The following is a 101,418-nucleotide window of genomic DNA, read 5'->3' as shown; positions in this document are numbered from 1 at the left end:
GCACCTCAGTTGAGAATTCAACCGTACACCCAACACTTGAGAAGATAAAAAGACGTATTGCCCATGGTTTAATGGTTGGATTCTCAAGTGTGGTGGACTGGGCAGTACATTGTACTTGAGACGAAAAAAATCTGGGATAATAAGAACTTTGATTTATATTCCTACAATTAAGGTTCATTTTCATCAGATTTCATGGTTTTTAAAACATTTAAATGAGGTTGGGGCAATTTTGAAAGTTTACTTTTATTTTATTCTTGCGTGACATGAGTATTAACCAACTTTGGGAATTAATTAAATCTTTTAAAATAGAAAATAGTGGATCTAAAAAATTCTCTTTTTTAAATCCTTTTTTTACCCTTTGTCTTATTTAAGTTAAGATAAATGAGGGTTTTAAAAAATTAAAATAACTTGAAAGTGACTTATCATTATGTCATCATAAAAAATGAAATTTTTAGCATACATGTGTAAAATAACAGTATTTACCTTTAATGACAAAAAACATGCTAAATTAAAATGACAAAAAATTAAAATTACAAATTATTTGACACAATTTCAACAAAGAAAACGGCTTTAGAAATATATCATTTGTATTTAGATAATTTAAAATTGGATAAGGATTTCATAGGGGTGAATGGGAGGTTTGGGATTATCAATAATACGATAGAGGGGTTTATGGAGGAGAGAAAAAGTATAAAGGATATCGGATCAGGTATCAATCACTTGATATTCAGCCGGACCCCTTTTCAAAATCCACTTGCTAAAACCGGAAAGTCGGCAGTAGTTGATGAAATATAATAAAGAAACTTAAATTAAAGTGTCCTTTAACACAATTTGGATCTTCTGCTGTCGAGCTGTCCGGTAGGACCATGTTGCCTAGACATGATGCTGCGCGTAGTGTCCATCTTGCCTCTGTCCAAACGTCTTGCTCGAGTGGGGGTAAGACAATCTTTGTGCACAGCATCGTGTCTGGACGGTACGGTCCTACCGGGCAGCTCGGCAGTAGAAGATCTTAGAATTTGGTTTCTAAATTCTATCAAAAAAACAGAATTTGGTTTCTAAAGAATACAAACACTAGCTCAAAATTTTGACTTTTGTGAGAATAATGAATGTTTTATATTATATTCTTTTCAAGGGAATCTAATCATTCTTCTAGGAGAGAAGTAATAAAGAGTAACCACCTAGATTAGGGTCTAGGATCTGGAGATAAAACATGATTTAATATGTGACTCCAATATTGGAGGCATGGTTAAACCAAGAAAATGGATTCAAATCAGGTTTTTAGACCACCTACTTAAACTAGTTTTTCTATTTACTTTAATCTAAAAGGTTTTAAACATGATTATCCACAAATTTCAGTCTCATCTAACATTTCCACATGATAAAAAGTAAGTATCCGTCCATAAAACCATATGCATAAGGTCATCCAGAAATGGGGAAGGGTTTACCGCGTTACTGTCATGAGTAAAATCTCCTACGCCACTCCAATGGCAGCACACCAAATCTCGTTTTTAAATCAATACAAAATCACAATGGTCATAGAGAAAAGAGAAAATAAATAAAAAGAAAATCTGTATGAGACGGCATACACAAAGCGGCCAGGCACATGAATCCTTATGAAATCTCTAGGTGATTTTGTAAGCAACATACTTTTCAATCACAAAATTAGAAGAACACTACATAAGACTTGTTTTTCAGAAGTTTCCCATTGCTTGGTATATAAGTAATCGTAATTGGAGGAATGAATTGCCCAATTCGAATTAGAATCAGCTGAGCTTGATCTCGATTCCAATTGATTTTGACAACAATTTTTTGAATCACTAGTTATTTATGTTTGATTTTCATTCTTTTAATTTTTGCCATTTTTTCTTTTTTCAATCACAAAAATAATAGAAAATCATTGAGAATTTATTCCTACAAAAAAATAAAATGAGAAAGAACAATGAAGAATGCAAGGACAAGCTCCACAACAAAACAACAGATTAACATATAGCCTAATCAAACTAAAGAAAAACCACGCAAAGAGGAACAAAGGACATAAGCCTGATTTCAGTCCAGAAAGTGCAGTTGGGATCTTCAGAGGGTCTTTTCGGCCTCAAAACGACCTCGGATGGCCTAAAAAGGACGTACATCACTGCCAAAGGCGATGTGTTGTGTTGGGCTCGTCGAGACCTTCGAATCGATATGTTTTGCGACACATGTTATGTTTTGGTCCAATCCCGTCCAGTTTGACAATTTTTGGGTCTAGGGGTATTTCTGTACTTTCTCAAGTTAGGGCTTCTCTATATTATGTTCTTATCTCTGGGAGAGCTGTAAGAGAGGTTTTGTAATATTTCCAAAAGATAGTAAAATCTGTTTTATTATTTGACCGTGGACGTAGCTTCTCATCTTGGGGGTGAACCACATGAATCTCTGGTGTTGTATGTTGTGTGTCTTCTCTGTTTTTCGTTTTTCTTCTGCAAATCACCATTCTGAACGTTATTTTTTGAACATCATGTAGGAATGATCGAATCTAATTCCAATTTTTATGTCCTCCATGAAAAGATGAAGGTTTGGACAGAGATTGAGTTATTTAGATGGCAGGGGATTATATTGCGATTAGATGATTGGGATGCAATTAATGGGAGTGCCTTGTTGTCCAACAAAATCCCTGTAATCCCTTTGATAGAAGTTTGAGAAATACATGAGTGGGAAGTTGCAACTTTCCCAGCCCCCATCCTCTTCAAAACCCAAGCAAACTATGCGAATTGAAGAAACGGGAAAATATAACTTTTCTTCATTTAGTTATTCTCGCCTCTTAATTCCACAACATTTGAGATTAAGAATCTAATCTCCCTAACTTTCTTATCCCAACCGGGAGCAAATTAGGCTTTGAGGTTAACATTTTCGTTTTCTCCCCACTTTTTAGAGTAAAATAGGTACCTTCAAGCCTAACAAAAATATGGCGCAGAGGAGTTTCAATTTTTGCTCCTTCGATTTTGTTTATGAACAAAATAATAAATTTAATCTTTTCTTGTTTCTCAACATTTGTGTTCAAGTTACTATTACAAAGTAACAAAAAATGAACGGGCTTTCTTAAACATGTTCCTGTTATTTTATTATTTGAGAAGAATAAAATAACAAGAAAAATACTTCGAAAGAATGTTACTAAAACAAACCGTAATGTGCTATGTAGGGCTGCAATAGTGTTGGGTTGGGCCGGGTTTTTTAAAATTTCAGCCCAACCTTGAGTCCCCTTAGTTTGGCCTTGCGACAAGGTCGGACCTGAAAAGTCCAACCCTGACCTGCCCCCAAGATAGAACTGGACTGACCCTAATTGGCCTTGACCATGAAGAGGAAGAAGAAGAAGAAAAAGATAGAACAGAGGGTGGAAGAAGAAGAAGAAGAAGAAGAAAGAGCATGGGGAGAAGATAGGACCGGGTTGGGCCTGGCTGGGTTAAATCCGGCCCTATTTCAGGGCCAAAAATTTATAGCTTTGATCCATCCTCAGGGTTAGGGTATTTCAACCCAGACCATGTTCGGGTTCAAGACGAACTCAGGCTGACAGGGTTTTTTTTTTGAACCAATTATTGAGGATAATAATCAAGTATATGCTCATGCGTGAGGGATAACGCGAAGGAGGAGCCACACTTTAGACTTTAGACAGCAAAGTCCATTGGTGGGATATATTTTCCTAGTGCTAACCTTAGAGTTGGAGTGGATTTTTTTTTAAGGACATCAAGACAAATCATTGGTTGGCAACTATAACCTCTTAACGACAGCCATGTAGTGATGAGCATAGTTGAAAATTTAGGTTTTCTGACTGGATTTTTCTTTTTAAAAAATCTGGTAACTCAGCCCGATCAAACTTGGTCAAAATGAGTCACGTTTTTTCTTATTTATTAAATATAATAATCTATATACAGTTGCAAAAGAAAATATAGGGAAAAGAACACATTGAAGTAGTAGATTATGGTTTTAGTATGTTCTTGGTCTTTACTTTTTCAATTTTTTTTTTTCATTCAATATATAGTTTTGTTCATTTCAGTCCAGCATCGTGATTTAAATTTCTTTCTAGTTTTCCTTCTTTTTAATATCTTTGTGGCTTATCTTAGATGTTTTATAGATCTTTTATGTTCACCATGGTTTGATTCCATTTGATGTCGTATAGTTATATGGGTATTCTAATTTTGCTTCCATTTATAATTTACATATGATTTTTTTTAATGATTTTCCTTTCGTGTTTCTTGTTTTTCTAGTGCATTTAGATCTATATATAATTTATTCTAATTTTTTGAGTTTTTTTGGCATTTATTTGTACTTAAAAAAATAACTTAGTATTAGGATTAATATTATTATTTTTAGCATAATAATTACTTATGAATTCCACGCATGTTTAATTTTCTGGTGGTTTTGATGCCAGTAAGTATTGTTTATGTGTTTAAAAATTTATTTTAATTTCCATCATTTTAGAATATTATTTAGGCACATTTAGGCTTCCAATTTTTTTTTTTTTTGTGTTATCTTCATGATTTATCACTTCTCAATTTAAATGTTTTTAGTACTCATAATTAGTGTTTTTTTGCATGTTTGATGCTTAGATGATGTTTCTGTAAATACCATTTATGCTTATTGTTTAAATTAAGAGTTCTTAATATTTTTTTTGTATAGATGTTATTTTATATATACTAATGTTATTTTTTAGCACATGTAAAAATTCTGTGTGTATTTTTATCCTATTCTAATGGGGAAAAGAATGGTACTAGGCTGCGTAGTGTTTGTTAGCGCTTCGTGTGTCTATCTCTCTCTTCCCTCCTATGAAATGACATATCTTCTCATATTGTGAGGGGAAAGAGATAGACACAGGGAGAGGCTAACGTACGCTATGCAACCAGACAAGAAACTCAATCTATAGTTTTAAATATGTTTTGTATGTGGATTATGATGTCGATATGTTTTGTTTAGAATATTTATTATGGTGGGTTGGGGGATTGCTGCTAGCTCATGTGGTCCTTGCGCCCAGACATAGGGAGGGTGAAATGATCAACCCGTCCCCATGAGCCCACCCTTGTTGAATGCCCGTGCATGCATTCCCATTAGCCCCTGCATTGGTGTCAGGGCCATGCGACTTGAGAGCTTTCTTTTTCACACTTATTATTAAAAGGGCAAGAGATAGCAACCTGGTTGTCTAGCCTTCACCAGCACGGGGGCCAATGAGAGTGCATGAAAAGATATCAACATGCATGGGATTTTTTGGGGATTTTTTTCATGTACCCCTTGAGGTTTGATGTAATTATGAAAATATCCCTCAGTTTTGAAAAGTTTTGCGTGCCCCCTTAAGGTTCTTAATCATTAACAGATACCCCCATTCTGTTACTCTAGGTCTAACAGTGTTAAAATCAAGGGGTGAATTAACAAAAAATACCCTTACAAAAATAATGAAAAGTAGACGATGAATGGTAGGTTAAATAGATTAGAAGGTTACAAGGTGTAAAGGAAGGGCAATCTGAGTATATAAAAATATGAGCGTTGAAGGAGATGTAAAAGTTTTAAAGCAGGGTAGTATCAAAAAAGAAGTTTAAGGTGGGATAATTTTATTAAATATAGGCTAAGTGTGGGGTAGCGATGGTAATTGCCCCTTTTTGATATCTTCAAAGGTTAAATTTCTAACATGGCGGGAGATCGAGCCTACTTTTTCTTTCAAAAGCCAAAGATGCATAGATAAGAGGAAAAACCTGCCAACCATTATTTGCAACATACTTTTAAATATATCCACCAAAGGGCACAAACGAATGAAGAGAGAGCCTGCTGTTTTTTCTGGGGTTGAGTTTTGAGAGTAAGATACACACGTCGAAGAAATCCGCTGTCTAGTGAGAAAGGAGTGATATCACATAGTTTTCTATTTTGAAATTTATATAGTAAGTTAGATATTTCTAGATTTTCAAATCAAATAAATAAAAATGTCTTTCTCATTTGCTGCCACTCAAAACAGATGATTTCAACTCTGTGAGATAAACCCAAAATCATACCAACCAATCAGAGGTTGTCACGTGTCCCGGCTCAGGTAGAAAGACCATCCCAAAACTGGTCACCTTACATTTCACTCGATTGGTCCGTACGGACTACTACCAACAAGGAAGTCCAGGTACTACGGGCTACTACCGCCAACAACAAAATATACACCATCTCATGGGTACGCGGCGACCACCACCATCAACAAGACATGTCCCATCACAGAGGACTCTAGGCCACCGCCTACCAGTCACGTAGTCTGGATGGACTCATACACAGGGAACCTCATCTACCATGTAGATAGGTCTATCCATTAAGGATACCAAGTTTATCATGACATCATGTCTCACAGGAAGACAACTACCAAGTCTATCATGACACTACGTCTCCTGGGAAGACAACTACCAAGTCTATCATGACACCACGTCTCACGAGAAGACAATCAATCAAGGATGAACCTTGCTACTCAGGGACTCTATCGACTACGAAGGTCACTCTACATCAACTGGGACTCTCCACACCGTCACACTCCACTATAAAAAGGAAGGTACTCTACCCCCATCAACCCATCTTGAATACTATTATTCGTCTGTTTGCTCAGGAGATCTAACTTTGACATCGGAGAGTCCTAGGCCGGAACCACACCAATTCTCTTTTTTGTCATCCCCTGATCCTTTTGCAAGTTACAGCACCCGAAGGATCGCCAGACGATTTCTTGACGCAACACTGTGCATTCGTTGCAATTCTATCTTTCTTTCAACTAAAGATTGTTATTATTTGGTATGAGAGCCCAGATTGTGTAGATATGGTTGCTTGATTGCTGCATTAACGCCTATTATTGACACACTTACAATTGAGCCCATTATTTCAATCCAATAAAAAAGATTGACTTTTGGTTTAATCCAAAACCGATTCAGCCTGATCAAAATTGAACCGAACGGACTAATTGACACACTTACAATTGAGAATCCAAACCAGTGGATGGGAAGACGACCATTGATCTTGATTTCTCGTCATGGTCAATGAAATTTGAACCCCATGGCCACATCTAACCATTGGTCAGGAAAAAAAAATGTATATATATAGTAAGTGAAGGAATTTGACACCCATGGCCACACGTAACCTACCATGCAATAGGGCGTTTGTACTTTGTAGTACAGCAGTGGGTTTATTGCAAAAAGTGCAGAAATCCTTTTCCACATGTGTGTAAAGAAAGCTGAAGAAAATACGACAGTACGTGAATAGTATCACATGAATAGTGACCACGTGTGGGATCCACGTTAACACAAAATGAGAGCGTATAAAAATGATAAAAATAAACAAACTCACAGACACAAGTGTTTACGTGGTTCGACAATGATTACATCTGCGGGCGTAATTGAGACTTTTTCACTATAAGAGAACTTGAGAAACAATAGTACAAGTCACTTGGATTTAAACCAAACCCAATCCTGTAACCAAAGCCGGATACCCCTTGTACACTATCTCTCTACTCACACTCTCAAACCCCTGAAGAGATATTAAACCCAATAACTCCAAAACACTCTCGGCTCACTTGTTATGTGCTTCCTGCACTTCCTCCTCTTGAGCCTCTCTCCCTCATCTCTATTTATAAGCAAATAGGGGAGAGGAGAATTCAAACTTTGCATTAAATGAGGTAGATAGGAGGTGGATAGCCTCCACGTTTTTCTTCTTTCTGTTTTCTTTCTTCCAAAATGGCCGAAGTCCATTTTGACATTTTATTCATTACTTTCCATTTCTCTCTTTCTTTTTCTTCTTTCTCATTTATTTTTTCTTGACTTCTTTACACAACACACCACCATCCAATCCATTTGTCAAGGGTGGTGGCTGACCCTCATAAATGAGGAAGACCCAATAAGACTGCCATCAACTGGGTATGATGTAAGTCTATGGAAGGTCGAGTGATCGACTCTTACCTCACGACTTTCTATTCTCCATACCTCCCCATCTTCCCGGGGCCCATTGGGTAAGGTGTTAAATGGTCCGGTATTGGTTAAACCGTTTAATAAAATGGTCTCAAGTTTGAAACCATAACTGAACCATTCATTAAACGATTTCATGGTTCAGAATGGTATCATAATCGGATACTGTTTTATTTTTACACCCTTACCACTAGGTGCCCTATCCCTCTCTGGGCCACCACAATGGCAGGGCCAACTAATGTTATATTTTAGCACATGTGTAAAGATTTCTTGTGTACTTTTTCGTTTTTTGTATTAAGACAGAAATTTATTGAAACTTTAACATGGAGTACACATGGAAGGACTAGGACACATGTTCATTATCCATCGATTAGAATTTGATCAAATTGTCGTACATGTTACAGACAGGTGACAATGCCCTCCTTCTCAGGGAGTCAGCAAAACTATTTTGCTCCCTTGGAATGTAAAAAATTGACAAGTAGACTTTATCATCCAAAATAGGCTTCTGAAACATAGGCGAACGACTACATACCTGCTGAAGATATGTCACAATCTCTTTTTGACCGATTTCAACCAATAGACGATCAAATCCTTCTGAAATACCTTCCAATAGAGCAGCTCTAATGGTCAAAGCCTCACCCACTGAAACAGGTTGGAAAAACTCAGGTTTGGAAATAGCATGCAGACATCGGCAAAAAACCATCCCTAGTCCTCCTTGAGATGCAGATGAAATGAAACTTGCATCACAGTTAGCCTTCACCGTTCCAATTGGTGGTGGTTTCCATGAGACTGACGATTTGGAAGGTCAGTTCTCAAGCAAACATCACCCATGTTGTTGGATTAGATAAACTAGAATAGAATTCCTCAAATGCTGCAGCCGAACTACGATTTTGTGTAGATTTATTATTCGAGGGGGGTGAATGTTTTTTTTTTTTTTTGTTTTTTGGAGACAGGAGGGGTATCCGACTTTAGGCCGACTAAATCCCCCCAAGGCTTGTACATGACCCCCGCGCCATGCACAAACCGGGAGCTTCTGGGCCCTAGTGAGCCTCGGGCAGGTGGCCCCAAGAAATTATGCAGCGGTGAAGGTTTGATCACGAGACCTCGCTTCCTGAGGCGGAGTCTCATGTCCCCTCCAAGCCAGCTGCGCTAAACCCATGGGATTGAGGGGGGTGAATGTTCACATACATAAGCGTACATGAATGACTCACAGTCGTTCAGATTAAACAATCTTACAAATGAATTCCATCTGAGCGATTGTGAATCGTTCACGTCCGTGAATATTCCCTGCTCACTTATCATTCCTACTATATTAACAGACATTTGACGTCGATGTTCATGCTTCAGACATCGATAGGACCTTTACCTAAAAATACCAATAGATTGGTCGTATGAAAATCAAATTACCCGTGTACGGCCTAGATGCAATTCTAAGGGTCCTAGGAATGATTTAATGTTGAAAAATCATGAGATATCACATATTAAACTATTTTTTTAATGGATTGAACATGCCCAATTTTGAATCTTGATGAGAAAAAACTCTCTATCTCATTTCAATTCCAATAGATTTATTTACCAAAAAAAAAAATTCTAGTGGGTTTCGATGTTCTTACTAGGTTGTGTAGCATGCAGCAGCGCTCCATGTGTCTATCTCTTGCCTCCCTCTTACAAAATGACATATCTATCCGTATTGTTGGGGGTAAAGAGAGAGACACAAGGAGGGGCTAGCGTATACTGTGAAGTTGGACAAGGAACTCAATCTGTAGTTTTATATATGTTTTGTATGTGGATTATGATGTGTATATGTTTTGTTAGGAATATTTATTATGGGTGGGGGATCGCTACTAAATCACGTGGCCCCTCTGCCGAGATATAGGGAGGGTGAAATGATCACCGCATCCCCGTGAGCTCACTCCTGTTGGATGCTTGTGCGGATGCATATGCTCCCATTGGCTCCCACACTAGTGTCAGGGCCACGCGACTTGGAAGCCTTCTTTTTCTCACTTATTATTATTATTAAAAGGGTAAGAGATCGCTACCTGGTTGTTTAGCCTTGCACTAGCATGAGGCCAATGAGAGTGCATGCAAGGGCATCAACATGCATGAGATATTTTATCTTACAAAAATGGGATGATAATTCATGCACTCCTATGTTTGATCGTAGGTTCCACGGTGTCAGGCAACATTCTTTTACTCTTAATAAAATTACCAGATATATAGAAAGATCGGTTTAACTAGGTAAATCTAACTAACAGCTTCCCTAATCTGCAACTTAACTCTGAACCAAATGTTAAGAAAACAACACCCAAGAGTGGCGATTTGCAGAAGAAAACGAAAATGAGAAATCACACAACGCACAACACAAAGGGATTTACGTGGTTCACCCCCAAAATGGAAGCTACATCCACGGTCGAGCAACAGAACGGATTTCACTATCTTTGAATGTTACAAAACCTCTCATATAGCCCTCCCAAAGATAAGAACATTATATAGAGAAACCCATACCTGAGAAAGTACAGAAATGCCCCTAGACCCAAAAAAGTCAAACCGGATAGGATCTAACCAAAACATAACATATGTCTCAAAACATATCGATTCGAAGGTCTCGACAGCTCAACACAACTTACCGCTTTTGGTTGTAATGTATCCACATTTTAGGTCATCCAAGCTTGTTTCGAGGCTGAAACGGTCCTCCGTAGGTTTCAACTGTACTTTCTGGACCGAAATCAGGCTTCACCAATGACACCAAATTTCATGGTTAGATCAAATCAAATAGAATGCGAGCGCTACACTAAATCTATGTGATGAATACCTATTCATTCTCTTTCAAAATAAGGATGTTTTAGCAGGAGACCATTTTCACATAGAGGAATAGAAATGAAGGGGCTCATCTTGGTCACCACATTTCCTTTGGTTCATGGTTTAGGTGTCAATTACATGATCAAGATCAATTCTCACCTCCCAAAATTTTGTAGGAATTTTTTTTCTTCATTTTATAATGAAAATTGCAAAATTTAACCCGTTGGCAATTGGCAATTTCATTGGATTACAACTGTTACCCGTTAAGGCAGAGGATTGACATGGGTTGGGCACTAAAAATATCTATTGGTTTTTCGGGTATAAGTGTGTACTAAGAACAATATAGGCAGAGATATCTCATCTGATGGACAATAAAGATAAGAATAAAATAAAAAGAAGGAAAAAAGTAGAATTTGGAAACATATAAGAAATAGGCTGATTTAATGGTAAAATAGCTCAGATCAATTAATTAAGGAAATTAATTACAAGTTTATTTGGTTTCAAATTTGTTTTACATGCATAAGTTTTAAATTTGAAAAGATTTACTTAATCCCCCAAAATTAATTATTGTTTATGAGTTTTAAGAAAAAATAAAACTGATCTTCCAAAAATACCCCCAACATTAATTCTTCCAAGTCTCAAGTTGTTCCATTATTTAAAAGCTAAAAAAAGGATAAAAACAAAAAAATGGGAAAGTGGGAAGAAAGTTAAGGGCGTATAACACTCTCTTGAATTAGTCACCATAGCACAACCTTCTCCTAAAATAAAAGAGTTTCTTAAGATTTTATCTCACGTCTGTTTCTATTGATTTTTAGGCCCGTTCCATTATGAAAGGGTGGAAAAAAAAAAAAACAAATGTATTTGTCTCCATAGAACAATTTTCTCCTAAAATAAAGGAGTTTCTTAGGATTTTATTTCACCTTTTATTTCTATTTTTTTAATGTCCGATTCATTAAGGAAAAATAAAATTATCTCATATTTGACTGTTGGACTAAGTGCAAAGAAATGGGAAAGTGGGAAGAATGCTTAGGCACATACGGTAATCCAGTGTGGCCTGGTTCGGTTTCGAAGTCACAAACCTCCAAACCGAAACATTATTCGATATGCTCATATCGGTTTCGATTGGTTCGGTTCAGTTTAGTTGATCTAGATGCGAATACCTCTAAATGGATCGAATACGAATCGGATGTGATCGGATCTAGATAATCCTTGTCTAGATACTAGTACCTCTAAATCGATACGGATGCAAATTGGATGTGATAGGATCCGGATAATCCCTGTCCGGATATCTAATTGCATCGAATAGATTTTATTTTTTTTTTGAAAAAATAATGGTGATACATTGTGAACAATGTAAATAACTAAAAGATGAACCAAATCCTCCATTGTGTGGGGGTGTTCATTGTAAATAGAGAACTCAACTAAAAGTTATGACCCTAATCTCCATTAAGTGGGTTACAAAATCCTTGTTTCAGATTTTTTTTTTCTCCTATTGGAGGGGTGGGAGGAGTGTTTTCTTCAAGTCCCTATTTTAAGTCACAAACATATCACAAAACGAAAGAAGATAGTATAAATCAATTTCTGTTCATAAATGTCCTTTATTTTAGGAGAGTGTTGTGCGCCCTTCTTTTTTTTTTTTCTTTTCTTCTTCTTCTTCTTTTCTTTTCTTTCTTTCTTCTTCTTTCTTTTCTTTTTTTTTCTTTTTTTACTTTTTTTATTTTTTTTTCTTTTTTCTTTTTTTTTTCGTTTACATAATGGAAGGGTTGGGACTTGGGACTTGGGAGATTTGATGTTGGGATATTTTTGAAAGATCAGTTTTATTTTTTATTGGGACTCATAAGTAATAACTATTTTTGAGGGATTAAGTAAATCTTTTCAATTTGGGACCACTAACTACATAATTCTATGGTTAGTACACGCACAAGAGAAACCTTCCCAATCTCGGTCAGAGAATCGGTGCAGACGATGGTCGTGCAACCTACGGCGCACTCTGCTTTGAAACTTATAAATATAAAACAAATTTTAAATCAACTAAACTTTTAATTAATTTCTTTAACTAGTAGATCTGACCAATTTCCCTTTTTTTTTTCAATAATAATATACAAAGCTAGTATTCTTATGGTCCTCCACGTATGAGGCTGGAAATTAGACAGTGACCTCCGCAAATAACTAGAAACAGTTAAAAAGATAAGAGGTTACTAATGAATACGAAAAGGATATATATATATCATTTGAATATAAAAGTGTATTAGGGGATGGAATAATGGCTGGAAACTTATCCCCAAGATGGGACCCACGTGTCAAGTTCCTGAATCTTTGGAATCACACTACTCCTCAGTCTTCCAAAGTCAGTGTAAGAATTTTAGATTTTCCCCTTTTATTGGGTAATGGTCCGTAAAACATGGAAATAGAGATAAAACAATTCGGATCTCCTCTACTGCCGAGCTGCGCGATAGGATCGTGCTGCACAGACACGGTGCTGCATGCAATGTTCGTCTTATCTCTGCCTAAATACTTTGTTCGAGTGGAGGTAAGGCGGTCTTTGCACGCAGCGTCGTGTCTGGACAGCACGATCCTGCCGGGCAGCTTGGCAGTAGAGGAAACAGTTCTATCACTTAATAATTTTGTTATCCTAAATCCTAAATCCTAATACGCTAATAAATGGAGGCGGGAGGTCTACTAGGATTCCAATTCCTAGTTGGTGTCTATCCCTTATTTTATCTACTTACTTCTGTTTCATCTCAAGCCTGGATACCACGTACTTTCTTCCTTCGTCGACGAGCCTTGTCCTCCCTTATATAACATTTTAGGGTACACTCACCTCAGTCACTCACTCTCCCGCTACTGCATTGCAATCTGCTTGGCTCCTTTCCTTGCTTTCCATAATTTCCATCGAGACAATGGAAGTAGTAAGACAACGCCGGAATCACAATCTCCGCCTCTTCTTGCCCGACTCCTCCACCCAATGCCGCCCTCATTTCCCACTACCATTTCCCCCAACTTCCTCCTTCTCCGCCACCACCATATCCCAGCAAGAAGTCGATTGTCTCTCCGACCTGGAGAAACTCAAAGTGCTGGGCCATGGCAATGGCGGCACTGTCTACCAAGTCCGCCACAACCACACCTCCAACATCTACGCTCTCAAAGTCATTCGTGGAAACTCCGACACCACCGTCCATCAGCAGATCTTAAATGAGATGGAGATCCTACGCCATACAGACTCTCCCTTCATCGTCCGATGCAACGGTATTTTCCATGATCCCTCAGGCGACACCTCGATCCTCATGGAGTACATGGACGGTGGCACACTCGATTCTCTCCTCAAATCCCATGGAACCCTATCGGAGCTCTCACTGTCCTCCATCGCTCGCCAAGTCCTCAACGGTCTCGAATACCTTCACTCCCAAAAGATCGTCCACAGGGACATTAAGCCTTCGAATCTTCTTGTGAATCAGAAGATGGAAGTCAAGATTGCAGACTTCGGTTTGAGCAAGATGATGTCCCATAATAATACGCTTCAACGCTGCGATTCCTTTGTGGGTACATGTGCGTACATGAGCCCTGAGAGACTGGATCAATGCACCTACGACGGTTACGCTGCTGATATATGGAGTTTCGGACTTACCCTAATGGAGCTCTACGTGGGTCATTTCCCCTTGCTCTCTATTGACCAGAGATCCGACATGTTCACGCTTATGTACGCCGTTTGTTTTGAAGAACCACCGAGCCTGCCGGAAAGTGCTTCCGAGGAGTTTCAGAGCTTCATCAACTGTTGTTTGCAGAAGGATTCCAGTAAGAGATGGACAGTTTCACAGCTCTTGTCACATCCTTTTATAGCCAGTAAGGATTCCAGTAATGTTCGTAGGTAGAACATCAAGTTTTTTGTTCGACTCGTCCAGGAATGCTTGAACCTGAATCTTGTAAATAATTTTACTTTAATATGATTCCTTAGTTTACCTGCTTTAACATATTTTTTTTTATCGCTAACGATGGGGGATCTGAAAATTGATCATGGAAAATCCTCATTAGAGTTAACAAGGCTCGAAGAAGGAAGTAACCTGGTACGTGGGGATCAAAATATATTATCAACATGAAACATCTATTGATATCTACCATGAAATCATCATGAAAAGTGAAGAAAAGCATGACATCACCATGAAGGAAACCTTAATTAGCCATGCAAAACCTATACTGGAGATGCAGGAGAAAACAAACTAATAGAACAGTGAGAGGGGAATCTTCACGTACGTGAGCGTAGTATGTGATCGATTCACAGCCGTTCAGATGGAATTTAATCTGTGAAAATATTCCATCTAAACGACTGTGAGTTGTTCACATACGTACGTGAAGATTCACCGGACTCAATAGAACATGGCATTCATGATTTGAGTAATACACTAAAATCGATTTATACATGGGTATATGACTACCTAAAAAGATAGGGTCACACACCCCCCTTTGGGTATGCAAAACAAGCAAAAAAGAACTCGACAAACCAATATGTAAACCTCCAAAGACAAGGTTGAAACCTTACCTTATTGAAAAACTAGGAAAATAATGTTTGGAGGCCACTCTTGACTCAGTAGATAAGCATCAACTCGGATTCCGACTATCCACCACTTATGGTAATTAACACGTACACTTACTTTATTCAACTGACTCTAGTCGAGGAAAAACTCGATATACTAAGAGATTTTTTTAAAAGAATCCCCCTCAACATAAGAGGACTTGCATTTATATATTCCATGAAGTCTACCACTCTCTTAATTAACATGTTTTAGAGTTCCATAACCCATCCTAAACCATCCATATGAGTTGGTTGCTCATCTATGGTGTCAATGAATGTCATCACTCATAACCATTGTGATTTGAGCGCGCATACAACCATGCTTATCGTGTCCTAGAGTCATCTTAGGAGCCAAGGAATGAACCTAGATGGGTTCATCATGGCCTCCAAGAACGGTTAGGACTCGCATTGACAACGAGCTTCATAAGCGTCTATGTCGATTTCAGTCCTATATTGGTTGAACAAAATCTTCATTTTGTCGATGGACCTTCTTGACAAACAAACCTCCAAGAACTGTTAGCACTCACATCGACATCGAGCTTCACAAGTGCCAGTGTTGATTTCAGCCCTATATTGGTCGAACAAAATCTTCATTTTATCGATGGACCTTCTTGATATACCGACATATTCAAAGAATTGTTCGACACTCATCGTGAAGCCATTCAACAGATTAATCTGTCGACCAACATCATATAGATATTGAATCCCGGAGTTTTTTTATCGATTCTTCTCAATATGCCACTAGTGTCGCTTTGACTGGTTCAACTTTTGTATAGGGCCAGTTCCAACTGCGATTGAGCTAGGCAAGGCCTATGCAGTATATATCTAGGACCTTGGATTTTGATTCTAGTTTTTGTTGTTTATATGGTTTTTCTAAGTTTTTTTTTTCTGTTGTAGATCGTTGCTTTTATGATGAGGTTGTCTTTTATTCCTTTTCAACCCATGTTTAGCCTTAGGTTTTGTTTTGTTTTGTTGTTATCTGCTCTACAAAGTGGGTAAGTTTGTAAGTTTGTTGTTCATGTCATGTTGCATTCTATAAGTAGGTTTCGTGCATTGTAGTTAGTGTTTGGATATTGTTTAGGGCTAGTATGTGTTCTCTTTTGGTTTTTTTTTCATAGGTATGTTTTTGTGTCGTTTAATATCTACCATGATTTTTTTAACGGTCATGCATATAGTTTTAGGGTTAGTGCACATGCATCATGATATGGATCTTTATCTCCTTCAGTTTCTTGCTCGGCCAGTTCCTTAGCTCATCTAACAAGGGGAATTGAAATGACCATCCTATCCCTATCCAAACACTCTACCCTGAGGGGATTTTACTCCTATCCATTTCCAGAGCCATTATTTCTTATTATTTCCTCCTCTAGAATGTGACACGTGACTATCTTAAATCTAACGATCCTAAATCATTCTCTTACTTGTAAGTAGTTAACTAACTATGGTTACCCCAACTCCAACCCCAACCCTATCTCATCGCCTCTCCGATGATGGACACGTGGATTATATTCATCCAACGGCTCATTTTGAAAGAGCAATTGCACTTCCAAAAAACTCTGCATTAATTCTCTCTCCTCTCTCCTCTCCTTCCCGCTCTCGTCTCTCTCCTCTCTTCACTTTTTCCTGAAATCGAAGAAACCTCCGGCAAGCGAAGGCCGATCTGTTGCAGTCAGGTTTGGTCTGCAACCTCCGGCGAAGGCGGCGAAGGCTAGTCACCTTGGGATTCAACCTCCGGTCCCCACTTTTTCCCGCTATTCTCTCTCCTCTCTACCTCTGCAACCTCAGGCGAAGGCGCTCTCTCGGTGAAACCCTTACCCTAACTCCTCTCGGATTGCGGGAAAAAGTGCCGGAGCAACCTCGTTGTGCCGCTACCACTCCTCCCAGTCTCAGACGCGAAGGCGAAGGTGGTCAATTCACTCAGGTTCGAGCCACTCTCTCACTCCTCTTTCTCTCTCTGTGTTTTGGTTTCTTTGATGTTTGTTTAAAGAAGAAAATCAATCGGAAAAGCATTAGTTCATCCAAGCCAAGAACATCTGCGGATCCAAGCTAGGACTGTATTTGTGTATTCAAAATCGAGCTTGCTGGCTGTTAACAATGGTGCTTTCACCCTTTCATCCACAGTTATGTTTCATATTTTCTCTATATAGAATGCTTCATCTGTTGTAATCAATGATGGCACCAGATCTGCAAAAATGCAGGATGTGGGTGTGAAGCTGCAAATTGTGAGGTTTGTGTTTTTTTTTCTCCGTAAAATTCTGCAATAATAAAAAATGGTGAAATTTAATTTGTTTTTAGTGCATGTCTGATTTTGTTAGGTTTATGATTTTTTGTTTTTTTTGTTTATCTTTCATTACATTTAATTTCTTCGGAGGTGGCTCTTTACCCTACGGTTTGGAGGTTTCCTGATCATGATCGATCAGTGATCATCCTAGATTCTGCAGGACGAAGAGAGGGTGGTCATTCTGATCATGAGATTCTTGTTAAAATTATTTTTTTTTTAATCAAAATTAAAGGCAAAACAGGCTGATTTCTTTGAAGCTTGAGAACCCCTTACCTTGGAGTCTTGGAGATATCCCATACCCTTCTGAGTTCTGAATTCTGAAGCTTAAGAACCCCTTACCCTGATCCTTAGCTCCAAGGCTTGCCTACCCCAGAGACCCACCCACATTTTGTGTCCTTGGGTTTTCAGTTTTATCATCAATAAGATCTACTGGGTGTAACCCCAGTTGTTCTTCCATTTTGAGCCAAGGGAAATTTAAAGCTGACCAACCAAAGATTAATGGAGAGAGCCACTATTTTATTTGACAGCCTCACCAAGAGAAATATTGGCATAAGTCTATTTTTCTAGATTTTATAGTTTGACATTAGATTTTTTTGGATTGATTGCTCCTTAACTAACATGGATTATGCAAATATATGAGTCTTTAGCTCAAAAGGAAGAGCACCTGGGATTGTTCCCAGGAGATGATGGCCCGAGTCCATCAAGACTCTCATGTATGATTCAGTAGGTTCTTTATTTACTGCTATTGGATTTCTCTTTAAATCTGAGTTCTTGATGATGGTGGTGAGACTATTTACATGTACTCCTAGTTTAGCCTCTTTTAGTGTGTTACTCAAGAATTCACTCAGCTTTGGGGTCGGTGATCCTATAAATCATCTATTCACTGTTTCAGGTATTATGAGTGCACTAGGTTTTGGGTTTCTTTTATAGATTTTTCTTTGTACTATTGGAATAAGTTTCTGTCATTCCTTTTGGTTTTCTTGGTGAATAAGATCTCTCAAAATGAAACTAGCTTGATCAGGTGTCTTAAGCTAATGCGAACCATTTTCGGGTCTTTGATGGCACTTGTAGGAGGATTAATGAGCTCAAGGGGAAGAAGATGAGCAGCCTTGTGCTGGTCAATAGCTTCAATCTTTGAAAATAATCAACACCAACAACAAAAAGAATTTAAAAAAAAATAATAATAAAGACAAGGACATTTCAACATTGCATGCTAGATAGCCATAGCTGGTAATATCATATCTATTTAGCAGTATGAGTCCTGATGGATTTGAACCATCATACCCTGGAATTCCCAGGTGCTCTACCATTTTGAGCTAAGGACTCACCATCCAATCATTAATTGATTGTGATCAAATGTGAGGGAAACTAAGTATCAACCAAATGATAATGACATGCATGATGGATTTTTAGAAACAAAATGAACTAAACTGGTTCAGTTATCCATTGAAGATTACAAATTCTGAGATCAGATGGGCATATTTTAATTCAGTTATCCATTACATTCTTCAATTCCACTGTTGCTTAAACTCTTGATAAAACGAAGCAGTCCATGAGAGAGTTGTAATGGTGAATGCCATTGGGAGACCATAAATCACATGTCTCCTGCATCATAGTATCCCCCAACCAGGCCCACCTGAATTGAAACAACTCAAGGAAGCCTAGATTTTTGGGAGAGAGAGTTAATCACATTAGCTTTATTGCCATCTTCAAGGCCAGAGTCTCCTATCCAAGGAAGCCTAGGTTTTTTAGGGAGCTTCCCTGACCTCTGTGCCTCCAAGAATATAATTGATTTAGTGAGTGCCTCCTTGTAGTTGAAATCACCATTGACAACACTACAAACAATAACCCATTGAACAGAGTCAACCAGGTCACAATAATGGTAGTTGATGCTCTTAGAATAAGCATGCTCCTACTAATTATGCTGTGTTCTGCTTCAATCTTTCTTTCTGCTGTACTAATATGGCAGACATTACAAGGTCATATAGACCTCACATTCCCAATGATGTGGCTGAATTGCTCTGGTTTTGGTAGGTTGGGCAATTTGGAGACTCATAATTTCTTCTCTAATTTCTAATGTGCTACTGCTGTGTCATGGCCCCCCCCTCAACCTGTGACTGCCCACACAAAAGCTTTCCTCAACTCAACTTTGAAAGATACTCACTTGGGAATGCTGGTCTCTCTCTCTCCCTCCTGCACAATGGTTTTCAAGTTCATTCAAGTATCATTTCCTCACAATTTGCAGCTTCACACCCGCATCCTCCATTTTTGCAGATCTGGTGCCATCATTGATTACAACAGATGAAGCATTCGATATAGAGAATATATGAAACATAACTGTGAATGAAAGGGTGAAAGCACCATTGTTAACAGCCAGCAAGCTCGCCGAAACCACCAGAAATTAAGACCCATTAAGTATTTAAAGGAATAAAATATCCAAGACAAAAAAAATTATAGTTTGATCAACTGGGTTTCTTTCCATTACCCTCTGCAACTGAAGATATCAAAACTACAAACTATACCAGTGAGAAAAATAATTACCAATTTCAACCACCTAAACCTGTGTGTTCTGTAGCAAGTAAATTACAATATTTTAAATCAATAACACTAATTTGCTTACTTACATGACAGGGCTTTCATGTTCTTATGAGTCACTGTTTTCACCATTCAACAATATAACCGATGAGCATGCATCAAATTAATCAATGTCGGCCAAAATACAATTAGATTATATATATTTTATATTTCTCTGATGATAAATTCAATAAGCTGTACATTCAACGATTAGCCAATATAGTTCACAGAATGCAACAAGGTGTGGAGTAGCTAATTTTTTAAGATCGATTTTGAATACACAAATACATTCCTAGCTTGGATCCGCATATGTTCCTGGCTTGGATGAACTAATGCTCTTCCGATTGATTTTCTTCTTTAAACAAACATCAAAGAAACCAAAACAGAGAGAGAGAAAGAGTGAGAGAGTGGCTCGAACTTGAGTGAACCGACCACCTTCGCCTTCGCGTCTGAGACTGGGAGGAGTGGTAGCGGCACAACGAGGTTGCTCCGGCACTTTTTCCAGCAATCCGAGAAGAGTTAGGGTAAGGGTTTCGCCGAGAGAGCCCCTTCGCCTGAGGTTGCAGAGGTAAAGAGGAGAGAGAATAGCGGGAAAACGTGCAGACCGGAGGTTGAATCCCAAGGTGACTAGCCTTCGCCGCCTTCGTCGGAGGTTGCAGACCAAACCTGACTGCAACAGATCTGCCTTCGCTCGCCGGAGGTTTCTTCGATTTCGGGAAAAAGTGAAGAGAGGAGAGAGACGAGCGGGACGGAGAGGAGAGAGAGAGGCGATGAAATTAGGATTGGGCTTTCGGTTTGAGTTAACCATAGGTTTAATGTTGATTTGATTAAACTTGACCCGAATTAAATTCTAGGTTGGGATAACATAGGTAATTCATTATTTAAAAATAAAAGAATGATTTAGGACCGTTAGATTTAAGATCGTCATGTATCACATTTTGAAGAAAAAAATAATAAAAAATAATGAAGAAGAGTAAAATCCGCCAAGGAGTCCACCACCTCCCCGAAAGGTGGATCTGAGAAGCTTGACTTTTAAGTCGGCCTACCAACTTCCTTTGACTGTATCCTGACCTATACCCATTTTATGTTTTGACCAATCCTCGATGGAGTCATCATGATGGGGTCCTAGATTCTAATCTAGGTGGAGACTCGATACCCCCTTCTTGCCCATCCTTAACTTCAATGCCCTAACAAATATAATGGATCGATTGGGCTAGAATCGGACAATTCATGTCAATTCCCATTGATTCAGATCAGAACTGGATCAGAAACGTTATATTATTCTGTTTTCAATAACTCTATGACTCGAGGCTTGAAAATTTCAAACCAAACATAGGCATAGGGCGGGGCTGGGCCAGCTCAGCCCAAGGCCTTAACCCTAGCCCAGTTTGACCCTGACCCTAGGCCTGAAATTTTGAATCCTAATCTGCCCTCAGGCTTAAAAAATCCAGCCTAAGTCCTATTCAAACTCATGGCAAGCTCGGGCCGACAGGGCCAAATTTACACCCCTACTAAAGCATACCAATGGCTATTGTTCAAAATTACTACTATTAAATAGTCATCATCAACTAATTCTTATCAATCTATCCCCCATGCACTGTGGAAGTGTGTTTGGTCTTGTCTTACCATCCCAAAAATTCGCTGGAGAGGAGTTGAATTTAAGGGTGTCAATTTAGAATTGAAATCGTATATCGAAACTGAAACCGCTCGTGCAAAGCTATATCGTTACAAAAACGGAACAATACGGTATTGTATGGTCAAACGGTATTGATCACAGTATAGTACGATATCGATATTGGGTACAATACCATCGGTATGTACCAAAACTGTACCGTTATACCAAAATGGTCCAAAACCAAACCGTTTTGGAGGGTATAATTGTAAAATTAAAAAAATATATATCTAAAGTCTAAATGGCTAAGACGTTACCTAAAAGGCTAAAACCTAAAAACCCTAATTCCTTTCGGCCCTTTCCCCTTCGCACTTCCCTTTCTCCTTCACGCTTCCTGGTTTGCTCGCGGCGCCCAGAGCGGTACTCCAGCAAAGCCTCTCGACTGAGCAGTGACTCATCATTGTTCTCCGGTCATTTTCTCTCGTTTTTTTTCTGTTTTCTTCTCCAAATTTCTCGTTCTTTGTGGAGAGGGTTTTGGGATGTTATAAGTTTTTATCAGATCTGGTTTTGTTGTTTTCCCATTGCGCTTGGGAATCTTTTGAAGGTTGTTTTGGAATCAGATTTACTGTGGTTGCTGTAATAGTTGAAATCGAACAGGGAAAAGAGATTCATCCAACATAAGTAGAATAATCGGGTAATAGAGCTTCGTAACTCCGGATCTTCAACCACAGAACGAACTAACGAAGGAGAAAGAGAGAGGGTGAGACTGGGAAGGGGTGTGGTTTTGTTCTTTCTAGAAGGTTTGCAGTGGATTAATTACGAGAAGGAAAACGGGTAAAAGGATTACCCCACCACAGCACCAGACAAGGAGAGAGATAAAAAGAACGAGAAGCTCCTCTTCCCTCCTCTTCTCGCAATGTCTTTCTTTCCATCATCGTGATTGCAGCTCGATTTCAACAAGAATCAACTTGTGAGAAGCTGCAGCAATCACTGCCCTTCATTATTGATTTCAGATGGCTAAGATATCGAATTCTACATGGAGAATTTGGGTTTAATGTTATCTCTGCAACAGTAGCCTGGACTGGTTCTTATATGGTAATTTCCATTGATAGTTAATTACTTTTGAATACAAATTAGCTCTATGAAACAATCTTTTTAATGATTGAAGACGAAAATCCAGCAGTCCATACGGTTAGTTTATCGTCATTGGTGGGTCTTCTTCCATTAATCTCCTTTCTTTCATTTTTGTCTTTTTGTACAATGGCATACCGTTTTCCATACTCTTTTTATATCGTACCAAAACCGTATTGAAACAGTACGGTATCGGTATTGAAAATGGTATTTTTAAATGATACGGTATAGTATCAGTATTGGATATCTATTTTTTATATCGTATCAAAACTGTATCGTATTACCAAAACCGTATTGGTCGACAAGTCTAGCTGAATTCCTCAGCATTGGCAAGGTCAATCCCATAGTGCTGTTTTTTTGGATAATTGAGAATGTATTGAATCAAGAAGGGGCCAAATCCAAGGAATCTAGCCAGCCAAGAAGGAGAAGCAAAACCAACATTTAGCAGCTATACTGGAAAGACCAAACTTAGTTGTTGTGTTGGCAGTTAGGTTCGCTGAAACATCAACATGAGAGAAATAGACGGAAGAAAATGAGTTACAAAGGTTAAAAATATCAAAAAGAAAGGAGTGAGCTTTGTGGTGATCAAATGAGAAAGAGACTTCGGGCAGGGGCAAGGTAGTACTTTTTGCACACCTTATATGTGGGGCAATGTTGGGCGCACGACAGTACATGCCACCTTGGAAGTAGAGGAGTCGGATCCGATCAAATGAATCCTACATTATTGTCAAGGGTTAACAACTTTAGTCTTACACCGTGAAAAAAAAAAAAAAAAAAGATAGCTTTGAGAGGACAGTTTGAACGTCGGATCAGAATCACTAGAGTTTGATACCAATGTGATGCTTAATAAAATGGAAATAAAAAAGGGCAATTACTATCACTACCCTACTCTTAACCTATATTTACTAAAAGTACCCTACCTTAAACTTCTTTTATGAAACTACCTTGCTTTTAAACTTTTACATCTCCTTCTACCCGCATATTTTTAAATATCCAGATTGCCCTTCCTTTTCACCTAGTAACCTGTTAATCTATTTAACCTACCATTCATCTTCTATTTTTTACTATTTTTGTCATTAAAATAGTAAAAAATGAAAGCACCCACCCGCTTCTTCTCTCTCCCGTTTTTTACTTTATTCGTTTTTTTTTTTTGTTTTTTCTTCAAATTTTCTATTTAATTAATTTTTTATTCAACATTTCATCACATCGTTCTTCTTTGAATAGATCATGGTTCTAAGTATTGGTATCGTATCGCCCGATACGGGCAATACGTCCTAGTTTTGCTAGTCACCGTTACCATGTCGATACGATATCGATAGCACAGTACTCAAAAGGGGTAAAATTATAAATAAAAAAAATAAAAAAACTCATTTTAAAGGAAATTCAGGGGTAATTTTGCTTGTTACAACTGATTCAGGCCGATACCGTATCAATTTTGCAGGTTACAGATACCCGTTCCAATACCGTGCACTAAAACCATGGAACAGATGGACTCTCTTCAAACGCCCCACTTCTTCTCTCTCTTCCTCTTTTTATTCAATTTACTTTTTACTATTTTTGAGGAGAGTCGATCTGTTCCATGGTTTTAGTGCACGGCATCGGAACGGGTATCGATAATCTACAAAACTGATATGGTATCGGCCTGGATCGGCTGTATCGGGCAAAATTACCGCTGAATTTCCTTTAAAAAGGAGTTCTCTAACCAGTTTACCCCTTGTCAGTACGGTGCTATCGATATGGTATCACCATGGTATCGGTATCGATGACTAACAAAACCGGTACATCGCCTGATATGGGCAACACGATACCGATACTTAGAACCATGATCTGTTTGAAGAACGATGAGAATGAAATGTTGAATAAAAAATTAATTAAATAGAAGAATTGAAGGAACAAAAAAACAAAAAAAAATTGAATGGAGTAAAAAATAGGAGAAATTCATTTTTTACTTTTTTAAGGATAAAAATAATAAAAAGTAGAAGATGAACGATAGGTTAAATAGATTAGTAGGTTACTAGGTGAAAAGGAAGGGTAATTTGGGTATTTAAAAACATGAGGGTAGAAGGAAATGTAAAAGTTTACAAACAGGGTAGTTTCAGAAAAGAAGTTTAAGGTATGGTAGTTTTAATAAATATAGGTTAAGTGTAGGGTAGTGAAAGTAATTGCCCCAAACAAAAATGAACAAAAATGAATAAGAGAATAAGTTGGAAATTCTTTAATTTTCCCCTAAAATCTCTTTTCAAGCAGTTTTACTGTGAAAAGGACTAAAAATATACAGTGCAAAATAATTTTCACGAAAATGATCCCACGTAATATGTACAGATTCCGGCACCGGAGATTCCAAAAACCGGCGACTCTCATGAGAATTTTCAATGTTCCATTTTCAGATCCCATCAGATCCTTGCCGACAAAAGGGGTGTGATAAGAGCTGCGAAACACTCCATCTCTTACTGGAATCCTTCTGCAAACAACAATTGATGAAGCTCTGAAACTCCTCCGAAGCACAGTCGGGCAAGCTCGGAGGTTCTCCGAAACATATGGCGCACATTAGTGTGGCCCAATCGGGTCTCTGGTCTGGAGATAGCAAGGGGAAATGACCCACGTAGAGCTCCAATAGCGTAAGCCCCAAACTCCAGATATCCGCAGAGTAGCCGTTGTAGTTGGAACCGTAGGTGTCTGGATCGAACCTCTCAGGGCTCATGTATGCACAGGTACCCACATAAGAGTCGCATGGTTCGAGCATACGGCACATGATCTTGCTGACCCCGAAGTCTGCAATCTTGACCTCCATTTTCTGATTCACCAGCAGATTCGCAGGCTTGATGTCTCTGTGGACAATCTTCTGGGAGTGAAGGTAGTTGAGACCGTTAAGGACTTGGCGAGCGATGGAAGAGAGTGAGAGCTCCGATAAGGTTCCACTGGATTTGAGGAGAGAATCGAGTGTGCCGCCGTCCATGTACTCCATGAGAATCGCTGTGTCACCGGAGGGTTTCTCAAAAATCCCGTGGCACCGGACGATGAAAGGAGAGTCGGTACGGCGGAGGATCTCCATCTCGCGTAAGATCTGGCGGCGGACGGTGGTGTCACAGTCTCCATGGACGACTTTGAGGGCGTAGATGGCGGAGGTTCGCTTGTGGCGGACTTGGTAGACAGTTCCTCCATTACCGTGGCCGAGAACTTTGAGTTTCTCGAGGTCAGAGAGGCGGTCGACTTCCTGGGATATGGTGGTGGGTGCGGCGGCGCCACCGCTAGTAGTGGCGGAGGAGAGCGATGTTGGGGGGTGTGGAAGAGGGAAGCGATGGCGGCAGTCAGCAGAGTCCGGCAAAGGGAGGCGGAGATTGAGATTCCGGCGTTGTCTAACTAGTGCCATTTTGGATGGGATGGGGGGAGGGGTTGAGGCGGTTGAGCTTTGAAGGAGTGAAGGAGACAGGAGGGGGAGTGACTTTTATAGCCGACGGAAAAGGAAGAAACGTGGGGCAGTAAGTGATTGGGGATGATGAATCCATCAGGATAACGAAAGACAGCAAGTGGGAGTTTATCCAAAAAAAAAAAAGGACAGCAAGTGGGATGAGAAAGTGGGGCCTGCCGCCTGCCGCCTGTGGAAATTATTATTATTTGGACATTTTCCCCATGTGATAGAATTGTGACGTCTCTCTATTTCTATATTATCTTATGGTCCAATGGATCCTAAAATCCAAAATTCTAAACATGGTTAGGAAGCATATTGAGTTTGGAAACTTAAAAAAAAAGACATGGGTACGTATGAATGTGGATCAGCTATCCACATGGGGACGGGTGGGGACAGAACTGACCACTCCATGGGTAGTGGGTCCCGCACCCTAGAGGTGGATCCCCCACCCCCATGGAGGGTTTAGATCTGTTACCACCCTTCTCCATGTGGGTAGCAAATCCAAACTCGGGTAAGTATGGATATGTATGGCAATTAAATGGATTAGATGGTCCAATATCAAAAAAAATATATATATATATTTATATATACCACCCTTGAGGTTTAACGAAAGTATCATAAGGTTTATAAACGTTAACAAATACATCGATTCCATCAGTTCATGGCTAACTATATTAAAATCAAGGGATAAAATTATAAAAATACTCCTTCAAGAAAAAAAAAAAAAAACTTGCAACTCTTCTTCCCCAAATCGATTGAGGAAGATGAGTTGCAGGTATTCTTGAGTCTTGGATGTGCTAGTGGAACTTTGAAAATATATATACAAAATATAGTTAGTATCATAAAGAAGAAAAAATATTAGTTATTTATCAACTTTGCACTTACTTGAGTTTAAGGAATCTCTTAATAAAATAGACCATAGACACAATTCATGGAGTTGAGTACAATTTTAAATTTCTCCACAAATCGGTAATAAGAAAAGGACTACAGAACCCATCTCAAAAGATTGCGAGCGCATGGAATTTTGCCCGAGAGTAAGAGGCTTGTCCAAGGAACTAGACCAAGATTAGAAGAAATACCACACTTTTATGCGAACACGTATAAAAGTAGAGATTAATCAACTTAGTATTCCAGCCCTGATGGCCATTTGATTAGGATTTTGTTCACTTAATTAAGCTTAAAAGCTGGGTGCTTAGGAGAGAAGCACTTCTTACGGATACCGGTTGAAGTGAAATTACCAAAAACACCTAATTGCAACAGACTGTATATTCTCCTTGTCAATTGAGATAAAGGGTATTTGGGACATTAATTTGAAGTAGATGCATAATCAAAATTAATGAACTAGTCGAGTCCTTTGAGTCAAAAAAACAAAAAAAAAAAACCTAATCGAATCATTATACATTGACCCACGTGCGCAATGCCAAGTACTTGCAATTTCCATGAAGTAAGCTTAGTGGAAAGCCGCCTTTGTCTAATACTGACATACTGTATCTTTTGCTCGTCCGTTTGGCCGCCACTGTTTTAGGACTGGAAAGTTATAGGAAGATGCGAAAGATTCCTAAACTAGTGTATTTATTCGCTAGTATCATAGCCCTAGATTTTATAAGATGAGAGAGGGCTACGAGAAGATTCCTAAATTAGGTAATCTTCTTCGGCTTATTTGCTAGGCAGTTGGCAACCTGGTCCCTACTTCTTATAGGATGGAAGGTTGTAAGAAGATTCCTAAACAAGTTATATTCATTGCTAAGTTTTTATTTACCATTTTAACTAACAGTCCAGTTGGATCTAGATCTTCTATGGCGCGCTGCCCGTAGCTGTCTGAGCGACATAGATTGAGTTGTGTGTGTAAAGACTGTCTTACCCCTACCCAAACGCCTTGTTCCAGTGGGGGTAAGGCGGTCATTGGGCACTCAGCCCAGTCTGTGCCACATAGGCCGCTACAGGCAGTTGCGCCGTAGACGATCTGAATTGCAGTCTATAAGGAAGTCAAGTTCAATTCAAAGTTATCTCACTAGGGCATCGACCAGTTGGTTCGGCTGATCTGTAATCGATTTTTGCTAATCAGTTCGTTAAGTCATTTTAATGTATATATTATTCCCAATTGGTTAATCAATCGGTTAATCAATCGTATTTCAGGTGGTTCAATTAATCCGTCCTAATTTATCAATCTATTCGGTTGGATCGAAACAGGTCACTTAATCTAAAAATTATATTTTATATAACTAAAATTGAACTATTTATTAAGAAAAAGAGTTTCCTATCAAGGAGCATGGACCTGCTAGCATGGAGACCAATGGAAGTATGTGTGGAAGTATCAATAAGGGTGGAATTTTCAACTTTCATGGGAAGGGGGTAAGGCGGTCATTTTGTCCCATCCTGGGTTTGGGGGAGGAGTCATTCTCCCTGGCAAAGTCATTTTTCCCATTAAAAACAACTTAGCTTCTTTGTGTTTTTTTTTTTTTTTTTTGGTTTTGGTTTTGGTTGAGAGGACAGCTACCGACACAACTGGCTTGAGGCTAGTGCAGTAGAGCCTAAGTCCTTAGAAGTTTATTTGAATTGAAATCAATTGTGACCGACCTCGATACAATCGATTCACACCCAAAAACCCTAAAAATTTTCTGTTTTTGAATTTGAAAACCGGTTCTAAGATTCTTGGAGACCGATTCCAACATATTCTAATCCAATCTTGATTCGAATCGGCACTAACTGATCGATTCCGCATTTTAAAATCCTGTCAAGGATCCCCACCAAAAAGGAAGAAGAAAAAAATTTATCCGGTTTTTTTAAAACCATGGTTAAATCAGACTCTTAGTGGAACTCATACAGTGGGGTCGTTTCCAACTTATCTCAATTACAATAATCAAGTGGATTACCTTGAAAGAAACTTGGTGGTGGAAAGATGAATCGGGAATGGGGACACAAAGGGAGGCAATACATCCACATCTTAACCATAGAAAAGATGCATGAACTTGAGACAAGTTGCTCTTCACAAGATGGTGATGTCTGAGATGAGCCTGTGAGTTAATTGAGTCGTGGGGCTTAAAACTTTTATATTGTAATCTTTTTTTGATGGACCATAGCTTTTAACTTATTGATTAGCTAGACCCCACATATGGTTATGGGGTCTTGATCTCTTGCTCTTGTTACCAAACATGGAAAGTTGCAATGGTCAATGAACTCTATTATTGAATTCATGAAAAGACAATTTTGGGAACATCACAAGTTGCTCTTCATTTATTTTTAATGTTTGTTGATGCATCATAGCTTTAATCTTAGTGATTAGAGTACTCCACCTATATGGTTATGAGGTCTTGATCCATTGTCCTTGTTACCAAACATGGAAGGATCGATGCAATGGCTAATAAACTTTGTTTTTGAATTCATGAAACAACAAATTTGGGAAGATTAATATTAAGTTTTAGAATTTCATTATGAGAGTTTTTATGTTAAGCAAACATTTTTAATGTTCCATGATCTTCTCCTAGCAAAACCTGCTCATCTTGGATGCAATTAGTGAGTTTTGTTGTTTAAAAAAAATACAATATGGGAGAAAGAAAGCTAAATGCTGGTCGTGCAACCCAGCATGTACCTACGTCCAAACACAACCGCGTGAAATAATTAGCACACTCTTGGTGCTTTCCACCTTCCCACAGGGGTGCGCAGGTCATTTCGCAAGCGACTGTGTCTAGGTGCAGGTACACGCCACACTTCTTTAACCCTAACAATATTGAGCTTCATTTCTTTGTTGGCTAAGTACACAAGGTCATTTTAAGTATTTTCTTACCAAAATTTCAATAAATAAATTACAAAGAAATATAGTTGAGTCAAATGGTCGGTTCGATTTTTTCGATTTCGGTATTGTAATCATAAAACTCCTCCATGAACTCATGATGCAAGTAAAACCCAAGAAAGGGAGAGGGACAGACACACTGCTTGTGTGTGGTAAACTTGCAAATAGCACCAATGGGGACATGGGACGGAGTATCATATAGGAGGGGCATGGGTAATTTCAAAAGAAGAAGAGAGATCAATATAAAAGGTGCTAGCTTATGATACATTGACGGTGTGCCCAGCCTTCCCCCACCCCACCCCCCCCCCCCCCCAAAAAAAAATTTATAGTGGTAAGGTTTCTACTTTTAGCTCTATATTGCATGTATCCATATGTCATGCACCCTAGGTTTTAATAGACCGCACATATTAATAACCTCTTGAAACTTACAGCAAAAATTAGAGATGAGTGGATAAAAAACCAGCCAGTAGTGGCATTTATCCCCTCTTCTAGATAATGGTGTTGCATAGTTTCTCTCCACTCATGGTGGGAAGAGAATCTTTTCATTAAACTGATTTGACCCTCAGATAAAATTTGGAAAAGGGTATTTCCAAACATGAACAATATGGATGAAAAAGCTAATGATAAATCGAGATAATCTAATTAATCATGAATCACTATAACCATTGATGAAGTATCTTCACCCTTGGGTGAAAGAAAATTTCTTTCCAAAATTATCATTTTCATCAATGTAATTACATAAGAAGTCCGTCGGCAATTGGCATAGCCCAGGGGTGTCAAAATCTTCACTGAACCGACCAACCCGATCCGGCCCCAACTTCTAAGGCCCAAATTGAACCGAGCCGAGCCCTTGTAGGGCAGGATTCAGATTCGGATTCAGCATTTTAAAACCTCTTGGTTTAGGCGAGGTTACGGTTACACCAAAAGTCCCCGATAAGCCCGAACTGAAAGGCCTGAACCGAAACTAAGCTGCCCCAGAACCGAAATCCGACCCTGTACAAACCGATAGAAACGTCACCCTCCCATGCCATTCACTCTTTCAAACTTGTTTGGATTAAAAATGGAGCCCAGCCTATTTGGTACAGTCCATTTGTTTGGATTATAAAATGGTTCCCAGCCTATTTGAAAAGTTAAAACCTTAAAAATAGAGCCCAGCCCATTTGATAAGGCCCATAAGGCAAACAGTTTCGGTCGAAAACCAGGCTCGAAACAGTTTGATATAACCCGATAGTCCAAAGTATCACTTACATTATAATCTGATTCGATTATGTAATGTATTGTTATCGGCCTTGATTTCATCTCAAACAAATGCATAAAATATACGTTTTTGACAAAAGCAAAAAAGGGTAAAAGTATTACCAACCAATGTAACTATAAAGAAAAAAGATATTGAAGAAGTATAAAATTAATAAATTCAAATAATATTTATGTCGTGTTAATTTCATTATTGGCAAACCAGGTTTTTTCACTAGATTCGGTTTTCAAAAAACCTAATGACTCGACCCACTCAAATGTGAATCACGTTTTCTTATTTTTAAATATAATAAATATGTATAAATTAGTAAAAATATGAAAACATCAGAAAAAAAAAAAAATCAATTAATTTGTTGTTGTTAATTATAAGTTTGGTAAAAATGATGCAATCCCAAGCCTGTTATATGTTACGAACTCAGGGTTCATCAAGTGTTTTCTTGTTTATAAGTGTATAGTGGTTTATCAACGGAAAACAGAAATGGAATCCTCTCTCTCTCCCTCATCCTCACCCCCAAAAAAGGGTAGGGTTCATTCATGAGAACCAATGTGATTGATTATATATATATATATTTATATCATTTTTAGGAAATCAAATGCTAAATCAGTTCCCGAATGCTAAAAGAATTTTGGAAGTAAAGAATCATATTAAAGTAATAGTATTTGCAGGATTAACGTCCGTACATACATACATTCATTCATTCATTGACAAGACCAACAAGAATAATAAAAAATGGGGGTTCCACTAGTTGACTTAGGGCGATCTACTTTGTCGTCATTGCCATCAGCAGAAAACTCTAGATCGACAAAACATTACTGCTGCATGGAATCCTTGGCGATAAAAGGGTGTGATTAGAGCTGTGAAACTGTCCATCTCTTGCTGGAATCCTTGTGCAAACAACAGTTGATGAAGCTCTGAAACTCCTTGGAAGCACCTTCAGGCAAGCTGGGTGGTTCTCCGAAACATATGGCGCGCGTACATAAGCGTGACCCAGTCGGGTCTCTGGTCAGGAGAGAGCAAGGGGAAGTGACCCACGTAGAGCTCCATTAGGGTAAGTCCGAAGCTCCATATATCAGGAGCGTAACCGTCGTAGGTGGAACCGTAGGTGCATTGATTCAGTCTCTCAGGGCTCATGTATGCACATGTGTACCCACAAATGAATCGCAGCGTTGAAGCGTATTATGAGACATGATGATCTTGCTGCTGACTCCGAAGTCTGCAATCTTGATCTCCATCTTTTGATTCACAAGTACGTAGATTCGCAGGCTTGATGTGTCTGTGTGGACGATCTTCTGAGAGTGAAGGTATTTGAGACCGTTTAGGAGATGGCGAGCGATGGTGGAGAGTGAAAGCTCTGAGAAGCTTCCTTGGGATTTGAGGAGAGTATCGAGTGTGCGGGCGTCCATGTATTCCATGAGGATCGAGGTGTCGCCTGAAGGATCATGGAAAATACCGTTGCATCGGACAATGAAGGGAGAGTCTGTACGGCGTAGGATCTCCATCTCATTTAAGATCTGGTGATGGACGGTGGTGTCGCAGTCTCCACGGATGACTTTAAGAGCGTAGATGTTGGAGGTGCGGTTGTGGCGGAGTTGGTAGACTGTGCCACCATTGCCATGGCCAAGCACATTGAGTTTCTCCAGGTCGGAGAGACAATCCACTTCTTGCTGGGATCGATATGGTGGTGATGGCAGAGGCGGAGAAGGATGAAGTTGGGGGAATTGTGAGTACTGAGAAATGAGGGCGACATTGGGTGGAGGAGTCAGGCAAGAGGAGGCGGAGATTGTGGTTCCGGCGTTGTCTCACTACTTCCATTTTCTCGATGGGAATTGTGGGAAGCAAGGAAAGGAGCCAAGGTTGCAATGCAGTAGCGAGGCAGGCAGTGATCGAGGTGAGTGTTATATATATATATATATATATATATATATATGGGGAGGACACGTGGTAGCCAGGGTGGGAATGAAACAGAGGTAAGTAGATAAAATAAGAGACCAACTAGGAATCGGAACCCTAGTAGAAGAGCTCCCTCCTCCATCCATTTATTAGCGTATTAGGATTTAGGATTTAGGATTTAGGACAACAAAATTGGATTAAGTGATAGTTATCTCTATTTCCATGTTTTACGGATCATTACCCAAAAAAACCGCAAAAAATCTAAAATTCTTACACCACTTGGAGAATCCACCAAACTCCACACGGTCCGTCACAATGCATGCTCACAAATCCATTTGAATCAATCCCAAAGTTCCCAATAAGTAGAACAATCTTCTCCTTCGATCAATTCATATCTGGAATGAATTTTTTAGTCTACTTTAGCCAACACAGCAGTTCCACAATATTCTTCTTGTTTTTCTTAGAAAACTGCAATTTGAAAGTACTCAATTGCGAGTTAAAAATGACCAAGTTATGGTCTCTCATTGTTTTAGGGGGGCAATTTTGTCCATTCAGGGCATTTTCATGACATTTTAGAACCCTCACGGACGAGTGGCTGGAATATCAGCCGTTAGATTGAACCTTCACAATACGTGTGTGATTATAGCACTTGGATCGATCTCTTGAACTGCATGTGGTGCAACGGATTTTTATCGTCTCAATTACATCTTCGTCAATTACATTTCAAGTGCACACCTAAGATGAGGACACGTGGCTTAATAGAATCTCACGGTCGAAATTGAATTGAACGATTTCACTTTCATTTCACACATTGCTATTTTTCCCTCCATTCTCTCTCTCTCTCTCTTTCCCACCTCTCCTCTCTCACGACGACCTGACCAGACGACGGTGGAGGTGGTTTCCGTCACCGTAATCTGCATCCTCACGCCGGCACGGCAACCTCACGTCGACGGAGCACCCTCACAAACCTCTTTCTTTTTAAATCCCTAACTCCCTCTCTGCCATAGCTCCAGATTCGAATCGTTCTTCTTCTTCCTCTCACAAACGAAGCTATTGCCCCCTGCAACTTCAGGTATGGGACTATTTCAGTCAAAGAATCATGGTTTTCCCTATACCAAACCCAGCTTTGTTCTGATTTTGCGTTTATTTTGCAGACCAAACCCTATCTCCTCTCCTCCAAGGCAGCGGCGGCGACGACTACGGTGACTCCTCTTCACACTCCAGGTATCCCCATGACTCCTTTCCTTCGATCTCTGTTACCTTTACATTGCCTCTTTGTTTGTGTTTTTTTTTTTTTTTTTTGTTTGTTGTCATTTTGTCGATTTGGAACCAAATCAATCAGTGATTATTTAGTGGATTCTGAGTGGTACTTCTGTGGATTCAGAAGTGAAGACCTGGTGGATTCCTGTTCTGTTTTGTTTTTTTTTTGTGTTCTTTCTTTTTTATGTATCCCTTTCTATCATTCAAGCAAGGTTCAGGTTAGATTTGTTAGTTTCTAAACCCGATGGCTATAGTGTTTTACCTGAAATTACAGTTTCAGATTTGCTTCCATCCTTGATTCTAGCTTCTGATTTGGTTATTGATTGTTTCTTGCCATACCTGAATGCAGTTTATCTCTTTCTCTGTTTTCAGTCTCTTTTCGATTTAAAACTTTCCATCAATTTCTGGTTTTTCCTGGTTCATGTCAAATTTTTGTGTCGATTTGGTAGAAGATAGGACGTAAACTTGATAGAAATGTTAAACCTTTAAGACAAAGTTCAACTTTTGTCAAGTTAAGAAGGAAAATTGATTTAAAGTGGGACAGCAATTCTCTAGTTTGGAGGTCTTAATGTCTTGTGAAAAAGCACATAATAGATTTGGAAACCTGTGTATTTTGGCATCATCATCAGTAGCAGTTTCAGTTTGACTTGCTATTGCTAATCTGCTTCCATGTCCATGCATTTTGAAACTTCCTTAGAAAATGCCGATTCACGAGGTGTACAAGAAAAAGAAAAGGGACTGGATGCTTTAGGCAAGTTACTTATATGGACTGCCTTATCTTTCTTTCTTTATGATTTATCAGTTCTGAATCATTTTCAATACCTAACATTATAGTAATTGAAGATGATGGATCAAATTCTCAAGAACTATAAACACAGACCTGAACCCGGCTATCTCTGCTCAGTGCTTACAAACTACACTTCCTCACTGTTTCCTCATGATGGTGCTTCCTTGTTAGAATTTTAGCAATGTACAGGGGAGGATCAATATGAGCTGAACCCAATGCAATAATATTCATGAAGATATCTCTTTAACAACTTGAGTTTTATTTTGGGTTCTGAACACCATTTCTCATTCCATTTGATTGGGATCCATAAGAGCTAGGACCAGTCCAAGTTCCCTGCATTAAACCCACCTTTGCCCTCTCTCTCTCTCTCTCTCTCTCTCTCCATATAACCCCCATCTAACCCCAAAAAAAAAAAAAAATGTACACTGATAGACACCTCATATAAAAACTAGACATGGTAATAAAGTGTCTATTAAATGTGGAGTCTTGGAGAATTTGTTCTTATCATATTAACTGTGGTTTTATTTTGTTTGTTTGCAGGGATTGCTCTGTGAAACTGTTGAGGAATTCCCTGAAAGTCTTGCGAACCCATACTCAAAGAGGTTCTTATGGGCAAAGAGCACTCCAAGAGGGCCACTTGGTCTTATATGGATGACATAGTTCTTAGGGAGAATTATTACAAACGTCCTATGAAGAAGAGTACTCCAAGGGGCTTGAAGCTTATTTTCGGGTTTCATAATTCTTAATATGGGCAGACCAATTCAGTCAATTGATGAACTATTATATGTACTTCATCTTGTAAAAACTTTTATAAATGGTTGATATGTGAGGATTGAGTTCCTTTTTTGTCTAGTTTGCGTGACTAGGAAATTCAAGTGATCACATATATATCCTTGCTATACTAGTAGGGGAAAGTAGTGGGGCTTATGGAACGAGAGACCCCTCATTGAGAATCATCCGTTTTGGGTAGCTAGAAAAATTCCAATTTCTGGTATGATGACAAAAGACTGTTTCACCCACTCATGTTAGTGGTGGAAAGATGATCCCTTCTAAAAAGAATACCACCTTAAAAAACAAGAAATTAGATATAGATGATCATTATTACTCCACACTAAATGAGCTTTAAAATCAAGAACCTCATATCTGTCTAAACTCATGTCATCAACTAAGCACATCTAAGTGACAGACTTGCTGTAGTAATTGACTGATTCATGACTCACTCGATCCATACTCCAAGAGTTGATACACTGCTATTACCAAGTTGGGAACATGACCATACATGAAATTTCTAATATGCACTTAATAAATTTGTTAGCTGTGCTTGCAAACTTTCATTCAAAGAGAAGACATTCAAAAAACCTTGTGCTTACAAGGGGTCAATCCCTACATGTATGCTAAGGGATCAGCCTTGGCTTCAATTACAAGCAATAAATTTTCTAAAATCTAAAAAAAAAAAAAAAAAAAAAAAAAAAAAAAACTTGCTATAACTAGTCCAAATAAACAAAATAGAAACTCAAAAGGAGGCTGGTAGCTGCAATTGAGGCTAATAACCCATGGCTCAGGCTAAAGCCTTCCTCCCCTTTTTCTTAGAGGCTGCAGCATCACTTTCTTTTTTCTTTCATTATCTACAACACCACCCAGTTATTGGAGTCTGAGCGTGTGACTTGAAGCATCGAAACCTACAGTATAAAATCAAGGTGAATAAAAGTCAATTTTTAAGAGCATGAATGTAGGAAAAGCTAGAAGTAAAGTCAAGTTTTAAGAGCATGGATGTAGGGAAAGCTAGAAGTCAAGTCAATTTTTAAGAGCATGGATGTAGGGCAGCAATAGCATGTATTTTTTAGGATGCAGATACTCTTCAAATCAAGCTAGAGTTAAGGTAATTTATTGGACACAAACAGCTACAATCAATATCAAAAGCAATATGGCAAAGCATATTGAATGGAGGGTTTTATTTTAAACCCCAAAAAATGTAAGAGTTCTAGTCACTGAAAAATGAGGTCCATGATCTATCAGAAGGAGGGTTTTATTTTAAACCTGAAAATGTAAGAGTACCATAGTGTAAACTCACAACATAGTTGTTAGTATTTTAGGGGCATTTATACCCAAACTCATGTCATCAACTAAGCACATCTAAGTGACTGACTTACCATGCAAAACAGAACCAATAACAGGTCCAGAAATTGATTAATTGTCAAGTTTACATTCTATCTTCTACCAAATCGACACAAAAATTTGACATGAACCAGGAAAAACCAGAAATTGATGGAAAGTTTTAAATCGAAAAGAGACTGAAAACAGAGAAAGAGATAAACTGCATTCAGGTATGGCAAGAAACAATCAATAACCAAATCAGAAGCTAGAATCAAGGATGGAAGCAAATCTGAAACTGTAATTTCAGGTAAAACACTATAGCCATCGGGTTTAGAAACTAACAAATCTAATCTGAACCTTGCTTGAATGATAGAAAGGGATACATAAAAAAAAAAGAACAAAAAAAAAAAAAACAGAACAGGAATCCACCAGGGCTTCACTTCTGAATCCACAGAAGTACCACTCAGAATCTACTAAATAATCACTGATTGATTTGGTTCCAAATCGACACAATGACAACCAAAAAAAACAAAAAAAACACAAACAAAGAGGCAATGTAAAGGTAACAGAGATCAAAGGAAAGGAGTCATGGGGATACCTGGAGTGTGAAGAGGAGTCGCCGTAGTCGTCGACGCCGCTGCCTTGGAGGAGAGGAGATAGGGTTTGGTCTGCAAAATAAACACAAAATCAGAACAAAGCTGGGTTTGGTATAGGGAAAACCATGATTCTTTGACTGAAATAGTCCCATACCTGAAGTTGCAGGGGGCAATAGCTTCGTTTGTGCGAGGAAGAAGAAGAACGATTCGAATCTGGACCTATGGCAGAGAGGGAGTTAGGGATTTAAAAAGAAAGAGGTTTGGGAGGGTGCTCCATCGACGTGAGGTTGCCGCGCCGGAGTGAGGATGCAGATTACGGTGACGGAAACCACCTCCACTGTCTTCTGGTCAGGTCGTCATGAGAGAGGAGAGGTGGGAAAGAGAGAGAGAGAGACAATGGAGGGAAAAATAGCAATGTGTGAAATGAAAGTGAAATCGTTCAATTCAATTTCGACCGTGAGATTCTATTAAGCCATGTGTCCTCATCTTAGATGTGCACTTGAAATGTAATTGACGAAGATGTAATTGAGACGATAAAAATCCGTGGTGCAACTGCATGCACCGTATGCCACTAATACATACAATATAAGGACTATGGAGTGTCTAAAGTGGAGCATGAGCTATGGCCACATGATCGGAATCACAATATAAGGACTATAGAGGGTCTAAAGCGGAGCATGAGCTATGGCCACATGATGATTAGAATAGGTGATTCCAAAGAGAGGAATAAGCTAGAAACGGTGGGGGCGCTGTTTGGGTCAATTAGAAAATGGAGAGGACCAAAACAGTTGTGCTTTTTCTTAGGTTTTATCAATAAAGAAAGGTATTCTCAATATAAGAGTGTAAGGTATTCAAGTCATTTCGATAAATCTTAGACCACCCAAATCGATCTGAACGGTGTAGAATATCTGAAGGTCGCCTACAGTGCGATCCAGCTGGTGGGGATCCACCAGCTGCCTTCATGGTAGTATAATTGAGAGAGAGAGAGAGAGAGAGAGAGAGAGCTTTGTTGCAATTGGAAACCAGAGCCAACAGCAAATTAAGCCAATTAAACAAGAGTAGTAGCTACTGCACCTTGAGTCCTTTGACTGAGAGAAAGAAGAGAGAGAGAGAGAGAGAGAGAGAGAATTGTGTCTGAGTCTGAGGAGTAGTGTGATTCCAAATATTTAGGAACATGAGCACGTAGGTCCCATCCGTTCCCTTTTCTTGTTTTTCCATATCAGATGAGATATCCGTGCCTACATTGCCGAAAACCCAATAGATGTTTTTAGGAATTTTTAGTGCCCAACAAATGTCAATCCTCTACCTTATAAACGGGTAACAGTTGTAATCCAATGAAATGCCAGTTGCCAATTGGTTCAATTTTACAAATTTCATTAAAAGAATAAAAAAATTCCTAATAAATTATGAGAGGTGAAGGTTGATCTTGATCATTTAACTCACAATTTGGATACTCTACTGTCAAACTGCCCGGTAGGACCGTGCTTCCCAGACATGGTGAGGTGTGCAATCACTGTTTTACCTTTACTTGAACGCCTTATTCAAGTAGGGTTACTTGGATAAGGCGGTCATTACGCACACTCACCATGTCTGGGAAGCACGGTCCTACCGGGCAGCTCTGGCAGTAGATGATCTGAATCCTTTAATTCATACCTAAAGCATGAACCCAATGGAAATGGAATCGTTAATTATCGTCTACGGTTCCCTAACCGGTGCGGTTTCCTAGTGCCTCTCACAAGAGGGGGGTGGGATCCACCCGGGGCACCTGACCAAACACTCTACCCAGGTGGGGTCCACCCTCCTCTTGTGAGAGGCACTAGGGAACCACACCGTTCAGGGAAACATAGACTAAAAAAATTGATGGAAATGTGGTCAGTAAGATGAGCCCTTTGCAAACACCTAAACTAGGATTCCAATTCCTCTATGTGAAATGAGAATGATTCACCATGTAGATTAGGTGTAGGACCCACATTCTATTAAGAGTAAAACAATGTTGCTTGGTCTCGTGCAACCTATGATCAAACAAGGAAGCACACGAAATTACCATCCCATCTCTCTGAAATAAAAATAAAAAATTCCATGCATGTTGATACCTTTACATGTACTCTCATTGGCCTCCATGCCGGTGAAGGCTAAACAACTAGGTAGTTATCTCTTGCCCTTTTAATGATAATAAGTGTGAAAAAGAAAGCTCTCAAGTCGCAAAGCCCCAACACTAGTGCGGGGGCTAATGGGAATACATGCACGGTAGGGGTGTAATCGGATCGGATGTGATCGGAGCCGGATATTCCTTGGCCGAATACGGATACCTCTAAACTGATTTGGATGCGGATTGGATTCGAATTTTTGACCATCCATTTACATCTCTACCTTGTGTAATCCGGACCTATCTCCCCCTAGCGGATACAACTCATTCTCAATCCATATCTCTTAGATCATGATTCTCTTTTCATCATATTCTAGAACCTATTGAATCTTCAAAAATCCTCAAAATCATTATTTACTTAATTTTTTATTATTAAGTATTCAGATTTTTTTTTCGGATGGATTTTAATCGAAGTATTCGGATTATTTTTCGGATATCTCTAAACAAATATGGATGTCCCTAAACGGATACAAATGTGGATTCGGATTCGGATTTCGGTTATCCATTTACATCCCTAATGCACGGGCATTCAACAAGGGTGGGCTCGTGGGGACGGGCTGATTATTTCATCCTCCCTATGTCTGGGCGCAAGGACCACATGAGCTAGTAGCAATCCCCGACCCACCATAATAAATATTTTAAACAAAACATATCGACATCATAATCAACATACAAAACATATTTAAAACTACAGATTGAGTTTCTTGTTTGGCTGCATAGCGTACGTTAGTCTATCTCTTTCCCCTCACAATATGAGAAGATATGTCATTTCATCGGAGGGAGGAGAGAGATAGACACACGAAACGCTAGCGTACACTACACATCCTAGTAGCATTCTTTTTCCCATTAGAATAGAATAAAAATACACGAATAATCTTTACATATGCTAAAAAATAACATTAGTATATTATAAAATAACATCTATACAAAAAAAAATTAAGTACTCTTAAAATTTAAACAAAAAGCATAAATGGTATTTACAGAAACATCATCTCGCATCAAACATGCAAAAAACACTAATTATGAATACTAAAAACATAATTAGTACCCTAAAAAGAATTAAAATATTAAATAATGCGCATCCAGGGAATCGAACCCTGGTCAGTACCGTGGGAGGGTACTATGATACCACTACACCAGATGCGCTTGCATGTATTACTTGAAATTGTCTATTTATATAATAAGATCACTACTAGGCTGCGTCACCACTGCACTAACATTTTGGTCAATGAGATCAGGCAAGGGCATCCAATACGGGTAGAATTTTTCATTTCATGAGGGGCGAAACAGTTATTTTGTCATTCCTATGTTGAATATAGATGTCACACAGCCTGGCAGCCTTCTTTTTCCTTTGCATAAAATAATCAAATAGATTTGGACTCTGCTGATTATGATAAATTAAAAAGGCATGTTCAAGCATTTAGCCACCTCCTATTTTTTCAAGGACTGTGTTTTCCTTCACCATGAAGAATGGTAACGTTAGATGGCCAAAGGGAAAGATAATTTTAATTTGGTCATACGGGATTTTTTATACATACTAATATAAATTTTTTAGGTATCTCATCAATGTATTGAAACTGATAGATTCCAGTGATTTGATATATCTCTCTCTCTCTATATATCTATATATATATATAGAGAGAGAGAGATAGGGTTTTTATAGGGGGAAAATGGCAATGGCTTCTGTCTAGGAGTGTAGCTCCTCACCCAGACAAAGGATGGGACACTATGACCAGCCCATCCCCATGAAAGCCAGAAATTCCGTCCAAGTTAATGCTGATTAGGCTCTTCTCCAGCGGACACCCCCCCCCAGTTGGGATCATCTAGTGCGGTAGTAGTGACACGTGGATTTAGGTATAATTAAATGGCACCCTCGAGCTGTGAAATCATTTTCTCCATTGCATGTGCACTAGGCTCAGATGTGCTTCATCCATCCACGCCGTTCAAACGGCACCTTGGCCATGTGTCAACATTTGTTGTCATGGTGAAAGATGTCCAGCTCAGAGGTGCACTGGAGAAGAGCCACCTCACCACCTCAGTTAGAACTTAGAACCACAAAACCTAGGAAGAACTGCACTCTCTCTCTCTAGGATCCAGATCCTGTATGGCGCAGGCTGCCCCAACGGCCATGCTGTGCAACCACATGTGGTGTGCAATGACCACCTTACCCTTACCTGAGCGCTTTCCCGGATGGGGGTAAGGCGATCATTGTGCACCGCCTTGTGTCTACACAGCACTGTCGTTGGGGCAGCCCACACCGTAGAAGATTTGGATTGCTCTTTTTAATGGTACCCATCGATCGGTTCCCAAACTGTCAATAATAATAAAATGCTTTGGCTTTACTATTAACTTGCAACATCTAAAATTGCAATAGATTTAATCAAACTCACGAACCCATGAAACTGTGTAAAAAGTAAGGTATGTTGCAGAGTACGGAAGTAAAAAAAGAAAATAGTAGAGAATTCCAGAGGGTGAGAAGTCGTTGGACGTATGTATACAGGAATAAGAATAGTTATTGTGTTTTGTTGTTTTAATAAAACGATAAATTTATATTACTAAAAAGATGGCAAAGAGGTACATTGTCCTTACAACATTACAAGGAAGAGATTGTGTAGCAGCTATTTTGGCCTTATAATTTAGCTAGGTTAGAATTCTATCATTACTTATGTTTATGTTTAGGTAAGAGATATCCTTGGACAATTCCAAGGCTTGCAAAAAATAAGTTAGTAGCTCGTAGGCCAAGGAGATTGGGATGGAGTAGAAGAAGTTCAGGCAATGATTTGTCAGAACACGAAACTTCTTTCAGCTTCACATTTGTTTTGTTAGCAAAATTTAACTCAGTCATTACCCCAACCAGCTTTGGTTCCATATCATGACATTTCTTAATAAAACCTGTACTGACCAAAATGAGTTTACCATCTAACAAAATACCAAATGCCCATCCAAAAGAGATTAGGTCTCTGGAGTCACCTCTCTTGTTGTTGTTGTTGTTGTTGTTGTTGTTGTTGAGTTAGACCCATCATTGTTTTTTCTTGTAACTTCTTAGTGATTCCTATCCAACGTTTGTCAGCTCCTCACCATCATCGGTGGAGCAAGCTAGAGAGAGAGAACCAGACAATCCAAAAATCCCTTAAAACACTGAACCGCTCATTCTGATTCACAAGAATCGCAACTGGCTGGTAGTGGGTGTCCATTTTTTTATTTTGGTAACTGGTAGTGGGTGGTGTCTGGAACTCTGAAGTCGTAAGTTGTAATACCCCTGAAGTTTGTTTTTAATTTTCAGAATCGAAGAAGTTGCATTATCTCCTCAGATAAGGTTAAATTAAGAGCAGAGATTTAAAAAATGATAAAAAGGTGGGAAAGTGACCGAACTACTTCATGGATGATATTAATGAAAAAAAAAGGGTTTGCTAGCTTGTCTTCGTGTTCTTTCTTGTTCTTGTCGTCTCTGCCGTTATTTATGTAAAGCTGGAATAGAAATCAACAAAGATGATGAGAAAGAGAACGGACCAACACATTTGATATTTGCATAACATAGATTCAGATTGGCAAGTTGCAAATATTAAATAAAGGATAGCCCACGAAATACCACTTGAAATCTAACCTATTTAGGTGGAGATGGTTAAAGGTATATAAAGACACATCCAAGGTCCTAGCTAAGCTAATCGATGTGAGGCTATAACTTTATTACTCTCAACATCTTAATACTCTTCTTCATATGTAATTTTAGCCTACCCAAAAGATGAGCCACCATCTCCTACAGTCATTAATGTTTGATCCCCCCTATAGGACGAAATCGATAATGTCCCCCACCCCTTGCACAAGACACTCTCAACACCATTCGCTCCCACCCTTGACCGTTGATGTGGGAAAACTCGATATTAAATAAATTGGGATAACACACAAAATACTACTTGAAGGTCCAACCCAAAAACTTAAGCTATATTTAGCATAATTGGAAAACCATGTTTTGACTCAAGTGAGTCACCTAACCGAGTCAAAAAAAAAAAAACATGAAACATGGTCAAGAGTCATAAAAACTCGCACAGGTTTAAGAAATGACCAGACAAGGTCTGAGTCAGTCTGAGTTTTCATTGACTCAACGCTTTTTTTCCAGTCATGTGAAACTCATTAAGTTTGGGTTTTTGTTTTTTCAACTGGATCATATATTATTCATAGATCATAAGTTTTGTCTACAACTAAACAAATCCTACAGTTTTTGTTGATTATCTTCAATATTAGCTCCCTTTACTTATATGTGAAGCAACTATTGCCTCAGGCCCTCCTCACTCGGAGAAAGAGAAAAAGGAAGATGATAAATTTTTTTTTAAAAAAACGTCTACTCTGAGTCACCAGGTTTTGAAAATGATGAGTGAGTCTTAAAACATGGTTCCCCACCTTTGATAATTAGGTGAAAATGGCATTAAAATATATGAAGAGACATCCAATCCAATATCTCAGCTACCTAATGTAGAATAATAACTATATAATTCCGAAAATCTCCACAACTACATTATACACATTAGGATTTTTTACTTTTTGGACAAGAGATCACTATTTGGTTGTGTAGCGTCTATATCAATGTGGGGGCCAATAAGAGCACAGGTAGAGACATCAACATACAAGCAGTTTTTTATTTCATAGGACGTGATCTTGTGTCTAGACGCAAGAGCCACTTAAACAAGCACCGTTCTTTTTACCTTTTTTTTTTAATTCTTTTTCCACAGGGAAAATGGATTGCAAAATGAGAAGGCGTTTAGACTTCCATCATGATTACAACTCTATTACTCTAATATCTTCATTATCCCTTTCATGTAGTTTTAGCATACCTAGCTCTTATACCTTTTATTGTCGTTGGAATCTAAACCATCGGCGTCAGGAAAGACCTATGCATCAAGAATCAAGAATTGAGTAGAAGAGGATAGAAGCAGGCGCGGGGGGGGGGGGGGGGGGACAGCAATAGTGAGATAAATTGAAAAGTTGAAAGAGCACGAGTTTAATAGATTAACTAAGAAGTTGAAAGAGCACGAGTTTAAGAGATTAATTGTATGTGTTTTACCTTATACCCTACCCTTCTATTTATAGGATGTGATGGAAAAATCCTAATCCCAATAGGGAAAGTGGTGCAATTTTAACCTAGTCTTCCACTTTGACTTAGTCTTCAACCACATGTCTACCTGAGATCCAGATCCGATCGCCCAATGAGGCATCCATTGGCTGAGCTGTGGCACACACATCTTGACGTGTGCCAAGTCAGCATGTGTGATGCACCAGGATGTGTGCGCAACAACCTTGTGGATGCCTCATTGGACACCTAGTGTTTACCAAAAAAAAAAAAAAAAAGAAATACCACTCGGAAATGAGTGTGAAGAAACATTCAAAAAAAATTCTGACTCCCAAAGTCCCAATATCTAAATAAGTACCCCCATAAACATTAGGGAATTTCCTTTTTGAGAGGGGGTTGAGCACACATCCGGGCTGTGAAGTGTACACTTAGCTGATGGCACCAATGACGGTGTAGGATAAAATATCATAAAGAGATAGATACAGTGGGCGCTAACTTCGGGTATATCAGTGGTATACCATCCTTCTTCCCTTCCCTTTTTATAAGATTTTTATCGAGGGGGCGGTAAGATTTTTATCTTGGGAGAAGTCAATCCATAGGTTGTTCATAGGGACACGTCTTTCAACCTCCTATGATGATCATCGAATCATCGAATCTCTGCTATCTTGAATCTATAAAATTAAAAATATAACATCAGTGGCATTTTGTGTAAATTAAGTCAATAACCATGTCCCAATGAGTGGAAAGTGGGTGAGTCGGAATAATCCCTAGCCTCCAGACTGAGAGACCCCAGCACTATAAATCTGAACATTCCTATAACAGATTCCTCATTCTTCACTTCTTCTTGCTCTTCGTTCTTCCTTAATTTCTTCCATCTCTTCTTCTTCGAAAATTCTTATTTCAGATTCTGTATCGAGCAATGGCGGATGGAAAAGACGCAGAATCGCAGACGAAGCTGCTTAACCAGCACGAGGAGAAGCACTTCTTGGCAGGAGAGATCGTGAGAGACATCATCATGGGCGTTTCCGACGGTCTCACTGTTCCCTTCGCTCTCGCTGCCGGTCTCTCCGGTGCCAACGCTTCTTCGTCCGTCATCCTAACCGCCGGTCTCGCTGAGATTGCCGCCGGCGCCATCTCCATGGGACTTGGAGGGTACCATTCCTCTTTTTTGCTTTTTTATTAGTTTTTTTTATTTTTTATTTTTTATTTTTTCTGATCAGAAAAAGCAGATCCAGAATATTTTCCTTTCCATTCCTTTCTTTTTGCCTTCTTTCTGGTGGGACCACGTGTTTCCACGCGCAGTTCATTCGTTCTTAAAAAACAAAACAGGGCGTGTGGCGACCACATGCAACGAATGCTTGTGATATGTCGTCACATTTGTGGGTCCACGGAAAATTTTTGGGGTGTGTTAATCATTGATAGTAATTAACGGTGAGATATGAATGCAGGTATCTAGCCGCCAAAAGCGAGGCCGATCATTACGTGAGGGAACAGAAGAGAGAGCAAGAGGAGATCATCAGAGTCCCTGATACAGGTGCTTGTGTTTTCTTTCTGGAAAAAATAAAATAAAAGTAAAGTAATATCTGAAACCGTAGGATGTTTTTAATCTGGTGAACGGACGGATATAAGTTGTTTTAATACTGTTTTCTACTTAAACCGTTTACAGAGGCGGCGGAGGTGGCGGAGATACTTTCGCAGTATGGACTGGAGCCTCATGAGTATGGGCCAGTCGTGAACGCACTTCGGAAGAAGCCTCAGGCATGGCTTGAGTTCATGATGAAGTAAGTATTAAGTTCCAACTCATGGTTTGAAAAAAAAAAATGGATGATATGAATGTGGAATCTCAAAATTCATTTTCGAATTGATCATGAATTCATTTCTTTCGATCTTCATTTGTCACTAATTTTTCAAAAATTTGAAGATTTTAAAAAAAAAAAATGTTTGTAGGATTTTGGTTGAGTCCTAATTTTCCACTTGGTCTCAATGAAGTAATTTTGAAGAATGCCTTCTATATATTCTATAAATATATATTATATAATATAAGGTCGGTCCAAGGCCTTAACCCAGGCCCAGCCTGGCCTGCCAAGGATATTCAAATATCAAACCCAGCCCGACCCTTGCTTGTCCTCAGGCCTAGGCCAACCCTGTCCAAGATCGGACTGATCGGATTTTTTTTGACATCCCTATCTCAAATTCTAATTTTAAAACATTGGTTCCATCACCCTCACCGATTAAGCTAAGGTTTTAAGCTTTCTATATTGGTTCTCCTCTCTGTCTCTCTGAACACGATTCCAGGATAGTAAAGTTCTAGTCTTCTTCACTCTTCATATGAAAAAAAAATAGTCTTCTTCACTCTTGGCATCCTTGTTTATGGGCTGGCTGGGCTGGGCCGGGCCAGCTCATGAAATTGTTTCTTCTTTTGTTTTTTTTTTTGTTTTTTTTGGTAAAGAGCTCATGAAAATTGTTTCACTGGTTTGGAATTCAGCTCATCCCATCTATTACGTTAATTGTTAATATTAACTAAAATTTTAGGTGTGTTCTATTAATTGGAATTGCCAAGTCATGTACATTCCCCGCTCCCAACCATGAACCATCAAATTGGATAGTGATTTTGTAGAATCTTGGACCTCTCTCTCATTTGGGGGTTGGGGGTGCAGGTGGGGTAGAACACACATTTGATCTCTTTTCTTCTACTCTTTCTAGTACCCTTTTAGTCAATTTAGTGTATGGGCGTTAGATTGGCCAGCATAGTGTAAGATAGGTTAAAGAGCTTGATTTAATGGTGAATTACCTAACATTTGGTATTAGACCAGGCATTTGAGTCATGGAAAAGACTACCAAAAAGAGGGCTATCTAGAGTAGAGTGAAAGCAGCCCCTAACGGGGCTTGATCTAGTGTACAATAAACTAGATCTACATTTTACATATTTCCAATTGATTCATTACTAAACCGTTGGAACTTGAGCGTCTTTGCAATAAACTAGATATCTGCATTCTACACCCCTTTTAATCTTGTCTCTCGTTTAAAACTATAATCAAGTGTTGGCATGAAGAATATATAAAAAATCACCTAATCAAGCAAGAAATGAATCATAAATGCAGGTTTGAGCTCGGATTGGAGAAGCCAGACCCAAAGAGAGCCTTACAGAGTGCAGTGACGATTGCCATTGCCTACATCGTAGGAGGAATTGCACCTCTTCTGCCTTACATGTTCATACCCATAGCCAAGAAAGCTACATTGGCATCGGTCGGCCTAACCTTAGTTGCATTGTTAATCTTTGGTTACGCCAAGGCCCACTTCACAGGTAACAAGCCCTTTCAAAGTGCCATCCAAACGGCATTAATCGGTGCCATTGCTTCTGCTGCTGCTTTTGGAATGGCTAAGGTGGTAGCCTGATCAATGTGGAGGAATATTGGACATGGGTTCTCTCTTAGGAGTGAGTTAGTTTTATTTTCTCTCTTGTATGATATGCTTCCCATAATCGCAATAGTTTGAGATACTGCACGAAATAAGTAAGTTGCTTTGTTTAATTGAGGAAAAAGTAATGTAGTATTTGATAACCCATTAGTAATTAGTTGTGCTAGTATGACTCCTGGTGTCTGGTGATATAGATATTTTACTTCTTTCTTTTGCCTACAGCAACACATTTGAATATACAAGTTAATGAGACCCAGTTGGCCATGGTGAAGAAAGAATCTCTTCACTAATTGGAAGCCAAGAGGGAGAGATGTATTTTTAAATGAACAGCCATCGGAGCCTATTGATACTTTCTACGATTTTACTAATGACAATATCCAAGCGTGGTTAGTTTCTAAGGAATATGAATCAGATGAACACCATTGCTACTAAAGAAGGGAAAAGGGAGCCTCTACCGCTTCAAATCTCCATTAACACACACATTTACAAGCATATGAATTATTTTGGCTTCAAAATTCAAGAGATGGCCAATCTCAATAGCCCCTTTTCTATCCAATGGTTAGAATTACCACGTCAATCCTCCCTTGATTTGACAAAAGAAATAATGGGGACTATTCGCTAAATGGTTGAAAAATAGGATAATGAGATTTTTTACATGTAAGCAACCCGATTAACTAGGGGTGGTCTAACAGTCCAATGGTTGGTTCAACTCTCAAACTAGTGGGATTTCTGAGACAAGCTACGTAGCCTCACCATATTGCAAGGATTGCATCTCTCCGAGTCAGAAGTCAGTAACTTGGAAGTTGAAGACGAGAGATTCACCCGCACATTCTTGTCCAGCAAGACAAAGTCTCAGTTGTGCTCAACTGGTCATACAATGGTATATCCGCCATTCTATGGTCGCAAAAGTCGGTTAACCTTTTGGGATTGGTGTGTGATTTGTGTGATTACACTTTCATCAAAAAAAAAAAAAAAAACTGGTCATACAATGGATATCAGACCATATAACTATGGGTGTAAATGAATAGCCGAAATTCGTTTTCGTATCCGTGTCTGTATCCGTTTAACACTATCCGAATCCGTTCCAAAGCTAAACAGATGCGGATACGGATAGGCTATAGCTATCCGAAAAACTATATTTACATGTAAACGGATAAAATATCCAATCCGTATCCGTATCTATTTAACACTATCCGAATCCATCCGATACCTAATCGGATGCGGATGCGGATGCAGATATAGCACTATCCGAGCCGAATCCGATCCGTTTACAACCCTACATATAACCCACTGTGAAGATACACTTTAACATGCCAAACAACGAACCATGATAGGAACATCTTATTCTCATGGACTCTATTGAGTTACAATTAACACTTAACAACATAATTTGCTAAAGAAAGATACATTTGGGGACAAGAAAATTATTATAGGGGCTACAAAAGATCACCCAAAAATATGTTCAAAAGTATTTCGTCAGCCAAGACAGGATTCCTGAAAGCTCTTAGCAAGAAACCGTACCACATCCCTTCTCTAGATACACATCGGTATGATATGACAGTTTTGGAAGTGCTTTAATTTAGTAGACATGTTTCCGCCATCATCACCTAGTCATGTGTTAAATTGAAGACTAAATTGATTTCTTCTCTTCTTGTTGAAGTGGTCTCAACATTATTAAAAAAAAGAAAAAAAAAACAACAAATTAGTCAATTATTTGTGGAATACTGAGTAGTTTGAAGAGTAAGGGCCATTAAGAATACTAGGGTTAAGCCCTATACCTGCTGAATCATTTGGTCAAGATACAAAACAAATTTTGACATGTGAGCTATCTAATGAGCTATCCATCCATCAAACGGTAAAAATGCTGCTGAGTCATCTTGTCCACATGGCAAAAGGATAGTGGGCATGTAAGAACTTTTTTTCCTTACTCTATTTTGTTTGTTATCTATGTAAATAAATAATCTTCATATATGAACATTAAAAAAAAATTCAAAAACTCAACAATAATATAGTGTTCCTTACTCTATTTTGTTTTTTTATCTATGTAAATAAATAATCTTCATATATGAACATAAAAAAAAATTCAAAAACTCAACAATAATATAGTGTGACGTGAAATATGCTGCAGTAGTTCACAAATATATAAATTTTGGTGCAAAACCATCGAAGGGGATAAATCCATTAATCCACTTCTGGCAAAACACCCAATACAGAGGGTAGCAAGTCCTCTGGAAATAAGGATTCCCACAACCCTTGCTGTGGGTAACAGAGGGCCCATTTTGAAATATTATGGGATGCAAGTTTTCCATCCTGTTTACATGATAAAAAGAACAAAACTCCAGCTCTTCCTAAAGGGCTTTAATATCCTTAAGGATGCTAGTGATTTCAATCGGTGTCAATCAGCGGACAAGTACCTAACAATCTGAGTGCAGCACAACACGATGAATTCCTTTCAAAAAAGCTGTTTTCATTCCAAGTGCTAGTGCCTCATCGATAATTACAGAAGAAGGATATAAACGATCCGTAGCAACAGAAACCGTTCACAAATAATATGGATAGGTTATAAAACACACATTTCCAAATCCCTGCAAAATATGCCATATGGTACATAGTTGTTTTAAAAATTAAAGCAATAAATATACAAATTATTCATTAATAATAAGCGAATTTACATTGTGTCAAAAATGGACTTTGAGGGAACACCTCGATATTCAGTAATGAATACTACTGGTCTGCATTTCTATGTGGGCTGCCAAGCCTGCTATACTTTTGTAGTTTTATTGTACTAACTCTTGATTGTAGACCATTCATTTGTTATGCAATAATAAAATACCATATAATGCTTATGACAACCAAAAGGTGGATGATGGATCTTCAGGTGAAATTTGGAACCATACCGTCTTTTTATGTAGAGATAGTACTAACCTCCGTGTTGTTAGTTTCAGATGCTTGAAGTCCCATTTGTTCCGTTAGGATGTCCAACATCTGTGACATCTCTGAACTGTTATCATGTTCAGTTGATTCCCCATTCTGCAGCATCTCTAAACTGGTATCATTTCTGCAGATTCCACTTCCATCCCAGTGTCCATGGGCTCTGGAATATTTGACTCGGTCTCTTCAACATTCTCCAAGAACGGATAAGCCAGTAGAAGCTGATCCAACATTTGATAATCATCAGGTATATCTGGGAGGATTAATGGGTCATCATTCTCTGAAGATAGCAAGTCCTTTCCGAATGGTGAAGACATGGAATCCATATTTATGAAGAGCTCATTCGCTCCATTTTCCAGATCATGAGATGCATTTGAGTTTGAGACTGGCATGAAAACAGGCTCTGGGATCTCATTCCTTGGTGGCTGGTACATCACTATCTGCCCATCAGAAGCTACAGATTCATTGTCTTCGGAACCTTGTTCTAGTGTGGGGTGACGTCTCTTCTTGCTTGCACCAGCCGTATGCCAGTTCTCATTTTGTTGAAAAAGCTGAGCCAAAAACCCAGGGTTCTGCATTGCCATTGCCAAGAAAGATAACATCTGTTGCTGTGCCTTCTCCATTCCATGAAGGCGTTTTGTCAAGCAACACAGTCTAGCTTCCGCAATTTGCTGGTGCTGCCGGACGTTAACCAACTCCTGCATGAGCACATTTTTGTCCCTCTTGAGAGACTCAATTTCCTCAGGAAGCCCAAATTTTCCAACTTTAACACATGCTCCAACTGAAGTGTTCTTTCGCTGGGACTTTTTCTGCTGAACAAGGCCTTGAGAATGTTTCCTCCGGTTAATACTCCTCAATAAATGCTTCTGACCTTTGATAAATCTCTCATTTGCAAATTCCCAGCGATCTGGATCAGTTTTCCTGAAACCCTGATCAAGAGTAAAACAGAGTCACAGTTTTCCCTTTTTATAAGGGAAACAGAGTTCCACTTGACCTAAATATTGGGGAAATCTACGGTCCCATGTAACAGAAACATTGAATAGGTCTGGCTACCCTTAATGGCCACCTCTAATGTTCCAAGGATCAATACCCAACATTGGATGATGAGTCATAGCTCAGAGATTGTCTAGGACAAAATCAACCTGAACCAAATATCAGAGACATCTATAGTAATTGTAATTGGGCCTGCAAAAAAATTGGCAAAAGTCCAAGAAAAATGAAGTGAAGAATTACTGATCAGACTAAAAAACTTTTGATCATACTGAACATATGGCATGTGGCCAATAATAGGCACCCCACACCTAAAGCCAACCTAAATGATTATCCCAAACAATTCACTCTTTTTCATAAAAGTATTTCAGAAGTGAATCCTAACCCACTGAAGGACACAATATACTGATTGAACTGAATGATTTTCAATTGGGCACACTTTGCCATGCTCTAGGTAACAAGGACACTGACATCAGTATTGGATTTGACTTACCACTTGCAGCAAAAACGATACAGGTTTACATAGAAATAGAAATGCCACTATCGGTGTCCAACACAGATTTAAGGTTTCAACTTTCAACACAGCAAAATTGATGATGCAGATTCATCACCCAAATGGGCTTATTTTATTGGGAATAAGTCTAGGGTTGGGTTACATTCATGTTGGGCCTTTGATCCCATGGGTTTCTAATGTAATAGGCCACTTTTATGGGCCTAAAATATGGGTATATAGGTTGCATACGGGATTAGCCCAATACTTAGTTTATTTTTATGTTTTTAATTGAACCGGTTCAAATTAGTTGCATCCAATTGGTTCAATTTAAGTGATCATGTGACTTGGTTAAGTAGTCATGTGACAACTTAAGTGGTCATGCGATGTAAGTTGGGCTGGATTAGGACTCTATAAGTCTAGCCATGTTTTGAGTTTATTTCCTTCAGTATTTCAGTTTCCTAATCAATTTAAATTACCTAATAGGTTAGGGATAGGATTAGGTCATTCCTTTTTAGTGTCTAAGTCTATTTTTGAGTCTTCTATATAAGTTTGTAAGGGAGGCCAGCATTGTACACGAATTTGATTAATGAAAAGCTTTTGTTTGCTGCCATTGCTGCTACCCTGCTCTGTTGAGTGTTGCTCCTTATGAGTGTGCATCCTTGAGGTTCTATCAAGGTGGAAAGGGACTAGTGGAATCCGGTTGACTCCTTACGCCGTGACGGCTGGGAGGATCTTCTTCAATTCGAAGGTGGCTCTATCCTTCACATCTGTTCAAGCTGCTGCTAGTGGAATCTCCAGTAAGTTTGACACCCAATTTCTTCTTCTAACACCTCCATTCGCTCACTCCATTAAACCGATTCTGCCCCCAACAGCAGAATTTTACAACCCCTTCAAACCCTAATCTCTTTACATCATTAGGATCCCCAAAACCTGCATATTAAAACCCTATAAGCCCCTTTCCTAAAATCTGCCCCTAAACCCTAGATTTTACAAACAGTCCATTTTCATAAGGCCTCCAACCCGAAACCCTAGATTTCCAATTTCATCCAAATCCATCCAAACCTACACCATCAGACTCCTAAAAACCTGCACATCTTTACCAAATAAACCCTAGTTCGAAACCCTAACCCTAACTTTTGCCCTAATTAACCAAATCTGCCCATTCGGCCAACTCTATTACATAACCCTATTCCCCTGGTTCCTAGTGGGATTTCTCCTATCTAGGACTACATTAGTTGAAAAATGAAGTGTCCTTATGTAGGTTTCTCTACAGTGTGGCCTTAAAAAGAAATGTTTTGTAACAAAACTTATCCAGGAAAGCTGCTCTTTTTATCATCCATTAAAAGACATGAATAAAAAGAACTTAAGTTTTTGTATATTTTCAGGCAACGGACTAAAAAAAATACCCTCAAAACTGGTTCTGGAATATTTCTGTTTTTTCAAGGGTGGATTACTTGCAAGGGAAGAAAAACCTCCACAGGGAATGACAAACATTTCAGTGTGCTGGTGCCCCATTGGAATAAAGAAATGGAAGAACCAATGGACTATGTTGTGAGAAACTTAAAACCGCTATACAGGTTCATTCAACTATTTGATTTCATGCGTCCATTACAAAAGAACTCAGAGCTCTCCCACTACATGAATTTTGCAATAATGCATTTTAGAAATCTTGTGATCATCTTCAGAATATGCTCATCTCCTTAAATTATATAAATTCAATTTCATTCATCAAAATTACAATTTATGTTAACTGTAAGTTTCCCCCTCAGTGATTCTTGTACATTCCTTCCTTCATTCCTCCACCAAAACAATGTCAGAAGAATGTTGGGCAATCTGCAAACGGGTTTGAGAAATTTTCAGATTGGGATATAGATAAGATCTTAAAACTAGGCATGTTTTCTATAGTGCATTATCAAAATGTTTAAGAATTGAGCTTGAATGTTACAAAATCAACAAACACAAGCAGAGGATGCTGAGTATTAGAGCATCAAAGTAATCACTTTGCACCTCAAACAAGATGGGTATTCAAAGTTCAAAGTAAATCACCACAGCTGATATCCTATGCAATCAGCCCATAGGACATGACAAGGTAGGAAGGAAGGGAAAAGAGATTCAAGATTAGATCTCAGAATGTCAAGCAATCTCTCAGTTGGTGTATGTGCACTATAACATGAGACTAAGAACGCAAAACATACGCCAAGGCATGGAAGGAAGTTAAAGAACTGATCAAGCTTACCCACATTTATCAGGTTAACTCGGATGATGAGGATCCCCTAAACCAGTGGGTCAAGGATCGAGGTCACCCTGTTATGATCAGGCTGGGGTTAGGCCAGATCCCAAAATAGTTAATCATATGGGTGCCGATGTGAACGAGTATATGACATCTCAAGAGGGACGTGTTCATTCACAGACACCCCGACCTTTCGAGACTTAGCTTGGCGTGATGATGATGACCCCGACTGTCGCATTCTAAAGGCCACACTCGCACACCGTCCCCATCTGGTGGTGGTGGTGGGATGTGTGAGAGGTACCACTACCAGGAGCCGGAGCCAGTACGCTTCACATGAGAGACTCAATTTACTCATGTCACACAGGATGAGAACCACGGTGCACATGCCCACACATGTGCAAGCTACCCGAGAGGCTCACGTCGCCAATTCATACCACCACTTGAGGAACATGATAGCATGGAGTCCATGGACGTCGATGTCACGAGCTTGACTGACACTCTCAGAAGCCTGAGTATGGAGTAGAGTAGTATGCATGGGGGCAGTGGGGTGCACCATCGTATGGATATGGCATGAGGAACACCGGTTCCGACTATATTGGGTATGGTCGGTTTGGGTAGTTTAGCTCTTCATCCTCATTACCCTCTGCCTCTGAGTATGAGGGTCAGTCACCCAATGGGTCAGATTTTGTGGATAGCGTCTTTGAGTTCCCAGCCCTCTAGTTATACATTTTGGGAACCGTTCTACAGGCACCATCCAGTAGCAGCGGCTCTCGATCGAATATAAATAGGGTACCTCTAGTAAATTGACAATTCCATTTATAGGGATGTCGTGGATGACTTTGAGTATTTCTTCTGCCATACCATAACATGGCCAGCTTTTGTGATTGAGTCACAGGAAAACTTGATTCGGCATCAGCAACATTCTAGTGGTTTTGATCCGGCCCAACACTTGTTTCAATATTTGGAGTCTAGCACTCTAGGATGAGAATTGGGTAGACTCATTGCTTGTATTGTACTATTGTTGACTCGAATATATTTGACTCTTTCCTTTGTAACAAACAATGTATGATCATGATTTATGAAATGGTTGATAATTTGATGTTCCATCATTCCTAATATATATTCAAGTTGTTTTACTTGAATTATATGTGTTCTAGTACTAAACAATGTGTGAAATAGCCCATATTATAGAATGCATACAGCATACACTACCAACATATGTATGAAGTCCAACTACCATTTTGGGTGTGATATTTTAAATCCAAGGGTTCCACTATGTTTAGAGGGCCTAAAATAGGGTGTCCTACGCAGGACCTAATTTGGCCATTTGGCCCCCAAATCCAATCATCGAAGCTTGAAACAAAAAGTACAAGTTTCGACCGAAACCTCGAAGTATGTGTGCGGGTCTATGTCTTAGAGAGAAAGACACACAAATAGAGCATTTTTAGTGGGCTTCATAATGGTTGCCACCCCATATATGCTTTAACATGCAGGATACTGAGGACTTGACAATAAATATTCTATCAACAACCTAGTATTACTCATAATTCTCTGAGCGAAAGATTCTATTTTGCAGCAGTATTTTTAAAACAAAAGAGATATTCTTTCTTCTTGTAGATGTATTCTAAAACCTCTAGAGTGAAATTGGGGTTTATTTTCTCTTTCCTCTATTTTTGTTTATTTTAGGAGTTCTGCCAAGTCTTTAAGCCATCAAAGCTGTCTTCTTTCAATTGGACAGACCATTTATTCCAATTAAACCCATTTAAACCCTTTTACAATCCAATTGGCCAGCTTATCAAGTATAAACTTTAGTTTTCATATGAATTCAAGAATCTATAAGCCGTAATTCCCTCGAGGTCCTACATCACCAATCACCAGACTTTTAACATTTTGCGAGGCAAAACAACACAAATAATTTAGAGCTACAGACCAAAAATAGGTCTGATTTGGAATGTTGAGATTAAAGGAAACAAATCAAACTAAAATTTACATAAATGATAGAGCAAGAAACAGAGAGGTATCATCCAATTGACTCTGTGTCTGCATTTAGTATACTTAATATAATTGTTGTTCTTTAAACACAAAAACTGTGCCCGAGTAGTGGCTAAGGTGCTGCTATGCAGTGATGGATATCTTGACTTCAAATTTTTTTCACAGGCATGCTTCTGGAATAGATTTTGAAAATGACATACGTGGCTAATGATCCAATAGCCTAGTTGTCCAACCATCTGGTATGAACAATTTGAACAATCAGATTATTTGGACTGGATAGTCCATTGACCAATCAATAGGTTCCAAAGGACCTCTAGGCTCTAGTCCTTAGGTGATGACCGATCACACTTCACAACTGCCATTCTAAGTGGGCTGGGAACCAGTCCAACAGTAACAACAAAATGGAGGCATTAAATAATTTACCATCCACACCATACAAATTAGGATTTTCTTCCAAGAATTTATCGTTAGTATATTATTCAGCCACCTTAACAGATTACAGATCTAATACCGTTACACATAGGGAGATTGGTAGCATAACTGCATAAGGTACCTGATATATATTCAGGGAGGGAGGCAGGGCTAGGGAAGCCATGCCTGCTGAGTTCCCCCTATCATGAATATAATATATAGAAACCAAAAATTTTAGGGGTGAGAGGGCTTGCCCATTTTGGGGGGTGGCCCATGAGAGGATGCAGCAACCAAGGAAATATTCTGTGGGAATTCTTTCGCCTTGCTGTATTTGGGAGGAGTGTAGTTGTCAAGGTGACCAAGCATTGGAGGACCGACTAAGCATTTAGCGACAAGGCGCCCGCCTAGGCGTTTAATTTTTTTTAGGGAAATTTACGAAACAGCCCCTGAAAATGGGTCGAAACTCAGATCACCCCCTGTATTAGAGCCCAATACTCAGATTACACCCTACCATTAATGATCCACCGTTAAACGATGAAGTCAGCTACTTAAATATTTTTTTAAACCCTAAACTACCCTTGTGCAACGTAAAGTTACAATATTACCCTTGCAGAGAAAAACCCCCAAATTCGAATGTTTTCCTCTTCGTTCTTCACTCTCTTCCTAAATGACCTGCAACTCCAAAACTGAAGTTCGCCGGAGTGGAGAAAAACAACGAATTTGAAACATGGCTTGCCGAGATTAAAGTCAAAAGTGATTTTTAATCTGATTCATCTAAGGTACCTACGGTTGGATGCTAATAAACACCGTCGCGACAACATTCTTCCAGATTCCCTAACTGAGCTCTGCAACCTACAGTTTCTCAAAGCTAAGGGCTTCCCCTGCAACCCACCACTACCGACTTGCAACCCTCCACTACCAACCTGCAACCCTAAACTGATTTTGTTTACCCTCTCAATTACCCTCTCAAAACCCATGAATGTCAATGAACAGAAAAACTGAAATGGATTTCAAATCCTTTGTAAGTTCTTTTTTATGGATTTCATCAAAAAAAAAGTTCTTTTTTTCTGGAAATGCAAAATGCAGAGATATAAAAGGATATAATGAGGAGGATTGCAGAGATTAAAGGGTAACAGCCGATTCGATTTCTCTCCATTGTCCCATTTCTTCTACCAACTCCAACTAGAGAAAACCAAGAAAAGCCAAAGCCCTGCAAAAACTCCCATTTATTCTTTCTTCTCCCTGATCGCACAAACCAAATTTTAGAAGCCCTTAAAATGATGAACACAGTCATATGAGAAATCAGAAAACCCATAACCCTTTCCAAAACCAACAGAACAAACTCCCAACCCAAGAATTGCAGAAATCGAAATCGGCAGAACCAAAACCCTAGAACCTTCTCGTTTTGGGTTTTCCATTTTAAATCTCAGGAATTAAATTTTGTGAATTTTTCTTTAAATTCCCATCTCTCATGGCAGTGCCTTCTTTTGATTTTCTTCAGTAAATAAAATCTTAGTTTTAATAACCACAGAGTCCTCTGTTATTAACTTTTTCAGCATAAAGTTCCACACTCTTCTTCGGGAACTTAAATCGTTTCTGAACAACTGAAGCAAGTTCCGTGGTTCTTCTGCTCTTCTCACCTAGAACGTTCTGGGTACGAGTAGCCCTGATGATGATTTCTGTGTGCATAGGCGTAGCTCTGACATCAACACCAGAGTAGCCATCCTCGGCAAGCTCTCTGGTGAGAACCTGATTGAGCTCCGCGAAGAAAACTCCATCGGCAACGAACTTACACTTTTTGCTCATCTGAGTCACCATTCTCGGAGGAATCGTGCAATTTTCGTTCCCAAATGAAGCAACAAAAGGGCGCAGGATTTCTTTTTAGCTTCTCTTCGCGGGGTTATTGAAACCCTAAGTAAAGAGAAGCAGCGGCGGCGGCGGCGGTGGTGGTGGCAGTGCTGCCAGCGGAGTTGCAGGGAAGGGGTGGGGTATCTTAGGTTGAAGATGAAGGAAGGGTAGTATTGTAAATTGAATTCTAATGTTTTAGTACAAGGCTAAAATAGTCCTTTTACAACAATAATTAACAGCAGACTAACACCGTTACTGTAGAGGGGGTGATCTGAGTATTTTCAAATTTCAGGGGGTGATCTGAGTTTCGACCCATTTTCAGGGGTGTTTTGTAAATTTTCCTTTTTTTTATGTATCCATTATATCTAATGTAGCAATGAAATAAATCTCCTTGTAGGCTACATCAATAATCAACATTTAAGGCACATCAAGAATCAATATAGAAACCATAATAATGCAATAAGGTACTACAAACTACATCAATACCCTATCAAAGAAACCATTTACCATTAAATTGAACAACCATAAAAAAAAACATTGTAAAATTTATTACTAAATAAATTGAACAATCAACAATGAACTACAAACATCATCCACAATCCATCATAAATCAAAACTGAGAAGTGACAAACAGGATTTGAAGAACAAATACTTGGAATTAACACTTATCGGAATTTGAAATACCCACAACTAATGAGAAACTCTGCTGGAAGCCTGGAACTAACCCTCAAGTATGTAGTAGACTATTCTTACCTCTATGATGCCAAACTTTACATTCCAACAGTCGACTCCTAATCCTTGAACAAAATTTCTCTCATCCTCAAAATCATGAACTCGATGAATGGCAGTGACAGTGCCACCCTTTAAAAAGGCCGATGTAATCATTTGATCAAAATGAACAACCAACTATATGAATGTAAAAAATTCCGCCATAATTAAAACAGAAACAGAGAAGACGGGAAAAAGAAAAACATAAAACCAGAGAACAAGAGCTTCTTACCCATATACCAAGGGGAAAACCAGAGAAGATTGGTGGAAGTACGTGAAGAGGGTGGATAACCATATTGAACCATCTACAAACCAGAATTATGCCAGCATAACAATATGACAGGGATGCTCAGGGTCAGGCCAGAGGCAATGGAGAGCAGAGAAAAGAGGTGGCTTACAGGGAGATGATGAGCTAGACCAATCAAGATTTGAATCCTAATTTTTCTTTCTAGATGAAGATGAATCCTCATGTGTAAAAACCATAACTCTTATTCTTGAAGAACTAATGTCACATGGTAGTGGAAAAGGGAGAAATTGGGACTGCATAATTGAGCAGAGAATCTGAAAAGGGGAAAATAAAATCTTGTGAGAAAAGAGACTGCTTTGCTAATTCAGGCCCAGCCGCACAACATACAGGCAGAACCAAGTAGTAGAACAGCAGGGGGGAAAAGGGGGGTGGGAAGAACCGAGAAGAAGAGGAGGAAGAAGAAGAAAAACAGAGGGGAGGGGAAGAAGAAGAAGAGGAATGGACAAAGAAAAAGAACTGGAGAAGAAGAAGAAGAACCGACAAAGAAAAAGAACCAAAGAAGAAGAACTAGAAGCAGAAAAATAAAATATACAACTTACCGTAGAGGATGCTGCTGGAGAGAAGCTTTCACCAGAGATATCTTGCTCGGAGGAAGAAGCTGCCGGAGATATCTAGCTCATGTTCACACCTTCACAGTTCTCTTCACAGGTAGGGTTCACACTTTGAGTTTCGCACAGCCAGGTTCTGTCCCCACTTACCCTTGGGTCTTATACGCTTTTGTTTCTTCTTTTTTTATGACAACTTATGATCCATGCTTCTCACATGTTGTACAGTTTGTACACCAGCCAATAGCATAGTTAGTAGCAACATTCTTTATCAAAAAAAAATTGATAAACATAAGGTGCCCGACCAGGGGCCTAAGCATCCCAAGGCGCCCATTTTAATGTGTTAGTGAAAGGCGATCAACCGCCCAGCCCCTAAATATCGGCCTGGACGCCTAGGCGACGCTTTGATAGCAATGGAGAGGAGAGAAACTGGCATAAGAACACATATTTGGGTAAGAACTAAATTATAAGAAAAATATTTAGTATGCTGGCCAATGCTCTTCAACACCCAAGGAGCAAGTCTACTATCGTCTTCCATTTTCTTAGGGTAAATTACTCAGACCTCCCCTGAACTTTGCCCTAATTCCAATTTCTCCTGTATTTTCAACAATTACTCTCCCTTCCCCTAATTCTCAAAAGTTGTTACAGTTAGCCCCACCCCGTTAGGTCTTTACTGCTAATTGATGATGTCATATCGACCTAAATATTTAATTGACGAATCTACACTTATTAGAGGAGTGAAGTTACCTTTTTTTTGCCCTTTCATTCCATCCCCTAATTGCACTGGCCTCCCCTCCTCGACATTGCTGAGAACGTCATCATAAAATCCCGTAAGGACCTACAACGCATCCCGACAACCTGCAACTCCTCCCGAAGGTAAGTTAATCTCCTCTCCCTTCTCCCTCATTACGAAGCCCTACTCTACATCATTTGAAATTTTCATTTTAGTTCCAATTCCTAAACTAATTTTTGCTGCATTGTTAGGTACGTAGTCATTTTAGGGATGAGTCATTTCTAGGGTTTAGTCACTTCTAGGGTTTAAGTGAGAGATTGGAACCAAAATGACTACGAAGAAAGAGGGAAATGACTGGAAATATTACGTTTTACTACCTAGCAAAAATTAAGAGAGTAATATTAATCCGGAAATATGATAACCATTGCAGGGCAGCCCTTCAAGACTTGTATAAATTATACATCATTGTATACCATTTCTATGGGCGTACAGAACAGAAATTGGTAGACACAGACAAGTACGGCTACTGGACATGGTTTACGGCGTCTGCAACTTATTTCTGAACCATATACCAGAGGGAAGAACCCTGAGATTCTCAGTTAAATGCGTATTCCTTAGTGGAATTGAGGAGATGGAGATGAGGTCTGGTAATGCTGTGATAAGAGTTGTTTTCTATACATGATCAAGTGAATGCCACTAAATTACATGTGTATAATGTTCAAGTATGTGATCATCCGACCATTGTTTATACCATCAATGGTTTCCCTAGTTCAGTGGTTGGTTGAGAAAATCAAAGTGGCAAGCAGGATGGTGAATTTGTTTCTACTATTAAGAGTGTTATTGATGTTAAAAAAAGGTGTTGCTACTAGCAGGGTTGCAAAAGCCACTGTTAGGAGAGGTGGTGCTACTGGAAGGGCTTCTAGTAGGAGTGATTCAACTGTTAGTGGAAGTGGTAAGTATGCTGCTACTGATAAGGGTATTGCTAATGTAAAGGCTGCTAGTAGGAGTGCTGCCACTGTTGGGGCAAGTACTAGAGGTTCAAATAATGTAAGAGCTGTTAGTAGGAGTGTTGCCATTGTTGGTGGAAGTGGTAGGGGTTCAGATGATGTAGGGACTGCTAGTAGGAGTGTTGCCACTATTGGTAGAAGTGGTTTGCATTCCGATGATGCAAGGGTGGTTTATGATTTAACCCCTTGTTTGATTCAAGTAAGCAGATAACTGAATCAGAAACACCATGCTTAGATGAGTTTGAGCATTCAATACTAAGCATAAAATGGTGAACCATTTCATTACTAAGCAGATGGAGGGTTCTTCCACACAAGTACAAAAGAGAAGAATAACCCATCAAACTTCCTAAACATTTATCTGACTTGTACAATTAACACAACAAAGACCACAACAAACAGAACTAATATTATATGACCTACAATCTTCTCTGTTCCAACAAAGTTCTCCAACTGCTTCAATCTAGTTTTCAAACTGCGGACATCCTCCTTCAACTATTGCCATTCAGAACCAATTTCACCCACACCACTCATGGGATTGCTTCTTGATGCAACTGTGGTCAAACACAATGCTCTTGATTCATCCATGAGCAAACACTATGCAAAGTATCCACATTTGTTGTCCTAACAGAAATATTAGAGCATGCTCTTATTGTGCTCAGACTCTGAGATCTTCAGTGCAACTCTTCATCCACATTGACATCTTTGGTTTACAAAATTAAGTGAACCTAAGTTGTTGTCATTGACACTAGATGAAGACATCTAAGCAACAAAATACATAAGATAAATATGAAACCCTAACTCCAGCTCCTAATCATCGAGAACAGGGAGAAGGGAGAGAAGAGAGATTAGGGATTCACACAATTGAAGAGAGAGGAGAGGGATAGAAAGGATTCACTCACCTTCGAGAGGAGTTGCAGGTTGTCAGGCACCAGTTGCAGGTCCTCAGGGGATTCCGCAATAAAAACAGACTCTACTAATATGCAAAGTCTCGCGGGAAGGATTCAAGTAAAGGATGTTTTTAGTGGAAGGTTAAAATTGTCAATTCCATTTTATTTTTAACACCGTCCACAGAAATGGGACGGTTATAATTGTTGAAAATACAGGGGAGGTGATTGGAATTAGGGCAAAGTCCAGGGGAGGTCTGAGTAAATTGTATATTTTTTTATTCACAGTTCAAAGCTTATTGAGAATGCCAACTTTATTATAGGCATTTATCCTATCTCTCTTTCACCATAACACAATTATCCATCCACATTTTTAAATATAAATTCTCTAATATATTTCTCTTTCGCCTATCGACAAAAAATTACGTGTACTGTCTTAAAGGTTAGTAGAGTGCTATCTAGTTGCCCATCCATACACTAACAAATTACCAAGGATTGTCTTAGACTTAAAAAATGTAAAGCAACATCAATGATGAAAAAATGTTCATAAAGCTAAATGCCATCATTGACCATGATGCTGCAGTTTAGCATTCATATTTCCGCCACTTCTGAAGCCTGATGTTGTAGAAGCTCAAGTCACATCAAATTACCATGAACTAAAGAAAGAAGAAGGATTATCAGAATAACACTGCATAAGGGAAAAATCTGAAAGTTTTTCCCAAAACCACTAAGAGCAAGCAGAAGCAGAAAGTAGTTAACTTTCTTCTGGTAGAGATTCAGACACTTAGTTATGAGCTAAGAGAGTGCAAAAGGATGAACAGAATGAGGTAGACCACAGAGGAGGGGAGAGAGTAAAAAATTCATCCACACCAAAACCACACTTTCAATCCAATCCTAGCCTCCTAGGTGCTTTTTTAACTATATTTCTTCTCAAGAATTAACAGCATTGAGAAGCCTCACTGGGGAATGGGGAAAGCATTATGTGATATTATTAGCACAGTAAGCATCTCTATTCTCTAGTAAACAGAAACCCAAGATCACATATGAGCTGAGAATATTTGGTTCAGTAATCAGGTCGACCAAAAAAAAAACCATAAAACAAAAAAGTCGACTAGATGTGGAGTAAATTTTAAGAATTAAATAAAGGCACTTGAAATACTAGTCCATAACGCTTATCTTATATGCTAAATACTGAATTCATAGGACTAATTTCCTCGCAACCTCCTTCCTAGATGAAAAGAAACACTAATCTAAGTTCAATCGAGGAAACGATTTTACAAATTTGACTATTTGTTTCAATGGTATGAAGCATAAAAAATAAGTTTGACAACTTTGTTTGGATTTTTTTTTTTTGGTGGGGGGGGGGGTGGGGGGAGGGTGGTTTATAACTGCATTAAATTCCTCAGACATACAGTACGATGATTTTTATCTTCTCGGTAACAGAAAGTAAGGAACATTATATACATAGCTGCGGGGGGAGGGGGGAAGAACAGCCGCCAACAAAGATTACATCCTTTACATAGATGAAGCATTACAAATATTAACACCGTTCCTCCCACTGCATGGCTAGAGAGCATCACATAATCGGAGCAAAACAGAAGAAATGATTCCAATATTTAGAGAAAGCAAGGAGATCACTCACATAAGTATTAAGCTGCCTGACGAAGCTAGAGAAATTGCTGTGCTTGAAGTATTTGGGAAGCAGCTCCTTAGAAAACGCAGTCATATCCCAAATAATGAAGCTATCATTAGCCGGACTCCATGAAACGATGGAATCAGTGGCTGGATCTTCGACCATATCGCAGCATTTTGCGAGGAAGGGAACAAGTTGAGGAGGACTATTGTCGACTGATTCTTCCATCATTAACTGTCAGGAGATCCTAAAAACCTCAAACGATGATCGTCCCCAAATAATTCAAACAAACAGAATCTGCAAAGGCTAAATCTTTAACAACCGGCACCTTTACCCCCTTTGTCAAGTTATCAACTCTACTTTCCTTTTCAGGTATCTAATTGAGATTTTAGATTTACTTACCAAATTGGAGAGAATTAAATAAGAATCAGATAGTGAAGGCAGGAAGGTCTGGTATGCAAACCAGAGCCGCAATGAAGCACTTATCTATCGATTCAAGCGGCCATGAACCCTAAACCCTAACGGTAGAGAGAAAGAGAGAGAGGATTGGCGAGAGAGTAAGGGAATGAGAAAGAGGAGACAGACGGGAAAAAAGTAAGGAACGAGGGAGGAAGAGTAAAGGAAGGGAAGAAGAGGTAATGGTTACCGGTCGTATAACGCCATCAACCCGATTAATTAAAACGATATCTAAGGGTATTTTTGTAATAAGTTAGAACTATTTCATATTTGTATGGAAGAATGTTCTCTGTGCTGTAGTGCAGGCTGCGCCCAGGCACGGACAGTGTGTGCATGAGAGTAAGGATGATCATTGCACCCACCCCATGTGCCTCAGCACAGCCAGCGCTGTAAATACCCTTAAAAACCCAATCCTTTATATAAATACCGTTAAATACTTATTTTCTCAGTGGATATGATATGATCATCTACCAAAAAAAACAAAAAGGATATGATATGATCGGGTGAGTTATGAGCCGACAATCCCACAACTAGGTTACCACTGGTACGGTGGAGTGGTGGACTAAGGAACAATTGTCTCTTTTTTATTAGGGTTGTTAACAAATGCTTCCCTGAAAATGCATATTTGTCCAAATGTCTCCTTACAATTTTTTCAATTACAAACATCTCCTAATTTCAAAACATTGTAGTCTTTTGGTTCAATCCGTTAATTTGTGATGTTCGATTTTAGTTTTAAAGAATCTAATGATCAAAATGCCCTTTTAATAAAAATTCATCAAAATTAAATAATCAAATAATCAAATTGCCCTCATCTTTTCCAAATGGTTTAGGCTTTGAAATTGAAAATCAAACCATAAACCATTTTGGGGAAGATGAACCCTAATCAAACCTCCAAAATTGAAATTACAGTTAAGAAATTTATTCGAGTTCGCTCAAATATTTGCATGAAGGCAACTAATTCCTGCTTCTCATAGAAATCAAAATCCACAATTCTAGGTGGAGATCTTGATTACATGAAGTTGGAAGATGTAATTTATATAATGCACTGTTGTCTGTGTTGTCTAAAGTAAAATGGGGCAATTCCTGGCTGTGTAGACTCTGGCGGTCCAATTTGAGCCTAATCAGAGTTACGAATCCACATTTTTGGATGAGTAGTTGCATCCACCACTAAGTATATGCTCTTTTGATCTTCTTAAAGGAGATGGAAAAATCATAATTACTCTTAAGTCGAACTGAATCGGCAGCAAAGAGTTGTCAATCCAATGTTTTCTGTGACCACCCAGTCCTTTGTACTTCCTACCCTCCTTGAAAATCATTAAAAATCCTCCCACTAACCGATCCAACAGTTCCATTTTGTCTTTATTCAACCTGGTTTTCACATTAAGTTATGGTTTGTTATGAACAAAGCTTATCTGACAGAACAAGTTATCTTTCACTTGCAGAAGTCCTTGTATAGTTGTATGCACATCATTCACACACAAGTGCTATACTGTTTTGAAATTAAGGGGCATTTACAATTACACAAGTTGTAAGGGGCATTTGGACAAATAAACATTTTCACATGTTAGTGTAACAATGTAAAAGACCAAAATAGCCTTGTACATATAGAAGAAGAAAAAGACTGGACTGCCCTCCCATCGCCACTCCAGCCGACTGCAACTGTCCATCACCACTCAAGATCTAATTCTAAAAATGAGAAATGAAAGAAGAAAAAAGACTGGCCTGCACTCCCATCGCCACTCCAGCCGAGTGCAACTCTCCATCACCACTTGAGAACGGAACCTATCAAGACTTACCTCTGAATCGCGCAGCAAATCAGTACTCTTATTGGAAAATCCAATTTTCCCATCAGGGTTCTCGAGATTTTGGATGGAGACGTGTGGTTTGAGCTTGTTTGTTGTAGAGCCTTCATTCTGGAATTGCAGGGAAGAAATGAAATAGTGGGGCAAATCGTGGGAGATTAGGGTAAGAATCAGGGATCGAATCAACAAATAGAAACTAAAAGCTTTAAGAAACTTGAAACCAGGCAACGAGTAATAAAAGATGAAATCAGAAATCAAATAACGAACTTGAAGGATAGAATTAGAATATAAGAACTAATACAAACAGAAATCAGATTTAGAAAATTAGAAGAAATCAATTATTATCAAACAGAAGTACAAACCAGTAAATAGGTAGAGGAAGGAAAATAGACACCCGCAGAAATAACAATCCTGAGAAACGAAAAAGTTAACCTAGGGAAAGCAACAAAGAACGATGAAGAGAACCCATCTCACGGAAATAATAGTAACAAGGACCTTCCATTGATGAATCAGTTGGATCGTCGGAGGTTGTTAAATTGGGGAGGGTTAGGTTTAATTTATCAGTTTTGTTATTGGTCTTGTAAACAAGAATATCTTAGATTAAGTCGTTCTGTGGTGTGGTGTGATGTTTTTCGGGTTTTTTTTTTCCCCCATTCACTTTATATAAATTTAGATGTAGTTCTGGGTAAACTTGCAGTAGTGTATCTCTGTGGGTGAAAGATTTGAATGTGGCGAGCACAACGATGGAAATAGATGAATCTAGGGTTCTTGGTTTTGATTTCCGTTTTAGGATCAGTATTGATGACTTGGTTCTTAGGGTTTGAGAGAGTAGTGATCGAAGTGAGAAAGAAAGAAGGAACTAAGAGGAAATGGCAACACTTGGTCCTTCCCTACTCACGGTGATAGCAGGGGATGAGGAAGAGAAAGAAGAAGAAATGAAGAAGATGATTGCGGTGCTCCTTCACGGTGATAGCAGTGGATGAAGAAGAGAAAGAAGACTAAAGAGGAAAGGGTATACCCTTCACAGTGATAAGGGTATTTTTGCCATTTATTGGATTATGACCTGCTGACATCATCACTTAACCAGTTGATTCTAACGAAATGGATATTCCGTCCGTCATATGGGTCTGTAAGTAAAGTTTTAATAAAGGAGAGGACTACAAGATAAGTGAACAAACCTCAGGGAGTCTACTAGATGTTTACTCTTTTATTAATTAATGGGAAAAAATGATCCCGAGATGCGAGCGTGGAAATTAAGGCTACGTTTGGTAAAAGGTACGGGTGTCAAACGGTCAATTTTGCTCAGTTTTGGTAGGGCTGAATCGGGTTTCGGTATCGAAATGGTGAGACCAAAACCAAACCATTAAGAAACTTCGGTTTTCAGTTTCAGTCCGATGCAGTTTTAGTTTATTTCGGGCTTTCAATATCGGGTTAATACTGGTTTAAATCGGTTTGCTTTTAGGTTTGAGCCACAATAAAATCTTAAATTCATAATTTGTAGTGAAGAAAGATTCAATAAAAACACTTCAATTCATCTTCCCAAGTTAAAATATATATATATATATAACCAAAAATAAGAAAAATGATTTAATATGTTCATCAGTTCATGTTGTAATTCAAACAAATAAGAATAAATTATATGGGGAAGAATAAAACATAATTAATATTCAAATCAACGGATCAATAGAGTTTGTAGCGAAATCATTCTTACAAATCATATAGTTATTTATCATTAATTGTAAGGAGAAGGTAATTAAAATTGAAATCAATGAATAATCACTGAGAAGATAATTATTATTGAAATCACAAAAAAAACTCTACTATCAAATCATTTTGGATAACCAACTAATTTTATATAGTAAACAAGGAGATCAATGGAAGAAGCATGGTTACAAATCAGTTTCCTTTTTTTCAACCTCATGCTCATTGATTTGTAACAATTCCCCTCACAATCAGAAAATTGCTCGCTAATATTGAAATCAATGAGTAATCAATCCACCTATTCATAACCTTATATTCTATGTTTTTTTATCGATTTCGATTTGTTATCGGTTGGTCCAGTGCGGTTCGATTTTTAACCAGTCTTGCAATATCCCAGTCCAAAACCAATCCAATAAGGATCGGTTCGATTCGGCCTGGGTGTTTTCGATCGATTTTAACGGTTTGGACTAGGTTTTGACACCCTTAGTAAGAGGTGAAAGAGAACTAGGTGAGAAAAATGAAACAAGTTGGTCGAAAGAGATAAACCTATGTGTATCTTGTATGCAATCGAGCTTGGATCGTTGGATATCGCATCATCCACGTTTTGAGCTTGCAACACCTGCCGCAGGCAGATCGGTGCCCTGTAGAAGATTTTTTTCCATGTGTATTCTATTTCAGACAAAAGCGTCACTTCTCCGTCTTCTCCGTGACACCACATGCAGTATTTTTTTTTGGGTTAATACCACATGCAGTATTCAGAAAGAATAAAAAATGAAGACGTTTCTAATCTTATCTCAAACGTTTTTTATAAATTATTTCCTATGCTCTTTTCCATGTTAACAAGTTTAACGAAGCAAGTTATCCGAGTCAGCGACCGGAAATTAATGAATTAACAATTGGTTAATTCAATTTGCTCCAATTATTTCCCGATCGCAGAAGAGCATTTGTACAAATCTGCAGTAAACGGAAACGAAATTCAGTTGAATTAATCTTCTTTGTATCATAGTCGTCTTCAACAACTGTGCGATCTTTGATTCTGTGGAGGAATTATCATTGTCCATGGCGTCTCTCGGGTCTTCCCAGGTGATCGGTGGAAACTCTGGTATAGAGTTCCCGAAGCTTCGTCGCTCTGGATTTCGGAGTGGAATTTGCAGGGTTGGATTCAAGGTTGTTGCTTCCGAGATGCAAACGGAACCTGATCTAAGTGTGACTGTAAACGGACTGAAGATGCCGAATCCCTTCGTTATTGGTTCGGGACCGCCTGGTACTAATTATACGGTTATGAAGAGGGCTTTTGATGAAGGCTGGGGTGCTGTGATCGCTAAAACGGTAAATTTGTTTGTTCTTTCTTTATGATTGAATTTGATCTGTTCATGTTGCTGTCGGCAGTCGTTGTGGACGTATTCTCTGTTTTCATCTATATTTTCTTTGGAAAAGATGTAGTTGAGAAAATTGGGAGGAGTTCCTCTTCTTTTTCTTTTATCTTAATCATAAATGAATATTCCTTTTATCTTAATCACAAATGAATATTCGGTTTAGTTATGGTGTTTTCCAGTGATCTTAGAAGTTAATCTTTTCCATTGATGTGTTACGGTGAAGAATAACAGAATTAATATGAATTAGTGATCATTTCTGATGACACTACGACTTAACAATCGTGTTCAGATAAGAGCACTTTAACTTATTTTTCCCTGCGAACATTGAAATGAATGGTGTAAGCAATCAGGATCATGCATGGAAATTCTCCATTCGCACTGGGCATGGGTCCAGTTATGGTTATGGGATCATTCTGTATACTGGCTTAAAAGCTAGCTAGGTAGATGACTTGGCTGTGCTCTTGTGCTCGGGTATCTCAACTTCTTTACGCACTGCTCTGCGTATGATGCATATGGCCTGGAGGTCAAATTGCTAAGCTCTTAAGAAACATTAATGGGTAAAGGTTTCCTATACGGTCCACTTAGGAAGCCTTACCTAAACAGCCTTAAAAATCTGTCATGTGGCAAATCAGATGGGTCTTAATTTTGTCCATAGGGACCCATAGGTCCAATGCTCATATGTCAAGTTTCATCCCAATCGGAGTTTGCTGAGTGGCAAAATAGAGTATTGAAAATCCAGGACGATAGGAGTGCACCTAATAGTGTCAGAGTACCGTAAGCATGCATGGAAGGGTATTTGATTGAATTATACTCTAAAATTTGGCACATGGCTAATCCAGGCCACGTCTCTATCCAAAGGTTGGAATTGTCACATCATCTGTCTACATGGCTCAAAATGGTGGACCATTTAGGAAGCCCTTCCAAAACAGGGCCATGTAAAGGCGATTTTCAATTTATGGAACTATTAAAACTTGACATGTAATATTTCTTCCAGGTCTTATCATCGTTACATGCACAATATTACGTCTCCAAATGCTAGTCATTATTTTCTTGAATTGGTCAAAACTTTATTGTTATATTTGTTCTCCAATCAAAAGTTTTGTCTTCAAGTTGGCTGTATCTTTTGCCAGGTATCATTGGATGCTACTAAAGTAATTAATGTAACCCCTCGGTATGCTCGCCTTCGAGCAGGAGCAAATGGCTCTGCTAAAGGACAAATTATTGGGTGGGAAAATATAGAGCTAATCAGTGACCGACCTTTTGAGACTATGCTTGCAGAGTTTAAGCAATTGAAAAGAGAATACCCAGATAGGATACTCATTGCTTCAATTATGGAGGAATACAACAAATCAGCTTGGGAGGAACTTATTGAGCGTGTTGAGGAAACTGGAGTTGTAAGTTGTCATGGTTTTTTTAGCTAAACTTTTTTATTCAATCCAAGTAGCTTTCTTATCAAAAATTTGACTGCATCTAATGATAATGTTCTTGTTGCTCAGGATGCCATTGAAGTTAATTTTTCATGTCCTCATGGTATGCCAGAGCGGAAAATGGGTGCTGCAGTTGGACAAGATTGTGGACTATTGGAGGAGGTATCTGGGTGGATAAATGCAAAAGCCACAATCCCTGTGTGGGCCAAGATGACTCCCAACATCACTGACATTACGCAGGTTGGATTTATTTTACTCTATCTTCTTGCAATTTGCTTTTGCAGAATTCTTTCCTTTGATTTTTTTAACCCTGAGTTTTTGACATTGGCAAAGGAATAACTGCATCAGACATTTGCTACTCTTCACTATTACTTGTATGAGCATCTTATTATTGCTTCTTTATCCTCAGGTTTTCTTGGGAAATTAATTTGTGGGGAAAATGTATTTTACAATGAGAAGCTTGGTAAAATAACAAAAAAAGAGAATTCTAATTTGTACGTTTTAGTTTTGATGGAAGTACATTAAATTTTCTTTAGACAGTCTTCATTGACCTGAATTAGGAATGCAAAAGGTTTAATTGTTTGTTTTAGAGGCATTATGATTGTCCTAGCTTAATTACCCTATTGCCTGGCTGTAGGTTTTTTATTTGGTTTCCCCCCTCTATTTGTTAACTCCTTAACTACGATCTGGAAACTCAAACTTTGTACCACTTATCACTGTCAAATTAGTGTCTCTAGCTCAAGCAACTAGTTATGTATTACCTCGGTGAACTAAATCTGGATGAGGTAACAGGTTAAGAAGTTACTACCTTTCCTATAAGACAAAGTCATACTAGTTCCTTTTTGTTCAAATTCAGTCAGCCATGGGACTTACAGGTCTTCAATTGCTTTGTCTATTGTATCAGGCAATGGTGGCATTTCCTTTCTCTAATTCTTTTTGCACCTTTTAAAAGATTCAGCTAATCAACATATATTTTTCATCCGATTAAAAAGGAAAAGTTACATTGATTAATATGGGGGGAAACATGTTGCATCTTTTTCATTGTTGCATGTGGAATCTATTGCTTCATATTATGTGTAAAACAGCTCTTGGCTGCCAATAAAAAGAAAAGTTTGGAAACTATTTCCCTTTACCCAAACCTCTTTGCTTCTTCTCCTAATGTAACTCGTGTCCTGGGCTCTAAATGGGATTAGGATTTGAGACGTGTCAAATATACGTTATTTTGAGGAATCATATTAAGTCATTGGAGTTCTGTCTTTGCTAAAGTCCATGACTTTCCATTATCATTATTAGACAATCTCAACTGTGCTAATTTTGGAGTTTTTGTGTCAAATGGACATGATATGCATTTTATAGTTTACACATGTGTGTAACTGAGATAAGGGAAGCTAACCTGGTGTTTGCAGATTTTCAGAGTCCATAACAAACATATTTGATATCTTAATTTGTCAACAGAGTACATAACAAACATATTTGATATCTTAATTTGTAAACGCTCAAATCTGTTTGCATTAAAGGTATCTTCTGATTAGATGTCATAGAAGGTCTTGAGGTATTTATGTGTCATGTTGTCTGCTTCATGTCTCGATAATACCTATCTATTTGTTATAAGGTCTAACAATAAGAACAGATGAAATAATAGCCTTCTTTATTTTGGAGTTGACACTTTCAGATCCCTTTATGCAATGATTTTGAAAGCAATTCCTACTTTCTCCTCCCTTTTACCTTGTAATTTGCGGGCTATTATTTTGAGGATTACAGTATAAATTAGAAAACAGATGATCCTATATGCGATATGCATGAAGCAAGTTGACAAACGGAATAACGAGCATTTGTTTGAGAAGATCTGAATTAATTCTCATTGATATGCAGAGAATGCTTAATTGCTATTTTGGGATAGAAGAAGTTTTATGAATGTGATTTCATATAGCTATATAATATCTTAAAACACAATGGCCAACTCAATTCAATAAACCCAAGGATTCCTTAGAACTCTTTTTGTGAATACCGTAGAAACCATTTGGCTGGAACCTCAGAACATCTGTTGGAGATTAATAGAATGAATTTTATTTAGCAGTCTTTTTTGGAAAATTCTTCAACTTATCAGAAGCTTATTTGAACTGAGCCACAATTCTAATGTTTCTGTGACAGAACCAGAACTAGTGCAATCAGTACCTCCACAAGAGAAGAAGAAAGAAGAAAATAAGAGAAGAGAAGGGAGAAAAGAAGAGCAGATCAATTAGCTCGGCTTCTAAGTTATTTATTTATAAGAAAGAAAATATTAATAATTGCTAAGACCTCCCAAGATAAGTATTTACCCATAAGCTCCTGAAACTGAAACAGCATGACAATCAATGTGAATATTTTCGGTTTTGACTGAGGTCAGAATGAAACCAAGTGCAATACCTTGGTCTTACCAAGTTTCCAGCAAAATTTTCGACCATGTTTCGAGTTTCAATATCATTTTGGTCAAACCCTTCGTATAAAATACATGGTATCAACCAGGATTTTGCAGTTTCGGTGAAATTTTGATTATGTTTTGGGTTTCATTATTGTTTCTTTTGTTTAAACTCCAAAGAAGGAAACTTCCTAGAATACCTCAGTTTTTGTGATTTTTGGTCAGAACACTCTCATATCTTTGTAATGGACCATGTATAACATTGGATAATTATGAAATGGTTTCTAATTTTATGTTTATTCACTTCTAATGCATGTTTTAGTTGTTTTAATTGAATTATATGTAAAATAGGTTATATTAGAGAAAGTATACAGTAGCGTACAGCGTACACTACCAACCTAGGCTCCAAAGCCAAACTATCATTTTGGGTGTGTTTTTTTACAATCTAAGTTTCCACTATGTTTAGAGGGCTTAAAATAAGGTTTCCCAGAAGTTTCGAGACCTAATTTGGCCATTTGGGTCTCGAAACCAGCAGCAGACGAAACCTGTATCTGAAACTTAGCAGGTTTCTGTCAAACTTTAGCAAAATATTTCGGTTTCGAGCCACAGGTTGAAGCCTGGCTCAAACCCGAAACTTCAAACCTTGATGACAATAAACCCCCAACGGTATTACTTCACAGTTTCTTCCAAAGTTCTGATTTTATATGGTGCTTTGCACTATATTTTTCATGGAAATTGTGTCTTACAATTCTGCAATCTTCTTTACTAATTTGTTTCCATTTAATTTAATACTTACAAGACTGCCAAGCCTTTTCTTCTTGTTTGTTAACAGTTAAATGGATGTGCAAAACAATCAATTATTTGAATCATTTTCTTCATTATATTATAATCCCAATTCATTGTGTTGAATGTAGCCAGCCAGAGTGGCATTGAAATCAGGGTGTGAGGGTATTGCTGCTATTAACACAATCATGAGCGTTATGGGAATCAACCTTGATTCTTTACGTCCTGAACCTTGTGTTGAGGGGTAAGCAATTTTACCTTTATTATTATGATAGAATTTGGCTGTCTTTTCTTTTCATATTTTGTTTCCTGAGTGTTTCCAATTATGTCATGCATTCTAATTTTTTGAATTCAGATACTCCACTCCAGGAGGTTATTCGTCCAAGGCAGTGCATCCTATTGCACTAGGAAAAGTTATGCAAATTGCAAAAATGACGAAGGAAGAATTTGGTGATAAGGATTACTCACTCTCTGGCATTGGAGGAGTAGAGACTGGTGGTGATGCTGCTGAATTTATTCTTCTTGGAGCAAATACAGTTCAGGTTGGACTACAATCTGCAATCCTGCACCTTTTTATTTGCACGCTTAAGTATTATCATCTTGTTCAAGATTTAACTCTCTCCATTGTCATTGTCATTATGTTTCTGAAGTTTCTTGAGGATATAGGCTTGTTTGTGAATTAGTTTGATTAAATGTAGTTGTTCTATCTGCATATGGTTCATGCAGACCTCTTTGTAGTAATGCAACCAACAAGCTTCCTCTCATAAACCTAAGTCCACAAATCTATGGTTGAGAGTTTACACTTTGGAGCTTGCGTAATTTGTGGACCTCTCTAAACAGATACAAACTACATCTAAATAGGCATTAGACTCTTACCATGGTAGCTTCCATGGAAAGTCACACACTTTATTAAGACATTAGCTAACAAGAGTAGCCGAGTTGAAGATATTGAGATGGATGAGTAGCAAACCAGGAAAGCTGAAATAAGAAATGAACGCATTCAAGGTAATTTAGGAGTGGTTTCAATAGATGGAAAGCTGAAGGAAATAAATTTAGGTGGTGTGGGCATGTGACAATGGCCACTGAAATGTGCCGGTAAAAGTGATGTGTTGCAGAATTGTGGCTGCCAAAAGAACAAGGGGTAGACGGAAACTTAACTCGAGGTAAGTAGTGTAGAAACTAAATTGTGGCATATCCATTACCCACATCATAGACTTCTTACCTAGCTTCAAAGAATGAAAAATAATGAGTAATCATGAAGTACTCCTTAGTACTTTGCCACTACTGGAGCCATGTGTAATTTTGAGCCCTTTGTTGTAAGGCGAGCTATCACGAAAGCAAGTTGGTGGAGCAGCAGTTTACTCAGTTGATAGAGAGGTATAAGCCTGCCTGACTGTGAGATCGACTGGTCGAACAGAGACGAAAGTTGGCCATAGTGATCTGGGAGTCCCGTGTCGCTCAACATATCAAAGGTACGCCGGGGTAACAGGCTGATGAGAGTGTGGAACCCCGTTTTTGGCGAAGAAGGGTTTCGCCACTTGAGCCATGAATCATATTTTTAATCAACTCAAGTTCGTTCGCTCGCTATTACTATATGATGTAACTTGCTTTTGCATTTGCTTTCTTCTTTGACTCCCCTTCCATCTTTTGAATTGGGTCCAGTCAAAAAACAAACATCGAACTTGGTGCTCAATCACTGAATGTCTCAGCATTTTACCATGCCTTTAAGGCTCAAAAATTTGTTAAAAGGGAGAAGAGATTGATTTGACAAAGCGCAGAGCGCTATTCTCGATTTCAGGTATCTGTATCGATATGTTTCTGCACCTCATCTCTCTAGGAGATCCCCTAGGGACATTCTTTGTTAAACATGGATGACCGATATATGCTTCCCTCTGTGCTCTAGTGACCATTTCAATTTGTTTCATCATCCTTTTAGTATGTTCTTTATTTTGTATTTGTATGGTCTGTATGGTTGTGATGGGGTTGGTAACTATTCTGTTCATGAGGTTAATAGCTTCTCAATTAAGTGGTGAGGTTAAGTTCCTGGCCTAGAGTTAGTTGCTAAACTCACCTGATCCAAAAAAGCATAATGGTTGAAGGAAAATGTAGGAGTATCGTTTCCCGGCTGCTTTGAGCTGTAGAATGGTGATTAAGAAAGCTGGATACTTCCTGTAAGAATCTCCAGTTATATTTAAAATTTCAACAATAAATCCTCCAGAAATCAATGCTAAGATACTGAAATTAACTCTTTATAAGTACCAAATTTTCCAAAATGAGTTCTCTGTTTTCTTTTAGTCCCTTATGGTTCTGCAAATATAATTTGGATGCAACCTCATTCTACAATTTTTGTTCCAGTCATGCCAACAGAATCTTATTGGTACTTGAGTAGTGGGGATCACATGTTTTGTGATCATAGGTTCATCTATCTAGCACACGCTTGCCTACTAATGATCATACAAAGATTACTATTTGTACCAATTGGTAACCGTAGTGTTCCGATGTATGCATGGAAATTGAACCATCACTAGTTGAAATCAACATTTTGTTTTGGTCCATGTTAGAGATTGTGTAATGAGGGAAAGACATCATATCTGAATTAAGACATGGGAGTAGGAAATTTAATATCAGCCCATAAAATTACTTCAAGTAAGTGTTGACTAGCTATTGGTCATGTAGCCCGGAGTTATTGGTCACTGTCACTATGTACTGAGCAATAATTAGATAAGCACAGGCATTGTCTAATTTTTCAGATTTCTGATCATTGGTTTGTCTTGTTTTCTGGTAAAGTTAAATATTTACCTATACTTTGTTCTTTAAAATTTTTATTATCTGATGTAATTCTATTAACGTGATAGGTCTGCACTGGTGTGATGATGCATGGCTATGGCCTTGTGAAGCAACTCTCTGCTGAGCTGAAGGATTTCATGAGAAAGCACAATTTCTCTTCAGTAGAAGATTTCAGAGGGTATGATTTAGTTTTATCAGTTATCTACTTTTGATGCTAACTTTATCCTGGAAAGATGGGAAGGTGGAAAATTTGCCCTTTTTCTTTTGTGTGTGTGTGGGGGGGGGGGGGGGAGAGGGGGCAAAGGAACACAATAGATCCAGCAGGTACAGTGCTCTGATAAGTATGACTGTTCCAGGAGATATGCCAACCCTTCCCAATGAATCACATCATTTCCTTCTGCCCAAAAAGACATGGGTTTACTACCTCCTTCCTGTTATCCCACAAATAGTTTTCGTCTAGCACATTATATTTTGACGGACTGTTGGAGTGGATGAACGGGCCATTGACACAAGGCTTGAATTCTCAGTTCACACTAGGATGGGAAGTCCAACAGTCTAAACAATCTGATAGCTTGGATCATAGTTGTCGAGGAGTTGCCTTCGTGTCCAGCTTCCTTGACAACTAGAGTCACCTTGGATTCCTAGGCTGGGGTGCCTTGGTCGCCTTGTGTTCAGGCCTCCTCCAACATGTTGGGTCTCGCCTAGACACGGTGATAACTATGGCTTGGATTATCCAAACTAGAGAATTGTATGTCTGGTTGTAGGGTGCTTACAGTTTCTATTAGAAACAGTATTACAGAGGCAGAGTTCTAAGTGGATTTGAACTCCAGAGACTGAACCTCTTGCTACACTTCAGAAAGCCTTAATGAGCAAGCAGGAAAATCAGGCTTTTATCAGCTGTTCACCAATCGGCAGTGATTAGGTCAGCTAGAGTTAGCTAGCTATTTCACCCTTGATATTACATGACAGAAAGAAGTATGTATGTGGGCAATACTTTTCTTCTTGTAATTTTCCTTCACTAATAGATATAGATATACTGAACCTCAGAGCACATGTATGCTTAACCCATCTGACTGTTCAGACTGTTGGACCAGACAATTGCATCATTGGATCAATGACCAGGCCAGAATAGTACTACGTTAGTATTTACTTATAAGTGATGGTTGTTGTTTTCTGATGTGGCAATTTTGTCTTCTACAGAGTCTCTCTTCCATACTTCACAACGCATACAGATTTGGTAAAAAGACAAAAAGAAGCAATCCGGCAGAGGAAAGCAATCAAGAAAGGACTGCAATCTGATAAAGATTGGACTGGAGATGGTTTCGTGAAAGAGACAGAGAGTATGGTGTCCAATTAAAATCTTCAATTGCAATAAGCATTTTTCTGACAAATGTTCGAACTGTATACATTTTTCTAGATCTGTAATGGAAGTTGATACTTGCTCTTTTCACTATGCTGGATCAAAATACCAACTCTTTGAATATAGAACACAGGTGAAAAGTGAGGTAAATGGAATTCTCTTATTAATTTTTTAAGCTTAATTGTGTATGGAGAATTATCCAGTTTGTCCAAGATACAAATAGTAACCAATAGAATCAACCAGAGAAGGAAATGCCTCTAACAATACATTTCCACATTTCAGTCAGATGACAATGCTACTGGTTTTTGCTGATAACAATAACTAACCTATTTTTATCATAGAATACTGGATAGTTCCTCATTTTAGTTATCACCTGTTCATAATCTCTCTTTTATATAAAGCATGGTGTCTATCTAAAGTGAACCAACATCAACATGGTATTGGTTGGCATCCCTTCAGTCAATGTGTGATCAGATACAAGCCCATTGGAAAAGAAGAAATCGAGCATAGTTTTTGATTGATACATGAAATGACAGAGATACATCAACTGCTCATATTGTTCATTTAAAACAACCTTCCTGCATGTTAGTTTACAGACAATTTGTTGTCCCTACATTCCAATCATATCGCTCGTCCAGTTTCAGGTATCATTTTTCTCTTTTACCTGCAAAAGAATGTCCCATGACAAGGTTAGCTGCTATTTTTTTGTTGGAACTTGCATATATAAGTCCACAAGTGATCCCTATCTCAAGACCATGCATGTAGCCTCTATCAATTCATGAAGAGTTCAATTATATTTCAACTCTTCAGTGACCCTAATTTCTGAAAGCCATAGGTGACACTGATCCATTAGGACTTAGTTTCTCTCCCTCAACCCATGGAGAAGAGAAGTATCTCTTTATCAACCTGATCTGACTCTCTCTCTCTCTGATTGGATTGGAGAATGGTATTTCAGACCATGAACAATAGGGGTGGCAGTTAATGAACCCAGAGTCCAATCATAAGGGAAATCTTTGCCCAATCCACCATAGTTCCGCATTTTTCAGTTTTTCTCTTTCTGAGTTTGACCAAGTTTGACTGGGTTTTTGAAAGATTTCCTAGAAATGGGTGTTCCACACGAATCTGAATTAGCTACCCACATGGGGACGGGTGGGGACTGATTTGATCCCTCCATTGGGCATAGGTCCCACACCCTAGAGGTGGGTTCCCCACGCCCATGGAGGGTTCAGATCTGTCCCACCCGTCCCCATGTGGATAGCAGATCTGAACTCGTTCCACAATAGTCCCCACAATAGTCCAACAGACATAAAATCAGACTGACTGACCATATATACTCAATAATGACTTTATTTCCAGGGCATCTTTTTGTACTACAAAAAGAGTACTTAAGATTCTACCTTGGCTACCAGCAAGATTGGGACACATGATTGCATTTTAAGGGTCCCACCTAAGATATCTTTGTGAGCTAAAAAATAAAATCCATAGATCAGAGGAAGATATGCTACGATTCCGCACTTAGGAGTGGGCGGGGCCCGTTTCAGAGTTGTAGCGGATCCTCTGCGGTAGATCTCTGTAGGGTCCCCTGCGGCAACAAGTACGGGAGGACCTATGAAAGTAAATACTACACTGTATACACCCCTCTGGTACCCAAATCAATAATTACTGGATAATGTGTTGGTCTGAGTCAGACTGAAGTTGTCAGCTCTTCTCCTGGTAGCCCTAGTTTTGGAAGGCTCGAGTTGTGTTGGCCCACTATTGAATGTTGGTAGGACTTAAAATCTCTGATGAAGCCCTATTTTCTTTCACCTAGATAGGAGTTTAGGTAACAGATAACGACTCTCACCATATTTACAAGGTAATAGTTTCGATTTTGGAATGGATAAACCTTTGGCGGTTCTAAAACGTGTAGAATAATTGAACCAAATAAGAGCTAAATAAAGCGATTAAACCGTATAACAAAACTGTTAAACCGAATAAAAAAGATTAAATTGGTTAACTGACCAGTAAAAACCAATTATGAATCGTATAATAAAAATCAACGACAAACCAAAATCGATCCAGTAATAAACTATATAACAGGAGCCCATTAATTGGCACCTTGTCGATTTTAGTGAGTTGTAGTGCTAGCCTAACCCCTAATATTTATTTAGAAAGAACAAAGGGAGCAAAGATGGTTCGGTGCTACCGAGTTGCCAACCGTCAAGATTGAATACCACATAAACATCCATACCAGATCATAGTGATAAAAATGTCTTCAGACTCCGATCCAACGGTTGGCAACTTCCTTTCTTAATGAGGTAAAAAAGGAAGATTATTACTACTAGTTACCAGAAATTATAATCCACAGAGCTGTAATGGGGTGGCCTTGAGATTCTCATCTCAAGGATCACAAATAATCCAACGGTCATATGTTATCTCTAGGGAGAACAAAGGCCCACCTAGGAGGAGGGGAACAATAAAAAAAAAAAAAGAGGCATAGGCCGAAAGTTTCATCCTCCCATGGGTCATATGTAATCTCTGACTGCATTGACGAAACGGGTTGGGTTTATGATCCGAAAAACCGGACCCGTGTTTTGTTTTAGAATGTCACACTTACCAGGAGTGGTAGGCGCCGGTGGTGCGTATGGTGGGTGGGTCCGGGTCCCACCTATGCCCGTGAGCTCCATCAGTTGAGAATACATGTCGTCGATGAAAGCTGTAGTTTCTTGCACGGGCTCTTCGATGGCTACTTTCAGTTCGCTTAGTGCCATACAATATATTTCCTACGTGTACCCCCATGCAGATGTAAGACACGTTAGGTACAATATTACTAATTAATAGAACTAGATGTATATTATCAAATCTCAATGACACACGTATTAGGAGCATTCGAATGCGTACAGACACGTTTTTCTGGGGAGAGGTGAAAATATGCGTATATAAACGCATTGATTGGTGAAGGAGCGTCTGAAAGTATTCCGATCAAATAGTTCGCTCAGTTTCGATAGGCTGTGTAGCTGCCCAAATAGTCAAATACAGAGTGGGGAAAGGACAATTTGAATCTTCTCCTGCCATCGGCAGGACCTTACTGTCAGGACACAGGACACAGCAAGGTGATAAATAACCGTCTTACCCTCACTCGGTTGCCCGACTGAGTTTTCGGTTTTGAAGAGAAGAATTAATTAAAGAGCATAGATGAACAGATGAAGAGATGAAGAGATGAAGAGAATACATATATACCATGAAGTGATCAAGGTCTGAACAAGCGGGGATGGTAGTGTTGCTCACATTATTATTTGCTTGGTTTGGTGAGTTTCTTTGAAATCCTTCAATGTCACCCATGCTACCCTGAAATATTGATTAAAAGAAAAATGTATTAACACAGAAACCCTAACAGAGTTTGTGAATGTCAAAATTAAAGAGACAAATAAATAGAGTCGTCGTCTCTGTTGAGTACTGATAACTCGGTTACTAAATTGAAGACTTGTTTGAAGAGTAAAAAACAGAAGAAAAAAGAAATACTACTCAAGTTTAACGTTCAAGATAGAAACTGATAAGATAACGGAGAGTCTATATCTATCTGTCTCTTAGAGTACTGTTGACTACTGATCGATGACTGAGATACTAATGACTTTTAACTTGTTTGTGAAGGAAAGAGAGAAGAGAAGAGAAGAGAAAGCTCCATTTTTAACGTTCAAGTTTATCATATGGCAGCAACCCATCTAGCAAGTAGTTTTAAGTTTAAACCATGCATTAATGGAGGAGTCACCACCACCTTACATATATGTATGCCATGACTCCATGACTTCATTTTTTTGGTGGGTAATGAAATAAAACCCACCACACTGAATGGTCCTGAGTCTCCTGATCAACAGCCCTATTTTTTTCTTGTTCAGAAACATATAGATTCTTAAACACAAAAGCTCTCAAAACAGAAAGAAATTAGGTGAGAGAGAGAGAGAAAAAAAAACCCAACCTTTAAACAGTCCAAATGGGTCTCAATCAAAAGCCCATATAAGGGATGACAAGTGATTCTCCTCTTGAGAACCTCATAATCATCTCTTGCACCACCACCTCCTGCTGTTGCTGCTGCTACCGCTGAGACTGCGGCAGAAGACAACCCTTCAACAATATTCTCTTTACTGTTATCTTCCATTTCTGAGATGGGGGGGGGGGGGGTTAAGAAGCTATGCTACTGCTTGGCCATATTTAGGAGGGATCCAGGGGGCCCTTTTATTGATAAATTTACTATATTACGTACGGACAGTACGTAGGAACATGCCTACGTGCGTGATAGTAGACGCAGAACTCAGAACCCCTTATATTTTCCTTTACCGTACCACGAGCACGGTACCTCCATTACTTCCATAGTTGAACAATCGTCCGCACTACTTTTCTGCCTTCATTTAGCATTTAGCATTTCGAAAGGAACTCTTCATTGGTATCTCGAAATAAGTTGAGGTCATAGTACGTACATTACCTACCTCTCATCGTTCATGTCGTTTTCCCCTAATAATCCTTCTTTGCCTTTTAACCTTTTGATACCAACAACCAAACAAACAACCAATACCTTTGGTTGCCTCCATGCCCAAAATCTAGGTTTTCTGTTTAGGCGGAGACCAGGGATCTAGTATTTGTACCTTAAAACCCATCACAACAAACGAACAAAAAAACAACCTATGTTTAAGTTTGTAAATCGAACGGGCTAGGCCAGCCGGTCCAAGCCTCCCACAAGGGGCAGGCCAGATCCAACCTGACTCGCTGCTCGTGGAGAGAATCAGCCGCTTATGTGGCTAGGTCTCTTCCCCCCCCCTCTTTGATCGATTTCTAGTGAGAGTCTAAATAGGGGCAGAGGGCCCTTTTATTGATAAATTTACTATATTACGTACGGACAGTACGTAGGAGCATGCCTACGTGCGTGATAGTAGACGCAGAACTCAGAACCCCTTATATTTTCCTTCACCGTACGATAGGCACAGGTACCTCCAGTACTTCCATAGTTGAACAATCTGGCCTGCCCGGCTCTGTTTTCTGCCTTCATTTAGCATTTAGCATTTTGAAAGGAACTCTTCATTGGTATCTCGAAATAAGTTGAGGTCATAGTACGTACATTACCTACCTCTCATCGTTCATGTCGTTTTCCCCTAATAATCCTTCTTTGCCTTTTAACCTTTTGATACCAACAACCAAACAAACAACCAATACCTTTGGTTGCCTCCATGCCCAAAATCTAGATTTTCTGTTTAGGCGGAGACCAGGGATCTAGTATTTGTACCTTAAAACCCATCACAACAAACGAACAAAAAACAACCTATGTTTAAGTTTGTAAATCGAACGGGCTAGGCCAGCCGGTCCAAGCCTCCCACAAGGGGCGAGCGATCCAACTCGACTCGCGCTCGTGGAGAGAATCACCGCTTATGTGGCTAGGTCTCTTCCCCCTCTTTGATCGATTTCTAGTGAGAGTCTAAATAGGGGCAGAGGGCCCTTTTATTGATAAATTTACTATATTACGTACGGACAGTACGTAGGAGCATGCCTACGTGCGTGATAGTAGACGCAGAACTCGTAACCCTTATATTTTCCTTCACCGTACGATAGGCACAGGTACCTCCAGACTTCCATAGTTGAACAATCGCCTGCCCTTCTGCTTTTCCGCCTTCATTTAGCATTTAGCATTTTGAAAGGAACTCTTCATTGGTATCTCGAAATAAGTTGAGGTCATAGTACGTACATTACCTACCTCTCATCGTTCATGTCGTTTTCCCCTAATAATCCTTCTTTGCCTTTTAACCTTTTGATACCAACAACCAAACAAACAACCAATACCTTTGGTTGCCTCCATGCCCAAAATCTAGATTTTCTGTTTAGGCGGAGACCAGGGATCTAGTATTTGTACCTTAAAACCCATCACAACAAACGAACAAAAAAACAACCTATATTTAAGTTTGTAAATCGAACGGGCTAGGCCAGCCGGTCCAAGCCTCCCACAAGGGGCAGGCCAGATCCAACCTGACTCGCTGCGCGTGGAGAGAATCAGCCGCTTAAGTGGCTAGGTCTCTTCCCCCCCCCCTCTTTGATCGATTTCTAGTGAGAGTCTAAATAGGGGCAGGGGGCCCTTTTATTGATAAATTTACTATATTACGTACAGACAGTACGTAGGAGCATGCCTACGTGCGTGATAGTAGATGCAGAACTCAGAACCCCTTATATTTTCCTTCACCATACCACAGGCACAGGTACCTCCATTACTTCCATAGTTGAACAATCTGGCCTGCCCGGCTCTGTTTTCTGCCTTCATTTAGCATTTAGCATTTCGAAAGGAACTCTTCATTGGTATCTCGAAATAAGTTGAGGTCATAGTACGTACATTACCTACCTCTCATCGTTCATGTCGTTTTCCCCTAATAATCCTTCTTTGCCTTTTAACCTTTTGATACCAACAACCAAACAAACAACCAATACCTTTGGTTGCCTCCATGCCCAAAATCTAGATTTTCTGTTTAGGCAGAGACCAGGGATCTAGTATTTGTACCTTAAAATCCATCACAACAAACGAACAAAAAAACAACCTATGTTTAAGTTTGTAAATCGAACGGGCTAGGCCAGCCGGTCCAAGCCTCCCACAAGGGGCAGGCCAGATCCAACCTGACTCGCTGCACGTGGAGAGAATCAGCCGCTTAAGTGGCTAGGTCTCTTCCCCCCCCCTCTTTGATCGATTTCTAGTGAGAGTCTAAATAGGGGCAGGGGGCCCTTTTATTGATAAATTTACTATATTAAGTACGGACAGTACGTAGGAGCATGCCTACGTGCGTGATAGTAGACGCAAAACTCAGAACCCCTTATATTTTCCTTCACCGTACCACAGGCACAGGTACCTCCATTACTTCCATAGTTGAACAATCTGGCTTGCCCGGCTCTGTGTTCTGCCTTCATTTAGCATTTAGCATTTCGAAAGGAACTCTTCATTGGTATCTCAAAATAAGTTGAGGTCATAGTACGTACATTACCTACCTCTCATCGTTCATGTCGTTTTCCCCTAATAATCCTTCTTTGCCTTTTAACCTTTTGATACCAACAACCAAACAAACAACCAATACCTGTGGTTGCCTCCATGCCCAAAATCTAGATTTTCTGTTTAGGCGGAGACCAGGGATCTAGTATTTGTACCTTAAAACCCATCACAACAAACGAATAAAAAAACAACCTATGTTTAAGTTTGTAAATCGAACGGGCTAGGCCAGCCGGTCCAAGCCTCCCACAAGGGGCAGGCCAGATCCAACCTGACTTGCTGCACGTGGAGAGAATCAGCCGCTTATGTGGCTAGGTCTCTTTCCCCCCCCCTCTTTGATCGATTTCTAGTGAGAGTCTAAATAGGGGCAGGGGGCCCTTTTATTGATAAATTTACTATATTACGTATGGACAGTACGTAGGAGCTTGCCTACGTGCATGATAGTAGACGCAGAACTCAGAACCCCTTATATTTTCCTTCACTGTACCACAGGCACAGGTACCTCCATTACTTCCATAGTTGAACAATCTGGCCTACCCGGCTCTGTTTTCTGCCTTCATTTAGCATTTAGCATTTCGAAAGGAACTCTTCATTGGTATCTCGAAATAAGTTGAGGTCATAGTACGTACATTACCTACCTCTCATAGTTCATGTCGTTTTCCCCTAATAATCCTTCTTTGCCTTTTAACCTTTTGATACCAACAACCAAACAAGCAACCAATACCTTTGGTTGCCTCCATGCCCAAAATCTAGATTTTCTATTTAGGCGGAGACCAGGGATCTAGTATTTGTACCTTAAAACCCATCACAACAAACGAACAAAAAAACAACCTATGTTTAAGTTTGTAAATCGAACGGGCTAGGCCAGCCGGTCCAAGCCTCCCACAAGGGGCAGGCCAAATCCAACCTGACTCGCTGCGCGTGGAGAGAATCAGCCGCTTAAGTGGCTAGGTCTCTTTCCCCCCCCCCTCTTTGATCGATTTCTAATGAGAGTCTAAATAGGGGCAGGGGTCTTAGGGTTTTGGCTTTAAATAGAAAATCTGCAACCCTCAGGCCATACCATATGTGAACTCAAATTCTCCCTCTCTCCAGTGTTTTGCGTTCTCTTTGGGATTCCTTCTCTTCCTAGGGATTTGTGGTGTGGAGTTCTTTGTGGAGAACCTTTCAAGACATTTGAAGATCGTAAAGAGATCGTTTGGGTTCATGAAGTTTGTAACCAAACCTATACGAGATCCTCTTCCGCTGCGTTCCCATCTCGATTCAGATAACACCCTAACGGATGATGATTTATTTACAAAGTTGATTTTCAGACTGTGTTTAATATTCCACCATTTAATTCCTCACTAAAAAAATATATATATTACCGTTCAAATTGTTCAAGAATATTATTAATTTCTAACCAATCCAGATTTTCACCACCTCATATGTATATATCTATATATATGATAAATAAGGTACGGTTTTACTCTTAATAAGAACGTGTAGTATACTTGGGTTTTGAATTACAAGCTTCGAGATAGCCACGGAGAGGAAATTGGTCAATCAGTCCTACATGCATGTCAAGGATTGGACCCTCCTTACAGCCAAACTATTTCCCTCCCTTGGAATAAAAGCAAAAGTATATGATTCTAAAGTCAATGTCAAATAAGTTATATCTTGGATAATAGGAACAATGATGGATCAATGTACTTGTAGATAAGGATAGAGATCAGTACTTTATTGTCAAAATTGATAATTAGATAGTCCGAACTATCTTCAATAGCATCCTAAAACTGTTGTGAATATAGATGGTTCACATGCAGCATGAGATGGTTGAGGGAAACACCCACTCATTTAACGTTATTATTACTCCCCTTATTTTACAAAGTAATTAATGTGCCTCTCACTATTCTCAATGCCCTTTGCATGACATCCGAGCCTTGGCTTCCATCAACTACGCTGAAGGAAACTCGGTCCTACAGTAGGGTATGGGGTGTGTGTAAACATAGCAAACCAGATTTGCAATATAAGTAAGTCATCACTTCTTTTTGTTCGAATTCAATCAGCCATGGGACTTACAAGTTTTCAATTGCTTCATCTATTGTATCACCAATTTGACTCCTCTACTTCCGCCTGCCCCTACTGCCATGTGTGCCCTACACACAAGTAAAGCGGAATGTACCGCCTTACCTCTGCCCAAATGCCTTGCTTGAGTGGGGGTAAGGTGATACTTTCCACCGCCTTATGTGTAGGGGCGCACGACAATACCGGATAGGCGGAAGTAGAGCAGTCGGATCCATTGTATCACGCAATGGTGGCAATTCCTATGTATAATTCTTTTACACGTTTTAAAAAGGAAAATTACATTGATTAATGTGGTGGCCAACTTGTTGCTTCTTTTTCATTATTGCATATGGAATACATTAATTGCTTCGTACTATTTATGAAACAGCTCTTGTCTGCCAATAAAATAAAAGTTTGAAAACAATTTCCCATTACCAAAACCTCTTTGCTTCTTTTTTGCTAATGTAACTCTTGTTTCTGGGCTCTAAATGGGATTAGGATTTGAGACAAGTCAAATATGTTGGATTTGGTGACTTTATTTAGGCCGGTTGAAGGTTCAATTCAATGGGCTAATGGAGGAATTGGAGTCTTCAATAATCATGAATCTTCCAAGAGAATAGAAGAAGTGAAATTTTCCAAAGAGATGAAGTCTTCTAAGTGAAAGAATAGAGTCCTCAACAAGATTGGGTCTTCCAAGGAATGAAAGTGGGTTGGTGGTTGAAAACATTATGCAAAGTAAAGAGAGTTAGTGGGTTTTCTCTATGGAGAGAGAAAGTGATATTTTGCTCAACAGGATAAGAGGAGAGAGTTAGTAGATTCTCTTTAAGGAGAGAGAAAACAACAAGGTAGAGAATGAGTCCTATAAAAGAAGAGATGTGTCTACCAAAGAGAGTAGTGTTGATCCAAGTGAGTAGTCAAGGTGTGAGGCTCCAAGTGAGAGTCCTAAGAGGTACAATGTGGGTTCAAGGTGTGTACAAGGACAGAGCAAGGAGTCGAGGTGAAGGTATGTAAAGTGAATGGGATATGAAAGAAGGGTGTACATGGGTGTTTGAAATTGCAAGGGTCGTACTACTTTTTCTTCTCTTGATTCATAGTAGAAGTTGGATCTCACTCTGTGGACCTAGGTGGTTTTGCCGAACAAAATAAATCTTTTGCCTCTTCTGTGTGTCTGTGCTTGTTTTCTTTTTGTGTTTTGTTGATCTTGCATATACTGTTTTCGTGCATTACTCACATCCCATAGAGAAAGTTGGAAAAGTTTTTATTTCCAACCCCAACAAAATATTCATTATTTTGAGGAAACTTATCAAGTCATTGGAGTTCTGTATTTGCTTATAAAGGCCATGACTTTACCATTATCAGATCTTTATCCTCTCAAGTGCGGTGCATTGCCCAGTGCTTCTCACTTGTGCATCCACTTTCGCAGTTCTACTCTTCCTGCCGCCTCCTCTTTCATGGTTGTCAAGCTACAATGTAACCCTTCCACCTCTGTGGCGTGAAATTTCTCCACCGCAGTGGCGTGTTCGCTTCTGCCCCAGTGATGTGCTTCCCTCTTTCCCTCGATCTATTTCCTTCTCTTTCCACTTAACCCATCTCAGATTTGCATCAAGTTCAATTCCTCCCTCTTTCTCCCCCTTATTGCCACGATCTCTTTGATCTGTGGCTTTGGCTCCATTACCGAATGGAGTGTCAAGAAGACCTGTATGACCCTTGTCGTCTTTGCTGTCGATCTTCTTAGTCACAGCCGTTTCGCAGTTCTCCTGCTCATGGAAACGGCCAGAGCTTTAGCCGACATGAACAGAGGTCATGGTCAACAGTTGTTGTGGATGCTCAACGAGTTGAGCGCCTACTGCTCTAACTTGCCTTATTTCATTTCAGATCTTGGCGTAGATGTCGGATCTTGGCAGAGTTTCCTTGGTGGAAGGCGTTGGAGATTTCATAGGTAGGGAGAATAGAACCGGCGTTGATGGGGGTTCTGCCGCTGCAACTTCAACATCATCACCAATGCCTCCTTCTCCACCCTATTTAGGCTTTTAGAGGTTGTTTGCTCCCTCTCCTGTCGTCGGACGAAGCTCCACTCGCCGATCCAACAGGTCCTTGCAGATTTGTTCGAATGTAGGCTGTGGCAGCGATTCTGGTGGTCTTCTTGCCGTCGGTCGAAGCTCCACTCGTCGATCCAGCAGACCTTTGCCGATCCGACGAGTCTGTTTGAAAGTAGGTTGTGACAGCATGTCAGCACGCGTGGGCAGTTTGGCGTTAGTATTATCGGCACGTATGGGGCTCCCTCTATTGGCACGCATGTGCATGTGCTTAATTTTAGCTCTGTCTTCAGCTTTTTTTCTAGGGAAGTGGTTGTGATCCATTCCCGATTCTGGATGACCCAGTCAATGGCATGTGAGACCGGGTCAATTAATTTCCACTCCTTCGTTTTGGATACCGTATATCCATACCTTGTGTTGATCATGTTCTCTATCTGTTTTATGTATCTTGTTTTCCTTTGCTTGACGTTGGGCCTACATGAATGAATAGCCTTCTTTCTACCAAGAAAAAAAGAAAAAACTTTCACGGTTCTAAAACGTGTAGAATAGTTGAACAAAATAAGAGCTAAATAAATCGATTAAACCGAATAAAAAATATTGTTTCAGTTTTTAGAATTTGAAAACTGTTTAATAATCAGTTTGGTTTTGGTTTCTATCAATTACAACTAGGGGTGCAAGTTTGGCCCTGTTGGCCTAAACCCGCTCTGAGCTCGAACAGGGCCTGGGTTGAGATATTTGGCCCTGAGGGCGGGTTAGGGCTGGAAATTTCTGGCCCTGAGTCAGGGTCGGGTCGGGCTAGGGTTGAGGCCTTGGGCGAAGCCCGGCCCGACCCTATTTTAAGTTATACTATAAAATATGTATTATAAACTTTAAACGTCACCCACATTTTGTTATATAATATATTATATATGAAGACAATAAGTGATATAATACATTTTATTACAGTGTTATTTTACGTAAAATTGATAATTTTCTCCCCGGCCCGTTCCAGCCCATGCATTTCCTTCCCCTCCCCATGATCAGGGCCAATCTGGGTCAGCCTGGCCCGACCCTGAGGGCGGGTCAGGGTTGGATTTTTCTTGCCCTGAGTCAGGGTTGGGTCGGGTCGGGTCGGGTTGGGCCGAGTCGTGCTTGGGCCCAGCTAAGGGGACTTAGGATTGGAGTAGGGTTCTATAAAGCCCAGCCCAGCCCAACCCAACCCTATTGCAGCCCTAATCACAACATTAATCAAATTGAATCAAACCATTTAAACCGGAACCACAAAAATTAGCAAGAGAGAGAGAGAGAGAGTTACCATTTGACATGTAGGCATCCATAATCGTGCCACTTGATATTCTACTATCGCTGACGTGTTCTCCGGTTGAACCGTCCAAGTCATGAACGAAATGGGCTTCATGGTGGTGGGCTCTAATTCTTTCATGAGTTTCATCCCCTGCGAGCCTTGTCGATTTTAGTGAGTTTTTTTTTTTTTTGGTAAAGATTGTAGTGAGTTGTAGTACTAGAAAGAACCAAGGGAGCAAAGACGGTTTGGTGCTATCGAGATGCCAACCGTCAGGATTAAATACCACATAAAAGTAACACATCCATAGATACCAGATCATACTGATAAAAATGTACTCTGAATCCGATCCAACGGTTGGCAGCTCCCTTTCTTAATGGGATTAAAAGGATGAGTATTTTTGGGTACTAGAAATTATAATCCACAGAAATGTAATGGGGCCCCATTATGGGGGTGGCCATGAGATTCTCACGTCAGAGATCACAAATAAATCCAACAGTCAGGACCCAAAAACCCACCTAGAAGAATGGGAAAAAAAGAGGCAAAGACCGAAAAAACTCATCCTTCCATGGATCATACATTTTTTTTCAAAGAGGTAGAATTCTCCAAGGACGTGGAGTCTTCAAGGAAGTGAAGTCTTCAAAAAGGTGAAGCCTTCAACAAGATTAGGTCTTCCAAGGAGAGTGAGTTGGTGGTTGAAGACATTAATCAAGCAAAATAGAGGAAAGAAAGTTAGTGAATTTTCTCTAAAGAGAGAGAAAGTGATATCTTGCTCAACAAGATGAGAGGAGAGAGAGTTAAAAGACTTTCTCTAAGGAGAGAGAAAACAAAAGATAGAGAATGAGTCCTATAAAAGAAGAGATGTGTCTGCCAAAGAAAGTAGTGTTGATCCAAATGAGTAGCCAAGGTGTGAGGCTTCAAGTGAGAGTCCTAAGTGGTACAACGTAGGTGCAACATGTGTACAGGGAGTAAGCAAGGATTCAAGGTGAAGGTATGTAGAGTGAATGGGGAATGAGAGAAGAGTGTACATGGGTGTTTAGGTTTGGGTATCAAATCGCAAGAGTTGTACCATTTTCTCTTCTCTTGATTCATAGTGAAAGTTGGATCTCACTCTGTGGACGTAGACAATTTTGTCGAATTAGATAAATCTCTTGCCTCTTCAATGTGTATGTGCTTGTTTTCTATTTGTGTTTTGTTGGTCTTGCACATACTATTTTCGTACTTTGCTCACATTCCATAGAGAAGGTTAGAAAAGTTTTTATTTCCAACCCCAACAAAATATTCATTATTTTGAAGAAAGATATCAAGTCAATGGCGTTTTGTATTTGCTTTTAAAGGCCATGAATTTACCATTATCGGATCTTTATCCTCTCTAGTATGGTGCATTGCCCATTGTATCCGACGGTGCATTGGGCATTACTGCACCTTTAAAGTTCATCCTCTCAGTACAATGGCCACCGTCAGATGCACAAGTGGGGTGCACTGTGCAGTGCACCTCACTTACTCTTTTCATTACACACTGGATCAAAATACTAACTCTTCATAGGTGAAGGGAAGTGCGCACGGGTAAATGGAATTTTAATTCTCTTATAAGTTTTTGACGCTTAATTGTGTATGGAGAATTATCCAATTTGTCCAAGCTAATTAGATACAAATAGTTGCCAATAGAATCAATTAACAAAGGAAATTTCTGTAGCAAATATAGAACAGGTAAGCATACATTTCCACAATATTTCACAGTCACATGACACTAATGCTGGTCGATTTTGCTGTCTGATAACAATAACTAAAACTATTTTTATCATAGTTCCTCATTTTAGTTACCTTCGATCATAACCTATCTGTTTTTATGTAAAGCATGGTGAACCATTTACTGCTCATATTGGTCCTTTAAAACAACCTTCCTGCATGTTGGTTTATTTACTATCGATCTGTGGTCCCCACATTCCAATCATATCGCTCTTCCAGTACGTTTCAGGTATCATTCTTCTCTTTTACCTGCATGTATAAGAATGTCCCATTCCATGACAAGGTTAGCTGCTATTTTTGGTTAGAATTTAACTTGCGTCAATATAAGTCCGCAAGTACTGATCACTGCTATATATCTCTAGATCATGCATGTAATAAAAGTCTCTCTATCAATTCATACATATGAAGAGTTCACTTATATTTCAGCTCTTCATAAACCCTAATTTCTGAAAACCATAGGTGACAGTTTGACACTGAGCCACTAGGACCCAGTTTCTCTCCCTCCATCCATGGGGAAGAGAGTGATAAACCAGAATTATGGCCGACCAGTCATCAAGTGACACGTTGCAAATTAGGGGAATGGCTGAGCCGACCACCTGATTGAACTGAACCACGCGAGTCCTGGGTGAACCAAGTAGTGCCATACTCTACACTCAGACCAGATATCGAACATAAACCCAAATAGATCACCCCGCCAAGTCGACCAAGAGACTGAGGTTAGGAATCAGCTTAGTTCACTCAAACAAAACCCTAAAGCTTGGGCAACAAGCACTTAAACCCATGTGGTTAGTTAACCTGACCGTAATCCGAGCAAGTTAAGGTCACGCTTTCCTTGTGACTCCCAACCCGACAGGTGTCTCTCCCTAGAGATGACACCTCTCCTATGTGAGACACCACCTACCATCTCCGATCAGGAAAATCACCTACCAATCTACCATCTCAACCATATAAATAGTAACACCTAGCCCAGGTAAAAGGGTCGATCTCTCACTTCCTATTCTTTGGATTTGAGTATTTTATCTATGACAGAGATCTGACTTAGGGATCAGAGTGTACTAACTGGTTGAGGCCGGCACTCTTTGATCCAGTATTGTTTACTTGTGCAGGACAATTCAGTCAAGTAAACTTCAGCTCGGATTTCGCCGCAATAGAGAGTATCTCTTCATCCACCCGATCTGACCCTCTGATTGATTTGGAGATGGGGTATTTCAGTTCAGACCATGAACAACAGTGGGGCGTGGATCTCTGTAGAGGGTCCCTTGCGGCAACAAGTACAGGGATTGTGAGCACCCGATCTTGTTTGGTTGACAAGAAATGGATAGAAAATAAAAGCAAAAAAATTCAATGTAGGGTCCCCTGCGGCAACAAGTACGGGGACCTGTGAAAGTAAATAATACACTGCATACACCTCTTTGGTCCCCAAATCAATAATTAGTAGGTAATGTGTTGGTCTGAGTGAGACTGAAGTTGTCAGCTCTTGTCCTGGTAGAGTAGTGGTAGCCCTAGATTTGGAAAGCTCGAGTTGCGTTGGCCCATTATTGAATGTTGGTAGGACTTAAAAGTCTCTGATGGGCCATATTTTCACCTAGACAGGAGGAATTAGATAACAGACAACGTATTTGATTTGATTTGATTTGATTATTAAATCAACGTATTTCGGATTAATAAATTGAGTATTATTTGTTTTGATTTGATTTTTGTTTTACAAGGTAATATTTTCAGTTTGGATTTGAAATGGATAAACTTTCGCGGGTCTAAAACGTGTAGAATAAACTGTTTAATAATCAGTTCGATTTTGGTTTCTGTCAATTACAGCACGAATTAAATGAGTTAAATCGGAACCACAGTAAATAGCAAGAGAGAGAGAGAGAGCGAGAGTTACCACTTGACATGTAGGCATCTGTAATCGTGTCACTTGGCATTCTATTATTGCTGACGTGTTCTCCGGTTGAACCGCCCAAGTCATGAACGAAATGGGCTTCCTGGTGGTGGGCTCTAATGCTTTCATCCCCTGCGAGCCTTGTCGATTTTAGTGAGTTGTAGTACTAGCCTATGCCCTACTATTTCTTTAGAAAGAATAAAGGGAGCAAAGATGATTTGGTGCTACCAAGTTGCCAACCGTCAAGATTGAATACCACATAAAACATCCATACATACCAGATCATACTGATAAAAATGTCCTCAGACTCCGATCCAACGGTTGGCAGCTTCCTTTCTTAATGAGGTAAAAAAGGAAGATTATTACTACTAGTTACTAGAAATTATAATCCACAGAGCTGTAATGGGGGTGGGCCTTGAGATTCTCATCTCTCTCAAGGATCACAAATAAATCCAACGGTCATATGTTATCTCTAAGAAGGACAAAAGCCCACGTAGAAGGAGGAGGGGGAAAAGAGGCATAGGCCGAAAATTTCATCCTCCCATAAGTCATATATATGTTATCTTATCTCTGACTGCATTGACGACACGGGTCGGACGGGTGACTGTTTTAGAATGTCACACGTACTTACCAGGAGAGATAGGCGGTGGAGGGAGCGGTGGGTGGGTTTGGGTCCGGCTCCTTCTTATGCCCGTGAGTTCCATCAGTTGAAAATACATGGCGTCGATGAAAGCTGTGGTTTCTTGCACGGGCTCCTCGATGGCTTCTTTCAGCTCGCTTAGTGCCATACAATACATTTCCTACGTGTACCCCATTTCAGATGTAAGACACGTTACGTACAACATTAGTAGTTAATAAGAGTAGATGTATGTTATCAAATCTCAATAATGGCACACACACACCCGTATTAGGAGCATAGGAATGCGGTTGTGCATATAAACGCATTGATTGGTGGAGGAGCGTCTAAAACTAACTCTGTTCTTAATGATCAAATCATCAATTTGGATCCTCCACTGCCCGTCGAGTTATCCGGCGGGATCTTGCTGTCCAGACATGGTAAAGTGCGTAATGACCATCTTACCCTCACCTCACTCAGACAGCTAGACAGTAGAGGATCTGAATCCTCAAATAGTTCGCTCAGTTTCTATAGGCCGCGTAGCTGCCGGCGAAGCCAGAGGTGAAAGTGTGAAACTAGAAACAAAGAAAAAGACATCTGCACTGACCAAATACAGAGAGAAGAGAGAGGAGTGGGGAAAAGGCTAGCTTCTCTTCTCTTCTCTTCTCTAGACTCTTAATTAGGGCACTGCACTCTCTTTATAAAATATCTTTATTTTTTCAATAAATTTGTACATTTACGAAAATAACCCCCAAGATGCTTTACCTCACCTCTGTACTGGTTGCAGGGGAAGAAAGAGCGAGCGCATAGAAGAGACAGAAAGAAATACATACCATGAAGTGATCAAGGTCTGACTCGGAACAAGCGAGCATGGTAGTGTTGATCTCATTATTTGCTTGATTTGGTGAGTTTCTTCTTGGAAGTACTTCAATAATATCACCCATGCTTGCCTGAAATGATTTAACCCAAAAAAAAAAAATGTACTAACATAGAAACGCTAACAGAATTTGTGAATGTCAAAAAGACAGACAAGAAAAATACAGTCTCTGTTGAGTACTTGTTTGAAGAGTAAAAAAAGAAAGAAAGAAATACTACTCAACTTTAACGTTCAACATAGAAATTGATAACTGAGAGTCTATATCTATGTCTCTTGAGTACTGATGACTGAGATACTAATGACTTTTAACTTGTTTGAGAACAAAAAGAGATAATTTAACCATTAATGGGAGTCACCACCACCTTACATATATGTATGCCATGGCTCCCTGACTCCATTTTTTTGGTGGGTAATGAAGAAAGCTCTCAAAACAGAAAGAAATAAGGTGAGAGAGAGAGAGAGAGAGAGAAACCAACCTTTAAACAGTCCAAATGGGTCTCAATCAAAAGCCCATATAAGGGATGACAAGTGATTCTCCTCTTGAGAACCTCATAATCATCTCTTGCACCACCACCATTAACGTCACCACCACCATTAACATCACCACCACCACCATCACCTCCTGCTGCTGCTACCGCTGAGACTGCGGCAGAAGAGAACCCTTCAACAATATTCTCTTTACTGTTATCTTCCATTTCTGAGATGGGGGGGTTAAGAAGCTATGCTACTGCTTGGCCATATTTAGGAGGGGGAGACTTTTATTAATAAAATTCAATGCACTATTTACTCCAACTGGTGATGTATGCAATTAGTGCGGACTGTAGAGTATGCCGACGTGCGTACGGTGGGTACAGAGAGGTTTCCAGCAATGGAAGTAATAAGTAAGGCCGGTGGCATGCACGATCGTTGAATATAGAAGCAGGAAGAAGGAAATTTAAAAAAAAAATAGTGATAGTACGACTGACACTGATAGTAGAGAGATCAGGTGTAGTCAGAAATCCTTATTTGCCTTCACCATCTCTATCTAGCTCTGTTCTCTGCCTTCTTTTTAGCATTACGAAAGGAACTCTTCATGGGCATCTCGAAAAAAGTTGATTTCACAGTACATTGCCTCTCATCATGACGCTTCCCCTTAACCAACAGACAAACAACCTACTGTTTAATTTGATTCTTCACACTCCTTAATATCCATATATCCTTTAATTTCCCACTCTTCTAATAATAATAATAATAATAATAATAATAATAATAATGAAGGTCCGGAGTTCGATTCTGCCTCCCCCCTTGAGGCCACCCATCTGAGAGAAAATTCCCTGGTGAACATGGGGGCCTCAGTATCTCTCGATTCATGTGTGTTGCAGGATCGTGCACGAATCCTAGGGGAATTAGTCGATCAAAGGCTGGATACCCTCCAATTTCAAAAATAATAATAATAATTAATAAGAAAAGTAGATTTCTCTCCGAGAGTGTGGTCTATGCCAGCACTACCATTTGTCTCTCTCCTCCTAAAAAAAAAGGGATCAAATGTGTCTTTTCATATGGGGAGGAGAGAGATAGACTCAAGGGAGTGTTGGTGTAGGTCACATTCTCAGACGAACGACAGAGTTCTTTTTTCCTAATAATAAATTAAAAATTAGGGAAGTAGTTTTCTATCCACGAGTGTGGCCTATACCAGCACCCCCATGTGTCTATCTCTCTCCTCTCAAAATAAGGGGGTAGAAATGTCTTTTCAAATAGAAAGGGGAGAGATAGACTCGTGGGAGTGACGACATAGGTCACACTCCGACCTCGACAAAGAACTTTCTCCCTAAAAATTATTACTGTTCATTGATCAAGTATGTTGATTTCTAATCTATCACGGATTTTCACCACCTCCAACTCCCCACCCCCTCATAATCTTCTTTTTAAATCTATATACAGTGAGAAAGATATATATATATATATATATATATAGAGAGAGAGAGAGAGAGAGAGAGTTTCCCACCACCCAAGGATGAAGATGAAGAAAATACCCACCCATTTAAGGTCATTATTACTTTTCTTATTTTACGAGGTTGAATATGGGTCCTCACTATTTCCAATGCCCTTTCATGTCATTCGAGCCCCTTGACTTCAGCCACTATGAAGGAAAAATCGGTCCTATGTTGCATGCAATGTGTCTAACCATAGCAAACTGCCTTGGCAGTGTAAGCCATTTCTCCCAAGACTTATTTTCGACCAGAAAATATGCAGTGTGCAATATCGGCATTAATATGGGTTTTACTAGCCTAGCTCACACAAATGACTTCACATACCAAAGACATCGGCGCACATTGAAATAGCAAGGGTGAAAAATAATAAGGAATTGAGTTTCTTGTCCGGTTGCGCAACATATGCTAACGTACCCTGTTTTTACCTCTCTTCCCGCAATGGAAGGTATATATGCCATTCATAGGAGGAGAAAAGATTGCTAGACATATCCAGGCATTCCCTATGCAAAATAATCATTTTCTAGGACAAGATTGGACTGTGAGGCTCATTCACAGATCTATGAGTGTTGTCATTTATGTTGGCAATAATAGTGACAAAATATTGAGATCAGATTTTCAAGGAGTTTATTAATGCATAATGAATGGATCTTTAGCTTAGTGAAGCTTCCATGAAGATTTTGATAAAATTAGAGTTTTTGAAATAAAGTTCTGAAAAATTATTAAAACTTTAATATTCTTTTTGGGTAAGAGTTCTTTGTATGGGGAGCATGGTCCCTATGTGCATGTGGAGCTAGACCAATGAGAGCGCACGTGACGGCATCAACAGAGCAGTCATTACTGCCTTTCATGGGAGGTGGAGCGGTTATTTCGGCCCCATGTGTTTAGATGCAAAGGGTACACTCTCCCACAGAGAACATTTCTCCATTTTTTTTTTAGGGGAAGGTATTCATACACAAGAGATTCTCCCATCAAGTCCATCAAATAGGGGGTCTAAGGGTTTTTATGACATTTTAGATGAGCATAAATGTCAATCTGACTACATTTAATGTAGGTTGTATACATACGCAACCGTGCATAAAAATTTTTGCCTTTTTTTTATACAAACATTATTGAAGATTAGCAAATTATTAAAAAATATTATGCAAAAGTGCCAATTGATTTTTTATTTATTTTTTAATATGGATGTAAAATTTGGCACGTGACCAATCAACTTCCTGTACATGCATCCAAAATCCCATGGTCAAACTCCTCAAATAGCTTCTCCTTGAAGTTATATGAAACAGGACCCACTTATCTATGCAAGGGATCTTGTGCTTGTCAAGAGCTTTAATGGTTTTTTCCTTTGTCTTTCCTGAGCAATGCTAAGAGGACCCCCGCAGATCAGCAATCTAGAGGGTAGATTTGGTTGAAATGGATTAAGAAATTTTATATGTGTCTCAGACAGTCAAAAAGACTGTTCTATCCATGGTGTCAAATTGACCAAATCAAATTAGCCCATAGGAGAAACAAACCACTCATCAAGAGATAGTACTCTCTTTTACCCAAAAAACAAAAAAAAAAAGAGATACTACTCTGTAGCTAGACATGTTCACCTAGTAAAAAGTTTGACTATTTTACTATAAAAAGAAAATGAATATGTTTAAGAAAGGATAGCTGATATTACCTATTCAATTAAGCTGCTACCTTCTCCTTTTTCATTTGATATTTGAAATAATCAACTAAAATGCTGCCAGGAATAATACCAAGACAAGCTAGAACAAATCATGGGTCCAAAACTCCATGCTATCTTTAATTTTGTCTCCGTGAATCTATTAGGTGGGTGGGCCCTTTGGAAGTAGGGAGAGATTCTACTTTATTAGGATGATATCTTAAAAAAAATAATTGAAAGAAAGAGGGGAAAAGCACTGAAAGGTTGGATCTTTGGATGGTTCACTAGGCAAGCATCTTGTTGGCACATTTGGATATATAGTGAATGATTCACAAAGATCCTGACCCCATTCTTTGTCTCATGTCTTCATTGTCTACTTTTGCTTTTCTGGGCTATTCAGGTTTTCTGTTCCATATCATGTGAATAAAGATGGCTCAGCTGTTGTGTATCTTGTGGATGTAGGGCTACACCCACACAGGCTACCAGCTGGGTAGTCATTGATTATGTGACTTTCATGCATTCAGATTAATTAAAAAAGCATCTCTTTCTTTTCTTCTTTAAATCTTAGAGAACTTAGCTAGGTTCAATCAAACCAATAAGCTCTTGTAGCACTTGAATCGGAAATAGTTCTGTAATGTTCTCAAAGATCTAAGGAGACTTTAAGTTAAAGATCAAACAAAAAAGAAAAAGAAAAAAAAAAAAAGACAGTAAAGACAGCCAGCCACAGGTGTCTCAGGTTGACCAATGCTTCTTTTGTATTGGTAGCTCATGCTTGACCCTAGCTAGACTTGTGTTGTGTTTAATAGGTTCTCAGTATAGTTTATTATTAGTTTGGTCACCTCATATAGGCCAACAACCTCTTGTTCTTTT

At 39.2% G+C, this 101,418-nt stretch overlaps 6 protein-coding genes, 1 long non-coding RNA gene, 1 other non-coding gene and 1 pseudogene across 8 annotated transcripts; 3 read left to right on the top strand and 6 right to left on the bottom strand.

The window, feature by feature from the left end:
- Positions 1-13,630: 13,630 nt before the first annotated feature.
- On the top strand, positions 13,631-18,713 carry LOC122654922 (mitogen-activated protein kinase kinase 9-like). The gene is made up of 4 exons (XM_043849178.1): positions 13,631-14,570; positions 14,724-14,791; positions 17,442-17,521; positions 18,647-18,713. The coding sequence occupies exons 1-4, from the start codon at positions 13,631-13,633 to the stop codon at positions 18,711-18,713; spliced, it is 1,155 nt and encodes a 384-aa protein (XP_043705113.1).
- A 6,371-nt stretch (positions 18,714-25,084) lies between these two features.
- On the bottom strand, positions 25,085-26,284 carry LOC122653745 (mitogen-activated protein kinase kinase 9-like). The gene has a single exon (XM_043847681.1). It carries the CDS (start codon positions 26,260-26,262, stop codon positions 25,276-25,278), a length of 987 nt encoding a protein of 328 aa, XP_043703616.1. The 5' UTR covers positions 26,263-26,284; the 3' UTR covers positions 25,085-25,275.
- Positions 26,285-32,155: 5,871 nt separating this feature from the next.
- On the bottom strand, positions 32,156-33,158 carry LOC122654921 (annotated as a pseudogene).
- Positions 33,159-41,194: 8,036 nt separating this feature from the next.
- TRNAG-CCC lies at positions 41,195-41,265 on the bottom strand. Its single transcript has one exon. It is a non-coding gene; the product is annotated as a tRNA-Gly (tRNA).
- Positions 41,266-46,044: 4,779 nt separating this feature from the next.
- Positions 46,045-48,718, top strand: LOC122653735 (vacuolar iron transporter 1). Its single transcript, XM_043847673.1, has 4 exons — positions 46,045-46,336; positions 46,633-46,718; positions 46,851-46,965; positions 48,286-48,718. Exons 1-4 carry the CDS (start codon positions 46,104-46,106, stop codon positions 48,578-48,580), a joined length of 729 nt encoding a protein of 242 aa, XP_043703608.1. The 5' UTR covers positions 46,045-46,103; the 3' UTR covers positions 48,581-48,718.
- A 2,705-nt stretch (positions 48,719-51,423) lies between these two features.
- LOC122656361 (heat stress transcription factor A-1-like) lies at positions 51,424-65,907 on the bottom strand. The gene is made up of 2 exons (XM_043850840.1): positions 65,383-65,907; positions 51,424-52,461 (listed from the first exon to the last, which is right to left on the bottom strand). The coding sequence occupies exons 1-2, from the start codon at positions 65,602-65,604 to the stop codon at positions 51,643-51,645; spliced, it is 1,041 nt and encodes a 346-aa protein (XP_043706775.1). The 5' UTR covers positions 65,605-65,907; the 3' UTR covers positions 51,424-51,642.
- Positions 65,908-70,217: 4,310 nt separating this feature from the next.
- Positions 70,218-79,638, top strand: LOC122656241 (dihydropyrimidine dehydrogenase (NADP(+)), chloroplastic). The gene is made up of 7 exons (XM_043850725.1): positions 70,218-70,661; positions 71,839-72,102; positions 72,205-72,375; positions 75,448-75,560; positions 75,672-75,858; positions 78,172-78,281; positions 79,304-79,638. The coding sequence occupies exons 1-7, from the start codon at positions 70,392-70,394 to the stop codon at positions 79,458-79,460; spliced, it is 1,272 nt and encodes a 423-aa protein (XP_043706660.1). The 5' UTR covers positions 70,218-70,391; the 3' UTR covers positions 79,461-79,638.
- Positions 79,639-79,951: 313 nt separating this feature from the next.
- LOC122656242 lies at positions 79,952-82,213 on the bottom strand. Its single transcript, XR_006332065.1, has 2 exons — positions 82,060-82,213; positions 79,952-80,127 (listed from the first exon to the last, which is right to left on the bottom strand). It is a non-coding gene; the product is annotated as an uncharacterized LOC122656242 (long non-coding RNA).
- Positions 82,214-82,577: 364 nt separating this feature from the next.
- On the bottom strand, positions 82,578-83,598 carry LOC122654920 (protein KNATM-like). The gene is made up of 2 exons (XM_043849176.1): positions 83,419-83,598; positions 82,578-82,790 (listed from the first exon to the last, which is right to left on the bottom strand). Exons 1-2 carry the CDS (start codon positions 83,596-83,598, stop codon positions 82,578-82,580), a joined length of 393 nt encoding a protein of 130 aa, XP_043705111.1.
- Between the last annotated feature and the right edge of the window lie 17,820 nt (positions 83,599-101,418).

The sequence above is a fragment of the Telopea speciosissima genome, chromosome 3 (genome assembly GCF_018873765.1).
Source record: "Telopea speciosissima isolate NSW1024214 ecotype Mountain lineage chromosome 3, Tspe_v1, whole genome shotgun sequence".
NCBI classification, from domain to species: domain Eukaryota; kingdom Viridiplantae; phylum Streptophyta; class Magnoliopsida; order Proteales; family Proteaceae; genus Telopea; species Telopea speciosissima.
The sequence above is the reverse complement of the archived record's forward strand: the minus strand, read 5'-3'. Positions and strand labels throughout refer to the sequence as shown.

Excerpts from the sequence above, each read along its gene's own strand:
- LOC122654922 (XM_043849178.1), top strand. The coding sequence starts at position 13,631 with ATGGAAGTAGTAAGACAACGCCGGAATCACAATCTCCGCCTCTTCTTG. Across the intron at positions 14,571-14,723 it reads GTCACATCCTTTTATAGCCA|GGGATCTGAAAATTGATCAT; the intron begins GTAAGGATTCCA and ends CGCTAACGATGG. Across the intron at positions 17,522-18,646 it reads GTGAAGCTGCAAATTGTGAG|GAGGATTAATGAGCTCAAGG; the intron begins GTTTGTGTTTTT and ends TGGCACTTGTAG.
- LOC122653745 (XM_043847681.1), bottom strand. The coding sequence starts at position 26,262 with ATGGCACTAGTTAGACAACGCCGGAATCTCAATCTCCGCCTCCCTTTG.
- LOC122653735 (XM_043847673.1), top strand. The coding sequence starts at position 46,104 with ATGGCGGATGGAAAAGACGCAGAATCGCAGACGAAGCTGCTTAACCAG. Across the intron at positions 46,337-46,632 it reads ATCTCCATGGGACTTGGAGG|GTATCTAGCCGCCAAAAGCG; the intron begins GTACCATTCCTC and ends ATATGAATGCAG. Across the intron at positions 46,719-46,850 it reads CATCAGAGTCCCTGATACAG|AGGCGGCGGAGGTGGCGGAG; the intron begins GTGCTTGTGTTT and ends AACCGTTTACAG.
- LOC122656361 (XM_043850840.1), bottom strand. The coding sequence starts at position 65,604 with ATGATGGAAGAATCAGTCGACAATAGTCCTCCTCAACTTGTTCCCTTC. Across the intron at positions 52,462-65,382 it reads TCAGGCAGCTTAATACTTAT|GGTTTCAGGAAAACTGATCC; the intron begins GTGAGTGATCTC and ends ACTCTTGATCAG.
- LOC122656241 (XM_043850725.1), top strand. The coding sequence starts at position 70,392 with ATGGCGTCTCTCGGGTCTTCCCAGGTGATCGGTGGAAACTCTGGTATA. Across the intron at positions 70,662-71,838 it reads GTGCTGTGATCGCTAAAACG|GTATCATTGGATGCTACTAA; the intron begins GTAAATTTGTTT and ends ATCTTTTGCCAG. Across the intron at positions 78,282-79,303 it reads TCAGTAGAAGATTTCAGAGG|AGTCTCTCTTCCATACTTCA; the intron begins GTATGATTTAGT and ends TGTCTTCTACAG.
- LOC122654920 (XM_043849176.1), bottom strand. The coding sequence starts at position 83,598 with ATGGAAGATAACAGTAAAGAGAATATTGTTGAAGGGTTGTCTTCTGCC. Across the intron at positions 82,791-83,418 it reads CCCATTTGGACTGTTTAAAG|GGTAGCATGGGTGACATTGA; the intron begins GTTGGGTTTTTT and ends TCAATATTTCAG.